The sequence below is a fragment of the Rhinoderma darwinii genome, chromosome 11, assembly GCF_050947455.1.
Source record: "Rhinoderma darwinii isolate aRhiDar2 chromosome 11, aRhiDar2.hap1, whole genome shotgun sequence".
Taxonomy (NCBI): Eukaryota; Metazoa; Chordata; class Amphibia; order Anura; family Rhinodermatidae; genus Rhinoderma; species Rhinoderma darwinii.
Window position 1 is genome coordinate 47,638,039 of NC_134697.1, and position 144,179 is coordinate 47,782,217.

General features: G+C 41.3%; 3 protein-coding genes across 4 annotated transcripts; 1 reads left to right on the forward strand and 2 right to left on the reverse strand.

Annotated features, from left to right (window-relative positions):
• Nucleotides 1–4,572: 4,572 nt before the first annotated feature.
• ANKRD22 (ankyrin repeat domain 22) lies at nt 4,573–27,835 on the reverse strand. Its single transcript, XM_075842657.1, has 6 exons — nt 27,742–27,835; nt 18,317–18,508; nt 17,155–17,262; nt 14,067–14,144; nt 7,167–7,265; nt 4,573–4,806 (listed from the first exon to the last, which is right to left on the reverse strand). The coding sequence occupies exons 1-6, from the start codon at nt 27,760–27,762 to the stop codon at nt 4,729–4,731; spliced, it is 576 nt and encodes a 191-aa protein (XP_075698772.1). The 5' UTR covers nt 27,763–27,835; the 3' UTR covers nt 4,573–4,728.
• An 11,937-nt stretch (nt 27,836–39,772) lies between these two features.
• STAMBPL1 (STAM binding protein like 1) lies at nt 39,773–110,866 on the forward strand. Of its 2 annotated transcripts, none has more exons than XM_075842658.1 (11): nt 39,773–40,168; nt 68,574–68,657; nt 71,131–71,348; nt 71,432–71,507; nt 75,792–75,887; nt 77,953–78,322; nt 78,950–79,074; nt 91,919–92,056; nt 96,776–96,888; nt 104,985–105,084; nt 110,554–110,866. In XM_075842658.1, exons 2-11 carry the CDS (start codon nt 68,628–68,630, stop codon nt 110,608–110,610), a joined length of 1,323 nt encoding a protein of 440 aa, XP_075698773.1. In that variant the 5' UTR covers nt 39,773–40,168; nt 68,574–68,627; the 3' UTR covers nt 110,611–110,866. The 2 variants fall into 2 exon arrangements, with proteins under 2 accessions (XP_075698773.1, XP_075698774.1); XM_075842659.1 differs by lacking the exon at nt 39,773–40,168 and adding an exon at nt 69,832–70,090 and having other exon boundaries at nt 68,577–68,657.
• Nucleotides 110,867–121,607: 10,741 nt separating this feature from the next.
• On the reverse strand, nt 121,608–128,510 carry ACTA2 (actin alpha 2, smooth muscle). The gene is made up of 9 exons (XM_075842660.1): nt 128,438–128,510; nt 125,877–126,047; nt 125,057–125,185; nt 124,816–124,926; nt 124,265–124,349; nt 123,824–123,985; nt 123,538–123,729; nt 122,868–123,049; nt 121,608–121,908 (listed from the first exon to the last, which is right to left on the reverse strand). The coding sequence occupies exons 2-9, from the start codon at nt 126,003–126,005 to the stop codon at nt 121,765–121,767; spliced, it is 1,134 nt and encodes a 377-aa protein (XP_075698775.1). The 5' UTR covers nt 126,006–126,047; nt 128,438–128,510; the 3' UTR covers nt 121,608–121,764.
• Nucleotides 128,511–144,179: the final 15,669 nt, after the last annotated feature.

Sequence of the window (144,179 nt, forward strand, 5' to 3'; positions counted from 1 at the left end):
GTACCTACAGTGATAATGGCACTGAGGAATAACCTGAATTCACGTTATTCCTCAGTGCCATTATCACTGTAGATACCATCTTTGTGGGGCGCGCCGGCACTGAGGGCTAACATAAATGAAAATAAAAGAGTGCTTGCATTGAGACGTAATCTAAGAACGGGCCGGGTATTGAGGAGGCTTTGGATGCCTCGAACACAGGCGCAATGAATTTACTGTTAATGTGCATGCGCAATGAAATTGCTTTCAATGCACATGCGCAAAATAATAAGTTACTGCACATGCGTAGGCGCAAAGGGAAGAAGACGTCATTCGGAAGAGGAGCTTGTCCGAAAGTCAGGATTGAAGAAGACAGAACGAGACGTCAGCGGAAGAGAAAAGTTCCGACAGTGGCGGAGTCACGTGACACTTGACGGAATTTGAAGACATCTGTAACTTTGAGACGGTAAGTATACTTTAAAAAATACTTTGCTTGATTGTTTTTCAAAAGTGGACAACTTGGCCTCTGTTTATTATGTAAAAAGCATGGGCGTACAAGAAGCAAATTACTGCTGAGAGAATGCAGTCAGATTTTTAACTGGGCAGAAGTGTTCTTGTCAGACCTGAAAACTATGCATATGAGAGGTTGCTTGACAGTTTGTCAGAATAAGTATTGAATCCCAGATATTTTCGTTGGATTACCAGCAAGTGGGAAATTCCGTAGTTGGATTTGATGCCACAAAGGAACAACAGCAAACGTTCGGAATTCTGCTCTCTGAATCGTTACGATTGTCCAACAGTGGTAGATGCATTTTGAATCAAAGGGAAGGGATGTTTCCTTAACATATATTTTCCTCCACTACCCTTAATTCAGAAAATACTACAGAAGATCCTCACAAAACAACCCAGAGTGACCCTAATTGACTCTAATTGCTCCGTTCTGGCTCCGCAGGGCCCGGTTCACTCTATTATTGCATTTTTCGAGGGGAGAATATTCTACAGAACGGCCTGTTCCATCCAGATTTTTACATCTTGGAATGTGTGAGATTCATGCTAAAGTACAGTGGATTCTCAAATGTTGTAATTGATACACTTCTCTGTTCATGCATAGCCTTTACAAGTGGAACTTATTCTAGAATCTTGAAAAAGTTTTCTGCTTGGCTGACAGATTCTAATTTTTTTCTTGTGGATATTCCCTTTCTTTTGGAATTCTTGCAAGATGGATTTTAAAGGAGACTTAAAACCAATACGCTTAAAATGCATGTCACTGCAATCAATTGCATGGCCGACGGCAAATTTGATAATAATCTGATAATTGCCCGTTTCTTCAAAACCTTAAAAAATGTAAGACTTCTAGATAGGGATGAGATTCCGTTGTGGGATTTATCCTTAGTGCTCAAAAAATTATCTGGACCTCCTTCCGAACCACTTCTTGATGCTTTTTTGAAGTGGCTTTCTGGTAACGTTTGTTGTCACAGTGACTTCTGCAAAATGATGGGGTGAACGACAGGCTCTTTCATCTAAATATCCTTATTTGCGTAGCCTTTCTGATGGAATTCTTCTAAAGACTATTCCCTCTTTCTTACAAAAAGTGCCAACTTCTCAGAACATCAATAGAGAAGCATTTGTTCCAGTTTTTTTCCCAATCCAGCTAATGAGGACCAAGCTTTGCATCATATGCTAGATGTTAATAGAGCTATTGAAATTTACCTTAGAAGAACGAACGATTTCAGAAATTTGTAGAACTTGTTTATTCTTTTTTCAGGAGCTAAAAAATGCCAAAAAGCTTCAAAAGAAACTCGCCAGATGGATCAAGTCATTGATTCTAGGGGATTATTCCTTGGAGGGAATTTCTCATTCATTCCCTATTAGGGCGCATTCGGCACATTCAACTGCAGCCTCTTGGCAGAGGGAGCCTATGTCTCTCTGCTGGACATTCGTAGGGAAGCCTCCTGGGCATCCCCTTCTACTTTTATTAAGCACTACAGGCTTGACATCAGCCTTTGGCACTGGTGTTGTGGATTATTGGATTCTTAAACCCTCCCTATTATGCTTCTTAAATCCCTTCTGTGCTGCCGAGGACAAATAGGAAAGTGAAAATTAGTTTACCTGGTATTTTGCTTTCATGGAGTCCGAAGGCAGCACATATTTACCCACCCAATAAAATTAAAATTTATCAGTAACTTGGATTATTCAATTACATAATGTGTATGGGGACTAGGGTAACTATATTATACACCTATCTATCTATTATTCTAATATCTTTTGTTTAGTTGTTGGTAGACTGGTCCTAGGAAGGAGACAAGAACGAGGTAATAACCCTTTTGTGCTGCCTTTGCAAGCAATTGATCAGGGAAACCAATTTTGACTTTTTCCGCCCCCTATGACATTTCATTGGGTAGCATGCTTTAACCTCACTTAAAGCAAGTTATGTAACCTGTTCCTAAGGTATTGCATTGTTGCCATGTGGGATAGGCAGTTATTTTTGTAAATATTTTTGGACAACTGGTATTGAAGGCCCAATGCGTACATTACTGAATCTTGTGTTCCAATGTGAACATTTCCTTCCTCTAATTAAATTTTATTATGTGCCCTTTTCATGACTCCCCATAACATGTAATTCCTGGGATCCAGATGATGATTTGAGTAAACCATTTTAATGTGATGTTTGACTCGGTTGTTTATTGTTGGACCTCTTCCTGTCTTTCCGTCTGCACATATAATTTTTTAGTTTGTGTTCAAGGTTTCTACCTTTTATTTTTCAACCATAATCCAAAGGGGATCCTAACCAGAAAAAAAGTTATAAAGAAAACTCTCCTCTTTTTTGGATCCAATCTCTGATTTGCCTGAAAAACGCAATTAAATGCAAAAAAAGCACCAAAATAACTGTATTGTTTTTATTTTATACCTGAGAGTTTAAAAGCTGTTTGGCAATGAATCCTCACAATGTGACAATATGACAACTCTGAATGACTGTACAGGGACTAAAGATTATTACATGGAGACACCAGAACTGATACAGTAAATATTACTAATTATTTTTTTTTGCAAGTTCAAGTTAACATATCTCAGAATAGAAGTAGATAGTAAAAATGGTTTTCACAAATTTAATGTACACCAAGCATATGGTTAATGGCAGGAAAAACACTCCATGATAGAAGCGTCAAATAGTATAATAAACTACCCTATTACTTTATGTAAGTACCAAGTTCTTCTTTACTATTTTTATATTTATCAAATTTTAACTCTCAACATAAAACCTTTCATTTATACTGCGGTTACCAGCACCTCGTGTTGCACACATCATGATGGGGAATTCACAATAATGGATGTGGTAGTGATGGTTAGAGATGCAGTATTGCAATGCTCTTATACACCACAAGGGGGCATATGAAAAACTCAAACATTCTTTAGCCAAGTATAGGGACTGTTTTTAATGTCATTGTAGAATATGTACAATGTATGTCCTTGAGCAGTACTGATGTGTGTATATATACAGTATGCATATATGTACATATGAATTACGTCCATAGAAAAATATTTAGTGTATAGCTTTAAAATAGGATAATTTTTATATATTCAAAATAAAAATATAAACCAGCGGGGTGTCCGTGCAGCTGCCGCTGTGTTGTGCTGTCTGTTTCTGTGTGGGGGGAAGATGGCTGACGGGCGCTCGCCCCATTAGGTTGTAAAGTATTACCAGTAAACCCTCATAAACTGAGCATGTATTTATAGTGATATAGACTGATGACTTTCTCCGATCACAGTTCTCCGGTACCACGGCTGCCGGTGAGACGGGTGTGTTATCAGCAAGCCTCTCTTGTCCACACCACACTCACACACGGCATTGATGGTAATGTTTGCAAGAAAACAAGTGAGATTCAGTGATGGCTGTCAGGACCGAAGTGACTCCAAACCCTATCGGACTCCTAAATATTTACACATGGCTGTGTGTGGAGGGTATCCGGTAGCTCAGACTAGACCAATATTTCCCTGAAAAAGGTAGCCTCCCTTCAGCTCTTATTGTTCTTACACGTGTCCATCTGTTTTGGAACAGCATACACTGTCTGAGCTCCAATGACTCGTCAGAAAATAAAAAAGTAGGATTTCCTCTTTTTATAGTAGCCTCAGTCACGCCTGGGCCCTGGCATCTTGAGGGAGCCCAAAGGCCTCTGCTACATAAAAAGGCACACGTTCTTCTAAATGGCATCCACGGCAGTACGGACACCAACCGCGCCCGATAGATTCCATTGACTTTAATGTGTTCTGTCAGGCTTCCATCATGGTATTCGTAGTACCACAAAAAAGAATAGTGCAGGATGCTGCACTATTTTTTTTCAGCCATTTTTGACCAGATCTGCGCAGCATCCTACGTAATTAGTAAATATACCATTTGCTATGTGAACATACCCTAAGTTATAAACCCAATCCCAAGCCCTCCCCCTATAAAACAGACACAGGAATATCCTACAACTCTGCATAACTATGACTGATCTTACATTTTTTTCAATGGTTTTTATTAATACTTTATTATAATCTGTAACAAAAAATATACAAAACTTTTACAGAAAATGAGTCAGTAAATAATATTGCAATCTAGACAAAGAATAAATGTTCAAAACCCCATAAATGTCCATTTCCGCGATGCTTTGGGTGACATAAATTAGACAGTCAGTGAAAGTAATGTAAACACGCTTCTTCATTACCAGCCTTCCAGTGCCGCCACGGCAGGTAAATTTATTTCCTTCAGTATTATGAAGACTTTTTCATCAAGTGTAAGATTTTTTTGAATTTTAATCTCTCAGCGATATCAATGGAAGTTTCCCCGTCCTGTTAAGGAAAAAAACAGCCTCTAACTAAAAATGCATATCAAACATGCCATGTATTAAAGCGTAATAACAGGATTTCCTGCCAAGTCTAAAAAATTGCTGTATTATAGTAAATTCAACTCCGGATTTGCAGCAAAATCCACAAGTGACTTTTTCTGCCATGACTGGCCTTGATCTAATAATGTTTAGAGATATTGACATTTTTCGAATTTAATGCAGAGGCCATTTTTTACATTGACAAAATGTTGGTTGTCATTTTGGAATAGCTTCCCAACAGTTTTCTGGGTGTAAACACAATTAAACATAAGGCCTCATTTACATGAGCGTGTGCGTTTTGCGCAGGCAAAAAAACGCAGCGTTTTGCGTGCGCAAAAGGCACTTGACAGCTCCGTGTGTCATCAGTGTATGATGCGCGGCTGCGTGATTTTCACGCAGCCGCCATCATAGAGATGAGGCTAGTCGACGTCAGTCACTGTCCAGGGTGCTGAAAGAGTTAACTGATCGGCAGTAACTCTTTCAGCACCCTCGACAGTGAATTCCGCTCACAATATACAGCAACCTGTGAATAAAAAAAGACGTTCATACTTACCAAGAACTTCCTGCTTCCTCCAGTCCGGTCTCCCGGCCGTTGCCTTGGTGACGTGTCCCTCTCTTGTCATCCGGCCCCACCTCCCTGGATGACGCGGCAGTCCATGTGACCACTGCAGCCTGTGATTGGCTGCAGCCTGTGCTTGGCCTGTGATTGGCTGCAGCTGTCACTTGGACTGAATTGTCATCCCGGGAGGTCAGACTGGAGGAAGAAGCCGGGAGTTATCGGTAAGTCAGAACTTCTTTTTTTTTTTTACACGTTCATGTATATTGTGATCGGAAGTCACTGTCCAGGGTGCTGAACCAGTTTAACTCTTTCAGCACCGTGGACAGTGACTGTCTCCTGACGTCGCGTACCGGAACATTTTTTGCCGGGTTCGGTCAAAACGAGTTAGGCCGAACCCGGTGAAGTTCGGTGCGCTCATCTCTAATTTGACACTCCGTTTGGATGTTTGTAAACAGAAAAGCACGTGGTGCTTTTCTGTTTACATTCATCCTTTTGACAGCTCTTGCGCGAATCACGCAGTTCGCACGGAAGTGCTTCCGTGCGGCATGCGTGGTTTTCATGCGCCCATTGACTTCAATGGGTGCGTGATGCGCGAAAAACGCACGATTATAGAACATGTCGTGAGTTTTACGGAACGCACTCGCGCTGCGCAATATTCACGCATTGTCTGCACTGCCCCATAGAGTAATATAGGTGCGTATGACACGCGTGAAAAGCACGCGCGTATATTACGCTCGTGTAAATGAGGCCTAAGGCAATTGTGTTTTAGAAGGGTGTGCACACTGTTATTGAATCTGGCACATTCTGCACGATGAAGAGATACTGGCGTACCGTTCCCAAGGTGTGCCGGTATTGACAAAAGCTCCCTCACTGAGAGTTGGTCTACAGTTACTTTGAAGGTAGAAGTGACAACCAATAGGCTGGCAGATCCTGTTGGCTCCATAAAAATGGGCGCTAAAAAAATAATCGAATAATGGCGACATCTCTGTAATTAAAGTTTGGCTACTATAAGGTTACTTTCTAAAAAATATTTCCATTCTAAAATGTATTTTATTTTTCAGTTGTTCATCTTCAAAAATAATAAAACTATGAATTAACCACATTTTTTAACACATTCCATTTATTCTATTATTTATCTTATTTATGTGAGTGACTCCTCCAAATACATAACCCTCATTATTCATTTATTATTACCTTCTTGGTGTCTGTGCGGCTTTCTTATTTCAGTAACGTAGTAATGAGCCAAAATTAATCTTTACATAACACCACGCAAACATTTGAGGCATTATGGTCCTTATTGGATTCCTCCATTTAACATAATTTATGACCCCTTTCTCCACTGCCCTTAACACTTACTCCCCCTGGCTCAACATTGCTTTGGGCCCCTAATTTAACATAGCCTTATATTTTCTGTCCTAAAGACCCCTTGGATTTTTGTGATTCGCCCTGTTGTAATAAGCTGCTTTCTTTTCATATACAGGCTTTTTTTTAATCTATTGTGGGTGACAACCATTTTCATAAAAAGGAAAATGAGGTTGTCAAAGCCCCACCTTTGTTGCTAGCATGCCTTAAAACTATGACTGCATACTAATGTGATAATACTGCCCAAAATGTTAACATTTTTCTCTAATCGTCCCTTGAAAAGAAAAATCATTGTACATGAAATATCTATAAATCAATATATTATACTCATTCAAATACATCCAAAATAGTTTTTCTGGGCTTTTTTTTGGAAACCTTTAGACAAATCTTATTTTCATGCTTACCTTATTTTTAATGGTGGGATCAGCCTTAGCGTCCAGCAAAATCGGTACTATACTTTGACTCTTCATCTTACACGCATAATGTAGGGCCGTGTTCCCTTCCTAGAACAGAATGCAAATAAGACTTTATGAAATAATACATTGATTATTGTGGATTATTCCTATTCATAAAGTTGTAGTGTAAGCCATATAGTCCCAGCAGCACCAACACCTGGCAGATATTAGGCATTCCAGAGCTCATATTAAAATCGGTGTATATGCATTGACATGCTGGGTCCTCCAGAGCGAGAGACGTTTTATGTAGCCTCGCTGGCGAATAGATGTTATGGTAGCTGTAAAAAAAAAAAAATGTCTAAGCCGGACAACCCCATTAAGGCTAGAATTACTTATGCAGTTTTTGATGCATTTTATGAAGCATATGTGGACAGTGATGTCAGGAGGAGAGGAGTCCTAGGCAGAGCGCTGGAAGCGGCTCTGCTCCGGGACTCCGTCTCTGGGGAAGCCCCTGACATCACTAGCCGTATATGGACAGTGTTGTCAGGAGCAGAGCAGGAGTCCCAGGCAGAGTTCTAGTAGTGCTCTGCCATGGACTATGGCACTGGGGTTGCCCCTGACAACACTGTCCATATATGGACAGTGACATTCCTGAAGCGGAATCCCCAGCGAGAGCATCGGCAATGCTCTGTCTGGGGATTCCACTTTTAGAAGGAACCTCAAAGGTGCTACCAACAGGGACGGAGGCTGTGTGATACTACCATGGAGGCGGGCTATGTTTCACTACCCAGGAGGAGGGTCTGTGTGGTGCTACTTGGGAGGGGTGGGGTCGTGTGGCGCTAGCAGGTAGGGGGCCTTTGTGGGGCTATCTGGGAGGGGGTTGTGTTGCACTACAGAGGGCACTAAATTTATGGGAGGTACAAACTGGGGGCCTGACGTCTATATGGGGGCACACAGTGACGTTTTCTGTCATTTTACTGCTGCCGTGAGTTCCCCACATAGGGGCCTACTAATTCTGTGTTGCCCAAGGGCCGAAATAAACCTGGAGCCGGCCCTACAGTCATGCCTCCAAAAAGGAACCCTGCACTTAGGCAAAAGACTCCTGTGGTAAAGAGCATGGCTGCTGCCCAAGCTGCTGAAATCTCTGAACATAACCAAGCCCGTGGATTTCATCATTCTCATAAATTGAACTTGGACTTTATTGGATATGTTGGCTTCATATCAATAGGAAATGAAGTTTTTAACCACACACACACACACACACACAAACAACAAACAAATAGACCAGTGTGAAGCCAGGTAACTGTGCTATTCTATATTATATAATATATTATATATATATATATATATTATAAAAGTGAATGTCTGTCTGTCCTCTATGGTCATCCAAACGCCTCAACTATTTGACCCCAAATTTGGCACATAGGTACATCGGGTGTCCAGGAAGATTTTCGTAAAGGTCCCGATCTTGCTGCTGTTCTCGGTTATCAGCCATTATCATATGATCATGATCCAATACTATAAAAGTGAATACAGACATTCGCTTTTACAGTAAAGTTGCTTTTATCTGGCAGTAGCAGGTAGTGCACTTTACAAGATAATCCTAGATGGGAAGGTATAGGGGAGCGGTTACCCATAGGAACCAATCAGATTACTGAGGAAAGCTGCATTACTAGCTGCAGAGACTCTTCTTGACCAACTGCAAGCTGATGAAATGCGTCTTACTGCTGCTCGAGCTTTTGAAACTCCTCAGCAAACTCGGGCTCTCTCAGCAACAGATCAGGCAGGTGGCTCCCAGAAGGGCAGAGACTCCTGCCCAAACCCAGGCCAGAAAGCAAGCTGATAGAGCGCATCATGTTCAACGTGCTAATGAGTGGGCTTTCATGCATGATGCGGTTTTTCAATTACGATCCAACCAAAGTCTATGGCCAACTGGTAATAAAACTGCCAATGTTGTTAATCAACAGGCTCTGTCACAGTCTTATAACTCCATTTCCTACCAGTTTAGCTGCTACCGACTAACGGAAACCTTTGGTTTTAGTTTGTGTCAGTCAGGGCTTCGTTACGATGGAAAGCTCCATCGGAACGGAGCCCTGACGCAGATGTGAACATAGCCTTATGTAAATCACTCCCTTTACAAGCAGGAGAAATCTGATAATTTGCTGGCGGGGCAACGGGTAATTTAAATTCCCAGCCATTTTCCAATAAATCCATCATGAAATAGAAATGCTGAGCTAAACATAGGCTCACACTTGATAGAGACTGCTCCTGCACAAGAGCAGATGGTGACGTTCAACATGATTCACTTGCAGGTTTTAATGCATTCTTTGTCTTGGGGGTGGAATAAAGCTTTTACGTTTCCTCTAAGGAGTGGATTGTGTTGCTGCAGGGACTGTGTGTTCAATTCAACATGCCACTTGATGCACTTAGCACACAATGAAAGGGAACCATGTACAGCTCTTTAATGTTCTCCTTTCGACATATGAGATCACTGGAGCTGCCAGTAAATCACAATTAGCCAGATAATCTATGTGTGAGCTGATATTACACAAGGTTGAGACCCTGCTATAGATTCGTAAAGTCAATAAAAAAATAAGAAAAGCATTTCTGTAAATAGGAAAGGACGTTCTGCTTCTAACAGGCAGAACAAGTGGTAAACGTAATGTCAGACATTCAAAAATTACTCGGTCATCTGTATTCGATTTTCCATTGCCGCTAGAGGCACGCATTGGCCATGGAGCAAAAAGACCCCCTCCCCAAATTTTATGAAAAACACAGATACATATCTCGATATCCAGCTTAAATACATTTAGCCTAACTAATTCTGACGTTGGAAGGGAGGAAGGACTGTCGAGGAAGAAAGCAAGGGTGGGAGGGAGCGATTAAGTGCTGTTGTGTGCACGGGGGTTGTTACCAGTTCAACAAACAGATCAATGTTGTGCGTTTCTCCCAGTGGTGCAGATTTTGTACTTATAGTCTTTCATTTAGTAAAAGGGCATTCGCCCAGAACTCCCTCATTTTCTTTCAAGAGGTCCATCAGGTTTAGAAAAGGTTTCTACCAGGTTCATGACCTTAAACAGTGCAGGGAATTGGGAATCGAGGACACAGATTACCTGGATTTTCTAAACCCGATGGACCTCTTGAAAGAAAATGAGGGAGTTCTGGGCAAAGGCCTGTTTACTAAATTAAAGTATATAAGTACAAAATCTGCACCACTGGGAGAAACTCAAAACTTTGAACTGTTCGTTGAACTGGTAATGAAGAAGATGGAACAACTGGGGGCTAAGGGTCCACACCAGTATCAAAGCAACCTCACATCACCGGAGATTGCTACATTATTGAAGTTAGAAAATGATAAATCTATTGTCATAAAGCCGGCTGACAAGAGGGGGAATCTAGTGGTCATGGACATATCAATATATAAGATGATGTGCCAACGTATATTACATGATAGAGACAACTATTGAAAACTTTCAAATAATCCTATACATGATGACACAGATGAGCTTAAAATCATCCTATGTAAAGCCTTGAAAGAGAATTTGAGTTTGTGTCCAAAATATCCTCAGATTCCCACTTTCTATAGTGTAGCCAAAATACACAAGGGCACGAACCCCTTGAAAGTTCGGCCAATAGTGTCTGGTATAGATGGCCTATCACAGAACATCAGTGTCTATGTGAATAATATCTTATGGACTTTGTTCATGCTTTCCCCTCCTATGTAAAAGATACTACAGACATCCTAAAGAGATTAGAGGGGATAGAGATTCCACCTGGAGCTTTGCTGGCAAGCCTGGACATGGAGGTTCTATATAGCTCTATACCCCATGACCAAGGATGTGGGCCGGTGCGGGGCTTTCTTGAAACACGGGGCATACAATTTTTATGGCACATAATGAGCTAGTCCTAACTTTGTTGAATTAGAAAAGATTCGAAACAAGAGGTTATCTGGATTAATCTAAAGATAGAACCAGTTTACTGGGCCCAAAAAAAATAAATGGAGACGGAGACATCAGCCCCGATCAGAATAGTGGGAACCTATGATAACAGACATAGTGAAATCAGAAATATTTTTCATAAGTTTTGGGGGATTTTAACTGCTGACAAAGACCATAACAAAGCAGTTGCCCCACACCCACTGATCACCTTTAGAAGGGGAAAGAACCTCAAAAATAGCTTGGTCCATAACCGATTTACTGAGTGCTTACCACTGATAGGATGGCTCCCCGAATACCAGCGGGAACATTTAGATGTGGATGCTTAAAAGCATGTAAATATATAGCAAAAAGTAAAACATTCCGGAGTGCAGTTACTGGACAAACATTTAAAAATAGAGAATTTGCAAATTGCAGATCTAAGGGTGTTGTCTATATGGCCACATGCACTTGCCCACAAAACTATGTGGGTAAAACGATCCGGGAATTTCAGAGAAGAATCCTGGACCATATACGTGATATCCGTAGAGAAGAAGATACATGTTTAGCAAGACATATGCGAGAGAAACACAACAACAAAGAGGAAGAAATCACATTACAGATTATAGAGGTGATCAGATCCTCCAATCGTGGAGGTAATCTAGATAGACTCCTACTCCAAAAGGAACGTAGGTGGATTTACCGACTAAAAACATTGAATCCAGAGGGTATTAATGACTACATGTCATTTACTAGCTTTATATAAGTCCATAAATATAGATATACATACTTTGGTTATTCATGGATAATTGGCTTTTTATTTTTATAGGACTAGACAGTCCCTATATATTGAAATTCAAGTTCAAAATCACAAACCTCAACGTATCAGTGCCTAATATGAATAATAGCCTACACACACTTCATTTAACCCCCCCCCCTCTACAAACGGTACAATGATAGATAAGTTAGGCCACAGATCACATAGTACTATAGATGACCATAGTATATCCCGATAATGCTCCCTCACCCTGATGTGGAGGTGGGGTTGGAACAGTGTCTGAGCATTGCTGGCAATGGGGACGGGCTATGCGCTGTCATAGATTGCAGCGCCGAGTCTCCAGTCACTACCCCGTACGTCACCAAGGGAGGCCGGTCTACAGCCGATCTGTGAGTGGCTGTGCATGACGAGCCCCTTACCAACGTGGCGGGATATGCACTACGTGCTGTGTCCTCTGATTGGATGCAATACATAGGGGCAGAGCTTCTTGCCGCTAACAGCGGCTCGCATTTATATCCACGCCATGCATGAATCTATGCTCTAGTACATTGTACCCTTAGACTTCTAGAATGCTAGAAGATCTAATATATTAACTCTGCAGGCCCCTGAAAATTTACAGCAGATGAACAACATAGTAAAGAAACGCGTAGGGCTAGAAGTAGGTAGCCACATTGCAAGTGTGTTCCAATAGCACTGGAGCCAGACCCTCTGAACCTGGTGTATGTGATTAGGACAGGATCACATACAGGGATAGCTCAGTGCAGACACTTTTACAAGTGGGGTTACCGGTCCCCTCCTGTGCTAATATTGTTTTAAAATATAAAATAATATATAAAAATATTAAAATATAAAAACCAATAATAAAACCTAAATATAAATTAATAAAAATAATTATAAAAATAAGAAACAATTAAGATAAGTAATATATATGGAAATGTAATCATGTCTAGTTTTTAACACACTAGTTGGTCTACCTAACTACTTCAAATAGCAAGGGTCAATGTAAAGTGTGAAAGCACTAGTAAATATCATTAGTGATACATTGGTATCAGAATTTAGTTCATGCTAATACATTAAACGAATCAAATATCCATGGTTACGTTGTAACAAAATAAAGTATCCCATAAGGGTAAAAGATTCAGTGAGAAACAAATTAGATGTTCTAGGGAAAATAAATATTGTTGACAGTGAAAAACTTCATATACATAGTGCTCTACAATAAATAGTACCAAACAGATTGTTCCACCAAAGTGTCCCACAATATATAAGGTCATACAGATAGTGCCCCCAAAAAATAGTGGCCATAACTTACCGGCCCGTGGCTTTCTGTAGTCTAACATTCCCCTTGCCGGCTTCAAAAGAATAGATTGCCAAGTAGCCCACAGACAAAATGAGGCCTGCTGCTTATTCAGAGAATGGCGCGAGAAGGAACTAAGAAAGATTTCCCTAGAACCCGCAGAGGAAAGAAGTGGGATTAACCAGTCAACTAGTCAGGAAAGTGGGCAAGGGGTAGGTGGAGTAGGTGGTTGCACAAGGCACCATGGTGAGGGGGGGGGGATTTATGGATAGTTAAAAAAAAAAAAAAAAAAAAAAAGCCTTTATTTGTTTTCCCAATCAGTGTTTTGCTGTGAAATAAAAACGTTAGGGATTGGTGAGGGCACAAAGCTACAGAGAACAAATTAAAGAATGTTAATAAGGGCGGGCTCTGAACACACTTTGAAGAGTACTCTTGAAAATATTAGAGAACAGAATTGAGAAATGTAGAATTCCCAGCATTCCTGCTCAATTTTCATACATACAGCTTAGGCTATGTTCACACTTGCATCAAGCCACGACGCTCTGCTGGATTGGTGGGCGTCGGATACCAACCGTGCCAGACAGACCCATTGACTTACACTGAAGCCAATCCAGGTTCTAATGTTTGGCATTTTAATGGGAAGAAATGTGCTGCATGCCGCACTATTCCTCCCATCAAATCTGACAGAATTTACAATGGAGGCTGAAATGCAAATGTTTCATAGCCGAAGTCTATACAATGCAAACAGCATTTCTGTAATTGTATGTATTTATTACTAATAAAGATGTGTAATTTTTTCATATGTGGATATATACGGACTCTTTTTCTCTAGTTTATTATTTAATGCAAACAGCAATGTAATAAAAAGAATACAGTACTAATAAAAAAAAAACATCTACAGTGACAGTGCTGTGACTTACAGAATCTGTGGCGTTGACATTGACACCTGCACCCAGTAAAAGTCTAATGAGTCTTTCATTCTGTTTGGTCTTTGATATCTGAAACATATGAGACACAAAACACAGGCACATATGAATGAATTGGAGAAATGTATTTTCGTGATTTTGTGTAATGAACATTTATCACGCTGATTCCAACAGCTTTTTCTTTTAATGGATTTATGCAGCTCACATTGAACTCAAAGGGAGCTATATAAGACTAGGGCTACACAGCGACATGTCGTGCGACAGGAAAATCGCCATGTCGCATGCAACATCGTAGATGATTGCCTATATGTTCGCGTTGCAACATGCGTCCTAATGCAACTGCAACACAACAGGGCAAAAAATCCAAACTTGCTGGATGGTGAGTCGCATGCGACATGGCTTTCCATAGACAGTAATGTAAATTGCGTGTTACTGCAAATCGTGTGCAACTTATGAGTGACAGATCTTTATAAGATCATGACAAAACAAACCATGAGTCACAGCTGCATGCGACTCGCACACAAATCGTGCCCAAAAAAGTTGCATGATTTTAAAGGGGTTGTCCAACTTCTGACAACTGATGAATTATCCACCAGATAGGTCATCAGTAGGTCATCAGTAGGTCATCGGTGCTGGTCCGACACCCGGACCCCGCACCAATAAGCTGCTCCGGTGACATGTGGGCACCAGATGTTGTGGCACATAATGCTATGGACAGAGCCTGGGAGCAGTTGGCTCCATACATAGCATAGCAGCCGTGCTGCCGAATTGCAGGTCCACTCCTTTTCACTTGAATAGGAGCAGAGCTGCAGTATTGCAGCTCGGCCGCTATTCCGTGGCCAGAGCTAACTGCTTCCGGCTTGTACGTCCGTAAGGTCTGTGGGCTCCTATAATCCACGGCCAGTGCCGGATTGCCTATACAGTCATTTTGCCCCTGCTGTAGACTGCACCAGAATCTCTCACGTGTAGCATTGCCAGCTTATATTCATGTCTATAACTTTGCGCTAATTGGTAGAGCAATATTCATCTTGATTTGCCTTCCATGTCATATAAAGACTATGTACACCTTTGAAATCGTTTTTTGTTTGCTTGTTTTTTTTAATAATAAATGTCTATCAGTGTGTTTTGTTTCACTTTCGAAATATTTTTTATCAAAAATTATTTTTACTTTTTGAGGTACACCTGCTTTGTATTCTATATACAGAGCAGCTGTATCTAGCGCTGAAACCTGTATTTCTCTGGTCAGGATCGAGCTGTTCCTTACTTAGATGTGATATATTCCAGGTGGATCCTGCATATTAGAGACACGCAGGAAACGCTGACACTGAACCTCTCAGTGCCGCTGTATCTCAGGCCCCATGCACACGACCATAGAATTTGTCCGTAATTACAGAGCGTAATTACAGACCCAGTCACCTCTATTGCTCACGGACAGTGTCCGTGCTGTAGAAACACTCTGCATAAGGCCTCATGCACACGACCGTATTTTTTCACACCCGTAAATACTGGCGTAAATACGGGTCCGGTGTCACACGTATTCCACCCGTTTTGCACCAGTATTTACGAACCCGTGCTCGTAAATATGGGTCCGGTGTCACACGTATTCCACCCGTATTTACGAGCACGTTTTTGGCAGCAAAATAGCACTGCACTAATCGGCAGCCCCTTCTCTCTATCAGTGCAGGATAGAGAGAAGGGACAGCCTTTTCTGTAATAAAAGTTAAAGAAATTCATACTTACCCGGCCGTTGTCTTGGTGACGCGTCCCTCTCTTCACATCCAGCCCGACATCCCTGGATGACGCGGCAGTCCATGTGACCGCTGCAGCCTGTGATTGACCTGTGATTGGCTGCAGCGGTCACATGGCCTGAAACGTCATCCAGGACGTCGGCCCGGATGTCGAGAGGGACGCGTCACCAAGGCAACGGGCGGGAGACCGGACTGGAGAAGCAGGAAGTTGTCGGTAAGTATGAACGTCTTTTATTTTTATTTTTTACAGGATAGGGGATACATGTCTTTTGTTTATGGCAGAGCGGGGAGATACCTCCCCGCTCTGCCATAGTTTTCATTGTAGTCCCGGCGGTAGTTACGCCACTGGGCTGTGGCCTGCAGACCGGGTAGTCCCCTGACCTCGCCTCACCTCGCAACGCTCCCGTAATCACGGGTGAACACACGGAGCCACCCATGATTACGGGAGCCCCATAGACTTCTATGGGATGCCCGTGCCGTTATTACGGCATGAAATAGGGCATGTTCTATCTTTTTTAACGGCACGGGTACCTTCCCGTGAGCAAACGGGAAGGTACCCGTGGCTAACAGAAGCCTATGAGCCCGTTATTGCGGGTCGTAATAACGACCCGCAATAACGGGTGTTTTTACGGTCGTGTGCATGAGGCCAGATAGGACATGTCCTATTTTTTACTTTTTACGGAACATGCTCCCATACTTTAAATGGGCGCACAGCACATGTGGGTGGCTGTCCACGGCCGTCCGCAGCCGGCCGTGCCCGTAATCACACACCGTGATTACGAGCATGGTCGTGTTCACAGAGCCTCAAAAAGTAAAAATAATTTCCAATAAACACTATTTAGAAAGTTGCACTAAACACATTTGAATAAAACAAAAGCAAAACAATTTCAAATGTGTACAAAAGGTGCACATAGCCTTTAAACACTAAGTTTAACATTTAGGGGTTTCAAAAACATCTCTTATTTTAAAGCGTACCTATCATCATAATTGTTTTTACATCATTAAGCTTCAAAAAAAATGTGTGATATATCTTATTAGGGGAAAGTGACATTTCCTCATCATCCAGCAGCGTCTTCAGCTGCCCAATTAATTATTGTAATTAGTTATTTTTCTGATCGGTACACTTTAATGAAACTATAGGAATGATTCACCTTTGTAACGCTCAGTATGGGTTAGCATCATTTTGCTTGATTTTACGTGAAGCTATTTTTCAATTCTTATAAGAGACAATTAAGACGTTTCCTTCCCCACCCACAAGGGGTGCGTTATTACATACATAGTAAAATATACTTTGCTTCTAGAAATATAGCAATTTATCATTGTCCAGAACTCACCAAGATAAAGTATCCAATCAGCATAACCGGCATCAAGATTACAATTAGTAAGTAGTCCAGGAATGTGAACCTTTTTCTTACAGCATAGTGCAAACACGTCCTTTCTTTCTGTAATCGGATAGAAGGAGAACGTTTTTAGTGAATGCCAATGAATCACCTTCATTTACTATTTAATGTCCTTTTTATTATGTTTGACTTGTGGGTAACCCTACAGTTACCAAGAGAATAGAGATTGTTACAAGCAAAGGGATGGGTGCTTTAAAAAGTTCTTGCTGAGCTGCACTTTCGTAGGGTGACTTTAAATGCTACGATTTGCGTTCAAGCCTCATAGTGTAAACTTTCCTGTGCAACTGAGAAAGCCACCCTTAGAAAGTTCGTATACACAGATACAGAATAGCTTAGTTCTTCTCTAGTTATATATACAAAGTGTAGTAAACTAAAAAATACTTCCAGTAAAAAAACAAAACCGCATACTGCTCTTAGATCTGCATGTACAGTAACCATGTGAAGCCTTTCCCTTCAAAGATCAGCCATTTGTACTGCAGACCCTCTTCCTAATTCACTAACAGTAAGTTGTCATCATACAGTGGAGCTGCAGCCCGGCCACCGGTCACGCGGTCCACAAGTCTATCGTGTGATGTTTATGGCTTTTTACTTGTATGTAACAGTTCTCATTAGTAATAACCAACAACATGAATGCTCTAGAATAGATAATAAGATATTATATGAGATTAGAAAAAAAAGAGTCAGCATTTTTTTTGGGGCCAGAAACAGCGCCACTCCTGTCCATGGGCTTGTCTGGTATTGCTGGTAAGCTTCATTCACTTGATACTAGATACAGCCCATGGACAAGACTGGCGTTGGTTCTGGGGAAAAAAGCAGACTTTCTTTTTTCTTATCTTATACAACCCTTTAATGTTTAATCCTGTGCTAATATAGAGATTGTTCCTAACTGAAGGGAAACATTTCATCCGTTATATAAAGCTTTTATGACATGATCAGTGGGATAGTGTAGTCACTAGTCTTAAGACTAGTGTACCTTGGGAAAAAACATAGAATTATTAAATAGACCAGTGCTGCCGGTCTGCAGAAGTTTTAGATATTTAAGATGTAGCTAAATGTAAATCACATAAAAACAATGTATAGATTTCTCTTAACTTACCGTATTTGTGAGGTTGATATCAGCAGTCCTATATAGTAAGTAATTGACTACTTTAATATTATTTCTTCTACAGGCACATATGAGTGGTGTGTCTCCACCAAAGTTGTCCTTCACATTAACAACGTCACGATTTTCTTCTACAAGTGCTTGGACTTCATCTAGATCATTTTCATAGGCAGCTTGACAGATTGGCTAATGAAAAAGATGGATCCAGATTATTCCACAATAAAATTAACGTCATATCACTATGAATTACCTTTAATGCCTACATTCTACTGTAGTTATATGGTGTGTGTGTGTGTGTGTATATATATATATATATATATATATATATATATACATACATAGAAATGTATGGCATTACAGTACATATGTCAGTCATTGACTTGTATTGTAAAAATCATACTGCAGTGTATGCGTTTTTTTTTTGTTTTTTTTTGTGGTTTTAAATAAAATAGAACCTATGTTTTTCTATACTGCAAAAAAATATATAAAAATAAAATAAAGTATCCAAGTGTTTATGTGGGCCCATACAATCATTAGGCCCATACAATCCTTTGGACATGCTATGTTACAAATTTTGTAATTGACATTCGTATATTTCTTCATACGCTGGATTCTAAATTACACACTTATTCCCAATAGTACAATCTGCATTTTAAATGTTTTTTAGATCTTAAAGTGGCAACATAGTCTCCAGTACTACCGTATTTACTATGAGTCACGCGTAATATACTGGTGGTGAATTCTGAATAATAATGAAGTATGCGCAAAACTATTTATATCGTTACGATCGATGTTTTCATTTAAGGGACATTCTGTCCTTTTGAAACAAAGTATGTTGAATCACTAAGTATACAAATGCAACGTTTAATTGATAAACACCAGGGACAAATTGATTAAGATTGATAATTATTCTAGTTATAGTGCTATGTACATTCTGTTTACTTTCCTGGTTTCTGTTTACTTTGCTGGTTTAATTGCATCCGTTAATTATGTTATAGACAAAGTAGTTACAGAACTCGATGACCATATTGATCATATGTGCACTTGATTTCCTGAAAATAAAAGTACATGGAGACTGGGGGATACTGAGGAGCATGTCACCTAGATACAAACTACAGGAAGATTGAACCATACTTGTGTATGTTTCTAAACTCTCGACTATTATGGTTGAAGGTTCCAAGCATTATACCAGCTGTAACCTAGTTCTATATTTGTGTTCTGTGATCTCACTGGCGTCATTAAACCTAATGCATTTCCCGTCCCTTTAAGGTAGGATACATATTGTTCTATGTAAATGCATATATTCTATTCCCCTTAATAATTATACAGTTTTTACCAATTGGCATGTGCACAGAGCATGAACAGTAGTACACAGAGTGCCCTGCCGATCCCAAGACCCACACCAATTAAGCAATGGCATGTCCTAGCGATAGACCATCACTTCTGATTTTGGGAAATGTTCCCTAATTTCGAACTGTCACGGATTACAAACATTTTTGTTACCTGCTTGATGATATTGATATCTAGATTCATCTGCACTGCAGTATCTATGCTAAAAACATGATGACTACATTCTCATATAGTGAAATTAAATAGTATTTACCCCCCACCTTAAATTTTTTTTGTCTATTTTGCATAGTTGTGACAGGAGGTTTCATGAAATAACGCTTGTTCACTTCAACTTGCGATTTTCAAATTTTTTTACTCTAAATTTCTGATAGTTTTTAAGATCTATGCTTGTAGACATTGATTTTGGAATATTCATTGCCCTACATCCATGAAAATGTCTCCTGATCATGAGATGATTACACAGGTGCATGGCTCGTTTCAAGACAGAACTCTGATGACTGTACTGTAAGGCCTCATGCACACGACTGTAGTTTTACAGGCGCATACTATCTGCAATTGCGGATAGTACAGGACACATTCTATCCTATGGGCCAATGCACACAATCCATGTATTGTCCGGGAGTCCGAACGGCAAAAAGATAGGACGTCATTTTCCTGTCCGCAACTGCGGCCCGGACTCCTTGGAGTCAGTGCGCATTTTGTGGGTGCACGGTCCGTGATTGCGGACAGCCCACGGATGACACTCCTCGGCCTGTCCGTGCCGCAATCACGGTGGTGTGCAGGAGGCCCTAGGATATGTTCACATAGAATTTTTGTTTTATGTTTGGCATATGCGCCAGGAATGCTCCAGCTGCATAGACTTTATGGATCCATAGAATCCCATTACACCAACATATGGCAAAAGAATGTCCTCTTTTGGTTCGAGGGTAATGTGTTGGCACATCGACTATGCTTCAGCGTACAGAGACATCCCACAAAGAAACATATACCGCATGATAAATGTTTCTTTTGTATAGGAGCCTATGCGCTCCCAATGTATGGGAGTACATGATGTTGAGTGCACACGTTGGGAGATTTCCTTGGTGCATACATCACATTGCACGTATACTAAAAACCAACAGTGTACAGAGTCTAAGTAGTGCCATTCACCTGTCTGGTCATCACATGACTGGAAAAGATTTCTATACTCTGAATGTAAACATTGTTGTGCTTTTTTCTAAGTCATTCATTTGTAAACTGCCTGAAGAAGGGGCCTCTGTGCTCTGAAAGCCGCATATAGAACTTTTATGGTTAGCCAATAAAGGTATCATACCTATTATACGTTTGTCTTTTTTGACACAAAAGTATTTAACATTTCATATTGTCTCTGGCTAACACGGTACTACACTATTTTTTACTGTACTTCGTGAAAATGGAGGATACCCCAATGTACCGAACACAAATGGATCTTAAAAACCTACTGAAGAAACTGGCACAACTGAATAGCGACATATTCTTCCTAACCAGATGCAAAAAGGAGAATCTTATCCCCAAAGGCCTCATGATCAAGAACCCAACGGAATATACCTACAACACTCACTTTTCACAGAAACTTTGCTACAGATCATCGGAAAGACTGCGGAATCACTTTATTGGATTTTTTTACAACAAGAAAAGAACCATCCAAAATGAGATAATTCCCTAAGTGATACAATACAAGGACCTGGATCAAGTCTAACCAAGCAAGTATTAAAGGAATTCTACAATAAATTACAAAATCAACTTATCATCTGCAAACAAAAGAAACTCCACAGACTAAGGAAGAAATCGGGTCTCAAAATACAAGAAGGAAAGCAAAATCCACATAACCATTTGGATATACCGTCCTCTGTTGTAAACCTCTCTCAGTATGAACCAAGCAAAATGGAAATGAATGTTCTATCTAAAGGACTTACATTTTGTCCCACTAAACCACTTGACAGAGCCCAGTTTTGCAGTGACGTGGAGGAATACTTCCGCAGATTGCGGCTGAAAGAATTCTTTTCTGACAAAACAGATATGACATCACAAGCCGGGATGGGAAAAGAAACATCAAGAAAGAAGAAGACGACGACAAACTGGACCCCACAACCTGGATACAATCAAACTCTGGATTACTACATAGACTGCTTCAGAAAAAAAGTTAAATCTGAGATCTTGGACCAACAACACAAAGTAACACACAATCTCAGCATGGAGGAAAGGAATGCAACAAAATCACTAAAATCCAACAGAGACATCATCATCAAACCAGCTGATAAAGGAGGCGCTGTAGTGATTCTGAATACATCCGATTATATCCAGGAGGCACACAGACAACTCTCAGACAGAAAATACTACACCCTGCTTAATGAAGACCCCACCAAACAATACACAGTAGAACTTGTCCGTATCATCAATAATTTCAACGCTGTATCAGACAGTTTAATGGACCTTATACCGGACAATCCCAGAATGGGAACATTCTACATGTTACCTAAAATACATAAAGAAGGCAATTCAGGGAGACCAATCATTTCAGGTGTTGGGACTTTAACTGAGAATATTTCTGGCTGGGTGGAAAATCTTCTAAAGCCCTTGGTGAGGTGCACACCCAGTTATGTTCAGGACACCACAGACGTCCTCTGCAAACTCTCAGCCCTAGGTCCACTACCAGAGGGAACAATATTGGCAACTATGGATGTGGAATCTTTATATTCTAACATCCCCCATGAGGATGGCATAGCCGCATGCCAACACTTTCTTCAAAAGAACAATCTAGCGACAGAGCCAGCCCTACAACTCATCAGGTTCGTACTCCATCACAATTATTTTTTATTTGACAAAGACATATATCTGCAATGTATGGGAAGCGCTATGGGTAGCAAAATGTCACCACAATATGCTAACCTGTTCATGGCCAAACTAGAGGAAGAGTTTTTATCAACCTGCGCAACTAAACCTCTAGCATATTTCCTGTACATTGATGACCTGCTGATAATCTGGACAGGCTCTGAACATGAACTGCTTTCTTTCCACAAAAACTTCAACAAGTCCCATCCTACCATCAAACTCACTCTCAACTACTCTACAGCTCAAATACATTTCCTGGACATGACCATATACATGAGAAACAATGCCATACAAACAACAATCTACCATAAACCTACAGGCCGTCTAGCATATCTGAGATGGAACAGCTTCCATCCGAGACACATAAAGAAATCCATAATCTACAGCCAGGCTCTGCGATACATACGGATCTGTTCAGACTGTGAAGACACAAAACAACACCTGCTATCACTGAGGTATACATTCTTACAACAGGGATACCATCCAAGGATTATAGACGATCAGATCTACAGAGCAATAAAAACTCCAAGGAGCAATCTTCTGGAGTACAAAGAGAAGGAAGACAACAGCAGGGTGCCCCTAGTGGTCATATACAACCCCCAAATGAACATCTTGAGGAAAATTGCTGCTGATCTCCAACCCATATTTAACAAAGACAATAAACTGAAGGAAATATTCCCAGATTTACCACTCCTTGCCTACAAACAGCCACCAAACCTAAGGAATCTCCTGGTCAGAAGTGCCCTCTCACCACCATCAGAGACTGGCACTTTTCCTTTCAACAGTAGAAAATGCAAGACCTGTACCAACATCTTGTCATCAAACACCATCCAGATACCAAACACGCAGCAGGACTATAAAATCACTGGCACGTTCTCCTGTACATCCTCCAATGTAGTGTACATGATCCTGTGTACAAGGTGCATCAATAAAGGAATCTACATTGGAGAAGCAATACAAAAACTACAAACCAGGATGAATCTTCACAGACATACAATAAAACAGGAGGTGGATACACCCGTGGGAAAACACTTCTCTGGACCAGACCACAGTTTGGCAGATTTAAAGGTACTCATTCTGAAGGGTCATTTTAAAAACAACAGAGAAAGAAAAATGTGGGAATTCAAGATGATGATAAAATTCCAGTCATTGACACAAGGCCTCAATCTAACACCAGGATTTATGAGCCACTACATGGACACACGTCACGTCCCCCATCAGACTGACTCCAGATGCCTTAACTCCTAAGTCATCACCCCTATAACCTCAGTTTTATTGCCCCGGCTTATCTTAATGATGTATCACCTCATGTACTAATTGTCTTTGTGTAACATCTAAATGTTGTGCTTTTTTCTAAGTCATTCATTTGTAAACTGCCTGAAGAAGGGGCCTCTGCGCTCTGAAAGCCGCATATAGAACTTTTATGGTTAGCCAATAAAGGTATCATACCTATTATACTTTTGTCTTTTTTGACACAAAAGTATTTAACATTTCATATTGTCTCTGGCTAACACGGTACTACACTATTTTTTACTGTACCAAGTAGAAAACTTGAAATCTACAAGGTATTGTCTTAAAAAGTATATTAGACAATTGCATTACTTTTCATTAATTAATAAGCTTTATTTCATAAAACTGGAATATCCCTTTATGTTCAATGTAATATAAACAAAAAAGAACCTTTAGGAACCCACAACATTTATATTAGGATCAGTTCTCTCATTTATAGGTATCCGTAAAGCCTATTCAACATGTGTTTTACTGTTGTTGTAGTAGTACAACATGTGTGGTTTCCCTCTGTTCAAATGAATGGGGGTTACGGAGACTGCTAAGTGCGTTATTATATGATTGGACTTGGCTGCAGATACTTTTTTGCTGCACATTAAAGTAAATTCTCAATGACAATATGTATAAAATTGAAGAAATCTCAGCATTATATTTCAGTCCTGAATTCATGACATTCCTAACTAAAGATGTCATTTTCCTCCCGAGGCAAAAAAATGCTACAGGGTGTTTTATAAGCAGATATTTCATGGGTTTTCCTAGGACAACTCTGTGCTGATAAGATGTAGTATGACATGGAATGTAGGTGAGTATTAAGTCAACATGAAACCTTAGGTGACTCACAAGGTCTTCAAGAGTCGCCCAATAGAAACCATGCACACCTTCATTCATAGTTGCAAACTGTCCGTCTGTCTTTTGTCATATGAAAACCGTTTAAAGGGAATGTGTCATCAGAAAATGACCTATTGCTTAAATCGTTCTATCTTAAATATATTTCTAAAGAATTAAAATTTTGCTGTTATTGATTTTTTTTTTTAACAAAAAAAAATCTTGAAATCTTACCGTTTTCCCTCTGGCCACTCAGCCTTACAATAGACGGACACTTCCTGTTCTGTAGAGATCACTTCTCAGCAGTCATCTCATTATCATCACAGGCAGGATTACAATGTAAGATAACACCTATATAGAAAACACAGGATCCACCATTGACAGTAGGTGACCGACACAGCTCCCCTCCTATCCCTTCCACCACAATGACCTCTGCACAGGTAACAGAGCCTGCCTAGAAAACTCTCCCATAGAAGTGAATGAGTCAGCTCCTGTTCACAGGTTCCTATGGTCCATGTGGCTGCTGTAAAGCATACCTCTAAATGTTGTTAACAGAAGCTCAGGCAAGATCGCTGCCCCCATAATCATGTACAGAAAATAGTAACAATTTTCCAATCAGAAAATAAAAGTAGATTCCAAAAAAAGAATATGTATCAGTATCTGGTTTTAATTATTAAAATAGATATAGGGGATTCTTTCCCTTTAACATTATTATTGTATTATAATTTAAGGCGGTTTTAACGTAGTGTTGCTTTTTAAGTGGGTACATCAATTATACATTTGTGCCCCCTGCAGCATTATGCCCTCCATATAGAGTCCAGCTATATCCTCCTTACATCGAGTGTAAACACGTTTCTTTTAAAAATGAAGCCACAATGTGATTATATGGCCCCGAGATGGACTAAAATGCTTTAAGCTCTGTTCACATCATGTTTAAAGAGAACCTTTTACCTGCCCATACATGTGTAGCTGAGTGCGGCAATGTTATAGGCAGGGCTTTACAAACCCTGTCTCACTTTTAAATTATTTTTCTATCTTCCTCCATTATTTACACATCGGTGCCGTTATATTTGGTGCCCAATATGTAAATTAGCCCCTGAACTGTCAATGGGGCGTTTCTATCTAACTAAATAGCAAGGGGGCGTGATCTCTTCGCTCTGACACTGTCCAATCAGCTAAGGGCGGCTTGCACTGGGTTCCCTCCCGCGAGAACACACACAGACTGCGAGAGCTTTAGGACCACCATCTGTTTGATGTGCATGTATACTTCTGATGGATGCTCTCAACGTATGCAACTGTAAGCCATCACATTAAAAGGGGTTCCCTAGGAAAACTCTGTACTCTGTATGCCATACAGTTGCATGTCTCCCACATGCCACCATTGAAAAAAAACAAAAAACTGATAAAGTGCGGTATACAGTATGTTTTTTTTGTGGTGCTAGACTGCAAAGGTTAGCATAGCAGGCTACAGGTGCTTACTTATGATTGCACTGAATATACAGATAAATCAGTCAAATGTTCCTAGAACATCCTGTTCTCCAAAAAATTCAGACTACAAGAAATCACACCTATAGCAAAAGTATAGTATAATATACATACATAACATACACATTTTACATGGCTATTTTATGTAAGCTTCCTGTTGCACCTCAAGATGTTAAAAAAGAATAAGGATGTGTGTCTGAAAAGTCAAATGAAAGGGAATGTGTCGCTAGAATTTTTGTTATTTTTTTTGGTTAAACTGTTAGTATATAAGTGATTACACATTGTTTTAATTTTTAAAATTTTTTCACAAGTCAGTAAATATTTTAAATTAGATTCTAATTTATAACATTTCAATGTGCTTGTTACTAGAGGGAGCAATTCCCAAAATTGCAGCATTGGCAATGTGGTAAAGCAACCTCATTGCTTTATCCTGCAAATTTGGGGTAGACACACTCGCTCTAGTGTCCTCACACAATCCCCCCTCCCTTATTCTGGCTAGTGCCAGGAGAAGGAGGGGGTTGAATGTTCAAACCTCCTACACTGTGTGCCGCCATTTTCTGAGCGAATGCACAGTGTAGGAGGATTAGATACAGTGCTAAGCAGACAGTATAACATGAACATACACGAACATAATAAACACATCACATACACAAACATAACTTACCTGCTCCTGCCGCCGCTGTCGACTCCGCTCCTATACCTTGCGTCTTCGCTGCCTTGAACATATGGCCGGAAGCCGCGACCGGAAATCGTCTTCTTACTGTCCGGTCGCGGCTTCCGGTCCACATGAAAATGGCGCCGGGTTTTGCTCTGCCAAAGACCCTCCTTTTGGACTGTGTGGGAGCGGCGCATGCGCCATTCCCACACAGACGGCGTACGCTATAGTGAATGGAACGGCTCCCGTTAGCATTCTCTATGGGGATGTATGTGTCGTATTCCATCTCTGCATACAGAGATGAAAAAAAAAAATGCCAGCCCCCATAGAGAAGTAAAAGTAAGAAGGTGTACCTTGATCATGATGCGTTAGCTAATGTACCAAGAGCTTCCCATCCATCACGTCCAGTGACTTCATATGGAGATATCATGAAACACCATCACACTACCGCAGTGCCCGCCTGTACCCGGACCCAGGCGAGATTGCCACCATTTAACCTACTATATTGCCACTGCCGCCATAAATTGATTCTGTAATTTACAAGTTCTGTACTTCTAAGGATCTCCTGGTCACACCATTATATAGACCATAGACAAAACCTTGCACTGCTTACATTGCTATGTATATATACCATATTCAACTGCTATGTATATGTACCACTTTTCCCCATTCGGTAGCAGTGGTCGATAGGAGGACTACATTAAGCCAGACAATGTATGTGACTCAATGCACCTGACATGTCAACCATCAAAGGCTACAATTCACTCAATTCTATAAAAGTCATTAGAGGTGAACACTGTTGTGTGACTTTCAACTAACTTCTAAAGGGAGAATAAAGAGGTCTTCTGACTTCAACTACATTGACATCGCACCATACAAGTTGAGTCATGATAAGTCGGTTCGTAGCGTCAGCCTAAATATGAAATTAAGATCACGTCCCCACAAAACAAAATTAACTTACACGTACCTCAGAGTACAAAATTCCCATGTCCTCTGTAGATTCTGATAATTCTGAGTTGATTTGTAAATGTAAAGATCCCCTCTCTTTACAGTCAAGTGCCTTTACGTGGTGATAGATAAAATACAAAAAGGAAGTAAGACCTTACATAGTATGTCGATACTTAGGTGGAAGTGTGAAACATCCTGACTTGAAGGAATTGCTGCTAAAGACGCCCAACCCATAAAGTGTCGTATTACTCAATAACATGACAGGACTAGAACATGTTCCAACATTGGCTGTCCCATTCATTCTGCATAAACTGACAGCACAGGGATTTATGTGACGTTGCTTTGTAAAAAAAGAAAAAAAAAAACAACATAGAGTGGTTGACTAAAGCAGAGAACATGTAGTATGGACTTTATGGACTTTGTTGGTCTGATTCCCATTCACTCAATGGCGGCAGGTGCACTGAGGACTTCGTAGTCAAGAATTGGGTACCAGGAGAGGGGACAGGATACGATAAGCCAGTGGATGAGATGAGGATGTAGTCAGAGGACAGGCAAGGGGTTAAAACCATGAGAAGAACTACTGGTACCTGAAAACAAACCCAAAGGAGCGGAATCCAGTAACAAGGCCATGGTAATGGTCAGGGTCAAAGTCAGGAACAATACAGAACACAAAGAATGGACCTTAAATCACAGGTGAGGAATTACAGGCTGGATCGTGTTTTTTTTTTGTTAATTGTTTTTTTTAATTTATTTTGTAAAGGAAAAAGAAAATGCATAACATACAATGATCAATAAAAGAGAATATAAGTTGTATCACAATAATACAGAATATAAGAATGGTAGGGAGTTATAACAAACGTTACTCAAATATATTGCAGGCTCTGCTAGGGTCTTTGTAGTAAATAGATAATGATGCAGAAACTTCCGGCGGTGAATATAATCTGAGGTAACAAACTCCACACACCACCCGATTATGTATGTAAACTCTGTCAGAAAAGAGCAGTGAACATTTAAAACGTATACAACAAGACAGAAGACTGGCACAAAACGGTAAAGGGGGGGGGGGAGCAAAGAGATATCCTAGTCGTACATGGGTACATAAGAGGTTAGTATAGGTATTGTGGAAGCTCAGGGTGGTCTAGAAGAGTCATACGTGTGGCTGGATCCTTTTTAACTCCTTCCCGACACTTGACTTATCCATACGCCAAAGTCGGGTAGGGGAAGTATGGAACGGGCTCATCGAGCCCCCCGCAATGTAATCGTGGGGTAGCGATGGTTGCTATGGCTGTCTGGGGGCTTAATGAACGCCCCCAGGTCTGCCATCTTTGTGCTCCTATTAAGCCCTGTGGACTTAATAGAAGCCTGTCAGAATCACGATATACTGCAATACATTAGTATTGCAGTATATCGTGCAAGCGATCTAACGATCGCTGGTTGAAGTCCCCTAGGAGGACTAATAAAAAAAGTAAAAATTAGTAAAATAAAGTTGTTTTTTTATGTAAAAAAAAATATGTAAAATTAAAAGTTCAAAAACCCCCCTTTTCCCATTTTCCCCCTAGAGAATAGTAAAAATAAATAGACATAATTGGTATTGCCGCATCCGTAAAAGTCTGAACTATTACAATATATCATTATTTAAACGCACCGTGAACGACGTAATTTTTTTTTATTGTAAATGGCAGAATCTCTATTTTTTGGTCACCTCATCAAAACGTTGCATTAACCCCCAAATGATATAATTAAACACTACAGCTTATCCCGCAAAAAATAAGCCCTCAAACCACTTAATCGACGGAAAAATAAAAAAGTTGTGGCTCTCGGAATTTGGTGACACAAAATTAATTTAAATTTAAATTTAACATTTATATTACACCTAGGTTTTTACTTGTAAAAGTAGTAAAATATAGAAAAATATATATATATTTGGTATCGCCGTAATCGTATTGACCCACAGAATAAAGTTAACATGTTGTTTCAATTGCACAGTGAATTCCGTAAAAACAAAGCGCAAAAAACAATGGAGGATTCGCTATTTTTTTCATTTTGTACCCCACAAATATTTTTTTCTCATTTCCTAGTACATTATATGGCACAATAAATGGTGCTATTCAAAACGACAACTCGTCCCGCAAAAATCAAGCCCTCATAGGACTATATAGACGGAAAAATAAAAAGATGGCTTTTGGAAGGTGGGGAGGAGAAATCGAAAATGAAAATCTGAAAAATGGCTGCGGCGGGAAGGGGTTAAAAAGGCCATCGACGGGCAGGTGGAAGCAAGGGAGTACGGAGGGCAACGCTGGAGGAGAGTAAAGTGGTGAATTAGGATGCATTTTACAGAGGCATACCATTTTTTACAGAGGCATACATCATTTTTTTCTGTTGGAGTCCGCATGAATCTCAAAGAACAAAATTGTGGCGTTCTCCATTGGATTCCATATGTATGTACATATTCTCCCCTAGAAGCACATCTCTGCAGGGGCAAACGCAGGATTTTTAAAAAGGAGTTTCCAAATGCATACGTACCTTAAACCAAGTCATTTTCACTATGTTCTCGCTACCCTTTGGTTTTTACGCTATGAGTATTGGTTTGCATGTATCCACCAGCCTAGCCCTTTATATTACAATCTCTAATTTAAAGGGATAGGTTAGTGCTTATGTTCTGACCAATACGCATAGTGTAAAAACCAGATTAGATAGTGCCGCACTCCGTGCCCCCTGTAGATAGTGCCAAAGTGCCCCCTGTATATAGTGCCACACACTGCATAGTGCCAAAGTGCCCAAGTAGATAGTGCCACAAACAGGACCCATAAAGATAGTGCCACAGTGCCCATGTACAAAGTGCCACACACGGCACCGTGTAGATAGTGCCACATGCAGTGCTCATGTAGATAGTGCCACACACAGTGCCTATGTAGATAGTGCCACCATGCCAATACAGATAATGCCACAGTGCCTCTGTAGATGGTCTCAGAGTACCAATGTTGATAGTGCCACAGTTCCCATGTAGATAGTGAAACAGTGCCCATATAGATAGTGCCAAACACTGCCCCCTGTAGATAGTGCCACACACAGTGCCCATGTATATAGGGCCAGACAGTTCCCATGATGTAGCTAGTGCCACTCTGCCCTGTAGATAATGTCACAGTGCCTATGTATATAATGCCCCTGTAAATAGTGCCACATCCCCTGTCCCAGTTCCTGCTCCATCCTCTCCTTCAGCAATGCAGGCCTGGTCTCTTCTGACCAGGCCTGCTCCAGTGGAACGACGCAGGCGCGCAATGATTTCAGCGCTGCCTGCATCACAAGAAAAGCTCAGAATGGTGGGGAGGGGTACCGATGGTCCACTTGCCAGCACTGTCAGTTATATCTGTGTCCTACAATAGAGTCCTATTGTATGTGAGCAATGAGGATAGCATGACCCTGTTTACACGGGTGTTACCCAGCAACTGGAAACCCCTCTGCGTGCGCCACTGCTCCGGGGAGTCCTTTGGTTGCTTCAACGTTGCAGAGAACTAGGGGTCCAGAGCTCCCGTTCTTGGTTGCAGAGCAGGTTGAGCACGCACTGTCCATCTCCATGCTGTGCTCATTAAACTATTTGTGACAGCCACATTCATAGTAAATAGATTTAAATTTTTGAAACATGGTTCAGTCTTTGTTTTTTGGACATATTATGGAGCAAAGAAGTTTTTATTTTTTGGACATTTTAGGGAGCAAAAAAGAAAATGTTTCAATGAATAATTTTTATTTTTCCATCTTTTCACCCTTTACTATACTGTGGACACTACTACTTTACTGCTTGCAGTCTTGTGCTCTGAATACCGTATTTCTGATAATATGTGGCATAATCGCAGCAAATTCCGCAAACAATGTCAACAATTTGTTGCAGAATTTGACTTCCCTATTGAAGTCAATGGGGAAATTCTCCAACAAATGTGCAGCAAAAACTGACAAGCTGCAGATTTATAATCCGCACCGCAGGTCAATTTATCAGCGCTTTCTGTGCATATTGTTTTCACAGTGTGGGGATGACATTTTTTTAAAATCTCATCCACTTTGCTTCTAGGTAATACGGTGTGAACATACCCTTAAACTCGCAGGAGACGCAGCTGAGCTCGTAACAAGATACGATTTAATTCAGCCCCAATGGGACCTGATAGGTGCCAGAGGATCGAAGATTGTGGATTATCTGAGAGTCATAGAAAAGTATAGAAAAGTCACTTGCAAGGAGGGGAGGGGGGGGGGGGGCGACAACCCTTCAGACATAAGTCCAACATGAAATTAGCACCTAAAAGAAATGCAAAATCTGCTGATAAATTAAGGAAATTCCTCTGATTAAAAAACAGTCTACTCCTTCTGATCTTGTAAAATGTCCTATTATATTTCATATTATAGTGCAAAATTATCAGGCTTCCTGGATTATCAAATGCTGGTTTAAAGGACTTTCCCTGTATACAAACGATCATGTTTTTCCAGGTTATCTAAATGCAGCATCCCCAGCCATTTGGTTTCTTCACTTGAGACGCTAAGGGTATGTTCACACGGCTTATTTACGGACGTAATTCGGGCGTTTTACGCCTCGATTTACGTCCGAAAATGCGGCTCGATAGCGTGTGCAAACATCTGCCCATTCATTAGAATGGGTCTTACGATGTTCTGTGCACACGGTCAATTTTTTTACGCCCCGCTGTCAAAAGGTGGGGTGTAAAAAAGACGCCTGCGTCAAAGAAGTGCCTGTCACTTCTTCAGACGTAAATGGAGCCGTTTTCCATGGACTCCATGGAAAACCAGCTCAATTTAATGTCCTTAATGGACGCAGCAAAAAGCGCCTCAACATGCCATGACGGCTGAAATTACGGAGCTGTTTTCTCCTGAAAACAGCCCCGTAATTTCAGCCGTTACGGACGCTGCCGTGTGAACATACCCTGATGACACTTCGACCACAGTAGTTTTTGCCATATTTCTCCTTCAGTTTTCACCTGATTGGGGCCGTGGAACCGCTGTGGCTTAGAACGTGTTCTACGCTGCACCCATTATCTGGCTATGATAGTTAGTACAACACACCAGACTGAACTAGTTGCGTGCAAAATGTTCTGCTGTACTATGTTCTTGAGACCAGAAGCCTCCTCTATCAGTTTGGTACATTTTTTGCACACCCCTCTGGAATCACTGATACAAAATCACATTTAGTCATGTCTTTGTAGATAATTCTACATGTTGTATGTGCTTAAACCTGTTTTGTCTTTTGCTTTTATATTTCTTGACATAATAAAAGACATAATAAATGTTTTTTTCTGGAATGGTCAGTGAGGACTTTGTAATAAAAACGTGAAATGTTACACCATTGTAAGTTTGCTAGCCTGATATAATCACATAAAAGAACAAAGATGAGTAGGAGAGTGTTGCATCTGCTTTCAATGGGAAAAAGTTTCATTTTAATCATAAAGTTTGATAAATATTGTTAACATTCAGTAACAAGACCTTCAGATAAGTGCATTGACGTTTAAAGCAGAAGAGTGCCTCACCCCAACATGCAACCAACATGACTACATTACCAAGACTGGTTTTTCCAGTTCAACTGTGTGTTACCCACAATAACATTTATATGATTGGATTGTATGGATCATAGTCTAGGAGGGAAAGTTCTACTCCTTTATTTTCTGCTGAGGACATAATTTAAATGAGTTGTGCAATAAACATAACATTTTAAAGGGTTAAACCAAGTTAAAAGGGTTTTCTGATACATCCTATGATCTGTGGTCTTAGACTGTCACTGATTTCCAAATTAAAGAGACTGTCACTGCCCCTAAACAACAGTAATCCGTAGACAGCTTCAAAGACCATTTCAAATCTGCAATTTTTATCTTTGTACTCACCCGCTGTTAGCCCACAAACAAGCCACGCACTGCGTACTAAAGTATAGAGAGGACCACTAATTTCGGCAATATAATGAAAGGGACTACTTAAGGTATGCTCACACGCTAAACAAAAAACAGTTGTGAAATACGGAGCTGTTTTCAAGGGAAAACAGCCTCTGATTTTCAGACGTTTTTTAAGCATCAAACGATTTTTTTATGTGTTTTTTACGGCCGTTTTTGGAGCTGTTTTTCTATTGACCCAATCAAAAATGGCTCCAAAAACGTCTCAAGATGTGACATGCATTTCTTTTTATGCTGCGTTTTTTTACGCGCCTTTTTTTAAACAGCTGCATAAAAAAATACCCCGAACGAAATTCAGTTTTTCCCATTGAAATCAATGGGCAGATGTTTGGTGGCGTTCAGCTTCCATATTTTCAGCTGTTTTTCGGGGCGTTTATGGCATCAGCCCGGGTGGGGGGCGGGGAGAAAACACAGCACTTGCTTGACTGTTTCCATAACTCTCAGTACGGAATGGAGAAAGTCTTGCTCATGTGCAGCCATCTCCTCACTAGTCTCCACCTAGAATTTGCCTTCTCGCCAGGTGAAACAGGGGTTGAGTGACCCCCGTTCTTGATATAGGTGTGGGTCCCAGATATGCAGATATGCCATAAATGTCTTATTTGGGAAAACCCCTTTAAACTTTATTAAAATGTATTTAACTTTTTTGTGGCCCTCTATGGGACTTGAAGCAGCGATCACCTATATAATACTTTGGAATACTTAGCATGCCTGTATTACTGACAGGCAAACTATTAGGCTAAGTCTCTGACATGTCCCAATAGGCAGATACTGATGGCACACCTTTGTTAGACCCCCGGCTGGCATGGTAACCCATCAATACCCCACAATCACGTTGTGAGGCACTGATGGCCTGAAAGAGGGAACCCCCTCTCTCTTTCTGTCAAATACTTTAGATGGTGCAGTTACAGTGGCTATAAATAGTGTCTCTTACTCTGGAGAACTTGGCACATCCGTGCAATAAACATACAGGGCACTGATTTCAATGGGCAATGTGTAATGCTTCATTTCACCTGCGGTAGTGCTGCAGAGGAATTAAACACTTGATGCTGGTTCCCCCAGCAGAGTATAGCTGATCAGAGGGGAGAACACCTTTAACTTAGAATATTGTCAGATTTTCAGTAACAAAGATCTTTGACCAGTGCTGTAATATAGTAGTAGACATGCAGGTGATACTGGATGCTGTATTGGTGGGTCAGAGAGAACTTTACTCCATACTTTACTCCATGTCTCTGTATGTAGCACCTCCTTCCACTAGTTTCCCCCTCCCCTTCAAACTCTCACTGTTGCCTGGCAGAACATGGAAATGAGATCAACAGCAAAAACACTTGCAGAACCAGTATAACCACATTCAGGGCCGGATGAAGGTCGATGGAGGCCCCTGGGCAAAAAAAATTGGTGGTGCCCCTCCTCTGTAGCAAAACTTATGCTGGACATGTGCTGAAGCTAACAAAATCCAACAACAATGTAATGTATATAAGGACAGTCTGTGTTTGGGGAAACAAGAAGCCACATGCTGGATTTTAACACGCCTTAACATTTGTCAATCCTGGAGAGAAGTGGAACCACATTTGCTACTCTGCCTTTTGGCAAAGATCTAGTGTAGTATATGTCCATATTGGTGGTTTCAGGAGGGCGCTGAGATGGAGCTGATATATTATACACAAGGAGGTTGAGTCTTGGGTGTAGGTGACCCGGGGTCTCCTGGTCAATGCTATAGGACAGGTAGATTGAAAGTCTGAGGTCTGAAGTGCCCCCCAGAGTAATTACCCGGTGGGCATCTGAAAATCACTTGGGAATAAGAAACCTGTGTGATTAGTAGGGTGCACTTGCACATGCACTTCTTCTTTCAGTTTTTTAAGCACACACCTCTATTTTAGCTCGGCCTTCTGGCTAGCTTGAGTACGAGGATTTTTTATACACACCAACCATTTGGTTGGGTCCACATAGCACAGCACTCTATTTATTTTTTGGATTTTGTGCGTTCACTTTGCACGTTGTTTGTAACATGATTTTTGTGGGGTGCGGTGCCCTTATGAGTGTTCCTCGTGAAGGTCTGGGGAGATGTGTGTGTGGCCATCAGGTTCCTTACCCCCCTTCAATCTGGATTACCTTTATGGGGAGGCATACATAGACTTTTGAGTGCTGGCGGATGTGTGGTTATCAGTCTATGCCAAAACCAGAGCACAGATGGGCTCGCCCCAAACTTCAGAGTAGGGGCCCCACTGGTTCTGGATTGGAGTCTTGCTGCTGGGAGTGTCTATAAAGAGCTGGAGAGAACTTGCAGGTTGAGGCCCCCCTAGATTCCTAACATGGTGGGGGGCCCCTCGTCCACTTTCTCTATTCTGGATTTTTAATGCTTCATAACGGCCTTTTGATCAATAATGCCTGGGGATCGCATACTTCACTAGTGATATTTTCACATGTATTTATGACGTATCAGGCAATCTATTTGTGCAGTGAATAAAGGTCATATAGCACACATAGATCCTGTCTTCGCCCTCATTTCTGCAGGGGCATTGTACATCCCATCGATTTATGCTAGTTATGGTATTGTTCCCCATAGGCTTCTCAATAGAACTGTAAAATGCCTGTACAAAATGAGCGAAGACGCCAGAAAAAAACACTTCAAATGCTTGGAATTTTTACATAAAATAAACACTGAAAAAAACTCTGCATGATGAAAGCCTTAAAGGGGTATTCCGGTTACAACAAGTTACCCCCTATACGTACGCTGTACTCGCCTATTTCCAGCGCTGCCATAGAGAATGAATGGAGCGGCAGTGCGCATGAGCGACCTGCCACTCAGTTCAAACGAGGGGTTCGGGACCCCCGTTCTCATAAACGGTGGGGGTCCCAGCTGTCGGACCCCCACCTACGGATAGGGGGTACCTTGTTGTAACCGGAATACCCCTTTAAATACATACAGAACAGATTCAGCTCTGCTGCAGGGTCCAGAAGTATCCTTGAAAAATTTGTGGACCCTAGGAAAATAGAACTTTGTTGGGAAACAAAAATCCAGCAAAAAGTAAACATTTAGTTTGGATACAATTTTTCTTCAAATTAATGAGACATGAATGCCATATGTCAATATGTCTTTGTTGTTAATATTTTCTGCCACCAGATGGTGTAATACGTAAAGAGCATCGTGAAAAACTGCCATGTGGTCTGCTGGCAAAATCCGAAGATTAATGGTCGATTCATAATTGCCACCTTAAAAATGTGGAGAGTTTGTAATAAATAAATATTCTTAACATTGCCTGGTACTGTCAAAGAACATGCACGCCTTTCTATAGACATTATATATATATATATGAACCATTTATAATTTTCACTTCCACAGTAAGTAACACGCTAGATTATTGTATTAGTGTGTCATATGTGGAAAGCCTTATGCACATGGCTATGTTACGTATCTGTGTTGTATAGATCTGTAATACAATTCCCATAGTTTGCTATGATGGCATATTGTACCTGCGTATGTCTCATTTTATACAGAGGGACAGATAGGTTTTCTTGCTCATGGATTTCATACAAATCAGCAAGACCAAAATTTTGCCCCATCGAAAGACATAATATGGAGATATTCTCCACTAGAAACATTACTAGGGGAGAATAGAGTGCTTAGCTGGCGCACCATACGGCGGACCATGGAGTCTGTACCTAGTTGCAATGAGTCCTCCAGAGGGGGTGCTCTGAATAATAGAGGGGAATCCTGAGCAGGGGCTGCCCCTGAGTTATATACATATGCTCTAATACGGAATATTGACAGAGTTTGTCTAGATGGGACAACCCAATTTAGTGGAATTCACCAATTGCAATTGAATTTGGAAATCATGCAGCCTTATGCTATGTGCACACGATAACTGCATTTACGCCTGAAATTACGGAGCTGTTTTCAGGAGAAAACAGCTCCTGAATTTCAGACGTAATTGCTCGTACTCGCGTTTTGCGGGGCGTCCATTACGGCCGTATATTGGAGCTGTTCTTCATTGGATTCAATGAAAAACTGCTCCAATTACGTCCCAAGAAGTGTCCTGCACTTCTTTGACGAGGCTGTTATTTTACGCTCCGTCTTTTGACAGCGACGCGTAAAATTACAGGTCGTCGGCACAGTACATCGTAAAGCCCATTGAAATGAATGGGCAGATGTTTGCCGACGTATTGGAGCCGTGTTTTCAGGCGTAATTCGAGGTGTAAAACGCCTCCATTACGCCTGAAAATAGGTTGTGTGAACCCAGCCTTAGGGTGCTTTCCAACACTTCGTTTTTAGAAAAAAAACATGCTTTTTGTGGCGTTTTTGCAGGCTTTTTTTTGGCAGTTTTTTTTAAGGGGGGGGGGGGGGCAAAAACCGCTGCTGTCAGATGTTAGCTAGTTGTCAGGTCAAGCGGCTGGTTTGGTGCTTTTACTGCCAGTTAATGGTGTTTTTCTCCCATAGACCTCCATTTTCAGTTATATAAAAGGGATTTGCACTGTAAAGAAAAGCCACACAAGAAATGAAATGCATGTAGTACAACACACTATTTTGACAATACGGCATAAAAAAACTATTGAAAAATAAAAGCTAGCGATTTTACATTTGAACAAAAAAAAAAAGCGTGTAAATGAAGCCTAAGGCCGGGTTCCTACAGTTCGGATACGCTGCGTCATACTTACCCCTTCTGTTGTTATGTTGTTACGGTGACGCGTCCCTCCTTTGCCGTCCGCCCTCCCTGGATGAAGCTGCAGCTTTTTTTAGTTACACATTATTATTTTTTTAGTTGTTTTTTTTTTCGTATGGAGAAGCCTATGGCAAAATTCCTGAAAAAAATGTGTTTAAAATTTTCCTATTGACTTTCAGCTAACATCCGGCTGCAAAAAAAACAACAAAAAACGTGGCTAAAGGACAACAAAAAAAAAATTGCGCAAAAAAGATTTCTTATTCAATTCAATTCAATGTAATATCTGTGTACAACAGTAAATATTTAAAGGAGACGCAACATAAGTTGACATGCTGCGGATTTAAAAATCCACACAGCAGGTAAATTTTTTTGCGAAAATTTTCCGCAGTGTGTCGATAAGATTTGCTAAAATGTCATCCACTCTCCTGCTACTGGTTTACGCTGCTCATTTTCCACCTGAATATGTGGACGGAAAAATCTGCTACGTATCCACCACATGTGAACATACCCTATGGCCGGGTTTCCCTTGGCTTGGATACGCTGCGTAAAAACTGCACAGTGTATCCGACCTAGGAATCCGCAGGACCTTCCGTCCGAAAAACCGCACCATATTGCGGTGCGGTTTTTCAGACACAATTTCTGCTAAGCAAAGTAGCGCTGGAAAAAAAAGAGAATATGCTAACCCCATCCCTCTCTTCTGCGCATAGTCCGGCCTCCTAAGATGACGTTACAGGCCAAGTGACGCTGCAGCCTGTGATTGGCTGCAGCAGTCACATGGGATGAGACGTCATCCCAGGAGGCCGGCCTGCAGAAAGAAGGAGAGAGTTCTGAGTAAGTGATTTTTTTTCCTGAGTTGCGATTTTTGTCGCAACACTTGGCTATTTGTTTGCGGGTTTTGCATCAACAAAATTTCCGCACTGCAGGTCAATTTATTAACGTTTACGCTGCGGTTTTTTTTCCCGCCGCGTGGGCATGAGATAATTTCTTTAGGAACCCGGCCTTAGGGGTCTACATGTAGTTGACTTTTTTTTCACTCAAAAAATGATGCGGCAAATTTGCAGTGGATTTCACCCTATGCAATGCAAAGGCTAAAATCCGTAGTTAAATTCAGCAACAGAATTGACCCATGAAAGTATTTTTCATACCCCATCCCCATACATTGTACAGTAAATTGCAGCAGATTTTCAGTGCAGAATTATTAGAGACATTTATCTTGAGCCGTGTGACACTAATAAATGTCTCGTAGACATCACTCAAGTTTTGAAAAACACCAAACTCATTAACAAAAATAAAGCCGCCCCCCCAGTTGGAAAACCATCAGGGCCACAATCATAAATATAACGCAGCGAAAAATGAAGGTGAAGCTGCAGTCCTGTGAATGTGGGAGGAAGCGCGAGTGATGTGCCCCTCATGGCTCCTATTAATAATGTCACACGAGGCCAGCAATAAGCAGCTGCAGACATTGTGCTTCCTGGAGAGGCGGGGAGAGCTTTTCCTCCTCATGCTGCTCAGCAATCATCAACCTCAGGTTGTATGATCCTCAGGACTATGAGCTCAGTCCTGCTCTTCCATTTACCATCAGTCTCATATCCCCTTACTGCTGCGGGGACCCCCTGTCTGAGCCGGGGGTGTACCATTATTACAGCATTGATACAACTTGCACATGAAAGCAACATTGGGTAAACAAGCCATTAAATAGGGGACAGGCGAGAGGTGGGGACACACAACCAGGCTGCTGTCATTTCATTTTGTTCTATTACAAAAAGCCAAGAGCTGCAGTTCTTTCCAGCAAAAGCCAGGAAAGCAAAGAGGCTGATGACAAGCAAAGGCTTCACCAGGGGCTGCGGTGTTGGTAAGTCACTGAATTATTATTATTATAATTTGCATGATGAGCCAATATGTATAGACGGGTAATCTGCTATGTACTACGACTTCCAACATTACTTATATATCACCAGCATGCTAAGCAGTAAAGATACAAAATGATAAATATTGTGAAAAGAGATAAAAATACTAAGAATAAAACAAAACGAGAGAGGACGCTGTCCCTTAGAGCTTACAATCTAAAGGGTGCATTTTAAGGCGGAGGGGTTATTCCCTAGAGTGAAGAAGGAGGGGGTGGGGAATATATGTTACACGTCTTGTGCAGAAACTCATACAGAGAAGTGAAGTATGTTGTATCCTGAAAGCCTTTGATGTCCTGATAGTTGTCTGGAAGATATACTGTGACTCTTTTTTTTTTTGTATATGACAATGATCTGGTGCCGCAAGGTCCTCCTTCTGTTCTCTGTGAGTGGTGACATTGGTAAGGACAAGAAATTAAAGGGAAATGTCACTTATGCTAATAAGGAGCGTGCTTAGTACTTTTTTTTTTTTTTTTAAATTAGGTATAGGATTTGTTTACTTGACATCTATATATGTGACAGTAGAGATGTACAAAGTGGCTAAGAAACGAAATCCTGACCTCAAAGTCCCCCACATTCTACCCCCCCCCCCCTCACCAGATCACTTCCTGCGGGCTAAATGTTTAGACCTTTTTATATGACAAGATTTGAGTACTACAGCTACTTAGGTTGTTGACCTCTTATAAACAAAATGAAATTGACCTTTGATGTCCTTTTTTTATGGTTATGGCCGGACGATGTATTGTTTTTCTAATTCTGTATATTTTCTATTAATTCCAAAAGTTCTCTTTGAAGGGATTGAGTGCTTTTTAACAAATTAGGCTGAAGCGAGAACTACACATAGTGTAAGTTTGTAATGTATTCGATGGTTCAATTCCCAAGCACTGATCTCAAGGGCTTTACTTGTAGGGAGGAGAGGGTAGTAGTTCTCTACAGGCTTTATAAACTGCTTCTAGACATGGATTTTTCTTTACATATTGCTTGTGTACAGACCTCTCTGAAGTAAAGACACAATTCCCAAGCTCAAATTTGAGGCGAGGATCACACACACAGTTTTGATGCCGTTTTTGGCAGTTTTTGCCTACGGTTTTTTGAGCCAAACACAGAAGTGAACTCAAAGGAAAGGAGATTCGCCAGTCTTTTCTTTGTAACTTTTCTCCCTTTTGGATCCACTTCCGGCTTTGGCTCAAAAACTGCATCATAAACTGCATCAAAACTGTGTGTGTGATCCTGGCCTTCGGAAGCTTTCAGATGGCCATAACAAGACCACATTTTAACATCCATATTATGGCCACCTGGATCTCTTACTGTTCTGCTGAACCGACTGTAGATCACTATAGGCCTTAATATTAACGCCCCTACAACTGCTGTCTGGGCAAGTAACATGGAGTACAAGGACCAGTAACTTTATGCTATAATGAGAATTGTCACTAAATTGATTCATGTTTTAATTAAAATAATGATTTTAATGTAATAAATGGGGATCTATTTCTACCCGTCAGCATACTGTGTCAGATACTGCTGTGTCCACCGGTAGTAGTCCTTAATGGCTTACAAGGTCTGAGCAGACCGATTAAAAATGTTGTCGGACTTCATTTTAATGGTTTGCTGCCTCTAGAGGCGACACTGTGAGAGTTGGCACCACACTGTCCTCCTGACCTAGACGACCTGAACTGCATAGCTACGTATATCAACCTATTTACTCATCAGCAGGCATGTGATCAAGCCATTTCCCATGATATGAAATTCCGGATGCTAGTCCATTATGGCATAGGCTGACAGTGTATGATGGCTCTTCCAGCAGTATTATACCCATACAGCATGGTACTGATGGGTTGTGTTTACTGACCACTTACTATACTGTAGTTATACTTTACTGTAAATTAAGGCTGCCAACCTTTCACTCTTTATTTCTTTTCCTTTGCTTATAAAGCACCAACATATTCCACAGTGCTGTACAGAAATTTTCATCATTCACATCAGTCCCTGTAACCATTGGGACTCACAATATAATTTCCCTATCTCAGCCACACACCCTAGGGCCAATTTGATAGTAAGTCAGTTAACCTATAAGTATTCAAGAAAAAGGAAACCTAAGGGGAAAGAAGGAGAAACAAAAATATAAATTCATGTTTATATCATCCAAATAAATGAAAAAGAGTAACTATATTATCTGGTGATCCTGCACATGGATAAACACACAAAAAAGTCAATAGCCCAAACAATTCATAGTGGTACACTATATCAATTATAATTCATTAGTAAAAAAAAACAATGAATAAATAGAAAAGTGTAGGACTATTTCATTGTATATTATATCACTGACCATAGACATAATGGGGTCCACTTATTAACTGCTGCCAATAAGCTTATACGTCAATATATGAGACCAGTAGTGCTGAGTGTATGTACAGATGTAGCCAAGTTCATATTGACTCTGATAACTTGCTGCAGCGTGATATCACACAGTGAAAGCCATTCGAAAAGTCAAGTTCAAGTTTCTTGCCACAGTTTATTTAAGGCGTTAAAAGTCAAGATAAAGAGGGCTACATCTGAACGTGGGTGCAGGAGAGTATCATATTCGTATAATAGCTGGCTTTCCCTTAGATTAGGTCCTTCACCAGTCCTAAATGGCGTAAGTGCAGAAGGAGTCATGGTAATAACAAATGCTCTGGATGTGAAACCTCGAGAAGGGCCACACTGGAGGTCAAAGTATTTTCTGTATTAAAATTTAAATTATAATGTGTATTGAGGCAAATGACCTCTTCTTCACATAACCGAGATGCATATATATGTAACAACAGGCATAAAGATAGTGTAAAGGGGTCCCAAAAGTGGAGGACCCATTAGAGGAAACTCAGCAATGTTCATATGCCGCTTTTCTGTGCTTTATTACCAACCAGGGCATGCGCCATGCTGAGGAATAGGGCATACACCACAATAATATAATAGACTGGCACAATGCTTGCACAATGCAGTTATATTAGTAAATCTTCTCCATTGTACCAAATCTTCTGTTTACAAAGTTTCTGGATGTAAATAAGAAGAGAATTGTCTAGACTAGGGCTCCTCAATCATTTTCTACTGGGGCCTCACCAGCTACAACATAGTGATGTCTGGGCATCCCCTCTGGTCTTGTCTACGCCAACATTTTTAGAACCTTTCCGTCGCTGCCATTTTTTTGGGGATGCGATGGCACATCAGAGGGGGCCGCCCTCCTTATTCTAACGGCTTTGATGCCTCGGTCGCTATTGACCGCGGCATCTAAGGGGTTAAACGAATGGGATCCTACTCAAGTGGGATCTTGTTTATTACACTGAAGTTTCGGCTGTAAGATACAGCCAACACGCTTGTTTTATGGCGCGGGCTCTGCCTGTGAGTCTGTTCCATACTCCCCCTACCGACCTCCGCTATATATATATGGCGGATGTAGGGAAGGGATTAAAAAGGAGCCATTTATGTTACTTAACTAGAGATTGATGCAGCCAGAAAAAGGCCAGTGCAGCGTACAATAATTTCTGTCAAAACTGCCTCCCCAGCTGCAATGACAGCAAGCTGAGATCTTGAAGACTGTGAGAACTGAAAATACAAATGGAGATATTTGTAAATAGTGTTTCAGGGTATATGAATTTACTCATTTTCAAAAATTGCGTAAACTATGACAAAATGATCAGAATTATGCACTTTTTTCTTTCATAACCCCTTAACACACTATGGCGTACATGTACGTCATGGTTATTGCAGGGGTCCATGAATTAACTGTGATCCGAGCAGTTTAACCCCTTAAGTGCCTCGGTTAATAGTGACTGCAGTGTTTGAGTGATTTGAAAGAGGTTGGGGGCTCCCTCTGTCACCCATTGACGGCTAAGTGGGATCGCCAGCCACTGATGGGTTGCCATGGAAGCTGGGGGCCTAACCAAGGCCCTCGGGCCTGCCAGGGTTGTACACCTATTCGGCTGGTTTCACACACAGCACGTTTGTGCATTTTTCGTGGTATTTTTAATGTCTTTTTTTTATATATTTTTTTCATGCAGTTTTAAGTGCGGCCATTAGATGTTACATTAAAGTCTACAGTAAAAAAACAACTGCACTACACACAACAGTGTTCTGGTTTGTGGCGTTTTTGAGGCAATATTGTCATCAGTGGCATCTTTACAAACGCAACATGTTCTGTGTATAGCGTGTTTTTTCAGCTGTTTTCCCATAGGCTTCTCTTTAGGACCTCAAAAACGGCCGAAAAAAAATGTCCAAAATGACACCAAATAAAAAACACCACTAAGGAGCGAGTTTTTATTTTTTTTATTCAGTTTAAACTGCCGGACATTTTCTGTGTGTGAAGGAGGCCTGAGGCCTGATAAATTGCCTGACTGTTTTACACTGACAGGCTGTAATACTTTGGTATAGTGAGTAAAAAAAAAAAAGTGAAATAAACTTTATTTAAAAATCAAAAAAGGTGCACTGTAGAAAGAGAAAATAAAATAAATTCCATGAAAAATAGTTTTCATTTGTAGGAGTTTATAAAAAAAATAATAATTATGGTATCGACGTGGTTGTAACGACCTGAACCCTAAAGATAACGTTATTTAAACCACATGGTGTACACTGTACGAAAAAACCCACAAAAACTACGACAGAATTGTTGTTTCCCTTTCTCCAAAAATAATAAAAGGTAATCAATAAGTCCCATGTACCTCAAAATGATACCAATAAAAATGGCATCTTGTTCTGCGTAAAACAAGTCCACCCACGGCTACGTCAATTGAAAAAATGATGGCTCTTGGAATGCAGTTAAGCAAAACCAAATAATTTTTTTTATTGTTCAAAAGTACTTATATCTCCCATACAATAAAATGTCAAATGGCAAAAAAAAATGGCTGTTTCTTTCTATAGCCCCCCAAAAAAGTTAATATAAGTTAATCAATAAACTTCCCGTAAAAATACAAACCTTCATATAGGTATGTCGATGGAATGCGACAATGGAAAATCTTAAAATAACGCTTGGTCTTTCAATCCAAAACAGGCTGGTGATTAAGTGGTCAATGTGACCTTCTAGCTTGGGTACTTTTCTACCAATTTCTTGCATCAAAAAATAGTTCAAGTAAACTTAGCACATTTTGCAGCGCCCCAACTTTTTCAAATGTGTAGAGGTAGGTGCAAAAAGTTTGTAATAACCTGATAAATTTTCCGCATGCCATGTTCTCCACTTTTTGCCCCAAGTGTTTGAACTCTGGCACATTTTGCTTCGTAAATCTCTCACATTGTATGTTAGAAAGTTGTATTAGATTTCACTGTAAAATGAGTGAGCTTTATTTACATAAGCTGGGACAACCCCTATGTATTGAGAAGTGGCTGCGAATTGTGGTAACGGCGTGTCCTTGAGGCTGAGGTCATGTCTACACATTAGTGATAACGATCCAGTTGGAACCTGCAATTTTGTGCAAGTGACTTTTATTGTGAGCCCAATTTACAAAAAAGCAATTCTAGAACAAATTTCTGGAACTCTTTCTTGTTTATATAAATTCCACAAAAATGAATGGGACGGTGCACGCTGTAGTTATCAGGAAATGCAACAACCTCTTATGACGGCACTTTTTGTCAATAAAACATATGTTGTGAACCAGCCATACGGTGTGTTCACATCAGCGTTACATTCCGTTGATGGGTTTCAGTAGACCTTTCTGTCGGAGGAAAGACATCCACGGAAAGGCAAACGGAAACCATAGCTTCCGTTTGCATTACCATTGATTTCAATGGTAATACTTCCATTGCATATGGTTTCCGTTTGTCTCCTTTCTGGAAAGTTTCAGTTTTTTCCACGGAAACAATAGTGTAGTTGACTGCGCCAAAAAACGGAAACCTTACGGAACGGGGACAAACAGAAACCATTTGCAACGGAAGCATTACCATTGAAACCAATGGTAATGCAAACTGAAGCTATGGTTTCGGTTTGCCTTTCTGTTGCAGAGTTCCCCCAACGGAAAGGTCTGACAGAAACCATCAACGGAAACTGAACACTGATGTGAACACACCCTTAGGTGTCATGCACAGGGGTGGACATAACGTGTGCAACTTAGTCAGCTTTCTACTGTCTTTTAGATTGCATGAAAGGGACTGAACTAATGAATTTAATAGAGGACAATTACCGGTTTATTGTGAGACACATAAGGTGGTTCTCTATGATAAGCCATTGAAGAGCAAGGGGCCCATATACTTTTCTTGCACAAGGACTCTATGCTATCTCTTCTTGACCCGTTCATGCACATGGCAAGGCTTTGTGGACAGGGAGCTTGAAGGGTGACATACGCAGTTCTTGGTTCTCAGTACTATGGAGTCCTAGTTACTCTGTGTGCTGCCATATGATGCCTTTGCCTGGCACCGTATTGCAGAGATATTATCTCCTAGAACCCCTTATGCTAGATTTGTATTATGGACATAGAGAGCTCCCGAGGTTCTACTGAACTTAGAGCCCCATAGGGTTCTGAAACTGGCCTCATAGTCAAGGGAGTGGTATATATTTTGTTGGTGAATAATAAAATACTCTGAAACATCGCTCTAGTCTATTTTTCAAGATCCACTACATCTACCAATTAAGGTTTTCTACTATACCCAATATTTAAAGTGGATCTGTCAGTGACAAGTCTCACCAATTTTCTGTCATCTATGATACGTAGGTACAACCTGGCATAGCTCAGTAGCTGGGCCATATTTTAGAAGATGACATGCGTTGTATTGATGATAACGGCGCATGCTACGCTAAAATTCCATACCACTGAACCGCTTGGCGATTCAGAATTGCTAAATAAGTTCCAATGTCCCTAATATATCTAATAGTCATATGTAATTTACGGCTTCGTTCACATCTGCTTTGGGGTCCCGTTCTGACATTCCGTCTGAGCTTTCCATCAGAACGGGACCCTTAGCAGACACAAACTGACACCGACTACGCTATTGCTTCCGGCAAAACGACGTGTCCAGGGCACAACAGATACAAACGGAAACCATGGGCACCGTATCCGTCACTATTGAAATCAATGGTGATGAAAACGGAAGCCTCTGGTTTCCGTCGGTGTCAGTTTGTGTCTGCTCAGGGTCCCGTTCTGACGGAAACCTCCGACGGAACGTCCGAACGGGACCCCAACGCAGATGTGAACGAAGCCTAATCTGCTTATGTTATGAGGAAACCAGGGTTTAGGACTTTCAAAGTAGATGTCTATTTTTGGGCAACTTTTGCCTCTATCAGTTAAAGTTGAAAGCGAGTGGCTCTTAGTACTGGAGGAACTTATGATCAAAATAAACTATACAAAGGCTTCATGGTACATAGATGCCTCTTTTCCCTTGTTGACCATCAGATCTTAAATGAAATGGGAAACCTATATCTGCACTTTTCTTCCTTTTAAAATGTAAATGCAAAACATGTTGTTTTTTTGTTTTTGTTTCTCTTTTGTTTGTTTTTTAGGGGCGTGGTTTGGAGGGGACATTTGCTCTTTATTTTTTTTTACATTTTCTATTTTTATAAAATAATGTATGTGTTATTTGTGAGTAACCTGAGTAGTAGGTAAATACGTAGAGGATACACTTGCTATTGTTACTTACTGACTGTCTTACGTTACATAGGAGGAAGCACCTTGTGTAGATTGTATAACATTTGACACATTAGAAGTGATTTGATAAATGGATTGTTTTACTTTGCTGTCAAACCTTATCCCGAGGGAAACCTTTCAATTGCAACCAAGATCCCCAAGTAAATGTGTATAAAACTAATAGAATAGATTCTAACCATAATAATAGAATTGTGAACCAGTCTAACCCTAGCCGTACACCAACCCCCATCACTTGAAGTTTAGTCTACATTGGAAAATCTCTTTTAATAAACGGTTACTTCCCTTTTTTGGTATGTGATTGACCTAATACTATGTAAATACCTTACATTTTTAGACAACACTGTGCTTTATGTCTTCACTTTAGTGAAGCTCATGTTGACCTTCCCATTCTAAACTTTGATGAAAGCAATTCAATGTAAAAACCTTTTTAGAAGACAATACAATGCTTTATTAACCTTTTATTTTAGGCCTTAATGACCAAGCACTTTTTTTTACGTTTTTCCATCGTAGCATTATTTTTCCTTCGAAATAGCTGTATAAGGACTTGTTTATGGATTAACTTTTTTGAGGGGGAATAGAAAAAAAACCCAGGAATTTCACAATTCTTCTTAAAATAATGTAATCGATTCATAATTAGGGTAGTTGCAGACGCTGCGATACCAAATATGTGTAACATTTTTATTTTTTTGGGTTTTTTGTTTTTTTTGCATTTTGTAAGGGAAACGTGGGTTTTTCATAATTATTTTTTTTTTACTTGGGATTTTTATGTATTTATTCTAAACTTTGTTAAACTGTTGTTTTTTTTTTTTTTTTTTAGTCCCACTAGGGGACTTCATTATGTGGTCACTTTATAATACACTGCAATACTTCTGTATTGCAGTGTATTATTGCCTGTCAGTGTAAAACTGACAGGCATCTGTTAGGGCATGGCCTAACAAGCATTCACTAAAGGCAGACCTGGAGGCCCGGCTGCCAAAAAAACATTGGGATATCTGCGCTGGTGTAGATTTCTGCTATAAATTACTTTTTTAGGGCTTTTTTAGAAGTGGCAGAGGCGGCATAAAATTGCTAAAGTCACTAAATTTGTCCAGACAGTTCTACGCCAGACAACTGGTGTAGAATGTTTAATTCCCCCATAATGTATTACCTAGTGATGTCATTTTAGACTGTCAGTCATTTAATTTATTTTCCACAACTATTAAAAAAGCAATATAAGCATTCCATAATTACATTATATTGCAACAATTTAATTCTTCATGTATTCCTGACGTTGTGTAAGGGTGGAACTTAATTGTAATAAATTTGCCATCCAGGTTTGTGTTCATTACATTAAAAGACTGTTGACTTTGGCTTACATCTGTCATGGGTATTTGCTTAGTGTATCTTTGGTGACAGTGTCTGTTATCACAGAATATCCGTTTTTGATCATACTGAACAGGTGAAATCTAAAGCTTTATACATACAGATGTAGCCATCTTTATCTTGACTCTTAATGCATTAAATACACAGTGTCAAGAAACTTTAAAGAGGCTCTGTCACCACATTATAAGTGCCCTATCTCCTACATAAGGAGATGGGCGCTATAATGTAGTTGACAGCAGTGCTTTTTATTTAGAAAAACAATCTATTTTTACCACGTTAGGAGCGATTTTAGCTTTATGCTAATTACTTTCTTAATGCCCAAGTGGGTGTGTTTTTACTTTAGACCAAGTGGGCGTTGTACAGAGGAGTGTATGACGCTGACCAATCAGTGACCAATCAGCGTCATGCACTTCTCTCCATTCATTTAGTCAAAGCATAGGGATCCTGCTAGATCACTATGTGCTGTCTTATACTGACCTATTAACATTACTGAAGTGTTTAGACAGTGAATAGACATTCCTTCCAGCCAGGACGGGATGTCTATACACAATCCCGATACTTCGGTAACGTTTCTGTGGTACTTACAGCAGAGCAAAGAGTAATCTCACGAGATCACGCTGTAAATGACAGGTTACAGCGAGATTACTCTTGCTCTGCTATAAGTACCACAAAAAGGTTAGCAAAGTATCGGGATTGTTAATAGACATCTCGTCCTGGCCGGAAGGAATGTCTATTCACTGTCTAAACACTTCAGTAACGTTAATGTGTCAGTATAAGACCGTACATAGTGAATAACACAGGGTCACTATGCACTGACTAAATGAATAGAGAGAAGTGCATGATGCTGATTGGTCAGCGTCATACACTCCTCTGTACAACGCCCACTTGGTCTAAAGTAAAAACACGCCCAGTTGTTCACTAAGAAACACATTAGCATAAAACTAAAATCGCTCCTAACGTGGTAAAAATAGATTGTTTTTCTAAATAAAAACCACTGCTGTCACCTACATTATAGCGCCGATCTCCTTATGTAGGAGATTGGGCACTTATAATGTGGTGACAGAGCCTCTTTAACTTTACTTTTTCAATAGTTTTGGTTGTGTCATATCACGCTGCAGGAAGTTATCAGTCAAGATAAACTTGGCTACATCTGTACATCTCTATATTACTCCAAGGACTTCCAGCGATTCAGATAACTATATATTGGGAAATAGCTTTATATGCAATTGCCAAATGTACAAGTGTAGTTTCAGAAAGATAGACTAATGTAGAATAATTCTTTAGGTTGCATGTGCTGACTGTATACCTTGCAGTGACTTACACTACATAAATATTCATCCTGGGTAAAACTGGATTGCATTGCATAAAGAACAATTCCCTAATATACTGCACCACCATTGCCAAAATTGCTCTCCTCATGAACAACAGAGATATGATAATAGAGTGAATGGTGAGTCTATCAGCAGAATACAGGCGACCATTTATGGCAGTCCGTATTCTGCTGTTTTCTCATGACCTTACATAGAAACCACAGGGCATTAGAATTTATGGCATTCTTGAGGCAATGACTGACAATATATTTGATGCTAATATGGGAGTGACTGGTTCCATTTTTGGCAAGAAATATACATTTTATAATAACTGAATAGTAATATGGTCTTGTTTAAGGTCCTGATTTGTGATAGTGTGCTGTATATATTTTATTAAAGGGGTATTCCAGTTTCAGCAAATATAATGTATTCACTGTGGAATGAAAACTAATGCACGTTTCTATAATACCTAAAATACTTTGTATCAATAATTCAGCATTAATATCTCTGCATGTAGTCAGTGAATAGGAACCTTCATCAGTGGCGTTGCTAGCATCGGGCATTAGGTGCCGATGCCTCGGATTTTTGGCCTGTGCCCCGGATCCCCAGGCGACTGCCACATTCAATTGTATCTGCACCCTCAGGACGCAGATACAATTGAATTGTGAGGCAGAGCAGGGAGCTATGAGCTGAGCTCTCTGCTCTGTGATTTACTAGGCTACAGGCCAAACTCTAAAAATCTGTCCTGGTCGTGGGATCTGATAACTGTTCTGCTACTGTAATGAGCTGTACACCTGTGACCAGGACAGATTTCCATTCTGAATGTAAGCAATGAAGATTCCCATTCACGGACTACAAGCAGAGATCTTAAACTGTGAGGAATTCATACTCACTATATTGTAAAATTGCATAACTTTATATTGCTACTCAGTGCTTTTAGCACCTTAAGCACATGGCCCAGTTTGAACATTAGGGACGCAGCAAATTTGATTTTATATTTTGCATTTTTCATCACCGCAGTTATTTTTTTAACACGTTCCATATATGGAATAAATCATGTGTTAATTTTATAGTACGGGCCGATATAGTTGCGACGATACCAATTATGTAAGGAAAATAGTTTTATTGCATAGCATTTTTACATGTGCTGCGGTCGCTATTTAGGTTTAGGCAGGGGTTTAAGATGTTTTTCTGGTTGTAAATAATGTTCTTTCCTTGATTGTGGGGATTTAACCCCCAGGGCTCGCACGATCAGCAGAATAAAGGGGTCACAACAGGAAATATCAGCTTATTGTGATTGCTCTAGTGGCCAGTGGGAAAACGGCAATATTTCTATAACTGAAAAATCACAAAAAACAAACAAACAAAGCTATTATTTAAGCTATGTCTATAATACAAACTTAATTAATATATTTATTTTTTGACGAAACATTCCTTTTTAGTATTTCTAAGATGTTACAAACAATATGCTATATAATATCAGGATTCTTCTTTCTTCATATCATACATATAATACTATAACTACAGATGTGACCGGTAGAGTAATAGGATAGAGGGATTGGGGTAGAGATTTATATGCCAGTCAGGCTTTGTGGAAAGTCGGATGGGAACCCCTATGGGCAGTGTAATTGCTGCCATTCGTATCTGTCACTAATCCTGAATGATTAAACCTTTGTTACATGTTGAATCTAATAACTGTGTAACTGGTGAACATTGGTGTAAAGCTCCCCAGTGCTATACATCTGTCTATATACTCCCCTTTTTTGCTGTACAAATATTTTACTAGGTAGCCTGCAGGATATGCGATTTCAAGGGTTAGTACAGTTTATGAATATTTAAATCTAACAGGTGGCTTATGTAGGTGCTGGGAGGCACACACATTCATAGCAGTTGGAGAACTATAATTTTCTCCATCTTTTCTGTATTTACAAAAACAAGCGGCACGTTTTATAAGCCCAATTTTATCAAGTAAATGATGCGCTCTGTTGTTTTTTTTTTCTTTTTCCATGTTGGAAAGAACAATTATCAGCCTCAATCTACTATAATGTAAAAAAGTTACTACCAGTATTTAAATACATGCACACGTATAAAACCTTTACCTATTGTAATGAATCATGACCAAATAGCTTTAGGATTGGTCGGTAAACTTTTTACAAATCCGTATGCTTTGAACTGACAAGGTGGCAGACTAATGGACGTTTCAGGCTATTGGTCTAATGTTTATTGGTTAATGTCTAATCACATTGATTTTCTGATTTATGACCTCCTCGGAGAAATGTCACAGCTTCAGGCGATCTGCTAAAGATGCCCATCCATACTTTTTTTCCCCCTCCACAAGTCATACCCATCCATTGCTCATTTCATTCCAAAGGTCATCTCCAAGTGGATTTCTAATATGTGTAATTTTTTTGTTATTATATATCGTATTCGCAAGAAAGTGTACTTTCTACTAAATAATCCCTTTTTTTTTTTTTACTTTTTGAAGGACTTTTTTTTTATTATTTCTATTCATTTATCCCATAAAGAGAGTAGTTTTTACAACTTTTTTTTATACTTATAATATATTAGCATACAGAAGTATGCTAATACATTATATTTTGTGTCACTATGACACAGGCTGCTGTTAAGGCAACATGAGTGTGGCTAACAGCAGGCTTACAGAACAGACAACCCGATGTTCCTATCTAACCCCTGGGCTGACTGCATAGGGTTCCCCCGGTCTCCAATCGAATCACTGGGAAACCTGGTGGCGCGATCAAAGAGGGGAGTCTCCCCGGATCATGGCAATCATAGGGTTAAGCGGCAGGGTCTCGATCCCAACCGTACTCAAGTTTCTCTAAGAACGGGAGCTCACTGGAACGCTCATTATCCTCTTCTATAGCGATGCCAAAATATGTCACTGTAGTCTTGGGATCTGCACCGCTCACCGTCAAGACAGTAGTTGGTCATTTAAAGGGTTAAAGTGACCCATGGGACCGTTCTTAAAAGTTAAACAACAGGTTGTACAGTTCTGTTGCATTAAAAAAATGTTTACATATCATCACTATCAACTCACAGCAATGCCTGAGTCTTAAATCTGTCTGCTGTCATCTCAAATTAATGTTTTGAGTAACTGGAGAGACACCCCTGGGTCACAGTGTCAGCAGTGCAGAACATATTCTTATAAGTAATCCATGTTGATATATCTTACATAGCAATTATTTTCAAACCAAAAAAGTTAGTACATTTACTGGATTACGAGTAGATCAGGGATAGAATTCCAGGTGGCGGGGGGGGGGGGGGGTGGTGGTGCACAACATGCGCTGAGACCTTTTTAGCCCCTTGCTACTCCCTTAAAGCGTACCTAAGTTTTCAGGTGACTTTTCAGAGGAAGCGGTCATATGTGCGTACAAGAGGAAAAACAATTTTTTTCTGGCCAATATGTGGCTTGTATTCTCTTTTTTTACTATATATTTTTTTTAAGCCGTTTTCCGCTCTGCATGCTCTATCTCTATTCTCAGTTTTTTCTGATATAGTGGGCGGAGCCTAACTGCTAACAATTATTTTTTTATGTGTTAGTGTTTTTGCAACTGAGGATTCATTAATTTTTAGGAAGGTCAGTTGAGTAAATGTCTGTAAGGAATTTTATTTAGCTAATTTACATTTTGCTTATACATAAATTGAACAACCATAGAAGCTCTGACATAAGCAACAACAAATTAGAAAGCATTTTTTTTTATATATGCCCCATCCATTTATATAGGTCGTAATTGGTGCATATGACCCCATCACACCCAAAAAAAGATTCAGACAACAGACTAAATAAAATTCAGACCATAGACCAAACCCCAAAATAAATACAGACCCCAGACCAGACTCCAGAATAAACTCAGAAACCCCAGATCACAAAGTTTTTTTCAAACATCGTAGTTACTTAGTTCTTCTCGGTCTTACGGCATGCAGTCCTCCTAATTTCTGGGTGCCGCACACAACGTCCTGATGCTAACTCCAAGTAAGGAAGTACTTTTTAGTCCGAATACGGTGCCTGGGAGACTTGACTGGTCAACCGGGATGACTCCCATATTTTATAGAAATTCTGGGAGAGTACGCGAATACACTGTATGGATCAAAGTATTGGAAAATATACACATTACCCCTACAGGAGCTTTTAGAACATCCCATTCTAAATCTATAGGCAGTAATATGGAGTTAGTCCCCCTTTGCAGATAAAACAGCTCCCACTCCCTAAGTCTTTCTACAAGATTTCGGAGTGTGTCTGTGGGAATTTTTGCCCGTTCATCCAGAAGAGCATTTGTAACGTCAGACACTGATGTTGGACGAGAGGGCCTGGCTCGCTATCTCCATTCTAATTCATCCCAAAGGTCTTCGATGGGGTTGAGGTCAGGGCTCTGTGCGGCCAGTCAAGTTCTTCCACACCAAACTCACCCAACCATGCATTTATGAACCTTGCTTTGTGCACTGGGGCACAGTCATACTGGAACAGAAAATGTCCTTCCCCCAAACTGTTCCCACAAAGTTGGAAGCATACAATTGTCCAAAATGTCTTGGTATGCTGAAACGTTAAGATTTCCCTTCACTGGATCTAAGGGGCCTAGGCCAACACCTTAAAAACAACCCCATAGTATTATCCCTCCTCCACCAAACTTTACAGTTGGTACAATGCAGTCAGGCAGGTAATGTTCTCCTGGCATCAGCCAAACCCAAACTCGTCCATCAGACTGTCCGATAGAGACGCGTGATTTGTCACTCCTCAGAGTCCAGTGGTGTCGTGCTTTACACCACTCATCCGACACTTGGCATTTTGCTTGATGATGTAAGGCTTGCATGCAGCTGCTCGGCCATGGAAATCCATGCCATAAAGCTCCCGGTACAGTATATCTACAGAATATGTCATAAATGTCGGATAGGTGCGGGTCCCACCTCTGGCATTCCCACCTATCTATAGACTGGGGCCCTCAAAATCTCGTTCTACAGCTCTGTGTTGCGGCTGAAGCGTGTGATTTCCAACCATGAAGTAGAAAGCAGCTGAGCTACGCTGTTTGAGTAAGTCCCATAGAACTGAATGGTAGTTACGGAAACAGCGTAACTCACATGCTACGCGGACTCCGTAAATAGCATTCACTACTATGGGACGCTTCACCCACAACACAGAGCAGTAGAAAGGGGTTTAGGGGGCCCGGTTCTAGAGATAAGTACAGGTCCCAGAGGTGGGACCCGCATTTATCTGACATTTGACATATCCTGTGGATATGTCATAAATATCCCTGAAGGGAAAACCCCTTTAAGGGGTAACAAATAACTTTTATAACACATAAAACTGTCAGAAATGTACAACAGCAAATAACCGGCTAATATAGTATTGCTTGCAGCTAATTCCTCATATATTGTGATACATTTGTGCATATTCATTTTTCCTTTTTTCTAAATTTAACATTGAAATGGCTCTTTTCATACCTGACCCCCACTGTGTTTTAGGTGATAATTGGTATGTTTAGCTAATCCTGTGCCTCATTTCATAAATCTATTCAGTCCACAATACCACTATCAAGTATGACAATGTGTTTCTAGATGGCTAAGGAGCCAGTAATCATTAGTTTTAGAGCAGATGACTAATACATGCATATGACTCATTCATTTTAGGTAATGAGCTGCAATGTCCTGCTGTAGTATAGAGATGAACAACCCTCCCCCTCCCTGTCGTTATCAGGCAGCGAACTGTGTAGTTTTTTGTTAACAGTAATAAGGAGTGCACATGGTAAACCACCACTCATTTAACACAAATGACCACACAACAACTATATTATGGCAAATAAATTTGTGGCACTAGCCACTCTTTATTTAAAACACATTATACAGCTCCGTTGTGTGAACCCGACCGATTGTGCCACCTCACGTGATGGCCCGGGCCCGCCTGCCCGGGCCCTACCATCGACTAAGAGCCAGCGGTGTACGCGCACCTCCACTGGCTCCCCCCGAGCAACCGCTGGCTACCGTGACCAACTTGCGTAGTTTCCCAGGTCTGTCCGAACCAGCGACCAACCATCTAGCTTATCGCCCCACAGACAAGAAACCCTGTTGTGTAGCTTATGGTTATCTCGCCATTGCCTATAGCTACCATCTCCAGGTGTGTGAAGCACCTCAATCCCGCCACAAAAAGTAGGGCTCCAACTGCCCTACTTTGCCCCCACCACTTACCAACCCTTCAACAGTCTGATGTTCAACCGACCATCCTCCCTGAACTGTAACTTACAGTCCAAGTGCTTGTGCTGCACCACTAAGCCCAATTCTTTGGCCAACCGTGCTCATCTGCACCCAGCTGGTCCACCAGGTAGTTGTTGATCATCCTGACCAACCTTCGTGGTTACCTGACCATACCATACTATTTGCATACCTGACCTTACCACCATTGTGTGACATATGTGCACCTTCTCTGAAGATACCATTGCACCCCAAGTCCAGGTCCTTGTGCTTCATGACCTGTAGGCGCTCTATAAATGGCAATATCCTGGCTTCTTTCACTGGTTCCCTCTTAAGTCCTGTAAGCACAAAACATTCTGTGAGTATCCAATGCCACCCACGCACGCAGACCCTGTCCAGGTAATCCGATAAACACCAATGTAAGCAGGTACATAGTAACATAGGTTGGAAAAAGACACAGGTCCATCAAGTTTAACATTTATCAATCAATTACACCCCATTTATTGCTTGATTAAATATAACCCTCCATGCCATTTGTTAGTAAATAATCAACTAGCCTTTGTTTTAAATGCTGACATCGTATCTGTCACAAAATTTTCGCCACAGGCAGCAGAAAAGCTAGAATCCGCCCTGGCTGCTTCCCCTCTATTTCTACTTGCTCACTGCAAATCTTCGACACACATTTAGCGGCGATTCACAGGTATGGCAGCCTTTTCTTCCATTTGAAGTGAATGGGAGGAAAGGCTGCAATACCTGTGAATCGCCGCTAAATGCGTGTCAAAGATTTACAGTGAGCAAGTAGAAATGAAGGGGAAGCAGCGCTCGTGCCAGCACTGCACCCCCTTCAAGACAACTGATGGGCGGGTATCCTGGGAGTCGGACCCTGACCCAACAGCTATTGATGGCCTAATGACAAGCCTATGGCATCTAGCCTGATACATATCAACACCATTGCCCCCATCACAAACCGCCCTCCCAGGAAAATTGTTGCCCTGTATACCTATATTTCTATACATGCTGGGCCCCAACTTAAGGGAAGAAATATCCATGGCCTCCACCAGGCTGGGCGGAATATAGCTTGCTAGCACCACTCCTAACTGCCGTTATACCTCTGACTGACCGGGTTTGCTGGTGTAAAGGATCTGCCAGGCACTTCTGTGTATACGCCCATGGGTAATCAGTCTGCACCTGGTTCTATGTCTCTGAGACTGACTCCATCTTCCACCACTCAGGATGGCAGGCTTAGGAGTGGGAGAGCCTATCGCAGCCTGGCCAGACAGAGCTAGTTCCGCCCTCTGTCTATTTATACCTGCCTTTCCTTTTCCTCCTTTGCTTGTGATTCTTCTTGTGTGGTTTCCTGGCCTTGCTGCAGCTCCTAGCTATTTGACCTTGCTTCATTCTGACCCCGGCTTTCTGACTACTCTCCTGCTCTGCGTTTGGTACCTCGTACATTCCTGTTTTGACTCGGCTCGTTCACCTCTCTTGTTGCTCACGGTGTTGCCGTGGGCAACTGCCCTATTTCCCTTTGCTTGTGTCCCCTTGTCCGTTTGTCTGTCGTGCACCTACTGAGCGTAGGGACCGTCGCCCAGTTGTACCCCGTTGCCTAGGGCGGGTCGTTGCAAGTAGGCAGGGACTGAGTGGTGGGTAGATTAGGGCTCACTGTCTGTTTCCCTACCCCCCTGTCATTACAGCTGGCTTCCCAGAACCTTCCGGGGATACGATTTTCCTTTTCTACCTCTTCATTTCAGAAACTCCCAGCTCACAGTCAAAGATGGTCTCAGTAGTCCTCCCTGTAAGCAGAAAACCTTTCTTCCTGGTGGCCACATGGCCCTCCTTATGGTTTCTTACGGACATTTCGCCCATTCTTCATTCTTACTTTAAGAAAGCCTTCCTTTTTTTATTTTCCTATCCGTAACGTTTGGGTTAGATTTATATATTTGTATATAGTATCCATAACCCTGTGTACAGACATATAAAGATGGCTTCTAGGACATCTAAGGGTATGTGCACACGCAGTGTTTTCAGGCATATTTTGGGGCGTTTATGCCTCGAAAAATGGCTGAAAAAACGGAAGCAGAATGTCTACAAACATCTGCCCATTGATTTCAATGGGAAATACAGCGTTCTGTTCCGACGGGGCGTTTGTTTTTACGCCTCATTTCTAAAAAACGGCATGTAAAAAGACGCCCACGAAAAAGAAGTGCATGTCACTTCTTGACCCGTTTTTGGAGCCGTTTTTCATTGACTCTATAGAAGTACAGCTCCAAAAACGACCGTGAAAAACGCGACTGGCTTAAAAGACTTCTGAAAATCAGGAGCTGTTTTCCCTTGAAAACAGCTCCGTATTTTCAGATGTTTTTTGCTAAGCGTGTGAACATACCCTAAAGATTGCAGCTATGCACTACAATAAGAATATTACAAATAAAGCTTACAACTGCCTTCTGTCTATTTATTTAGGGATTACATAAGAAACGATTCCCTGATATCTTTAATGTCTCCCGTTAGTTGGAAAACCTGCGGCAATACAGTTCTCCCTGGTGAATCTGGCCATCCATGTACAGTGCCACCTTTAGAAATTTCTGCGCGCCAAACAGTTAAGGTCCCTCCTAATTACCGGGGAATGTAGTAGGGTGTAGCAATGTAAAGTGGCAAGAGGGGGCAGGGATGAGACGCAAACTGGCAGCGCTCTGTTAAGGGGCTCTATCAGAGGACAAGGGGGAGAGGTTAGGTTGGAAGGGGGTCTCTGTGTGTGGGGGTGCTAAGAGAGCGGAAAGTGGCAGAGGCGAGATTGGGGCCAAGGGAGATACGCACCCTCTATGGAGTGGCAGGGGGGGGGGGGGGTGAGAGGTGGGGCTCTGTGGGAGGCTTTTATGGATCACATCCAAGTCGGATGTGATCGCTAATAGCTGGATCCTGCGAGACACGCAGGACCAGTACACACCAAAGCTGTCAGGCCTGCTGGCCTGACGGATTCGTCTGGGACCGCAAGATTCGGCTTCTATGTATCCAGGATACATAGAAGCTGTATCTAAAAAAATAGCATGAAGTAACCTGCATGTTGTAAGTCATGGCTGTCCGCATAGCTGCTGCCACTACAAAGTCTCAAGCTGAGGCTTTTTTTATCCACTGTTGTTGTTCTGACCTTTTAGAGGCCGCCGCCGTTTGTTCTGTCACCTTTTGTGCCTGTCGGCGTTTACTCAATTTTGTATATGCTGCTGCTATATAGCCAAAAGCTAATTGCTGTTGTCCCTGAGCAGCTGCAATATTATAAATGCCACAGCTGCTGCCAGGCCTGAAGCCTGTTTACTGTCTGTACCATTGCAGTAAATATGTTGTGTTTTTTGTTTTTTATTGCATTGTATTTTATTTACAAAATAAAACACATTCTAATTGGTGTTAATTAAAAGATGTCTACCGTTTTCTTATGTACCTGCAGTGTATTTAAGTGCATGGCCAGCTGCTGTATTCAGTTCTCCCTCTGATCCGACAGTCTGCTCCCTGATGCCAAACTCAGCAGCTCCTCCTCTGTAGGCTCATGTACGAGCATTTAGGCCGCATGCACACCGTACAATTCATCCATAATTACGGACCCATTCATTTCTATTGCCCACGGACACCTTCCGGTATATTTACGGGAAGGTGTCTGTGCCATAGAAAGACTCCGCAAAGGAAAGGACGTGTCCAATTTTTTCATTTTACGGACCGTGCTTCCATACTTTATATGGGAGCACGTCCCGCAAATGCGGGTGGCTGTCCGCGGCCAGCCGTGGCCATAATCACAGACCATGATTATGGACACGGTCTTGTGCATGGAGCCTTACTGTGACATCTGCACATGTGCCAGGTCCTACTCACTGGTTTATGCTGTGCAGATGAGAACAGTTCCTCTTCAGTTATTCAGTAGCCACTTTCTCCTATTCACTGAGGAATACAGTGCATGCCCAGCGATCTCTCCCAACCACAGATGGGCTTGCACATTGAAACATGTCCCCTGTGTCAGCAGAGAGCTATAGTGTAGTGAGAAGATCGTGAGCATAAGGATGGGAAATACATAGACACAGTGTAACTGTGTGGGCGTGGTTATGCAAAATAGCCTCCGAAGCAGCAAGAGGGAGGGGGATCATCTGAGGGGAGAGCAGAGAGAACGCTGTGCTGTGCATGAGAAATCCACACAGTCAGAAAAGAGAACATGTGACCGGTGCTGGGAAACGCCCCTAGAAAAGAGAACATGTGACCAGTGCTGGGGAACTCCCCTAGAAAAGTGAACATGTGACGAGTGCTGGGGAACGCCCCTAGAGAAGAAAACATGTGACCAGTGCTTGGTCACGCCCCTAGACAAGAGAGCATGTGACCAGTGCTGGGGAACGCCCCTAGAGAGGAGAACATGTGACCAGTGCTGGGGAATGCCCCTATAGAAGAGAACGTGTGACCAGTATTGGGGAACGCCCCTAGAGAAGGGAACGTGTGACCAGTGTTGGGGAACGCCCCTAGAGAAGAGAACATGTGACCAGTGCTGGGGAACGCCCCTGCAGGGACTTCGTAACATGCATGTATATTGATTTTTCATGCACAAAGGTTTCCATAGCCTTTAAAGTAATGTCATTACCACAGTAAAATTATTAGCTGTCACTATGAATATGATGATGCAACTGAGTTTTTTGTTCAGTATTTTTCTATCGTTCCTGGTTTCAGGGGATGGCATTTGAAACACAAAGAAAACTTGTTATGATTATCTTATTTTTTGTAAATTTTCTTCTTTTCTTGTAGGCATGAGAAATGTATCCTATTCATGGTGGACCACAGAAGCAACTTTAAATAACCACTAGTGGCAGAACTACTGCTATAGCAGCTGCAGCAGCTGCTATGAGGCAAGCGGCATGAGGGGGCCATGCCACCCGGCCCGACACATAAATGTTCTTTGAACATTTATGTGCCAGGTGGCATGGGCCCCCTCATGCCACGAGCGTCTCTAGCACTGGGCACTGGGATTTTTGGCCCGGTGTCCTCGAGGACTGCCACAATCAATTGTAGATACAATTGAATACGTTGTTTATAGCTTATAGCTCCCTTCTCCGCCATTCACTAGGCTACAGGCCATGTGAGGCCTGCAACCTCTATGACATTGGGACAGGGTCCCTGCGCAAGCCTACGGAAGGGTCGGTCTCTACAGAACTGAGGAGGCTCCGTTCGTCGTGGGAACCGGGCTCAGTGACTATAAGCTTTTTTATTTATTTGGGGGGCAACTGGGTCATAACTCCTAAGCAGCACGCCCGCTGTCTCTGGGTTATTTTGGACTCAGATCTTTCCTTTACTCCTCACATTCAATCACTTTCACGCTCCTGTCATTTTCACCTCAAAAACATCTCCAGAATCCGCCCTTTTCTTACGGAGGAAACAGCCAAAACTCTCATTGTTGCTCTGATTCACTCTCATCTTGACTACTGTAACTCCTTACTAGTCGGTCTTCCCCTCATTAAACTCTCTCCTCTCCAATCTATCCTCAATGCAGCAGCCAGGCTCATATTTATGACCAACCGCTACACCAACGCCTATAATCTGTGCCAGTCACTGCACTAATTGCCCATCCCCTTCCGAATAAAATTCAAACTTATTACTCTCATCCACAAAGCTCTCCCCAGTGCTGCACCTCCTTACATCTCCTCCCTCATCTCGGTCTACCAGCCTACTCGCGCTCCACGTTCGCTAATGACCTTAGATTAAAGTCCTCCATAATCCGAACCTCCCACTCCTGTCTCCAAGATTTTTCTCGTGCTGCACCAGTCCTCTGGAATGTGCTACCCGGACAATCAGATTAATTCCCAATATCCACAGTTTTAAATGTGCCCTGAAAACACATCTATTTAGACAGGCCTATAACATTCCCTGATCTGACTCCTATCCATGGCTCCCTTTTAGATTAGTCATCAGAATAAAATTCCCTCACACTCCTTCTCTTCATGTCCGTCATACATGGATACTGGTTGGTGACCGGCTCATGCAGCTTTATGTGTACCACCCCATGTGTATAAAAAATGGCTGGAATATTGTACAGAACAAACACTGTTACACTTTGTGTCTCCCATATTTCCTCATAGATTGTAAGCTCTTGCGAGCAGGGTCCTCACTCCTCTGGTTTGAATTGTAAATTAAATTTGTCACTATGTAATGTCTGATATTGTTTGTTTCATGTTCCCTCTAAATTGTAAAGTACTGAGTAATATGTTGGCACTATATAAATAAAGATTATTACTGTGCTTGGTTTTGGTACTGTATATATGTACTGAGCAAGGTTCTGGTGCTGTATCCATGTACTTTGCTGGGGTTTTGGTGCTGTATATATATGTACTGAGATTGTGTTTTGGTACTGTATATATGTACTGAGCTTGGGTTTTGGTACTGTATATATGTACTGAGCTTGGTTCTGGTGCTGAATATACAGTACATTGAAAAGTTTTTAGATTAACAAAATACAAAATGAATGAACAAAAGAGAAATCTAAATCAAATCAATATTTGGTGTGACCACCCTTTGCCTTAAAAAAAAGCATCAATTCTTCTAGGTACACTTGCAAACAGTTTTTGAAGGAACTCGGCAGGGAGGTTGTACCAAACATCTTGGAGAACTAGCAACAGATCTTCTGTGAATGTAGGCTTCCTCAAATCTTTCTATATCTTTATGTAATCCACGACAGACTCAATGTTGAGATCAGGGCTCTGTGGGGGCCATATTATCACTTCCAGGTCTCCTTGTTCTTCTTTACGCTGAAGATAGTTCTTCATGGCATTGGCTGTATATTTAATATTGATTTGTTTTATATTTCTCTTCTGTTCATTCACTTCGCATTTTGTTATATGATAAAAAAAAAACTATTTTTAAAGGAATTCTTACTTGGCAGCTTTTTCCCACAACCGCCTAAAACTTCTGCACAATACTGTATGTACTGAACTTTGTTCTGGTGCTGTTTTCATTTACGTAGCTTGGTATATAACCAATAGCGCAAGATGGAGCAGCACAGTAGCAACACAGTAGCATAAACAACCTCACGGTTTGTGCAAGCTTCAGAGGAATGACCCTTTTTCTCACAATTATGTACAAAGAGAGAGCAAGGAAGCAGCACTCCAAATCCAAAATTAGAGGTTTATTCACCAAACACCACCACAACGTTTCACCCTCTCTTGAAAAAGCTCTCATAGAGAGGGTGAAACGTTGTGGTGGTGTTTGGTAAATAAACCTCTCATTTTGTGTTTGTGTGTGTGTGTATATATATATATATATATATATATATATATATCTTGGTTCTGGCACTATTTATTTGTACTTAGCTTTGCTCTGGTACTGTAGTTAGGTACTGAGCTTTGTTCTGGTACTGTAGTTATGTACTGAGCTTTGTTCTGGTACTGTAGTTATGTACTGAGCTTGGTTCTTGTGATGTATACATGTACTGAGCTTGGTTCTTGTGATGTATGCATGTACTGAGCTTGGTTCTTGTGATGTATGCATGTACTGAGCTTGGTTCTTGTAATGTATACATTTACTAAGCTTTGTTCTTGTGTTGTGTATATATGTACAGAGCTTGGTTATTGTAGTAGTATTTAAGCATTCCCACTTGAATCTGATACAGTATGGCCTTTTTTTCAATTTTGCTGCAGATTTTGCATGCATTTTGTAATCGAAAAACCATAATTGGATCAAGGAGTGCAGAACTTTTAAGGCCTTTCTTTATATATTACTTCTGTTTAGGTTCTTTTTCTGGGTTTGGCTTAAAAAAAAAAATCACAAAATTAACAGCAAATCTGTGTGAACAAGGCCTATATGTTGATTAAACTTTTGTATTTGGCAGTTGTGGCAATAAACCGAGAGGTTTGTAGAGACGTGCTGCGCACACTGCAGTTCCCTCCACCCTCATTACAATACACAGCCTAACTACGTGGTTAGGTTTACGCGTATTGGGTCAGTTTATTATAATAACTGTGGGTAGGTATGTATGCATATGTAATTATATAACGTACAAAGTATAGCAATCCATTCTGGACAGGGAGCCACACCCCAAACATCTTACCGCCCCAAGCTCGGAAACCTATAGCTTTGTCAGCCTAGTAGAGAGTCTGTTATTAAAAATTTGACTCTCACCCCTGACACAGTGCATTGCAGCTTGCTACGTTTGAGGATGCGTAGTTGCAGACCAGTAAGAGTGCCCATGCTGACCCGTCCATTGCTAAAAGCGCTTGCAATGAACACATGAGCATCAGAACTGGACCATGGAGCAATAAAAAGGTGGCCTGTTCAGATGAATTATGTTTTTTTTTACATCCTGTGAATGGCCATGTGCGTTGCTTACCTGGGGCAGAGATTGTACCAGGATGCACTATGAGGCGACAGAGGCAGTGTGATGCTCTGGCCAATGGTCTGTTGGAAATCATTGGGTACTATAATTTATGTGAATGTTGCTTTGACACGTACCACCCACCTAAACATTGTTGCAGACCAAGTACACTCTTTCATTGCAATCGTATTCCCTAATGGCAGTAGCCACATTTAGCAGTGAAATATGCTGTGCTATATTGCAAAAATTGTTCAGGAATGGCTTCAGGAACATGACCTAGAGTTCAAGGTGTTGATTGGCCTACAAATTCCCCATGTCTCAATCTAAGAGCATATGTGGGATGTGCTGGAAAAACAAGTCCGTCCCATGGAGGTCCCACCTCGCAACTTACAGGACTTAGTGAATCTGCTGCTAACATCTTGGTGCCATAAACCACAGGACACCATCTTGTGAAATCCATGCCTCAACGAGTCAGAGCTGTTTTGGCTGCATGAGGGGGAATCTATAGCAGGGTCGTAGCTAAAGGGGGGCAGGTGCAACTTGGAGGGAAGGTAAGGCACAGGCGTAAGGGGCTCCTCCTGGAGTGGAATCCCCGGCCAGTGCGTTGCCGACGCTCTGACCGGGGATTGCGCTCCTGGGGAAGCCCCTGACGTCACTATCCATATATGAACAGTGACATCAGGAGTTCTTCCTAGAGCGGAATCCCCAGCCAGAGCGTTGCCTGCGAGCTGGCCTGGGATTCTGCTACTGGAGAAGCCCCTGACATCACTATCCATATATGAACGGTGATGTCATTGGCTCCTTCAGGGAGCCACATTGGCGCTATGTACAGGGAGGGGTGTGGCGCTATTTACAGGGGGGGTGTAGCACTATCTACAGGGGGCGTGGCACTATCTACAGGGGGTATGTGTTTGGCACAATCTACAAGGGGGGGTGTGGCAGTACCTAGAAGGGAGGTGTGTGGCACTATCTACAGGGTGTGGCACTATCTACAAGGGGGTGGCACTATCTACAACAGGAGGCTGTTCATTATGTCACCATATAGTCTCATTAGCCTTAGTTCTAAAAATCTGTTTTAGTCAAGCACACTCACCTCTTTAATTTATTTTCTTTTAATATATTGTCATGCTAACTCCCTTATATACCTATATTGTTTGTAAAATGCACAAATGGTTTCATGCTTGGGTTACATTAAAAAAAAATAATTTGCAAAAAAAAATTACACCTCATTGATTGATAATTTAAACATGGTGAGGGGGAAGGAGATGTCGTGAAAGAAGTTGTTGGGGGGGGGCCAAACTGAATCTTTGCTCGGGTGCTGGAGGGCCTAGCTATGCCTCTGCCTAAAGAATATTAGGTAGGGGTTTTTGTATGTATACACTTGATGTGCTGCTTACCCCATATTTCCAATATTTACACCCGTTTAGTAATATTGGCTATTTTTTATGTAAATTCTGTATTTATGCTCTACTGAAAGCTTTACACACACTCGCACACATCACTTTTTTCATCCACAAACTCTTAATCCAGATGTTTCTGTTTAATTCAAGGCCCTCTTAACCTTCAAAGGATATTGTCTTGTAGCCTGCAGACATGTTTCCTGTTATAGGAAGACACATGGTTTATAAATATTAAACAGAGCAGTAACATTTGGAGTATTGTGCACATCATGTATTGATTTTTCCAGTCTGATCTTGTTAAGTCACTTGTGTATTGCTCTTATGTCGACATTTCATTCATACGACAATGTTGGATTCCTTGTTTCAGTATTTTTTCAAAATGTGTAGACTGTTTTAGTTCTAACAGAGATAACTTAGTAATTCACGTAGAGCCACTGACTGATGGGGCTTCCCTCCCAGTATCTCATCCAGTCACCCAGTTTGGTAGATAAGAAAATGCATTGCATATCTTGTATGGCCAACTGTGTAATGTCAGGAGACCTTTAATTTAATAATTCTGCCACTATATATACAGTGTACATGATGGATTCATCTAGACGCTGAAAACCTGCATAGACCTAATCCTTATCATTGCTGAGGGTTAGCTACAATCTAGTGTAGGCAACGCTGTTTTAAAAAATTGCATAACATTTCTTTATTAAATTTTTAATATATATTTAGATAAAAGCGGAACAACCCTATGTATGTCTGGCAATTAATTCAATGGAGATTTGTGTCGGTTTGCACTCTGTCTTTTGAAAACCCCATCCCTCTTACAAATGCCCCTCCGGTTTGTTAGCTGGAGTTGTCAAAATTAAGGGTGCCCATCGACTTTATTGAGATAGTGGTGCGCATCCCCATGCACTCTCGGCATTGAGTCCCAGTTTATGGACCCCCATTAATGAAAACATATGATGTATGTAAAGTTTAAAAAACAAAAACAAATGTACATTTTAAGAGGAGGGGATTTCTATATCCCAGGGTGTATAAGAACCATCACTGGGCATTCCTGCCTCTGTATGGGGGTGCTTACCGCTTGTGTACATATCCAAGGCGGCCTAGAAGGGTATGACTTTGGGAGTAACATACACAAGGTTAGACATGGAAGGGACGTGGTCTATGTATGTATGTATGTATGTATGTATGTATGTATGTATGTATGTATGTTGGGTGACCAAAGACAGCTCACCAAAGCCTTCAAAATGGCTCACTATGGTTGCCATCTCCACAGAATGAAAGTAAAATACTAGGTAGACGTAAGGCCCTATTACACGGGCCAATGATCAGGCCAATGAATGCTCGTTCACGATCATTGCCTTGTGTGATGAGGGCAACGATCAGCTAAGGAACCAGCAAATGCTCATTCATCTGCTGATCGGCTTTTTAATGCAGAATTAAAAATCATCGTTGTCGGCAGCACATCTCCTTGTGTAAACGGGGAGATGCGCTGCCGACATCATGAAACAAACTGTCTCGTTGATCAGCGCTCAGTTACACGGTCCACGTCAGGCGGTGTAGTCGGACCCTAACAGCAGAAATATTAATTGCTAATAGTTTTATATTTTGTGAGATGTGCTTTAGTCTGAGCACTTGCAATTTTTTTTCCTTGTTCCATTGCTTTTATAGAACCAACATATTCTGTAGAGCTAAACACAGATTTCAGTCAGTCTAATCCGTCTATGCATTCAGTAGGGTACACTATCATTTTTCTATCTTAGACACACACAAACTTGGTGTGTGGGAGGAAACGCACATAAACACGAGAAGAAAAGGCAAACTTGATGCAGATGTTTCCCTAAGTCGGATGTAAAGTTAGGACCACAGTGCTGCACGGCACATTCTTACAGGACATATTCTCACGATACTACTCCTATCAGTGATATTTCTATTATTTTACTCTCCATCATCTCCTCCAGACGTTTTCTTTGTGGAAGTAAAGCTACTTCTAATGAGCGCAGAATACCATCATTGTATTTGCCACCACTCCTGGACTTGAGATCATTAAGTTCATTATAATTTCTGGGCTATTATATCGACCAGTGATTCATACAGAACTGAGGATATGATGTTATTTGATACTAGTGAAGCATTGATTTTCTTTGTTTCTCCTCTGGTTTCAGATGGAAGGATTGTAAAGCTATTACCAGCCCCTTCCCATCATCTCTGAAGACGGCATGGAGCAGTCCATCTCCATTTCATCACTGGTAAATCATTTTTGTTTATTTTCTATATATACCTGTTTTTTTTCAGCTGTAAAGAATATAATACAGTATAGAGTGCATGTTGGTATTTATGTATTTTATGTTATTCATAGATTAAATCTGTTATTTACCTTTCTGTAACTTATGAAACACTTTCTACATCATAGATGTGGTTGACATGTACTTGCTTTGTTCTATTTAATTGCTATTGATAATAATACAAAATACACTTTAGAGATGTGACTTACAGATGCAGTAGTGATAACTTTATTAGATGTAGCAGAGCTGAGCTTGGAACGGTTTATCCTGATATCACAATGCAGCCCTAAAACCTCACAAGAAAACAATGTTTTATCTGGAGGGAGACAGATGATTGCCATGACACATTGCATATGAAACTTTAGTCTATATTTTCAGAACTCCTATATTGTAGTTTTACTTGCTTGAATTCAATGGGGAAAACCCGCAAAGCGCAACGTTTCCGCAGCATACATTGACGTCCTGCGGATTTAAAAACCTCACCGCATCAATTTATGAATGTTTTTGTAGTGGAATTTTTCTGTAGCGTATGAATGAGATTTGTTCGAATCTTATCCAATATTTACCCCTGTAAATGCTGCAGATTTTCTGCATATAATTCCGATACACAGAAATTCTGCAGTGGTTACGCTACGTTGGAACTGAGCCTTTAAGGGAACCTGTCACATGAATTTTATGTCCCCAAACAACGCTATCTGCCATTTAACATAGATGAAACATCATTCTTCCCCATTTACAGTATCATAACAGCATGCCCTATACCTTTTGATAATCACAATAAAACTTTTCCCGGACTTTATGTAAATTATCAATTAGGTGTCCGCTGGGTGTTCCAGACATAGGAGGAGTCCAGAGTATTCATGAGTTCGGGAGGCAACTCCATCTTCATCTAGTTGACTGACACATCCACCTCCAGGCTGCAGATGAGAAGGGAGAAACCAGGCAGTCAATAAAGTGGAGAGAGGCAGGATGGAGGCAAAAAAATAAATACAAATTTACATACAGCTACATGACTGGTAAAGCGGATTGAGTGAAGAAAATGATGTGACAGGTTCCTTTTTAAAAGCGTTATTGAGTGATAAAAAAAAAATGACCAAAATGCTAAAATAACAAAATTCTTAATATATTTACATTTTAGAATTTGTTCACCATTCCTTTGCTGCCGCTGTTTGGGTCCTCCGCTGCCTCTATTCATGCTCCTGCACGATGTATCGCATGAGCGGGCCTTCCAATATTGGGCCATAGTGACATCACTATAGCAGGCTGTAAATGGCTGGCCCACTCACATGAGGTGGCGCCCCTATGGGCGAAACATCATCGTCATACAAAGGAGAAAAAAAGATATGCAGCAGAGGAACTGAAACTGCGCTAATGAAACACGGTGAAAAATTCGAAAGGTAAACATTGAGAATTTTATTAATTTAATATTTTAGGTAATGCTAAATGTTTCAAGTGTCTTTTTCCTACATCACAGTAATGTACAGTGCCTGGTCTAAAACAGGACACTTTCCAGAATACAAATCACCAGAGCCAGCTCTGCGCAGATATTGAGTCAGCAAGGGATGCTGTGAGATTTCAGTCTCGAAACTTGCAGAATTGTAAAGCTCTGGACAATAATGCAGGTTTTTAACTCAGGATTAGTACAAGAATAAGCAATGGCACGTATTGACAACATTACTCAACATTAACTATATATATAATGTGTGTGTAAACTGCAGATGGGTATTCAGTGCTCTACGTTCTGCCAACGACTTCAGAATAACATCCGCCATAATCCAAACCTCCCACTCCCGTCTCCAAGATTTTCTCGTGCTGCACCAGTCCTCTGGAATGCGCTATTGCAGACAATTAGATTAATTCCCAATATCCACAGTTTTAGACATGCCCTGAAAACACCTCTTTTTAGACAGGCCTATAACATTCCATAATCTAATTCCTTTCCCTGGCCCTCCTTTACATTAGTAATAAGACCACTTCATTCTGAGGTATCCCCGAAACTCCTTGCAGCCTAATACACTTCATGTCTGTCATACACAGACAATGGCTGGTGACCATGGAGCTATATGTATACTACCCCATATGTATAAAAGATGGCTGGACCATTGTACTTAGGCATTTTTTACACGTTGTGTCTCCCTTATTTCCTCATAGATTGTAAGCTCTTGCGAGCAGGGTCCTCACTCCTCTTGTTTGAATTGTAATTTCGTTTTGTCAATATGTAATGTCTGATTTAGTCTGTACCATGTACCCCCTTAATGGTAAAGTGCTGCGGAATATGTTGGCGCTATATAAATAAAAATTATTATTATTATAAGGTAAAGTATAGCAGTCAGTGTTTTCACAAAAAAGCGTAGGTCTCTCAGACTCAAAAGATGCAGTCAGCAGCCCTCTTTGCCTTTTTATTTAATTATTATTATTTTTTTTATATTTTCTGTAGAAGAAGCTGGCAGCTATGCCAGATCACACAGATGTATCTTTGAGTCCAGAGGAACGGGTACGTGCTCTAAGCAAGCTGGGCTGTAACATCACGATCAATGAGGACATCACTCCAAGGCGCTACTTTCGTTCTGGAGTGGAAATGGAGAGAATGGCCTCTGTATATCTGGATGAGGGGAATCTTGAAAATGCCTTTGTTCTCTACAACAAGTTTATCACGTGAGGATTTAGGCTGTGTTCTGTTCTAGACCTTTAGGTCCTCAAATACTACCCTAGGCTGTGAAATGTCTCTTGTGTTGCAGATTGTTTGTTGAGAAATTGCCTAATCACCGAGACTACCAGCAATGTGAAATCCCAGAAAAACAGGTTATATTAAAGGTTGGTTGGATTTATTATTTCTTTTAATGTGACATAACTATTTCTTTATCTTTACGAACCAGGTCATAGGAACTAGAAACATTTAATATCCACTTCAGAAAGTAACACTTACTATAGAAAATTTACAAAATAATTTAAAAACATTCCAGCAATTCTTCTCCTTAGATCGTCCTCTGCTGTGGTCCTTTTCTGTCTGATATTGTTATTAAAATTAAGAAATATATAAGGAAACATTCTATATATGTCCAGGGAGATCACTCCATCCCTTTCATCCTCCTCACAAACCTGTCTATAGGTAACAGTCTGCAGAAGGAGCCTTCTCCATGCGCTGTCTGCTATAGAAGACCAGTGTTAATCCCTGCCTCTTGGTTAAAGAGACTCTGTCACCACATTATAAGTGCCCTATCTCCTACATAAGGAGATGGGCGCTGTAATGTAGGTGACAGCAGTGCTTTTTATTTAATAAAACAATCTTTTTTCACCACTTTATTAGTGATTTTAGATTTATGCTAATGAGTTGCTTAATGCCCAAGTGGGCGTGTTTTTACTTTAGACCAAGTGGGCGTTGTACAGAGGAGTGTATGAAGCTGACCAATCTGTGACCAATCAGCATCATGCACTCCTCTCCATTCATTTAGGCAGCGCATAGGGATCCTGTTAGATCAGTATGTGCTGTCTTATACTAACACATTAACAATACTGAAGTGTTTAGACAGTGAATAGACATTCCACGGGATGTCTATTCACAATCTCTGCACTTCTTTACTCTGTCTGTGGTAGTTGCAGCAGAGGAAGCGTGATCTCGTTGTAACCTGTCATCTACAGCGTAATCTCGCGAGATTACGCTTCCTCTGCTGTAACTACCACAGACAGAGTAACAAAGTGCAGAGATTGTGAATAGACATCCCGTGGAATGTCTATTCACTGTCTAAACACTTCAGTATTGTTAATGTGTTAGTATAAGACAGCACATAGGGATCTAATAGGATCCCTATGTGCTGAATAAATGAATGGAGAGGAGTGCATGACGCTGATTGGTCAGCGTCATACACTCCTCTGTACAATGCCCACTTGGTCTAAAGTAAAAATACGCCCACTTGGGCATTAAGCAACTCATTAGCATAAATCTAAAATCGCTAATAAAGTGGTGAAAAGTTATTAAATAAAAAGCACTGCTGTCACCTACATTATAGCGCCCATCTCCTTATATAGGAGATAGGGCACTTATAATGTGGTGACACAGCCTCTTTAAGTTCAAGTCTCAAGCTATGTTCACACGCACAAGTATAAACGGCTGAAAATTATGGAACGGTTTTCAAGGGAAAACAGCCTCTGATTTTCAGCCGTTTTTTAATCAAAAAACTTTTTTTGAGGTGTTTTTTTGAGCCATTTTTCAATTGACACTATGAAAAACAGCTCCATAAATGACTGAAGAAGTGACATGCTCCTTTTCACGCAGCTTTTTTTACGCAACGTTTTTTAAAACAGCGGTGTAATAAAACAGCTTGTCTGAACAAAACGTAGTTTTTCCCATTGATTTCAATGGTAAGCTGTTTGTTAGCGTTTCAGTAGTGTTTTTCCAGGCGTATTTCGAGGCGTTTACGCCCCGAAATAAGCCTGAAAACATTGCGTGTGAACATACCCTCATCCCTCACTCTCTATCAGCTGAAAATGGACGGGATAAGGGGAAAATGAACCACTGTGTTCTTTGCAAGATTTCTACAGGACTGTTGGTCTAAAGAACATGAGATTAAATTGATGGTGTCAAAAGTGTTTTATGTTATTTAAAGTGAATGTCCTAAAATCCTGGCTATCCGTAGTTGCCACTAGAGTAAGCTTAGGAGCTTACTGCTTAATGCTTGTACATTAAATTTAATAATCAAACCGTACACAATATGCTACTAAGCTCCCCCACTGGTGGCTGCAGAGAATTTGAGCTTTTAAACAGGACCTGTTCGTTATCCTTCTGAAAAATCTGTTTGAGTAAATACTCACATTCCCCCATAATATAACAATTCCGGAGTAGCTTGTGTTAGAACTCTGTGCTGTGCTGTTCCTCTGTTTATTCCTCCTAGAATTTATGAATAAATCGACAACTGGGTGTTACCATTCCCCTTGTCCAAAAGGTGTGTCTCTACAGTCTTATGACATCACTGATCGGACATTGTCAGTCTGTGTAGGGACACACCCCCAACAGGTAACACCCAGTTGTCAATTTATTCATAAATTCTAGGAGGAAGAAATACAAGGACATAGAAAAAATATTTTATTGAAATAAAAACCCCCCACACAATCCTCATTATCCATTTTATTTATTGCCCCTGATGTTTTAAGATGCCCCTGGCCGCTCGTGCTGCATCGTTGGGTCACTTAGAAGACCCAGCGATGCAGCTGAAGTCTGAGGGCCCTCGGCCATGAGAAGAAGCTGGGGGGGGGGCCCAAGAAGGACTTTTGCACCGGGGCCCAAACATTTCCTCCACCGCCAAGTAATACTTAAAATGTAGAACTCTCAATGTTATATGACAGCATTAGTGCTAATTTGTGCGTGTATGTGTGTGTGTATATATATATATATATTAGTCCTTCTCAATGAATTAGAATATAATCGAAAAGTTAATTTATTTCAGTAATTCAATTCAAAAAGTCAAACTCATATATTCTATAGATTTATTACACGCAGAGTGATCTATTTCCAGCATCTTTTTCTTTTAATGTTGAGGATTATGGTAACAGTTAATAAAAACCCAAAATTTAATGTCTCAGAACATTAGAATATGAAATAAGCCCAATTTAAAAAATGATTTTTAATACGGAAATGTTGGTCAACTGAAATACACAGTATATGCCCTTAATACTTGGTCGGGGCTCCTTTTGCATGAATTACTGCATCAATGCGGCGTGGCATGGTGGCAATCAGCCTGTGGCACTGCTGAGGTGTTACCAATGTGGCATATCATCTAGGTGATCAGCCTGTGGCACTGCTGAGGTGTTATCAATGCGGCGTGGCATGGAGGCGATCAGCCTGTGGCACTGCTGAGGTGTTATGGAAGCCCAGGTTGCTTTGATAGCGGCCTTCAGCTCGTCTGCATTGTTGGGTCTGGTGTCTCATCTTCCTCTTGACAATACCCCATAGATTCTCTATGGGGTTTAGGTAAGCGAGTTTGCTGGCCAATCAAGCACAGTGATACTGTGGTTATTAAACCAGGTATTGGTACTTTTGGCATTGTGGGCAGGTGCCAAGTCCTGCTGGAAATTGATATCAGCATCTCCATAAAGCTTGTCAGCAGAGGGAAGCATGAAGCGCCCTAAAATTTCCTGCTAGACGACTGCGGTGACTCTGGACTTGATATAACAAAGTGGACCAACACCAGCAGATGACATGGCCCCCAAACCATCACTGACTGTGGAAACTTCACACAGGACCACAAGCAACTTGGATTGATGCCTCTCCACTCTTCCTCCATACTCTGGGACCTTGATTTCCAAATTAAATGAAAAATTTACTTTCATCTGAAAACAGGACTTTGGACACTGAGCACCAGTGTTGGACCACTGTGTTATATCAAGACCAGAGTCAGCGCAGCGCCTACCAGGAAATATTCGAGCATTCCATGCTTCCATCTGCTGACAAGCTTTATGGAGACGCTGATTTCATTTTCCAAAAGGACCTGGCACCTGCCCACACTGCCAGAAGTACCAATATCTGGTTTAATAACCACAGGATCACAGTGCTTAATTGGCCAGCAAACTCACCCGACCTAAACCCCACAGAGAATCTATAGGGTATTGTCAAGAGGAAGTTGAGAGACACCAGACCCAACAATGCAGACGAGCTGAAGGCCGCTATCAAAGCAACCTGGGCTCCATAACACCTCAGCAGTGCCACAGGCTGATCGCCTCCATGCCACGCCGCATTGATAACACCTCAGCAGTGCCACAGGCTGATCGCCTCCATGCCACGCCGCATTGATAACACCTCAGCAGTGCCACAGGATGATCGCCTCCATGCCACGCCGCATTGATGCAGTAATTCATGCAAAAGGTGCCCGACCAAGTATGGAGAGCATATACTGTACATACTTTTCAGTAGGCCAAAATTTCGGTATTAAAAATATTTTTTGAAATTGGCCTTATTTAATATACTTTTTGCCAAGCACCATGATGTAAACGCTAATGTTGATCTACTCTCGATAAAGTAACCCTGCTTTCGATGTAATATTAAATGATCTCATGTATTACAAAATAACTTCTTACATTTGCCGTCTTTCATTAAACTTCTTTAAGAAATTGAAGGAGGTTGCATTTCCAAGGACAGATGACCTTAAAAAAAACCTTCTCAGGAAATATAACCTGGAATATCAGGAATACATGAGAGATATAGTAAGTTGGATATACAGTCAATATTATATTTGATAACTTTCTTGGAACGTGGAGTAGTATCGTATAGTTATTGATGTGCAATATGATATAAATACACCATCTGCGGAATTTGTGAAAATGGGAAGGATGTTCCTTTTGCTACATTGAAGGGTCGCCCAGCCCCAAAGTGTTCAAATATAAAACTCAAATACACAAACACGTCATTCAGTGTTCAAGGTTTGTAAAATAGAGGATTACCTCCCTGTCATTATAGACTGTCCAATAGGACAAAAAACAGAGACTCACGTGACCAATTTATAGCCAAGACCAGAGCCAGATTTGTTACAGCCAGTCTAAGTAGAGAGTGTATTTAATCAAAGCATGCCTTCAAGGCTGTGAGTCATTCTGTATCTGTTTAGTTAAGCAAATGCCATCTCCTAAATTGTCCTCTACTTCCAAGGAGAGTTTGATTGGTACACCAAGAAAATTATTCATCTTGCTAATACAAAGACATTATACATTGTATTTTTTTAAACCCTTTAACCAAGATATTTTTTGCCTTTAGACCTGGAAGAAACGTTTGTTTTTTGCTTCCTTGCATTCCAGCGTTTATAGGTGGATATATGCGCCTTATCTTTGGGGGGAGGGGGACAAGATATGTTCAAATATGCATCCTCACTGGAAAGCCCTGGGAGCCTCTGTTAGGCCCCTGGCTATTTGCATAAAAAGTCTCCTCCCTTTATTAATTCCTCAAAGGTGCCACAATAATTATAAATTGTGGCATCTAAGGTGTTAAACAGCTAGGAGAGGAGCTTTCTCCGATCCCATCCATTACCATGGCATTGCAACTGTCAATCACAGCCAAGGTCCAACAGGTAATCCTGCAGGTACAGAAGGATATCCAAATGCCTTGTGCGTCCAAATGTGCAAAGGAGTTAAAGTTTTCTGATTTGAGTTTCAGCTAAATATCAGATTTTCATCAAGTCTTAAAAATACACCAATATAATCAACTAAGAAGCTGAATGATCAGACCATGATGTATAAGGTTTGGCTGCTCCTCCCCGTTTTAAAAATATAGCCCTGAAGCTTCACTACCGGAATCTGGTCTTATTCACATAACTTTACTTTGATCAAGTGAGATATCTAAGGGCTGCAGAAAAAGAGTTGATGCCTATTAAAGGAGTTGTCTGCTTTGAAATATCCCTTTTTCTTAGGAGCACCTCCCAACCATGAGCTAATACCATGCTGTGATCCCTCCTAGCTATGCGCTGTGATCTGTTGGGAAACACATTGGTAAGAATGCAATTTCCCTACAGCGCTACAGCAGGAGAAATTAAGCATTACACTTTTTCAGTTTAAATCAATGGCCTGTTTTTTCAATGCATAAATGTGTCAGGTCCTCGCGGCTATCAAATAGCCTGTTAATGGCTGCGCGTTACTGCGTTACCTGCAAAATCGTGCAGCCGTTAATTAATACACCCTTTACGACTGCATGATTTTGCAGGTAACTGGTCATTTTACCAGCAATAACTCGCGGCCATTAACAGGTTATTTGACAGTTAAGCCGAACATGATGACGGCGCAATTGTTGTCCATGTCGCGACCGGGTCTGGGCCGTTCTGTTTGGATTTCCCCATAGATGCTTTTTGTACTTGATATCCACTTTGGCTTTATAGATAAGGGTCCAGAATGGGGGACCCAACATATTAACTTAGAATTCTCTAATAGGGCATTTCGAAATGTGTTCTTTAAACCAGACAACCCATCTATGCAGCAAAGGTTGTAAAATGATTTTAAAGACTGGGCTTCACCAAACTACTGTTGGGTAGAAAATCTGCAAAATAATTTTTCTCATGGCATTCCTGCAAACGCATCAACGATCTATATCCTGTTATTTACTACAGCTTGTAGTCTGCCAGGGGACTCCATGTTACAAGATGTTGTAAAGCGACACGCACACAAATGGGAACAGGGGAGATATGAAAGTCCCACAGCCCTACATTTCTAAAGAGAGCCATTCTTATAATATCCTACAGTAGGAAATTGCCAACTATAGCGGACCTCATGGTTATATTTTTATTGGTAGAATGAGCGAAAAGCAGAATGTCTGAAGAAGACGGAACAGCAACAGCTCATTGAGGCAGAGAAGAAGCGGGTGGCACAGCTACGACAGCAACAAATAGCGACTGAGCAATTCAGCTTTTTCGAAGACCAGCTCCGGAAACAAGACCGGATGCGAGACCAGCTGAAACATCAAGATAATCTTAGCCTTAAGTCTAAGGTGTCTGAGCAAACAGATGGAACTATGATATCTTGTTTTCCTTCTCCTAAACGCAACTCATTGGCTAATGTACTTTCTGGGAAAACTGTAAAGAATGATGCAGCCATGTATGCTGGACAGTCCCCTCCTATAAGCAGAGCTTTAAAACCAGCCGCAACTTTAAGTGCCGTACAAAGTAAGTTCTTGATACCTACCACATTGTTGTTGTAACATCTATGCACATATTAACGAAAACCCATTATATACCCAATATAGATTTCCATCCACCTGTCAGTACAGCCCACGGTATAGCAGTCCACTGACCTGTTAGGCAGTATTAGGGTGTTAGTATTTTCACAGCAGTTACTGTATATATCATCCAGGGCCGGCCTTTGGGGTGTGTGGCCTGTACAGTCACATATGGCGCATCACCTGTCATTACTGAAGGTTGCGCCATTGGGTCTGATGGCTTTGGCACTATGAGCTAGATCCCTCACTTGGTACCTGAACCTATGAAAAGGCGGATACACAGAATGTAGATTCATTTTCTGGTACTGGTTGGGCAGTGTTTTATTTAGGCATCTTTCTATTTGGACACTCTACGGTAATGTTATTTGTGCACTATATTATTGTATTATATGGTCATCATGTTGTACACCATAAGAAAGGGGGGGTTGTCAATAGAAGGTACTACGCAGAGCAACATCCAACCTTAGATGGGCCCTCATGGCTGAAATGAGTCAGTGACGTATTTTGTGTAATATATGACGTTATCTGTGTGTTTGATATGCAGTTTTTCCTAACCATTTTTATTTTCTATCAGATGAAATTGTGGAAGGATTGCGAATAGTTGTTCTGCCCAAAGATCTCTCTCAAAAATTTCTGCAATTGGCAGAAGCAAATACAAGTAGAGGAATTGAGACGTGCGGGATTCTTTGTGGTAAACTGGTGAGAGTGTTTTTTTTTTTACTGAACGCATTCTACACCGATTCAGTTAAAACTTACAAAAAGAAAAAAACTATTTAGAACTTGACTATGATGCTAAATCTTAACTTTTAGTATGTGTGCAATTTTTCTCTTGTGAGGGCAAATGTTTCTGCTGCAGACCTATCATTATCTGTTTCCAGGAGAGGAAGTAGCTCTCTGGCAAATTACATTGTCCGCCAGATTAGTTCTCATGAGGTTGCCTTTTCTGTCACAAAGTTGCACAACTTTTCTCCTTGGCACTTAAAGGGATTATGTCATGAATCATTTTCATACCAAAAGTCCAGAAATGCTATAAATAGCGGTTTTAAAGTAATTTGCAGTGTTTCTGGCATAAAAAAACAAACAAACCTATTTCATCATCTTTTGCATCCCTGTGTCCCCCTTATTGCTGCTGCTAATGTGTGCTGCTAGGGAGAGGCATTGAGCCTAAAGAGCCTTTGTCACCACATTATAAGTGGCCTATCTTCTACATAATGTGATCGGCGCTGTAATGTAGATTACAGAAGTCTTTTTTTTATTATTTAGAAAAACTATCATCTTTGACGAAGTTACGACATATTTTAGCTTTATGCTAAAGACTTTCTTAATAGACAACTGGGCGTGTTTTACTTTTTGACCAAGTGGGCGTTGTGGAGAGAAGTGTATGACGCTGACCAATTCGGAATAGACATCACGTCCTGGCTGGAAGTGATGCCTATTTACTGTCAGGACACTTGAGTAACATTAATGTGTGTGTATGTGGCTGCACATAGTGATCTAGTAAGATCAGTATGTGCTGAATAAGTGGAGAGAAGTGTATGACGCTGATTGGTCACTGATTGGTCAGCGTCATACACTTCTCTCCACAATGCCCACTTGGTCAAAAAGTAAAAACACGCCCAGTTGGGCATTAAGAAATTCATTAGCATAAAGCTTATATAGGTCATAACTCCGTCAAAAATGATTGTTTTTCTAAACAAAAAACTGCTGTAATCTACATTACAGCGCCGATCACATCATGTACAATATAGGCCACTTATAATGTGGTGACAGAGACTCTTTAAAGCGGTTGTCCAGTTTGAGCAAATGAATGTTATTTTTAGTATAATAAAAATGTATACAATTTTCCCATATACTTTCTGTATTAATTCCTCATGGTTTTCAAGATCTCTGCTTGTTGTTACTTGGAAACATTAATTGTTTATTTCCTGTGGATAAAATTCTGTCCTGGTCATGTGATGGACACACAGGTGCACGGTTCGTTACAGTATGTCAGAGCTGTGTCTTCTAATGATCCCTGCACCTATGTGTCCATCACATGACCATGGATAAAATTTTACCCACCGGAAGTAAACCATGAATGTTCTTACTGAATAACAACAAGCAGATGTCTTGAAAACTGTGAGGAATTAATACAGAAAGTATATTGGAAAGTTGTATAACTTGAAATAATCCAAAAAATAACATTAATTTTCTAAAAACCGGACAAGCCCTTTAATCAGTCTCCTTCCATCTCTGGCAGCTGACAATATTGCCCCTTTTTCCAATCCAGCTTTCAAATCCTGAGAAGCTGAGAAGATGGGAGTCTCCTAAACAGCTGCCATGTTACTATAAAGGCACTGCCCACCACTGACAAACCTAAAGCTATTTCTATTGGCTGCTCTGCAGTAAACAGAGGATCACTATGCAGAGACTTTACTGTCAGGAGAATGACAGAGTATGTGTGTCCATGTGGGCACATTCTTATACACTTGAACACCAGGTGGCGCCATACTATCTAAATGTAATAACTCTTCACTGGATAATGTCTTAAAATTTCAGTTTAACCCTTTCATGACCAAGGGTCATTGATTCCCCTGTGTCCAGGTCAAATTTTCCATTTCCCATATATGCCCTTTTTTTAAACAATAATATCTTTGCAACCGCTTTGAATATCATAACTATTTTTACATATATATTTATTTTTTTTTACAAAACTTATGAGGCTTTCATTTTCTAGGTTAATTTAATTAATTTCATGTTTTTTAAGTGAACAGTTAGGAGGGAGGGGGTTGGGGAGGAAAGGAGACTGATAAGTGGAGGAAGAGGCATTTTTCTCTAATAAGATGCTAGTATATTACAAAGTTTCTTTCATATTCACTTGTACTATTAATTTATGCAAAGTTTCTTAAAAACTCATTTCTATATATTTGCAAGGGGAAAGGAATCATGTCACATGTCCATGATTTCCCACAGTTGTTTTCACCTTTTCCACAGTTACGGTCCTACCTACGTAATCCACTGAAAAGACGGTATTGTAATGGCTGTGAATTATTTAGCGAGTTGAAGCTGTTGACTAATAGTTTCATAGTTACAACTTATAAGTTGTGTTTTCCATTTAATATTTTTTTCCTGAAACCTATGGATAGAATTTTTTATTCTTTCTGCGTCGGTTTTCTAGTGTAAAAAGTTGCAAATGCCTCAAAAGTCACAAAAAAGTAAACTTTTGAGGCATTTGCATAGCTTACGCCACTTTACTAAAGTAGCCAGGGCTTAAGGTAATGGATAAATAGAGTAAACCGCGCTGGAGGGAATGTTTTTATTTGCATTTAGACAATTCTTGGGTTGGCAACAGGTCTTGACAATACAGTCTGGTCGGGACTTGTCTTGGTATATAGAGAAATACAAAAAAGGGGGAAAGACCCGCACCTGATAAAATAGTAGTTTATGCAATTCGCCAGATAGTCAGTACTTCATACTTACACAATCCCATATGGGAAAAACATCTCGTCTGGTTCTCCTGGACCTCGCTCGTTCACCTTCTCCTCTGGGTGTGGTGAAGATTAACAGACTCCAGAGGAAGCAATCGGTGTGTTGTGACGCAGGAGTAGATTTGAATTCCGGACAGCAAGAGATGTGCCGAATATTCTAAGACTGGCGCCTCAAACCCTAGTTTTAACCGAAATAGCAGTGGAGTGATATGCGCCTAATTTATTAAGGAACCTACGTATCTTCTTATATTAGACGCATCTTACTCTAGTGCAATTTAGGTTAATTAAGCTAATTACCTAAGGGGAACTTGTTTGTAGGTTTGGAGCCACTAAACCGCCTGCGTGCCATCATACAGCTTGGGTTCAGCTTCCCAAACCTGCCTACCTCCAAAACAAATGTTTAAGGAAATAGTACAGTAAATTACAACTTACCGAGTTGATACAGAGTCAGAAGTGGCTTCATGTGCACAATATGCATGCGCCCGATGCCGGTGGACTCCTTTCCCGGACTCCTTTTGGTAAATTGTAATTTACTTTACTAACTATTCCCTAAACATCAGTTTTTACATAGGCAAGTTTGGAACTCCAGCTGCATAATGACATGCTGGCAGTTTAGTGGCTCCAAACCTGCTGACGGGTTCCCTTTAAGAAAAGTACAGCTAATAGTTACTGTCAGCACAGAACTGTATTTTTCCCCTTGCAAATATATCTGCAACTATTTGTACACAATTAACTGTGGCTTGAGATTTAGGTTCACCTTTGTTGAAATGTAATGCATTTGGAAATCACACAAAATAGCAAATATAATATAAATGTATGGGATTGTGTATTGTAAAACCGTGTAAATATGTCACTTGCCTGTTAGCATATTTTTAAGCTACAAAGAAAAGTAAAAAATAAGAAATAATGGCAAATGGGTTGTAATGGATACGGGGTAGGGAGACGACAGGTGAGCCCTAATCTACCCTCAACTCAGTCCCTGCCTACTTGCGCGGCCCATCCTAAGTGAAGCGTACAACTGGGCGACGGTCCCTATGCTCAGTAAGTGAAAGACAGACAACACGAGACAAGGGCACACAGAAGCAAGGGGGGGTTGGGGCAGTTTCCCACGGAAAACCGTGAGCAACAGGCAGTGGTGAACGAGCCGAATCAAACCAGGAGAGTACGTAGTAGCAAAACAGAGCAGGAGAATAGTCAGGCAAGCCAGGGTCAAAAGTTACAGCGGTCAATCAGGTAAATAGCAGGAATAGCAGAGCCAGGAAACAAGAGAATCACAGGCAAGGAACATGCTGCAAGTGAGGGTATAAATAGACCAAGGGCGGGAGCTAGAACTGTCAGGCCAGGCTGTGATAGGTTCTCCCTCTCCTCAGCCTGCAAGCCTGAGTGGTAACAGATCGCGTCACTCTAGCAGACCTTGGAGCTGATGAGGGCTGATTAAACCCGGGCGTCGACACAGAACCTGTGTCAGGCAAACCCTTTACATAGGTAATGAATTTTGTTTCTTCACCTCTGTCTTGTATGTATTTCCTCAGTCCTTGTTTGTTTGTCTTGTTTAGTTGTTCAGTTTTATCCTGTGTAAATTATTCTCTGTTTTGCTTCGCCTCGCCTGGTTTCACTGGGTTTTGGATCTGTTTCGTTTTGATTTTATTGCCTATGCTTCCTATTGTTTTGTTAATTTTAATTAGGGACAGTGTTTTGGACAGTGTCTAGTGTTAGGGTCAATGCCTAGGTATAGATCCAGGGATAGGGCAAGCTAGAGTTATGGTTAGCATGTTTCCCTCATCATCATCTGTTTGTTACCATCGTTCAACTATTATCAGTAGCCATCATCAGTTTGCAGCCATCATCTGCCTGACATCATCATTTTCTTCCCATCCCTGTCTTCAATCAGAGTTCCTGCTTCTTGTATTTCTCTTGCCTGCTAGTATTGTGATAAGTGCCCCATATTTGCCATTCCTTTGACAGTTCGGTAGGCTCATAATTTAGTCCTACTGTAAGTCCTGGGGATAACTAAGTGCTGGGAGACACTGTTAGTTCCAAGGAAAGGAGATTGCTATAGGTGAAGCCCAGTTGTGCCGACCAGTGGATAGCCGCGTCGTCAGATATACATTGTGTATTGTACCATATTGTAACTGTACATTGCATTCACCAAAACAGTAAATTATTCTCATGTTGCAAGTTGATGTAAAAAAAAATAATTTCCGAGCATTCAGTCCTATTTCAGGATGACACTGAATTATGCCCTTATTTCACATAATGTATATTCGATATCCCAGTCACTTGTAGCCATGGGAAAATAAATAGCCTTGTGGGAGAATTTTTAAATAGATACTGTAGTTAACATTCATGATTTGGGATTTTATGACATATACTCACTAGCTCTGAATAATATTAAGTGCTTCCAAGCATGCTACATTATTTACTTTTCATGTGCAAGAAATGTAGCATTTGCTTTCATACATTTGATGTAGATCACCATGACAGATAAGTTAAATTCAGATCAATTCAGTCAGATTGTTTTGACACATCAGTGAGTTACACGTAAAGAAGATCTTGGGTTGACAAGGATCACTAGTTTTTATCTGTCCCAGTTTTATATAAATCCCACTGGATTGGCTCTCTCTTTTTTTTTTGGTGCTATTATTCTGTATAAGCCCAGGTTTGGGGGTCAGCCTGGTGAATGGAGCACCCACAATTTGGATCTAGAATTCTGTTCACAGTGCGCCCCAATGAATACGTTGAATGCATATATACAGTCGAGTCATTATTATGACCACCTTCTACTTTTGAAGTTGGAATATTCCATGAAGGAAGTGATGTGTCGTGGGCTGGCTTGGTGGGTATATAAGATGTGCCATAGGCTGTCTGAACACATATCACTCTTTGTTGCAATGGGTAAAAGGGGTGATTGATCAGAGTTACAAGGGATGATTATTGGCCAAGGGTGACAGTATTTGTTAAACAGCGCAGTTTGTGAACTGTTCGCGTGCTGCTGTGGTGAAGGTGTATCGTGAGTGGGCAAATGGCACCATTGGGAATAAACCAATGTGGAAACTGTGGAGCACCACGTGCCATTGATGTGAGAGGTGTACGTTCGTTACAAAGGTGCGAGAGGGCCAAACGACACGCTACAGTAGAGCAGCTCACCATGAAAATCAACCAGACATGAGTGTAAAACCACAGTTCTTCAAACCCTACTGCGTATGGGGCTCCGAAGCAGACAGATGGTCACTGCTCCGATGTTAACAAAGGTGTATCGGGACAAAAAGGCTTCAATTTGCACGGCAGCATTCGAATTGGACCACCGATGGTTGGCAAAGGGTTGCCTTCTCCAATGAGTCACGTTTTCTGCTTCATCGAACAGATGGATGTTGGTGTGTCAGGCGAGAAACATCAGAGAACAGACACCCTGCAACCATTGCTGGAAGAACACAACCTGGTGGCGGCAGCGTTAAGGTCTGGGGAATTTTTTCATGGCATTCTCTGGGCCCACTCATCCATGTGGAAGGCAATCTGAACCGTTTTGGGTATATATCCATAATTTCAGATCACATCAAGCCATACATGCTGTTTGTCTTCCCTGGGGCAGATGGAATCTTCCAGTATGACAATGTGACATGTCACTCGGCTAGAAATGTCCAACAGTGGTTGGAAGAGCATGACTTTCAAGTACTTCCCTGGCCCCCTAATTCACCAGACTTGAACCCAATTGAGCCTGGCCACCATCTGTGGGAACACCTTGATCGTCCTTTTCGCTCTATGGATCCTCCCCCACACACCTTCCAGCAAATGTGGGATGCACCGCAGGCAGCATGGCTCCAGATACCTGAGACAACCTAATTGCACCTTTTATTGAGTCACTTCCATCCCGTCTAGCTGCTGTCCGTGCTGCACATGGCGGTTACGCTTGATATTAGCTGGTGGTGATAAATAACGTGGATCGACTGTGTATATACACAGTGTGTATATGTGTGTATGTGTATATTTATTCGTGTGTATGTATATATATGTATGTGTGTGTGTGTGTGTGTATATATATATATATATATATATATATATATATATATATGTCAGGGTAACTTCCTTTTCCCTGTTATTTCAACCGAATAACCACCTCCGTAAGTTGGAGTCTGAGAGCTTGCGTGGAGAAAATATATTAGGAGACAAGTTGGTACACATCCTCCCTCAGTCAAGTAGGAAGTAAGAACTAAACTTTTTATTGAACAAAGAAAGAAACACAATCTCCTCCAAGGAGATGTGGGACGTGCTTAAGCCCCATTGGCTCCTCAGCTGTAAGTTCTTCTGTACACTCCTCTTGCATTCCAGGGGTGGTGTCTCCATAGGCGTGTCCCTGATACATGCTCCATTTTGTTACATTCCAGTTCTTTGTGTAATATACTGATATTGTAATGATGGGGGTAGGGAAACGGACAAGTGAGCCCTAATCTACCCGCCACTCTGTCCCTGCCTACTTGCAACGACCCGCCCTAGGCGACAGGGTACAACTGGGCGGCGGTCCCTACGCTCAGTAAGTGCACGAGACAAACAGACAAGGGTACACAAAGCAAGGGGAAAGGGGAAGTTGCCCACGGCAACACCGTGAGCAACAAGAGTGGTGAACGAGCCGAGTCAAACCAGGAGTGTACGAGGTACCAAACGCAGAGCAGGAGAGTAGTCAGTAAGCCAGGGTCAGTATGGAGCAGGATCAAATAGATAGAAGCTGTAGCTAGGCCAGGAAACCACACGAGAAGAATCACAAGCAAAGGAGGAACAGGAAATGCAGGTATAAATAGACAGAGGGCGGGAGCTAGCTCCGTCTGGCCAGGCTGCGATAGGCTCTCCCACTCCTAAGCCTGCCAGCCTGAGTGGTGGAAGCTGGAGTCAGTCTCAGAGACATAGACTCAGGTGCAGACTGATTATGTATGGGCGTATCCACAGAAGTTGTGCCTGGCAGATCCTTTACAGTACCCCCCCTTTTATGAGGGGCCACCGGACCCTTTCTAAGTGGACCTGGTTTATTGGGGAAACGAAGGTGGAACTTCCTGACCAATACCCCAGCGTGAACATCCCGGGCGGGTACCCAAGTCCTCTCCTCAGGCCCGTATCCTCTCCAATGGACCAGGTACTGGAGGGAGCCTTGGACCATCTTGCTGTCCACAATCTTGGACACCTCGAATTCCACCCCCTCAGGGGTGAGAACGGGAACAGGAGGTTTCCTCGAGGGAGCCAAGGACGGGGAGCAGCGTTTAAGGAGGGAGGCATGAAACACGTCGTGTATTCGAAAAGATGGGGGCAGCTCCAGTCGGAAGGAGACAGGATTAAGGACTTCAATTACCTTATACGGCCCAATAAACCGGGGAGCAAACTTCTTGGACGGGACTTTAAGGCGCAAGTTCTTAGACGAAAGCCACACCAGATCCAAGACCACAAACAAGGGGTTAGCAGAACGTCTTCTATCTGCCTGAGTTTTTTGTACGCTCTGGGACGCCTCTAGGTTCTTCTGAACCTGGGCCCAGACTGTGCACAGTTCCCGATGAACGAGCTCTACCTCGGGATTGTTGGAACTACCAGGTGAAACGGAGGAGAACCGTGGATTAAACCCAAAATTACAGAAAAAGGGGGAGACCCCTGACGAGTTACTGACCCGGTTATTTAGGGAAAATTCGGCGAGGGGAATGAATGAGAACCAATCATATTGACAGTCAGAGATAAAACACCTTAAATATTGTTCTAGAGATTGATTAGTCCTCTCAGTTTGGCCATTAGTTTCAGGATGGAAGGCAGAGGAGAAGGACAGATCAATCTCCAACTTTTTACAGAAGGCTCTCCAAAACAATAAAACAAATTGTACCCCTCTGTCCGAAACAATATTGACAGGGACCCCATGGAGACGCAGGATGTGTTTGACAAACAAGGTAGCGAACGTCTTGGCATTGGGTAGTTTCTTGAGGGGCACAAAGTGGCACATCTTACTGAAGCAGTCTACTACAACCCACACCACCGACTTGCCTTGAGATGGAGGCAAATCGGTGATAAAATCCATGGAGATATGGGTCCAAGGTCTCTGGGGAATGGGCAAAGAACGTATTAATCCCGCTGGTCGGGACCTGGGATTCTTGGACTTAGCACAAACCTCACAAGCGGCGACGTAGGCCTTAACGTCTTTAGGCAACCCAGGCCACCAATAGCTTCTGGCAATGAGGTGTTTGGTACCCAGGACGCCTGGATGACCAGATAGTGTGGAGTCATGATTTTCCCTAAGTACCCTTAGCCGGAATTGCAGGGGAACAAACAGCTTGTCCTCAGGAAGGTTCCCGGGAGCTGAACCTTGATCAGCCGCAATTTCAGAGACTAAATCAGAATCAATAGAAGAAATGATTATACCAGGAGGCAAAATACAATCAGGATCTTCCTCCGAAGGAGGGCTGGCCATGAAGCTATGCGACAGTGCATCGGCCTTAATATTTTTAGACCCAGCCCTATAGGTAACCAAAAAGTTGAATCTGGTAAAAAATAGCGCCCATCGAGCTTGTCTCGGGTTTAGCCTCCGGGCAGATTCTAGGAAAACCAGATTCTTGTGGTCGGTAAGGACCGTTACCTGGTGCCTAGCCCCCTCCAGGAAGTGGCGCCACTCTTCAAATGCCCATTTAATGGCTAAGAGTTCGCGGTTGCCAATATCATAGTTACTCTCAGTGGGCGAAAACTTCCTGGAGAAGTAGGCACAGGGACGGAGATGGGTGAGGGACCTGGTACCCTGGGACAAGACAGCCCCCACTCCCACCTCGTATGCGTCAACTTCCACGATAAATGGCTCCATTTGGTTGGGCTGAACCAGTACCGGGGCCGAGATAAAGCACTTCTTAAGGACCTCAAAAGCCTGGACAGCCTCAGGAGGCCAGTGGAGGAGATCAGCACCTTTTGCGAGTGAGGTCCATAAGAGGCTTAGCGATGACCGAGAAGTTAGCAATAAATCTCCTGTAATAATTAGCGAAGCCCAAGAAACACTGTAACGCCTTCAGGGAGGCAGGTTGGACCCATTCCGCCACAGCCTGGACCTTGGCGGGGTCCATGCGGAATTCATGAGGAGTGAGGATTTGACCCAAAAATGGTATCTCCTGTACCCCAACCACACATTTTTCGGTTTTCGCAAACAGTTTGTTTTCCCGAAGGACCTGGAGCACCTTCCTGACATGCTCAATGTGGGAGGACAAGTCCTTGGAAAACACCAGTATGTCATCAAGGTACACTACAAGAAATACCCCCAGGTAATCTCTTAAAATCTCATTTATGAAATTCTGGAAGACCGCAGGAGCATTACACAACCCAAAGGGCATGACGAGGTATTCGAAATGACCTTCTGGCGTGTTAAACGCAGTCTTCCACTCATCCCCCTCTTTGATGCGGATAAGGTTATACGCCCCCCGTAGATCAAACTTAGAGAACCATTGGGCCCCCTGAACCTGATTAAAGAGATCAGGAATCAAAGGAAGGGGATACTGGTTCCTTACAGTGACCTTATTCAAGTTATGGTAGTCAATGCATGGCCTAAGACCACCATCCTTCTTCCCTACGAAGAAGAAGCCAGCACCTACTGGAGAAGTAGAGGGGCGAATGTAACCCTTGGCCAGGCATTCCTGGATATACTCTCTCATGGCTTCACGTTCGGGACAAGAAAGATTAAATATCCTACCCTTAGGGAGCTTAGCTCCTGGTACCAATTCGATAGCGCAATCGTATTCTCTATGAGGAGGTAACACTTCGGAGGCCTCCTTAGAGAAAACATCAGCGAAGTCCTGAAGAAAACTCAGGTAGCGTGTTCACCTGCTCAGGGGGAGAAATAGAATTAACAGCAAAACATGACGTCAAGCATTCATTACCCCATTTGGTAAGCTCCCCAGTTTTCCAGTCAAACGTGGGATTATGCAACTGCAACCAGGGAAGGCCTAAAACCAAATCGGATGATAATCCCTGCATCAACAGTACAGAGCACTGCTCCAAATGCATGGAGCCAAAAAGGAGTTCAAAAACAGGGGTATGCTGAGTAAAATAACCATTAGCAAGAGGAGTGGAGTCGATACCCACTACCGGGACAGGTTTAGGCAAATCAATCAAAGGCATAGCTAGAGACATAGCAAATTCCACAGACATGATATTGGCAGAAGACCCTGAATCCACGAAGGCACTGCCGGTACCAGACCTACCACCAAAAGAGACCTGAAAGGGAAGCAAGATTTTATTACGTTTCATATTTACGGGAAATACCTGTGCGCCCAAGTGACCTCCCCGATGATCACTTAGGCGCGGAAGTTTTCAGGCTGCTTATTCTTACACCTAGGACAGGTGTTCACTTGATGCTTGTCATCCCCACAATAGAAGCAGAGACCATTCTTTCTGCGGATCTCTCTACGTTGTCGGGGGGACACGGAGGCCCCGAGTTGCATAGGTACCTCCGAGTCTTCCGTGGAAGAGTGAAGCAACGGGACCTCGGGAGGCATCATGGGGGAGTCAGTGGGGAAAACACACAAACGTTCAAGTTGTCGTTCCCTGAGACGTCGGTCAAGTCGTACCGCTAAAGCCATAACCTGGTCTAGGGAGTCAGAAGAGGGATAGCTAACTAGCAGGTCTTTCAGGGCGTTCGACAGACCCAACCTAAACTGGCACCTTAAGGCAGGGTCATTCCACCGAGAAGCTACGCACCACTTCCTAAAATCAGAACAATACTCCTCAACAGGTCTCTTACCCTGACATAAGGTCACCAGCTGACTCTCGGCAAAGGCAGTCCTGTCAGTCTCGTCATAAATGAGTCCAAGAGCAGAAAAGAAACGATCAATGGAGGAAAATTCAGGGGCGTCAGGAGCCAAGGAGAAGGCCCACTCTTGGGGCCCTTACTGGAGCCGGGACATAATTATACCCACCCGCTGGCTCTCAGAACCTGAGGAGTGCGGCTTTAAGCGAAAGTAGAGCCTACAACTCTCCCGAAAGGAGAGAAAAGTCCTCCGGTCCCCTGAGAACCGGTCAGGCAACTTGGGGTGGGGTTCAAGAGGTGAGATGAGGGGCACTACCATGATAGCGTCAGGCTGGTTGACCCTCTGAGCCAGGGCCTGGACCTGTAGGGAGAGACCCTGCATTTGCTGGGCCAGGGTCTCAAGGGGGTCCATAGTAGAGTCAGGGACCAGGGTAGACTAGGTATATGGGCTTGTGATTATGTAGTGATGGGGGTAGGGAAACGGACAAGTGAGCCCTAATCTACCCGCCACTCTGTCCCTGCCTACTTGCAACGACCCGCCCTAGGCGACGGGGTACAACTGGGCGGCGGTCCCTACGCTCAGTAAGTGCACGAGACAAACAGACAAGGGTACACAAAGCAAGGGGAAAGGGGAAGTTGCCCACGGCAACACCGTGAGCAACAAGAGTGGTGAACGAGCCGAGTCAAACCAGGAGTGTACGAGGTACCAAACGCAGAGCAGGAGAGTAGTCAGTAGGCCAGGGTCAGTATGGAGCAGGATCAAATAGATAGAAACTGTAGCTAGGCCAGGAAACCACACAAGAAGAATCACAAGCAAAGGAGGAACAGGAAATGCAGGTATAAATAGACAGAGGGCGGGAGCTAGCTCCGTCCGGCCAGGCTGCGATAGGCTCTCCCACTCCTAAGCCTGCCAGCTTGAGTGGTGGAAGCTGGAGTCAGTCTCAGAGACATAGACTCAGGTGCAGACTGATTATGTATGGGCGTATCCACAGAAGTTGTGCCTGGCAGATCCTTTACAGATATATATACACATATATGCGAGGATAATATTTTTGCAAACAATATACATGGTAATGATCCCTGACATATATATATATATATATATATATATATATATATATATATATATATAATATTTCCAAACGAATTGGCAGCACTACACAGGACTCCAATTTAGTGGAAAAAGGTTTATTCGCCCATATGTCAGTGCAACGTTTCAGCCCACATGGGCCTTTCTCAAGCATGTGTGTGTATGTGTGTATATATATACATACATACATAATGTGGACAAATATTGTTGTCTCTCATCACTTTTAATTATGTTTTACAGACCCATGATGAGTTCACCATAACTCATGTAATTGTACCAAAGCAGTCTGCAGGGCCAGACTATTGTGACATGGAGAATGTGGAAGAACTATTTAATGTACAAGATCAGCACGATCTTCTTACCTTGGGCTGGATCCATGTAAGTAAAAAAGGAAATCTCTCCTGGCATTCCGTCTAGTTGAACTGTGACGATGTAAAGTTTGTAATAGGTGTAGTTGGTGTGGGCTGGAGGTTTTATCTGGATATTGTAGTGTTGGCTTATAGTAGAATATTAACATTTTAATTTTTTTAAAAGCTTGTTTTGAGTACCCAATAATGTTACAATAGCTGTAGCCTACCATAACCCTCCCTCTCAATCCACTGACCCGTGGTCCAGCTGGTCAAGAGGAAGGTTTTCACAAAGGTCTAATATTGCATTATTGAAAAATGGCGCTACTGGTAAACCATGCATCCCTAGAGAACAGAAGTCAATTTAGGCGTAAAAGTGAACTAGAATATATTCCGTTAACATGCTTCCATCCTTGGTGTATCCAAATACATTCCTGACATTTTCTAATTATCAAGGGGGATTTAAACCATAGAATTTGATACCATGTCAACATATTTAAAAGACACCCCCATTCTTAGAATTTGTGGGGTCCACATTGGTTGGTACCCCAGCAATCTGATTTTTATAGCATATCTAAAAAGTCTATGGTGGGAAAACCCAATGCAATGTTACATTAAGTAGTTGTTTATCTAATTTTACAATCCGCAGCAGCATGAAGAGATTTTTAAAATATTTCTCCAGTCAACCATTTGTGATGACATTTTGGTCCTATGGAAGTTTTCAAGGCATATGAAGCAGTTTACAAAACGGGGAATATTAGCACGCAATCTTCTTAGTCTCACCTATTCTGCTGAGCTTTGAATGTTCTACGTATTGTGAATGTAAGACCATTCTTCCTAACCAAACATTTTTGATCCAATGCATCTACCATCAATGCCATACAAGCAATTTTGCACTATACGCTATCGATGTTCAAATAACTGCTGATGAGAAAGGACAATCGCAACTTCTTGGGTTAAAAGCGTTTACTTAGGCCCCCTATCATACAAAGACATTTTATTCAATTGTGTGCTTCCAACTCCTATGACAACAGTTTGGGGATGACCCTTTCCTGTTCTAGACTGTGTCACTGTGCAAGAGGTCAGGTACATAAAAACATGGTTTGGTGTGGAGAAACTCTAGTGGCCTGCACAGAGCCCTGACCTCAACCACATCAAACACCTTTGCGGTAAGTTTGTACGCAGATTGCGCGCCAGAACTTCTCGTCCGAAATAAGTGCCTGATCTCACAAATTCTCTCTTGGGTAGATGGGCACGAATTGCCACAGTCACGTTCCAAAATCTTGTGGAACGCCTTCCCAGAAGAGTGGAGGCTTTTATATACCCAAAGGGAGCCCTACTCCATTTTAACACCCATAATTTTTAAATGGGATGTCCAGTAAGCTCATATAGGTGTAATGGTCAGGTGTGCTCATACTTTAACCCCTTCCCGACATTTGACGTATCCATAAGCCAAAGTTGAGTAGGGGAAGTATGGAGCGGTATGTTACAGCCGACACTTCAGAGTAACTAGCGGCATCGCGCTCGAGCGTGATCCCGCTAGTCTAACTCGTTAAATGCTGCGGTCAATACTGACCACAGCATTTAAATCGTCAGGGGGGGGGCGATGGTTGCTATGACTGCATGGGGGCTTAATGAATGCCCCCAGGTCCGCCATCTTTGTACATCAGGTGCCTGTCAGAATCACGATATACTGCAATACATTAGTATTGCAGTATATCGTACAAGCGATCTGATGATCGCTGGTTGAAGTCCCCTAGGGGGACTAATAAAAAATGTAAAAATGAGTTAAATAAAGTTTTTTTTTTTGGTGTAAAAAATAAATAAAAAAATTCAAAGTTCAAAAAACCCCCCTTTTCCCATTTTCCCCCTAGAGCATAGTAAAAAAATAAATAAATAAACATAATTGGTATCGCCGCACCCGCAAAAGTCTGAAGTATTACAATATATCATTATTTAACCCGCACGGTGAAAGACGGAAAAAAAATAAATTGTAAACGCCAGAATGTCTATTTTTTGGTCACCTCATCTCCCACAAGAAAATGAAATAAAAAGTGATCAAACGCATGTACACCAAAAACTACAGCTAATGCTGCAAAAAATAAGTCCTCATACCACTTAATCGATGGAAAAATAAAAAAGTTGAGGCTCTCGGAATTTGGCGACGCAGAATACATTTTATTTTTTACACTTAGGTTTTTACATGTAAAAGTAGTAAAATATAGAAAAAACTATATATATTTGGTATCGCCGTAATTGTATTGACCCACAGAATAAAATTAATATGTTGTTTTAATTGCACAGTGAATTCCGTAAAAACGGTGCGCAAAAAAACATGGAGGAATTGCTGTTTTTTTCATTTTCTACCCCACAAATAATTTTTTTCCCGTTTCCTAGTACATTATACGGCAAAATAAATGGGCTACGAAAAACTACAACTACAACTTGTCCCGCAAAACTCAAGCCCTCATAGTACTATATCGTTGGAAAAATAAAGATGTTATGGCTTCTGGAATGTGGGGAGGAAAAAACTAAAATGAAAATCTGAAAGTTGTTTACGACGGGAAGGGGTTAAGCAAGATAAGCAAGATAATGTATATGTTTCACATTTTAGTCTTTGGAAGAAATTATGTTTCCTGTATCAGCTGACATTAGTTGGTCTCAAATGGTTCATTCTAAAATGTTAATCTTTCAAAATACTCTTTATTTAGTGATATAGAATTACAAGTGTAACATTATTTCAGAATTTCTTAGGCTCTGAGCACATCACGCTTTTTACCTACGTCTGAGTCATACAGTGGGCTAAGTCGCCTATACATCCTCTCCCCTTTCCCCATGGCATGAGTCCCCTTCACCTTTCTGCACCTAAGCAACCTGCTGGATGCGATAGTGGGAGCTGCTAAAGTGCCACGGAAGTCAAAGAGGTGGCTCTCTCTTGAAAGGTGGCAGCAACGGCATCCCCGTTCTGCTATTGAACCTCAAGTCTTTTACACCGGGATGCACCACAGCCCAGCAGAGCCACGCTGCTGGACAGTATATGGACAGTTATGTCAGCTCCAGTGACATAACTGTCCTCACCCTCCCACTCTAAGCTATGGCCACTGGCTTCTGTTTTGGGAGGCTTCAGCCATACCGTTGAAGTTGAAACTCCTCTTGCACCTCTTAAGCCCTAGGGAGGATATGTGTTGCCTCTTCGCCTTCTTTGGCAGAGACTTGGAGCTAGGCTGCCCTAGCGAAATAATTTGGCCACAGTAGCAGGTTGGCTGCAAGATGGGCAGGCTGGAGCCGTGCTCTGCCATGGTTCAGGTCATCGTCACAGGTGACCAGAGCCCATCTTCATACAGGGCATGACTTTTGGTCAGTAGTGTGCTTCATAGTGTTCTTTGGCTGGGGGAGCTCCAGTGATAATGTCCATATATGGACTGTGACGTCACTGAAGATTCCTGAGGTATCTGGAGTCATGTCATGGATTCCATACTGTGGTATCTGTCATCCATAGGCTATTATTTCCTCTGTTAAATGTATACTTTTTATTTTTATTTTACAGGAACCTGGATGGCTAGACAGAGGCCAAAAAGACACTCTTTTGGCCTCCATCTGACAAGGGTAGCTTATGGACACGTTTAGCATGTCCATAGGCTTTCCTGGCGTACACATTAAATATACATCAGAGGGCCTTAACTGTTGATTTTCTACAATTTGTAATGATGCCCCTTATGTAACATAGTATAAAAGAGAGACACAAAAGGTGCTTTATTGGGTATTGCCTGAGAGAAAATCAGGAAAGAACCATATGCATATGTGCTGACCTGGGAACGTTATGTATCCGTATAGACATGTAGTTAAGAGAGCCTGTTGCCTTGGATGGGGTCCTGTACCACTGCTACGGTCGGAGCAGAAAAAAAATAATACTGATAATCCTTATTTGGCATTTCCCCTCTTGATGTGAAGAATTAGGCCGATTCGGTCAATCTTTAGTTATTCGCTTTATTTTGTGTTAGAAACAATGTATTTCGAGGCTCTACTAGCCTCTTCACATAACACAGATCTGTTGTAACATGGGTGTTCTCTAGCTTTAAAACTGGGATTAGTAACATTCATCAGCAAGCCAACCAAATTTTGTTACCATGATGCTCTCTATGCCATCAAGTTCTTTTCGCACTAATTAATACATGTATTTTAATATTTACTTTACATAATTTTTAGTGTTAGAGCCTATTATATAATTATGTTCCATTGACATGTCTATAAATAATATTTGTATAAACGCCACATTTTTATATCCGAACCAGAGATGAGCTGTGCCACAAACATTATTTTTGAAAAGGATGAGGGTTTTTCTTATTAAAACATAATTGATGGATAGGAAGCCTTTCCCTACTCTTCAAAAAGAGGATCTGCAACAGATACGTTACGTATTAAAATAAATAGCATAGCCCTTATTATAAATTGTAAAAAATATTAGAACTTACTTAATCTCTGAGACATGTATACGGTAAATGCAATCCTCCTGTGGTCTCATGCTTTTGTTTGAGCACAGTTGATTTTTTTAATCACATTATACTGTATATAATTTCACATTTCTCTTCCCCCTTGTCATTTGTGTAACTAAACTTTCAAGTAGAAATTTAGTAAGCGTGGCTGGTCTAAGGTCTATAGAGTTATGTTATATGCCTACCAGATTACATTTAAAATAGTTTACGTATGTAGCCTGGATCAATCATGCATTAGTAATATTTTTCTTTTGCAGACACATCCAACACAAACCGCTTTCTTGTCCAGCGTAGATCTTCACACTCACTGTTCCTACCAGCTCATGCTACCAGAAGCTATCGCTATTGTTTGTTCGCCAAAGCACAATGAGTATGTATGCTGCATAGTCAAAAAGTATCAATATGTTTTTGAATTTCATTTGCAGACTGGAAGCAGTAGCACGACCAACAAATAAATATTATTTTTAAAGGGATTGTCCACCATTGAGCACCCTTTTACAGTTTATATATAGAATTTATCTACATAAAAAGTTGAGTAATTTTGTATATACATTGCTTTATCTATGTTGAACTGACCTGAGTTTCATCCCGTATTATAATCCATTCACATTTCTGCTCGTCGTCATTGGTAACAGCCGAAAAGCTTATCGTCAGACAACCTTACTACTTCAATCAGATCCTATAATGCAGTGGGATAGTTTGTTTTTTTCCTTTATCAGGTCTCTGTACAGTATCTGGTGTAAAGTGGACCTATCCTGAGAGTCGACGTCAGACTGGGGTTTCTTGGGCCCACTAAAGGAGATTCTGAATGCCCATCCTCCATCTTTATAGAACATGTACTTGTCCACTTTTCATTTCACCATAGTCCTTGTTGCTGTCATTGTACACAAAAAAAACGTGTCAATAAGGTCTAAATCATCCCAGAACAATAGACCATAGTGGCAAGTGATTGGCTCCAAATGGAGTTGTCTTCTGCTGAACATTTAAAGGGAACCTGTCACCAGCATTTTGACCTATTAAACCAGCAATACCTGGGGTTAGTGGGTGAAAAATAATTTTTATGTAACCTATAATTATCTTCTAAGTAGGCTTTGTACCTGTCATGTTGGGTAAGTGGACCCAATGGACTGTACCGCCTTGACGGTGTGGCAGCTGGCCAACAGGACACAGATCAGTCTATAGTTCATATAGGTGTACCTGTGGTAGCTCAGACAGTAGCAAGACAGGCTCGGCTGGGACTTAGGCAGCAGGCAGACACCAGGCGTGGTGTAGCAGGACAGGTGGGGTACTCAGCAAAGCAGGACTCCAACTCAATACAATACTTAACCAGAATAGCACGGGATACAGGTTACAGGTAGCAGGAACGGGAAACACTGGGAACTGGAAAACACTTAGGAGACCATTTGCATAGACAGACTAGGATAACGACAACAAAGCTCAGGCAATACAGGAAGGGGCATAGCTCTTCTTATAGTCCAGGGTGCTCTGGGAGCAATCAGCTCAAACTCACACCTGTGTGCGCTCTGGCTCCCTAAATCTGGACTGAGCTCGCGAGCGCACCCTGGTGGTCACTGTGGAACAGGATGGCCGCATGTGCAGACATCTCTGGAGAGAAGGGCGTTGACCGGATGGAAGGAGTTCGTGGTCAGCGACCACGGACATTACAGTACCTTAAGTATTCTGTTTTTTAGTGTTCCTGTGCCGTATGCTAATGAGCGTAAAAGAGTTATATCTTCATTCGAAAAGAGTCATATCTTCATTCCTCCAGCCTTTCTGAGTTAACACCTCCTCCTTACTTTTGATTGACCGCTCCTCTCCTCCCCCCAGCACACACGAAATCCCGCGCTTCTAGTTCTGGTGCGTGCGCATGCACAGTAACTAGATTTGAGGCCCGGACAAAGCAGGAAAGGGTGTCTGAGCATACATGACGGGCGCATGCACGCTATCTCGGACAAGATTTTTTCATTCAGGGCAGGCCAGTTTTCGGTGGGGGGCGGGCATAAGAAGAGGAACGAACAAGACTGCCCGATTATTACCATGAAAGGCGCAAAATGTTTGCAGACCGTTATTCACGGTCGGAGGAGGAGTTTAGGAGAGGGGATAACGGCAATGAACTTTTGGCAGCAGCGGCCAGCGAGGGGTGATGGGAGATCAATAGGTGAAATGCTGGTGACAGGTTCCCTTTAAGACCCATTATTGTGTTAGGGCCTGGGCCTGGGCCCACTGAAGTATCCAGGATATAGTTCTCTGGTGGGCCAGGCCGACCCTGCTAGGAGTCTGCACTGAGCTTGCTCGTGTGATTAGACACTGAGCTAGTAAGGAATGCTGGAAGATATTCGCTCTGAAGCCTGCATAATTATGAATGCAGCCCTGGACTGGAAGGCTGGATCCACACATCGCGTATCTGTTGAAGATTTTTATGCAGTTTTTTTTTTATACTAAAGCTAGAAGTTGATCCAGGAGGAAGGAGAACTTTAAGTTTTCCTTTTTATTTCCCATTTTTTTTTAAAAACACATCTGGCTTTGGCTCAAAAATCTGCAACAAATACACGGTGTGAATCCAGCCTAATACAGGTTGTATCAAAGGTTCAATATATTAAGCCCTTCCTGTCGCAGCCAGTTTCCCTTTTTTCATTTTTATTTTTCCCTCCAAGCCTTTCAAGTTTCTTTACTTTTTTATTTTCCCATTGACATAGCTGTAAAGGACTTGTTTTTTGCAGGAAGAGTTGTATTTTTTTATGGCACTATTTAATGTACCATATAATTTCCTTAGAAACTTTTAAAAATTATTTTGTGGGGTGAGATTCCTCCATTGTTTTTTGGGTTTTGTTTTTACGTTAATTTTGTCATGTAGGTCAATATGATAATGGCAATACCAAATATACGTAAAAGTAAAAAAAGAAAAATAAATATATATATAAAGTAAAAAATAGGTAGCACTCCAGGATATCATCGTGAAATATCAAAAGCAAAGGACTTTAATACATAAAAGAACAGCGACATTTCGGCAGATGCAACTGCCTTTTTCAAGCACTTGCTTGAAGTCGTTTTGCTTGAAAAAGGCAGTTGCATCTGCCGAAAGGTCGCTGTTCTTTTAGGGATTAAATGAAGTGCTGCCTTTACGTTTTTCCGTCGCTGGAGTTGTGTGAGGGCTTATTATGTATTATTTACGTTATTTAAAGAGGCTCTGTCACCAGATTTTCAAACCTCTATCTCGTATTGCAGCAGATCGGCGCTGCAATGTAGATTACAGTAACATTTTTTTTTTTTTAAAAAACAAGCATTTTTGGCCAAGTTATGACCATTTTTATATTTATGCAAATGAGCCTTTCTTAAGTACAACTGGGCGTGTTTAAAGTTAAGTACAAGTGGGCGTGTATTGTGTGTGTGTTACATCTGGGCGTTTTTACTTGTTTTACTAGCTGGGCGTTGTGAATAGAAGTGTATGATGCTGACGAATCAGCATCATCCACTTCTCTTCGTTAACACCCAGCTTCTGGCAGTGCACAGACACACAGCGTGTTCTCGAGAGATCACGCTGTGACGTCACTTCCTGCCCCAGGTCCTGCATTGTGTCGGACGAGCGAGGACATATCGGCACCAGGCGACCAGGTGTTAACGAAGAGAAGTGGATGATGCTGATTCGTCAGCAACATACACTTCCATTCACAACGCCCAGCTAGTAAAACAAGTAAAAATGCCCAGATGTACACACACAATACACGCCCACTTGTACATAACTTTAAACACGCCCAGTTGTACTTAAGAAAGGCTCATTTGCATAAATATAAAAATGCTCATAACTTGGCCAAAAATGCTCGTTTTTAAAAAAACAAAAACGTTACTGTAATCTACATTGCAGCGCCGATCTGCTGCAATACGAGATAGGGGTTTGAAAATCTGGTGACAGAGCCTCTTTAACGTAAAAAAAATGGGAATAGGGGTGATTTTTTAATTATTTTAATGTTTTTTTTCTACAATGTTTTATTTAGACCCACTAGGGGACTGAACAAGCTAAGATCGTTGGATCGCTTGTACAATACACTTATACTTATGTATTGCAGTATATTGGGCGTTTTACGTCCTAAAGCAGGGATTAATAGAAGGACCAAGATGGCAGACCTGGGGGCCTGTACTAGGCCCCTCGCTGCTATGACAACCCATCAGCACCCACAATCGCATTGCAGGGGGGGGGAGTGTGACAGAGGCCTCGCTTTGTCTAACGGCTTAGATGCGGCTGTCACTATTGACCAAGGCATCTAAGTGGTTAAACTGCCAGGATTGGAGTTTTCTCCAATCACGGCTGTTAGAGCGGGGTGTCAGCTATAATATACAGCTGAGACCCACTGTGTATGGTGTGGACTCAGCTCTTGAGCCCGCTACATACAAACCCTTCCTGACTATGGCGTGAATGTACGTAAAATCTCGAGAAGAAGATCATGTTTTTACAAAGTTACCTTTTCTGTAGATAAATTCTATGTATAAACTTTAAGCTGGCGTTCAAAGTTGGGCATAATCTATAAACACCAAACATGCCAAGTACACTGTTTGTTTTAGCGTCATCCTCGGCAGGCATATTCTGCACTACAAGATTTGCAGTTTTTTTTTGTATTTAGGACTGTAGTAAGCCTTTTCCTTGTCATGCTGTAAAAGTCTATTGCAAGGTATTAATTTGCTCAGCAACTATTCCATTTGTCTCTTGTTGTTAAGCAGTTACCTGTGAATGCAGAGTTTATTTTCATCTGACCTGTATCAGCTGCAGAGCAAAAATTCTATTAGACTTTTGCCCCTAGTACCATGCCTGCATCCCCCACCAACTGTCAGGACAAGAGAATTTTGGCAATAACCCAGAGAATTAAGTCACATAAACGCCTTATGTTAGTTCAAAACAAAAAGTTCTTACTTCAAAGCAACACAACTGAAATGTATGAACAATGTTATGCTCCTCTCATATTGTCTTCTGAGTTGGATGTACCTGCCTTCGAGAATTAAAGGCTATGGACACTACTGCACTGAATTATTTGTATTGTTCCTTTCCTTCCCGAATGAAAAATTAAGCAACTTTCTAATAAGCATTTATAAAAAATGTCCTACCATTTTGCAGTTTAGTCTGTGCAACTCCTGTACATTGCTGGTTGTGTTGCTGTTTCTGACTTAGATACGACAGCACATTCCTCATGGCTGTGTAGACTCTTATCTGCTCTCCTACTCCCTTCTCTCAGTGTTAGGCTGGGTTCACACCCCCTATTTACGGACGTAATTCGGGCGTTTTAACCTCTAATTACGAAAATACGGCTCCAAAGCGCCGGCAAACATCTGCCCATTCATTTGAATGGGCTTTACGATGTTCTGTGCCGACGGTTATTTTTTTTACGCGCCGCTGTCAAAAGACGGCGCGTAAAAAAGACGCCCACGTCAAAGAAGTGCCTGTCACTTCTTGGGACGTAATTGGAGCCGTTTTCCATTGGCTCCATAGAAAAACAGCTCCAATTACGTCCGTAATGGACGCTGCGAAAAACGCCTGCACTTGCCATTACGTCTGAAATTCAGGAGCTGTTTTCTCCTGAAAACAGCTCCGTAATTTCAGGCGTATCGGACGTGTACGTGTGAACATACCCTAAGACATAACAGCAGGGAGAGGGAGAGGGGTTGTACACAGCAGATCAGAGTGTGGAGAGTGAGGAAAGCACCCAACTGTTCAGGGAGGGCAGATCACATAGACTTTATATATCAGACTCCAGATAGGCAGGGAAGCAAACACAGCAGTCTCCAGGGGGAGGAGTGAGAGATCAGACAGGCTGTGTATGAAAAAGACATCGAAAAAAGGCCATATTTACAAATGGACACAGCCAGGTCAGAAACGCTGATGAAGGAGAGTGAGCAGGTGCTTTAAATAATAATAGCCACTCCCACTAGTCTTGAGGGGAGTGGCGTGTGGTGCATGGGATGTGTAGGAAAAAATAATAAATAAATAAATAAATAGTGTATGTGCGAGTGATAATAATAGGGGTGAAATATAGGGGGCAGTAAAGAATAAAGTGCATAAATAAAGATAAATGAATAATGGGGTGCCAGTGTGTGAAACATGGAGGGATAGTGTGTAGGTCATGAGGCGCAGCGTGTATATCCAGGTAGAAGCCTATTTGTGACCCCAAAAGGACGCAAGCTCGCAATCACCACTCTGTCACACATTTGTAAGTATGGCCTTTTATCGGTGTTTTTGTGTTATATGTCCCCTTGTTTTTATCTGTTTTGTTTGTGTATCAGGAACATTTAGTTCCATTTAGGGAGTTGGGGACTCGCAAGACTGGGGATCCTTGTCGTGGATTGCGAGCTTGCGTCCTTTTGGCCAAAATGATTACTAATACCCAAGGTATTTTTCATTCTTACTTATGTTTGCTTCTTTTGGACACAGCCGGGTCTTTGATGCTGGGAGAGTATAGTGTGCTGTTGTTTGGCATAGTAAGCAGGGTATCCCGCTCTATGAATTATCAAGGCGTCACAAATAGGCTTCTACCTGGATATACACGCTGCGCCTCATGACTTACACACTATCCCTCCATGTTTCACACACTGGCACCCCATTATTCATTTATCTTTATTTATGCACTTTACTCTTTACTGCCCCCTATATTTCACCCCTATTATTATCATCACTTGCACATACACTATTCATTTATTATTTATTATTTTTTCCTACACATCCCATGCACCACACGCCACTCCCCTCAAGACTAGTGGGAGTGGCTATTATTATTTAAAGCACCTGCTCACTCTCCATCAGCGTTTCTGACCTGGCTGTGTCCATTTGTAAGTATGGCCTTTTTTCGGTGTTTTTGTGTTATATGTCCCCTTGTTTTTATCTGTTGAGGCTGTGTATGAGTGTAAAGAGAAAGGACAGTACCCACGTGCGGGTGGAGAAAAGCGTGGAATCACAAACTCATCAGTGTCTGTTAGCTGATGGAAGAAGAGACTCCTCAGGGGCTGTAGAAGGAGAAATCCGTAAAATAATTAAGTTGTTCTGATACATGAGAGCTAGTGAAGGCAGCAGCATACTGGAGTCACAGAAGTCACATCCAGCATGTATTACTGGGACACACACACGCGGGACAATTCTGAAAAGAGGAGCAGGTTGCAAACTAAGAAATGACCGAAGGAATATAGATTGCAGCCTCAAAATGAGTGCAATTTTTTTTTAACTTAAGCTAACCACTTACATATGTAAAAAGCATATTTTCACATGTCAAAGGTGTCCATAGCCTTTAACACTCTGTTTTCCTCTCAATATATATGAACCCTATAATGTTCAGTCACAAGAAAAAATAAACCATAATTGTAGACCTGATATACAGTAGGTCAAACTTGCCACAGTATGTAAATATGTTACTTGGTTGAACTATCCAAAAATTAGCATTAAAACCTACAAATAAACAGAGTACATATCACCACACATTGGAAAAATAAAAACCTCTTTATTCTTACATTTCAATTAAAACCAGTATTTAGTTGGTGTACATGTACACTAGCTATAAGGTGGTGTGAAAAAGAGAAATGTGCCTAACATGCCTAGTGCGCCATTTTCACAGACTCTCCTAAGCATTCATGCATCCCATGACACTATCGAGAATTCTCCACTACTGCAGGTTTCTTTTATTCTGTTTACTCAACTGTATGGACAGGCTTCCCATGTTTAAACTGTATAGGCATGTCCTTTAAAGCCTTTGTCTGCTAAACTGGGCATCTAAACGGTAAATAGCAAGGGAGCCCACAAAAGAGCCCCCTAAACTGAACATTGTGGAGGAAGGGAGGGTTTACCCTATTTCTGGTTATTCTAGCAATTACTCGTGTATGCTCTTCAATCAGATGAATATTGATCTGTCGGCTCTATGTATTCCACCTCCATCATCACTTATGCGATTAATTACTGGATGCAAGATGCAACCGTCCAATGTGTATGTAGTACAGGGGGATGTGCTGTAGGCAGGGCCAGCCTTAGGTGTGTTCGACCCGTGTGGTCGCAGAGGGTAAAACAGCTGCCTATGTAGTAGGCTTGTGACCACCACTAATCTTAATTTTAATTGTATAGCACTGTTATTAGCTTACTTTATGTATGGAGCTGTTATTTGGTCACTGTATTCTGCTATTAATGCACTGTATGTTGATATTGTTCTTTATGCAAGTGTATTTGTCCAACTTATGACACTGTTATTTTGGCACCATACTGTATGGCGCTTATAATTATTACATCTGATGGGGGAGACGCCAACTACAGCAAAGGGCATCATTCAGCATGAGGATAGTCTTGGCAGCGGGCATTCTTAGCGCCCATTCTGTTACTTTGTCTGTAGATTATTTATCAGCTTTCCAGATTTTTTTAGCGTCTCATGAACTTCAATACTGTTTTTATTTTATAATAACTTTAAATAAATTTTGTGCTTAAGAATCTGTTTCCTTTTACTTGTACAGTACTGGGATATTTCGACTTACTAATGCGGGCATGCTGGAAGTTTCCGGGTGTAAAAAGAAAGGGTTTCATCCACACAGCAAAGAACCAAGGCAATTCAATGTAAGTGAATGCATGTTAATTATATACATTTGCAGAGCTACATGTGCTGATCTACCTAAAAAAACGTGGGTTGGACCAAGTAGAGAAAAATAATTTCAGAACAACAAATATCAGGTTATACATGACTGTTAGTCACCGGAAGACCATCCACATAAAACAAAAAAACAAAAAAAAAACGGCTTGTATAGCTGGGTCACACAAAATCAACACTTTACTCTGTGTAAACCTCCCCAGACCTCTTCGTAAAAAGTAGCTAGCAGAGATTTTGTTAGGAGACTCCAGAGTGGGGTCCCCTTTGTTCTGTGTGCTTTCAGTAGGGACCTACTAGGGTGCAAACAGGAGGTTCTAGATAGTAGGATCACCCTTATTGGGGCGGTGGTTCCGCTGCAGGCCGGGTCCGTTAGAAGACGGAAATATGTAGGGTGAGATTTCCCTTTCTACTGTATATACCATCCCCTTCCTGGAGTTCTCTGCTTTTTTGTCAAGTCCTGATTTTGTGAGGTCCGGATATACAAGCCGGCTTTTTTTTTTTTTTTTTTTAAAATAAAAGGTTACGTTTTATATTGATGGTCTTCCTGTGACTACTTGTTTTAAACTGACCTCAATAGGGTTAACGTTCTTGCTGCTGATGGTTTATTAGTCAGATCTGTGACTATATACATGACTGTTACAGCGGCTGCCTAGGTTTTTAGCACCATATTGAGTTGCTAAGTAACACACTGGGAAATTGTGTGGGGTAGTTTTTGTGCTTAATGCTAAAATATATCTCTAACCTGTAATGCATTATTCACTTGTAAACAGCTAGTTCCAAATCGATCATATCCATATTTCTTTAACCCTTTCCCGCTGCAGCCATTTTTCGAATTTTCAGTTTAGTTTTCACCTCCTCACATTGCAAAAGTCATAACTTTTTTTTATTTTTCTATCAATATTGCCATATGAGGAATTGTTGCTGGCAGGACGAGTTGTAGATTTTCATGGCACCATTTGTTGTGCCATATAATGTAGTGGGAAACAATATATTTGTGGGGTGGAAAAGGAAAAATTGATTCTTTAATCTTTTGGGGGATTTTGTTTTTACAGCTGCCCCCCTGTTTCTAGGCATTTAAATGCCGCGGTCACTATTGACCGCGCCATTTAACAGGTTAAGCGAGCGGGATCTGCCCGAGCAGGATCCCGTTTGTTACACTGAAATGTCGGCTGTAAGATACAGCCAACACACTCGTTCCATACTCCCCCACCCGACGTGCGCCATATATATATGTCAGATGTTGGAAAGGGCTTTATGTTAGAAATGTGTTTCTCCACAGATTAGAATTTTTACATTGATGTATGGGAATAAAATTTGTCTACATGACATGTTCTGACTTCAGAATGCGTCAATTATTCACGGTTAACCGCTGCTGTATAGGCTATTACAGATCACTTCTGCTGGGAGTAAATCTTCTTGTTCTGACCCCTGGCACAGGAAGCGGAAGTTACATGTTCTGTAGGTGGTCATGGATAGACTTCTTACAAGTGCAAGCAAAATAACCGCAGTGCAGAGAGAAGGGAGTAAAGTATTTGCTTTGGCTGGCAGTTGGGACATAATGGCTGACATGGGTTGTAGTAGGGAATTCTGACTGCCAAATGTTGGGCTGTGGCTGGCATTTGGGAGAATTATGTGACTGTGGTCGATATTGGAGGAGCAATCTGGCTGGCACTTGACTGGCATTCTAACTTGCTATGGAAGATCTGTAGATGACAAGCAGCATTCTGGCATGTACACTACCATTCAAAAGTTTGGGGACACCCAGACAATTTTTTGTGTTTTCCATGAAAACTCACACTTATATTTATCAAATGAGTTGCAAAATGACTAGAAAATATAGTCAAGACATTGACAAGGTTAGAAATAATGATTTTTATTTGAAATAAAAATTTTCTCCTTCAAACTTTGCTTTCATCAAAGAATGCTCCATTTGCAGCAATTACAGCATTGCAGACCTTTGGCATTCTAGCTGTTAATTTGCTGAGGTAATCGGGAGAAATTTCACCCCATGCTTCCAGAAGGCCCTCCCACAAGTTGGATTGGCTTGATGGGCACTTCTTGCGTACCATACGGTCAAGCTGCTCCCACAACAGCTCTATGGGGTTGAGATCTGGTGACTGCGCTGGCCACTCCATTACAGATAGAATACCAGCTGCCTGCTTCTTCCCTAAATAGTTCTTGCATAATTTGGAGGTGTGCTTTCGGTCATTGTCCTGTTGTAGGATGAAATGGGCTCCAATCAAGGGCTGTCCACAGGGTATGGCATGGCGTTGCAAAATGGAGTGATAGCCTTCCTTATTCAAAATCCCTTTTACCTTGTACAAATCTCCCACTTTACCAGCACCAAAGCAACCCCAGACCATCACATTACCTCCACCATGCTTGACAGATGGCGTCAGGCACTCTTCCAGCATATTTTCAGTTGTTCTGCGTCTCACAAATGTTCTTCTGTGTGATCCAAACACCTCAAAATTAAATTCGTTTGTCCATAACACTTTTTTCCAATCTTCCTCTGTCCAATGTCTGTGTGCTTTTGCCCATATTAATCTTTTCCTTTTATTAGCCAGTCTCAGATATGGCTTTTTCTTTGCCACTCTGCCCTGAAGGCCAGCATCCCGGAGTTGCCTCTTCACTGTAGACGTTGACACTGGCGTTTTGCGGGTACTATTTAATGAAGCTGCCAGTTGAGGACCTGTGAGGCATCTATTTCTTAAACTAGAGACTCTAATGTACTTGTCTTGTTGCTCAGTTGTGCAGCGGGGCCTCCCACTTCTCTTTCTAATCTGGTTAGAGCCTGTTTGTGCTGTCCTCTGAAGGGAGTAGTACACAACGTTGTAGGAAATCTTCAGTTTCTTGGCAATTTCTCGCATGGAACAGCCTTCATTTCTAAGAACAAGAATAGACTGTCGAGTTTCACATGAAAGCTCTCTTTTTCTAGCCATTTTGAGAGTTTAATCGAACCCACAAATGTAATGCTCCAGATTCTCAACTAGCTCAAAGGAAGGTCAGTTTTATAGCTCCTCTAAACAGCAAAACTGTTTACAGCGGTGCTAACATAATTGCACAAGGGTTTTCAAGTGTTTTCTAATCATCCATTAGCCTTCTAACACAGTTAGCAAACACAATGTACCATTAGAACACTGAAGTGATGGTTGCTGGAAATGCGCCTCTATACACCTATGTAGATATTGCATTAAAACCAGACGTTTGCAGCTAGAATAAGTGACCCTAAACTTTTGAACGGTAGTGTAATCGGGGCTTGTTTGACACTTGGGTGCATTCTAGCCAACACTGAGGGGGATCTCGCTGGCAACGGCGGGGTTCTGCTTGGCACATGATGAGTATTCCGGCTGGGAAATGCGTGCCTAGTAGCTTGGGAGGCACACTGTGGCTGGAATAGGAGATGCACAAGGAATAGTACTGTGAGGGATGGGGCATACTCTATGTGACACTATATTGAAGGGCACACTTTAGTTGGCTTTGTAATATACACCTCGACTTCTGTAGACCCTCGTTTTGATGAAGTGCTTCATGTTATAGTTACTAAACATAACGTAGACCCCTTCATCTGGTTATGCAGCAGATGAAGTTCTGTGTCCTGTACAAAACATTCAGCCTGCCACTTTGTGATTTTAATGTGGTGACAGGATGTCTATGACTACTAATAATCTTAGAATTTATAGAAGGGGTATATTGTCTCATATATAATTTAAGGTTAAGTTTAGGCTGGCAATATGCAGTCTGATCTGCAGCGACAGGTTAGGAAAGGGTTAAGAGTTTGGTAAGGGGAGGTTAGATGGGTCAGGTGATCTGAGTTTCAGGGGGCTATATAAGTCTACTCTTATATGGGGAGAGTCTCTTTTCCAGTAGAAAGCCCAGGAAGAAGAGTCTTGTGTCCCACCCTCCTGCCCCTTTTATTTTGTTTATTGTTTATATTAAAAAATAAATAAATTAAAAAAATTATATTAAGAGAAATCTTGTATAATTGTCGGTATGACCTGCTTGGCCTGTTTATATATTTAGACACAGCTGGTGGTTTTTGTTCATAAATAAATGATGGTTTTTATTCCTTTGGGTGTCACGTTCCACTGGGTTCACCCGATTTTGGACATTCGACCCATTGGTATAGTTACCAAGTGGTAAAAAAACATATTTAATGGCTGACCTCTACCCACATAAAATAGAAACTGCTGTGTGTGTCTTTATTATAGTTCATAGGGAAATAACTTCCCTGAGGGTTATGGTAAGTGGTGTTCCATACAGTCTGACCTTTTTGAGTGTGACATTGGGGGAATGGGTTATTGAAGTTTACTTCAGTCACACCTGAATTTAAAAGGTATGAGCAGTGTAAGGGGAGAATATATCAACGTTTCTATGCCAGTTTTCTGGCATAGAAAAATTGCATAAGGGCCCAAAAGTTTTGCCCTTTTTATGCCACTTTTACAAAAGAAGACGTGGCTTCGCAAAAGGAGACCGAGTCACAGAGGCTCGATAACTTTATTATAATCACACGCCAGAAAATTGGTGTCAATTATAGTTGAAATCCATGCTGCTTGGTTTTAGTTCCTTGTATGAACCGCCGCACGTTGAGGAAGCCTGAGGAGACCCAGAGGGGAGAAGAGATGAGGTGAGTATACATATTTGTAATTTCTGACCGGTGTGGTGGGGATGAACGGCGCACAGCCACAGTCGTTGCACCACATGGCCAGCGGAAATATGTGACAGATTTATTAAAAGGCAAGCGCTTCTTGATAAATCTTTCACATCTTACTCCAGGGGACGAGATAGCTAGGACTGGCGTATGAAATGCCAGTCTTAGAAAATCTGCCCCTAAGGCTCTAAGAACCACCATAACAACAGAACTACATGTTGTATGATATATTGTTTGTTTCACAATCCAGATTAAAAAAGAATAACCATTTCAGAATATCCCTTATTTCACTAAAAACAACAATGCGTTAATGGGGGTGTGTTGGGGTTTTCGGTATTATTGATAGTAAGAACAGCGCAGTCTGCAGTACTTTTCTTGATGTCAAAAATAGCAGGTCAATAAAAGTTAATGGGTTCCATCAGGATTTGTCGGTATCTGTTCCAAAACGCATCGGACATAGCCGTTATGGCTCAATTTTAAACAAAAGCCATGACACTAGTGCAAACAGAGTCTGAGGGCCTGTTCACATCAGCGTTGGCTTTCCGTTCTGGGGTTCCGTTGGAGGTTTCCGTCGGGTGAACCCCGCAACGGAAAGTCAAACTGAAACCACTTTTCAGTTCACCCGATGGAAACCTCCGACGGAACCCCGGAACGGAAAGCGACCGGTGATGTGAACAGGCCCTTAGGCTGTCAGTCAGTACTGTTATGATATATGCTCGAAATATGTACTGGAAACATTACAAATATACATGATTCTAATCCTGTTTTTTTTTTGTTTTTTTCGCAGACTTGCAGACATGTGATTGTAAAAGATGCAAAAATTACTGTGCTGGATCTGAGGTGATGGCGACAAGGAATATCTGTACTCGCTTGTGACAGATCACAATAAGGCTGCCAGTTTTCTTAGCCCATTTTCAGAATGAACTAGTGGACTTTTTCTAATTTATACATTTTAAATGTGATTGTTTATTTATTGCTTCTGCGGATTTTAGAATTGATTTTGTTTACTTTGATTTCTGTGACCACACAGGCCATAATAATGGAATTCTGTACCATTCTGTGTATGTAGACTCTGACATCAGACAAGGCCTGGAATTAAAAGTGCGCTTCAGATAAACCTGTGTCCTCCATTTTCTAGTGTTGAAACTCCTGGTGTATTCTTGTCGATATTAACTCATGAAAACAATAGCTGCTATTAGGCAACGTATGAATTTAAATTGATTATTATATAAAATAAATTACATAGGAAGGAAAGTTATATGGAATTACCCTGCAACCGTCACATACTGTAGCTCCATTTAAATGGGTTTTTCAGTGAAAAAAAAATTTCACCCCACATCCGTACTGTCAACCTCCGACACACATGTAGTGGAGGTTCACAGTATTACAGCTTTCTCACATCGAAATCGCGGCTAATCAGCTGTCTTGAAGGGAACGCGGCACTCGTGTGATTGGGGGAAAGCTGAATGGAGGAAAGCTTGAATGGGAAAAAACTATAATACTGTGAACCACCATTACAAGTGTGTCGGCATTTCATAGTACAGAGCACTGAACAGAAATGAAGGGGAAGCGACTCTCGCACCAGCACCACAGTCCCTTCAAAACAGCTGATCCGTGGGGGTGCTAATAGTTGGACCCCCACTGATCAGATATTAATGGCCTATTCTGAAGATAGGACCTGCATGTTTTCTCTCTGGAGAACTCCATTAATGTTTTGAATTGTCTTGATATTTTTTCTTCCGTAGGAGGTATATATCTGGACTCCTGACCTATACCACCAACGGAAGGTTGCAACATAGCCCACTCTTTAGGCATCCCGAACCCCAAGGCAGAGCGCTACTTGTAGCGCTGTGCACGAGGAAGCTCTTGATGTCAGTGTCCATATATGGACAGTGATGTCCAGAGCTTCACAATGAGTCGCCAGGCAGAGCATTGGAAGTGCTTTGCCCCAGGACTCTGACCCTGGAGAAGTTCCTGACGTCACTGTCCATGTATGACAGTGACGTCAGGAGCTTCCCCAGGGCCAGAATCCCCAGGCAGAGCATTACCTGATGCTCTTCTCCGGACTCCAGCCCTGGGGAAACCCTCCGACATATACGTTTCATGTATGCCTGTGACAGATGCCATACAGTGGCATCGGTTCCCCATAGGTTCCCATATTAAAAAAACATATACTGCATATACGGAATAAGCTCTTTTTGCGGAATCCGCCAGAAAGGAATAGCATTGTCTAATACACTATTACATCCTAAAAAATAAAAGGTATTTTGACATCTACCAGCAATACGGAGGCAAAAAAAAAAATTATATTGTCCTCCATCGGACTAATGGAGCCTTTTAGACACATTTAGCGCGTACACGCTAAACGTAGGGTATAAACGCAATGTGAAGAAGGCCTAAGTTAATTAACAAAAAAAAATTCAAAATAATCAATAAGTAAATGTCCATGAACAAGCTGTAATGCCGGCCACATTCACCGAAAACCGCTACAAATAAGAAATGGCTAAATAGATTTTTAAAAAACATAGACAACTTCGAGAACTATATTTTCAGGTATAGTTTTATTTTATCTTTGAATTTTGGTTTCATTTGGGGAGAATATTGCTAGTTCTCACATCCTATTAATACTTAACAATAGGGAAAGAAGCTTTTTGGTTTTGTATAAATAAATCTTAGAGACACTCCAGTGATTTTTTTTTTTTATTGTGGCCCCCGTTTGTAAAGTCCACCCGGTAAAAGGTAGGGCAGGTCATCCTCTTACTGGGCGCTTTGTTGTTGAAATGTCCTGGCCGCAATTAAGTTACGTGACCGCACTGTGACCGGCCGATTTCTACTGCGTCTGCTGTGTGGACCGGAAGTCTCTTCCACTATGCATTCCAATGAGACGCTCAAATAGACTTCCGGTCTACACAGCAGACTCTGTAGGAATTGGCTGGTCACGTGACATAATTGTGGCTGGGATATTTTGGCAACAAAGCGCCCGGTAAGAGTATGACCTGCCCTACCTTTTACCGGATGGACTTTACAAGAAGGGCCGCAATAAAGAAAAAAATCACTGGAGTGTATCTATAAATGTTTTTTTCCCACATTAGATATTTATGGCATATACACACACGATATACTTGCTTGGCTGTACATTTAAATCCCCTCGACTTCAATGGCCTAGGTCACCTCTTTATTCTGTCTCCGATTAGATGCGGCTGTTTCTCTGAGAGATGGGCCCGCCCGTTATTAGACATCCTGTGGATATAAATGTCCAAGGCAGGAATAACCCTTTAACCATGGTTTAAGGAAAAGTTCTGCAACTTTATAATAAACTTTGTGTTTTTGTTCCTTAACATTGTTAAGATATCCTTGTTTTTAGCCAACAAAACATGTTTGCTACAATTACGGTATATCATGTCCTGTAGCAATCCTTCAACAGTGTGGATTGTACTGGTTTTTCAGTCTCAGTCTCAAAAATGTTCCCATTCACTGATGGCAAGCAAAGGTCTTGAATAAAAAGTTGGAGAACTTATTATTATAAATTAGATTTATTAACTAAAAAAAAATACTTAGGCCCTTAAATATGTTTTACATATTATACTAGATTCTAGAAAGAAAGAAAATGTACAATAGTGTGTTAGAACAAATCAGTTGAAGGAAGACTTTACTGTTGTACCACAACTTGTTTTCTACTCCAATCAGGTCTAAAGATAAATTTGGCATTCTGCTGCTTTCCTGTCAACAGGAAGTAGTGCATTGTGGGAGCCTTGGTACAACAACCTCTGAGTTTTAGAAAGCCATTATACGTTGCCCATACAGTTCTATGGGCTATAAAGTAACTGTGTATACAGTAGACACACAGAGGACTTCTTACTGTCAAAGTGGTATACTCCACGGGATGCCATATTAGGGAATTCTTTTCTTCTAAATGGCTTCATCGGCACCATACAGAGTTGCACTGATGACCTACAACTTTATAGTATGGAGCTGCAGGGACTCCTTGCGCCTCCATCCGGCCTCCTGCACATGGCTCTTGTATCTGAATATGCCTGATCAGATAATAAGGCTTCACGGGTAAACTGAGCACAAATAAACCATGGAAGAGGAAAATGGAGCATTTTAGGCGGCTTTACCTTATATTTATGAACCGTGGACCAATATCACAGATGCTTCACTGGAATTGTGCTGCAGCACTGAAATGTGAGTATCCCCAATTGAGTTTGCTGTGGGTTAGTTTGATAAGATTCCTTGAAAAATCACATTTCATTGGCAGCTCATAGAGACTGAGGTCAAGCAGATCTCATTCTGTGGTTGTGTGTTAACTCTAATGCGTTTTCTAGTAAGAATCAAATTACTTCTTGCAGTATAATTTGCTAGATGCTGACGCCCAAGCTGCAGATGCCTACACTCTGGAGAAGCATCATGGGAAACCATCTGGTGGTAAATCTATTTTATGACACTTTCTTATAGACTCCATATTTTTCTTTTTTTGCTAAGCCTACCTGTATATTGAAGTTTATTTTGAGTACTCACATCTATTAGGCAAAGTGTAAAATAGCTACAAAGAGCGTCTCTCTGTAGGAACCATCACATCTGTTCATTACATAGACAGCTGATTGATTTAAATGAACTGTGTAATGCTTTATTTTCCCTGGGGTGGCGCTGTAGAGCAGATGAAAACTTGCTGTCGGATTCTCCCATAGAATTTAGCTGGGACTTCTAGCGGCAGGACTCCCTGTGATCAGCTTATAACAGAGACCCTCCTAGCCAATTAAAAGTGCCCAGCACTGTGCCCCCTCAATTAAGAGCCCCACCAATAAGAAATGAAATACACACATGCCAACAATACCGTGCCACTCTCGTCGTTCCCAGTCGCTGCTTCCACACAGATGAGGCCTACCTCTTTTTTTATTCTTGTCTTTTGGGACCCAAATCACTTTTCTAATATACTTTTATTATAAAATTTTGCTTTTTTTCTGTTCTGCGGCTTCTATGTATCCACTATACATAGAAGCTGCAGAACACTGCTGTCAGACATATCCATTGTTGAGCTGGTTGCTGTGTGCCTCTGACACCTCATCTGAGCCTAAGGCTGGATTCACACGAGCATGCCCGGTCAAAAAGATGAAAAATTTATTTCGGCCGCAAGTCCCGGACCGAACACAATGCAGGGAGCCGGGCTCCTAGCATCATAGTTATGTACGACGCTAGGAGTCCCTGCCTCGCTGCGGGACAACTGTCCCGTAGTGTAATCAAGTTTTCAGTACGGGACAGCAGTTCAACGGAGAGGCAGGGACTCCTAGCGTCGTACATAACTATGATGCTAGGAGCCCGACTCCCTGCAGTGTGTTCGGTCCGGGACTTGCGGCCGAAATACGTTCCGTCCTTTACGGACCAAACATGCTCGTGTGAATCCAGCCTAACACTAATAAAATCTAAGTTGAACTGTCTGAGTAGCTCATTGACTGATTCGGGTGTCAAGATCGTTCAGCGGCTTCTATGTACAGTGAATACATAAAAGCTGCAGAAAAGAAACAAAGCTACATTTAATAAAAAAAAAAAAGTATATTAGAAAAGTGCTTAGTATCCCAAAATACAAACATTACATTAAAAAAAATGGCATCAAAGATTTTTTATAGCCTTTAAGTAATGAGGATTGTTTTTCAATCATATTTTCAACTTTAATGTATTCTTATATGGGGATCCTTGTGTTGTAACCCCACGAATACTTGGAACTAAGATGCAATGGTGATTGCTCAATAAAAACTTCTGTCAAATTTGGCGTTTTTTCTATTATAAACCATCTACCCACATGCTCCTGAGAAGGCCTGTTTGGCGTCCGGGTACTACAGACTCAGGGAATGAATGTTATTTATTAAATATATAACTATAAAATCATCAAAAACTGTGGCCGACATCGAGTCAACCCAAATGAAAAGCTATTTGGTCTCCTGCGTATTTATTTCAGCATAATCAATTAAGGGTAGTGTGGTAGGAATAGTTTTTAATTTATGCAGCCTCGAGGGAGTTTTTGGTGGCATTTTTTTCAGCTGTTTCGTGGTTCCTAATGAAGTTGTTTGCCATTTTATTTTTGTGTTTTTCATGCTCTGAGAGTGGCATCTTTGAGGGTGTTTTCCATCTATAGCCCTTCATTTTAACAAAAACTGTACCAGATACTGCCTTTGTGACCCGTACTACAGTCCTTTCAACAATGGTGTTTTTGCTGTAGCAAAAAAAGAAAAAAATCATTCTGGGAAGGAGACCTTGAAGGGGTTCTCTGCTGTAGACATCCCATATTTGTTAGAAGGCTGCCTGGACAATAAACTGAATGTAATCTGTGGGGTAACCTAAAGTAAAAGTTACATTTTCCCTGCAGCGCCATTACAGGAGAAATGTAGCATTACACGGTATCTATCCACATCAATGGATTGTATGTGTAATGCAGAACAGGACAGCCCCCCCCCTCCCCCTGATGTAAAAGACGCTCTCTGATAGGATATGCCAGAACTTACTGATCATGGAGGTCTGACCTCTGAGACTACCACTCAATACTGGAACATTTGGAGTTCTAGTATTCTAGACAGTGCGTGCTTGAGTGGTTGTACAAATCCAGAAGAGACCCCTATTCTAAGGATCAATGTGGTGCCACTGGTCAGGCCTTCCACCAATAAGTAGTTTCCTAGCAATATACTATAACGTATATTGGTGGGACAGCACATTTAATTGAAAATCTTTAAATTGAATGCGTCACCCTCTTTTCTTTTATTGTACTTTTACTGTTGCTATGTCCTTTTTTTTTTCTCAATGTTTTTGGACCTGCATGGAAATTGGTTTGCTTCAGTTCACAAGTTTTAACAGGAAGTATGGAGTTAACAACTACACATATGATGACGAAAATGTGCTCTATCTTCCCTATCATTTCTACTGCAGGGGAGTGCCCTATGGGAAACTATTTGGTTTAAACAAGGAAATTATTTATGACTTCCAGACCAAAGTAGGCGCTGATTTGCCCATTCGTTTAAGCACTGACCTAAATGTGTGGTCCTGAACAGTAAAGTTGATTTATTTAACTTTATTATTTAGAAGATTCTGCCATAGGGTAGGAATACTATTCTATGTTGTGTTATGTATTCTCAGTGACCGCTCTCTTTGCCTGCTCCCTTTTGAATACATTTAAATTAATATGCAATATGATTTGATATTACAGGTCCTTTTTCTTAGATTTTCCTACTATTCCCATTACAAGTGCTTACAAGTTAAATAATACCAACTTTCTTCTCATTAAGAACGTACATACCATACAGACATCCCCAGTGTCGGACTGGAGTAATTGGGGCTCACCCTTCAACTATAAGGAAATAATTCAAGACCACTCATAATTGTGTAGTAAACATGTATAGTAAAACAAAGACCAATATTACCACCACATAGAGGTAGATAAGACTTCTGCACTGGCACTATGCAGACCATATAACTTAATACAGTACAGTAACATCCAGTGTCTCACAGGTGATTTCTACTCAGATTGGAGTCGTTAGCTTTACCTTTTCTTCTTCATCTGGCCCAGAACACCATGACAAGTTCTTTCAAACTCACCTCTGCAGAATTTGCAACACAAACGTCTTTGGCTTCTAGCTTTTCCAGCACTCTCCCCACCTTTTCCTCACCCTTTACAAAAACTCACCATTTAAAGTACCCCAGATGGAAATAATGCTCTTTCTTTGTGCCTCACACAGTAATAGTACCACCTTTAGGCCACACACAGTAAAAATGCTCCTCTTGGTGCCCCACACATTAATAGTGCCCCCTTTAGCCTCTATACAGTAATAGTGCTCCTCTTAGTGCCTCACACAGTAATAGTGCACCTACACAGTAATAGTGCCTCCCTATGTGCTCCCCCACAGTAGCAATTTCCCCCTTTTTGAGTTAGGTTCCCTTTTTGCCCCCCTACAGTCGTTAGGTCCCCTTTGTGCCCCCATATCAATTAGGTCTCTTTGGTGCCCCATATCTTATATCTTTCTGGTGCCCCATAGAGTAGTTAGGACCCTTTTGTGCCCCTTTATAGAAGTTATGTCCTCTTTGTGCTCTCATATAGTGATTAGGTCCCCTTTGTGCCTCCATATAGTAGTTAGGATCCCTTTATGCCACTATATAGTAGTTAGGTCCCCATTTGCGACAATGCAAAAAACAAACCTCACCAAACCCCCGTTCCCACGATGCACAATTGGATCATCTGCCTGCTGTCAATGGCCTGGCGCAGTGACATCATTGTATCACCTGCGCCAACACACTGACATCCTCTGCGTCCTACCTTAAACAGCCTGTGGCCCTCAAGAGTAAGCGTCAGCACTGCAGAGATGCAGTTCGATGACAGGGTCCACCAGAAAATTCTCTGGTCCTCCGGTGGGCCAGTCTGACGCTGGGTGGCCCATGGAGAGATAGAGCCCAACCCTGATTGGTCCTATGCCCCTTGGTATTCAGTGGTGAGACCCCCTGCAGGACTTTCTCCAGAGGCACTGCATTGGTACCGTACCAAAGGGGTGGGAAATTGTCTTAAGTGTCATTAAAAAAGGCATGGAAGGGAGAAAAAAAACTATCATGCTCTTCAGTCCAGGGTGGCAAAACCCAGCGCCATTATTGGGGCCCAATTTGATCTTTTACTATGGGGCCCCCTCTCTTCTGTGTACCCCTCTGCTCCTCACGTACAGCATCTATTACACTTTAGTTTATATTCTGTCTCATCACATAAATAGAAGTTAAACAGTCTGCATTTGGGATGGAATCCTATGAAGTGATTTTATTCATTCTTCCTGCAACACTAGATATTATTACGTGACAGAATGTGGAAACAGCGTTATCTCATTGTCTGCTTTGTATGTTTTCAGGAATACAAATGCTATTTAGAAACTGACCATGTGTTTTTCCATAAAATTACTAAGATAAAGTCCAGATAAATATCTTCCCCATGATCACTACTGTATCTCAAATATATTCAGTGCTGAATTCCAGGAGCATTTACATACATATGAGCATTTTTGTTATTCGGGTAAAAGTTGGTTTATTGTTTGTTTTTTCTTTTGCCAAAACTTAATTGTATTTAAAAAGGGAGGAGAGGTAAAGGAAAGGCTTTGTAATGCTTTCAGTCCCACATATATTAAGGAGAAGGCCAGTCAATTCTTTAAAAGGTGTTTCGGGACATTGCTATTGATGACCTATCCTTAGGACAAGCAATCAATATCAGATCTATGAGATTGGTGGGGGTCTAACTTCCAGCACCCCACCTGATCAGCTAATTGAGAGGGCTGCAATGATCTGGTGAGCGCTTCTGCTTTTTTATTGCTTACCAGATACAGCTCCGTACATTCAGTATTGGCTGCGCCTGGTATTGCATCTTTTTGCAGCTCAGTCCTATTTAAGTAAATTGTATTGTGCTACAGTACAAGGCTCAGCCACTTCCCAATGTACGGAGCTGTGCCTGGTAAGCAACGAAGAGGCCGCAGCACTCATCGGAGCATCACAGCCCCTTTAATTATTTGCTTGGTGGGGGTGCTGGAAGTCAGACCCCCACCGATCTTATATTGATGACCTATGATACAGTTGGATCATCAAAAGGAGTTTTCCACTGAATAGGTCATCAGTATGTGATCGGTGCGTGTCTGATACCCGGACCCTGCACCGATCCGCCACTACGACTACCTCCGGGCGCCAGACGATGTTGAGGGAAGCAGATGGCTCCGGTCAAAGAATACCTGCCGAGCTACAGTACTGAGGCTCTGCTCCTATCCAAGTGAATAGGAGCAGAGCTGCAGTTCTGTCGAACGGCCGCTATGCAGTGGTCGAAGCCATTTGCTTCCGGCTCCAACTACTGCATCCTATTCCAAAGATCTGGTGCACGGAGGCAGTCGGAGTTGCGGATCGGTGCGGGGTCCGGATGTCAGTCACGCACCGATCATATACTGATGACCTATCCGGTGGATAGGTCATCAGTTTTCAGAAAGTGGACAACCCCTATAAGTCCATAGAAACCCCTTTAATCTATAGCAGCTCATTTGCCCATTGAATCAAGTTGGTTCTTCAGGCTTATTCTCGGGACAACAAATTCAGCTTGATTACTCATTGCTATTTGTTTTCTTGGTCAGGCAATGTCGGCAAAGAGGACTACAGATATGTCCTTCCTTATCTTTCCTCATATCTCAATATATCCTGAGATGTGCGGCATGAGATCACCAGCTTTAATGAAAAACATGATTTTGCGATACTCTGTCAAGAGGTGTCTATACTTTATGCGTTTATGTGTGGCCACTCAGGGGTTGTTTCTTTTTCTAAACGCCAGAGTTAAATATTGGCAAAAATAGAGGCGTAACTATATGTTGCCCCAGAGCCTGATGGGCCCAAAAAACACCTCTGTCCCATATGAAGAGACCAGGATTATAAATTTCTTGTGATAGTTGGGGGTTTCATGTTTCAGATATTGCATTGGTACCCAGGAACTTCTGGTTATAAGGCTGGCAACAAAGCCATGCTTTTTTTTTTTTACACGAGATCCTCAGTGTTCATATAACACACTTTAATGGACTTCGCACTGCAAGTACGCTTCTAGCTGTGCCCCTGCAGACAGTTGAGTTCCAGGGGGAGAGGGGGTGACAGTTCTCCCACAGCGAGGCAGGGACTCCTAGCGTCATAGATAATGATGATGCTAGGAGCCCGGCTCCCTGCAGTGTGTTCAGTCCGGGAAATGCGGCCGACCAGCGGACCGTATATCACGGACTGAACACGCTCGTGTGAAACCTGGCCTAACTGTAATAAGTTGATCACATTTGTATTCTTTAGTCACCAGTCTTTGCCATTTATAGAAAAGACAGTAGGTGTCACTCTAACTGCATATACAAATACAGTAGATTAGATAGATAGATAGATAGATAGATAGATAGATAGATAGATAGATAGATAGATAGATAGATAGATAGATAGATAGATAGATAGATAGATAGATATGAGATAGATAGATAGATATGAGATAGATAGATAGATAGATAGATATGAGATAGATATGAGATAGATAGATATGAGATAGATAGATAGATAGATAGATAGATAGATAGATAGATAGATAGATAGATAGATAGATAGATAGATAGATAGATAGATAGATAGATAGATAGATATGAGATAGATAGATAGATATGAGATAGATATGAGATAGATAGATATGAGATAGATAGATAGATAGATAGATAGATATGAGATAGATAGATAGATGATAGATAGATAGATGATAGATAGATATGAGATAGATATGAGATAGATAGATATGAGATAGATAGATAGATAGATAGATAGATAGATAGATAGATAGATAGATAGATAGATAGATAGATAGATAGATAGATATGAGATAGATAGATAGATATGAGATAGATAGATAGATAGATAGATAGATATGAGATAGATATGAGATAGATAGATATGAGATAGATAGATAGATAGATAGATAGATAGATAGATAGATAGATAGATAGATAGATAGATAGATAGATAGATAGATAGATAGATAGATAGATAGATAGATAGATATGAGATAGATAGATAGATAGATATGAGATAGATAGATAGATATGAGATAGATAGATAGATAGATAGATAGATAGATAGATAGATAGATAGATAGATAGATAGATAGATAGATAGATAGATAGATAGATAGATAGATAGATAGATAGATAGATATGAGGATAGATAGATATGAGATAGATAGATAGATATTAGATAGATATGAGATAGATAGATATGAGATAGATAGATAATAGATAGATATTAGATAGATAGATAGATAGAAACCACTAAATAATTCATTGGTAGAATAGATTAAGCTTTATTCATAACAAACAAAACAAAAAAATACTTTATCGAATTAGAGCCTAAGACATATTTTGGAATGAAATGGTGGCCATGTACTTGGAGTACACTTGAAGATATATCATGGAATTGAAGACAATAAAAAAAGAAAGAACATTTAAAAGCATTTGCGGTGCACAATGGAGGGGCCGGCTTCATCGTATTCTGGTTTGCTGATCCACATCTGCTGGAAGGTAGACAGGGAAGCCAGAATAGATCCACCGATCCAGACAGAGTACTTGCGTTCTGGAGGAGCTATGATCTGGAAGGACAGTGGTACAAAGTCAGTAAGGACTTCATGATTCTAATGCTTATTAACTACTAATTGGTTTTAATGGTGCAAAAATATCCAAACCTAAGAATATAATGTAGGTAGTCCAGGTGACTTATCAGATCTGCACAATGTGTATTTGGACTACAGATATGTCTATTATTTATGTTCTTTATTTCTACTTAGTAAACATAATATACACTGAAAGTTGTGGTTGATATTTATACACACGGCCCATGAATATATGTCTACATATTGAGGTCTCAAGGTCAACAGAAATAAGTTAACAACTGAATTCAACTAGATAGTATTTTAGGAAATTAGAGAATTTTTAATTCTCTATGCTTTCTTTGTTCATAGATGTAGCAGAGCTGAATTACCTAATGACTGTAATTGGGGCTGCATTGTTAATACATCATAATAACGGTCAGGGTAATAATACATTTACCTCAATCTACGATATATAAAAGAAACTGTTAGCGCTGAATTTTAAGGGACAAGCTCAGCTCTGCTCCATTTTCTTTTTGTCTATTTAGGTAATCTCTTAAATCATCCAGTATTAATTTATATCTGGATTGTTGTCTCAATCTAAAATCTAAAGCTACTAGGATTTGATGCAAAAGCAAGTAGATTTGGTTCATAATTCAATATCATTGCATGTTCACAGACAAGTCATAAACCGTTTACGTAAAAGTGAAAACAAAAGGCTTACTTCCCCTAAAATATCATCATTACCTGCATTATCAACACTTCGCTTCATATATGTGGTTTACAGTCTACAGATTCACGTGGTGGATTATACATTCAAAGATTTCCTTTTCTAGACATTTGATATAAAGCATAATGGCTTGAGACTCTGCCATACAAGTATATATGGTATATTTATATCTAGTACTATACTGTCTGTGGCCAAGCTGTAAAATAATGCAAAATAATGGAGAACATTTTACCTTGATTTTCATTGTGCTAGGAGCCAAAGCAGTGATTTCTTTTTGCATTCTGTCAGCAATGCCAGGGTACATTGTGGTACCTCCTGACAGTACATTGTTGGCATACAGATCCTTCCTGATATCAATGTCACATTTCATGATGCTGTTGTAAGTGGTTTCATGGATACCAGCAGATTCCATTCCTGTGTATTGTAATTGTTTTAAAAGTTAGCACATAAATGCTGTTCACTGATGACAATCTAAAAATGCTGTTGCACTGTTGACCAGAAATAAGAAAGTGGCCTCAAGAAGCATGTTTGAAGCCCTCAGTGATATTAAAAGTATATATTATGTACATAACTGATGTATTTGCAGTTGTGAAATGATCAGTATGTTAAATTTGAAATTTTGACTTTAGTGATGTAACCAATGTCTTTGTTTCACTCATCTCCATTGATAACATAAGAATTGGAAGTTTACAGAACATCTATCTGATATGTTCATCAACTTGTGGATGAACAAGGTACATAAATGGATACAATATATGGAAAATGTTTAGTGATAGTTCAAGACGGTTGTTCTTGAAAGGTGTTTTGTTGGGTAGTGCTAACCGTAAGGGTGTCAGTGGGCCATCATGACCAAATACTCATGAATTTATCAGGACACAAGGGAAATTCGTCTGTTAGCTCACCAATGAAAGATGGCTGGAAAAGAGTTTCAGGGCAGCGGAACCTCTCATTGCCAATGGTGATGACCTGACCGTCCGGAAGTTCATAGCTCTTTTCAAGGGAAGAAGAAGAGGCAGCAGTGGACATTTCATTTTCGAAGTCTAGAGCCACGTAGCACAGCTTCTCTTTGATGTCACGGACAATTTCACGCTCAGCTATACACAAGAAAAAAGACACAAAGATTATTCTCTTGTTGCTAGTCCTTATTGTAACTTATATGGTTGCCTGTTCTGAAACTATTAACCTTACCAGTAGTTACAAAAGAATAGCCGCGTTCCGTCAAGATCTTCATGAGGTAGTCTGTTAGGTCACGACCAGCCAGATCAAGACGCATAATGGCATGAGGGAGGGCATAACCTTCATAAATTGGTACATTGTGGGTGACACCATCACCAGAGTCAAGTACGATACCTAGAAAAGAGGCAAATAGTGGTCAACTGCCAGCATCTATGTGTAGCTATATCTATGTTTAAAGGTTATGTCCATCTTACTGAAGATCTTTATAGCGAACTTTGGAATTAATTATGCCCCAATTCATGTTAATTCTCTTATTGATTTCATCTGAACTTTTAGCTGAGATTCCCAATTTAATTGTATGCAGTTGGTTGTCGAAGAATAATTTATCTGCATGTCTACAGCTGTATGAACATCCGTCCCCATTACTTCATTCTAATGCTGACCTTTACTCACCAGTTGTACGGCCAGAAGCATAAAGGGATAGCACCGCCTGGATAGCAACATACATTGCTGGTACGTTGAAGGTCTCAAACATAATCTGCAAAAATAGCAGTGTTGTGAGTCAACACCTTAAAAATACATTCTGTAAATTGCAAGAGAACCACATCTCATCTACACATTATCCCAATTTAAGGAGATATTCAGATAAAGAAGCCACCTGTAGGACGAATCAATCAAATGTTTGTATTAGAGTCATTGACCCTTTTGTTAGGGGTGTAGATATAGGGGGCTGGCAGGGCAGGTGCACTCGGTACTGGGGGTGCCGACAAGCCACCGTCTTGGCAAAAGGTATTTAGATACATGGTAAGGGCAGCAAGCTGAATCTTTGACCCAGGTGAAGGAAGCCCTTAATACACCTCCGCTTTTGTCTCTCTTTGTGATATTCAACGTATTGGTACAAATAGGGTTGTAGGTTGAAAATAAATGATATATGATGTACTACTCATTCATTAATGGATACGGATAATACATATTCAAAATCTCGACAATATTAGTATTTTTACCTGGGTCATTTTTTCACGGTTCGCTTTAGGATTCAATGGAGCCTCTGTGAGAAGGGTTGGGTGTTCCTCTGGAGCCACTCGCAATTCATTGTAGAAACTGTGATGCCAGATCTTTGAGAAAAGCAAAAAGTTAATTTAATATTATTTATAATAGAGATAAATTGACAGTCCGACACTTTTTGAACTCTCTAGCCTTTAAACCATTTATAAGGCCCAGACGTACTATATAGATAAAATGTACCTTCTCCATGTCATCCCAGTTTGTGATGATGCCATGTTCAATAGGGTACTTCAGTGTAAGGATACCTCTTTTGCTCTGAGCTTCATCACCAACATAGCTGTCCTTCTGACCCATACCTACCATCACACCCTGTGTAAAGAGGAAAATAAGGTATTCAGTTTAGCTGTTTAACTGTTTATCATGTAGTAGTAGTAGTCGTCGTCATTGAAGGGGTTGTAGTAGTAGTAGTAGTGGTGGTGGCGGTGGTGGTGGTGGTGGTGGTGGTATAAGGTCCCTTTCTTGTACAGCTAACATTTTCCCAGTAGTGCTTGAGCTATTCCAATGGTACTCATTACAGAAAGTCTATATTTCTTGCAGTCTGGTTTATTTAACTTGATCTTCCAGCTATGAATGTGTGTGTATATCGATATCAGTCGCCTCAGTCTCTGTATGTTTCCCTACTAGACAAGGAGGTGATAGTTTTAAAAACCTAATGACGTCATATAGCTCCAAGAGTGTGAATGAAATTGGAAGTGGAGAAATGGATCCTGTATGGAAAAATCATGAAAGGAACACACAAGAAAGTATCATAAATGGTATTAAAAATTTTGCATTATATCTGAGTACTATATATATATATTTTTTAAATCGAATTTTTTATTGTTGTTGATTTAATTAACAAAATATTCCATACTACATAACAAAAAAAAACTAAGAAAATAAGTACTATTCTTAATGATACTCAGTAAAAAATTAAATTGAACTGTAATGTGGCATGTGTTTTTGACCCCTTAACCCATTTTATGTTTCAAGGACACTCTTCTTCTTCTTTTTTTTTTACCTGATGCCTGGGACGACCCACGATGGAAGGGAATACTGCTCTCGGAGCATCATCCCCAGCGAAGCCAGCCTTACAAAGTCCGGAACCATTGTCACACACCAATGCAGTAGTATCTTCCTCGTCGCACATTTTGTGTTATTATAACTTACTCAAACCTCTCAAACAAGAAACCTGTGGAGGGAAAGGACCAGAAATATATGTTTCGAGATTTCAAAACATTTTATTGTTTATAAAGGAAGTAAATATAGATGTTAATATCAACTAACAAGATTTTACTGAAAATCTGTAAAGATCAGGATCTCATTGTAAAATAATATATAATGATCAGGTATCCACTATCTTCTATTGTCTAAAGTTGAAGGGGTAGTCCCAAAAAATAATTTTAAAGGTCACATTAGTAGGGTTTAGCAGCTGGGACTCTCCCCTGTCCCACCAAGTCAGACATGGCCCTCTTATTTTATTCTGGTTTATTAATGAGATAGCAAGACATGGGCTTTAAATGGGTTTTCCAGGTTAACAAAAACATGGTTGCTTTCTTCCAAAAACAGCACCTCGCCTATCAAGAGTTTGTGTCTGGTATTGCAGCTCAGCTCTATTGCAAGGAATGGGGCTGAGCTGTAATACCACACGCATCCTGTGGACAGGTGTGGCGCTGTTTGTGGCAGACAGCAGCCATGTTTTTGTTAATCCGGGAAAAAACCCTTTAATAGGCTCGTAATGAATTTCTCTGAAAAGGAACTAAACGTGTAGCCACCTCCCTACTACAGAAATGGCTTATTCTCAGAAGATGGTGGTCTCAGCTACCAGATCTCCGCCACTTCCAGACTCCATAAAATGATAAACAAATTATAAAGTTATTTCGTAGAGCTTGTTTAGGTCAAAGTAAAATATAGCTGTGTCTGAGCTCTATCTGAACTATATGAAAATATTAAAAATGGGTTTTAGGTGCAACCCAAGTCAATTGACACTATAAAGCTATATCAAGTGCTTGCTAGCAACATTATTGTCCCAGAACAGGAAAAGGCCAACTATGGAACAACAAGCCTTGTGCATCTTTGCTAAAGCGGATGTTAGGAGTTATAATCCAACAATACTAAACAAAACATCTGTATATTCAATAACCAACTTGGAAATCCCTGTGCCATGTCACCTGCACCCCGTCCACACCCTCCATGGATATCCTTAGTATTATTCTGCTGCATGTAACCAGATACATTTGGAAAAATATTGTGTGTAAGATGATAAACTGTTGCAACAAGTTAGAACATATTTGCATTTCCCAATAGGAATGACTCATCTGTATACTTTGGTGATTTCTGAAAATCCCTTATAAAATGTTTCTCAATATTATTTGTTTTTACATTTACAAAAAAAAATAAAAAATGTTGTTTAATTGAAAGTATGTGTAATGTAGTTGTTTGTAAGCGTGTATTCAGACATTGCTTTCCTAGATGTCCCGCATGAATGGAGCCATCGGCTCTAAACATCCATTTCCTAATTAGGAAATAGTCTGTCAAACGTCTGTTTTGGGAGCAGAATTCCAGGTCAGGGGTTTTGTTCGTTCAAACTCAAATCCAAGACTTACTGCCAGCCAAGTGAAAAAATTCAGCTGGGGAGGGGCAGAGAACAATTTAGAATTTACAGAACTACTTCAAGCACTAACCATATTTAGTCATAGACCATCACACCGGCGATAAGAGATGTAGCAGAGTTGAGTTTGACATTTGGCATAAAGCATTAAGATATCAGCACAAGAATGCAGCTAAACCTTGAGTTACCATAACTCAGAGACTTATTACTATGCACAAAAGTTGCATGACAAATTCAGCACTGCTACATCTATACTTATATACTATATCTATACTAAGATTCTGTAAAAGCAGGTAGCGTCTCCTGTCAAACTGTCTTATAGAGTACAGGCCTCCGCTATTATCCAGCAGGCAGCCAGACCTATTACACATCATAAGCATTGGCCTCTGGACCTGTGCTTACTATTATCACTGTCTAGTCACAATGGTTCAGCCCTGTCCACATAACCCTTATCATTTCCAGCCTTGTCCAATATACGTAAACACATCTGCTTTACTACACTGATTCCGGTTACCTCCAGACCACAAATGGTTACACATCTGCTTCTAGTTTTCTTTGGGAAACGTTCCCAAAATGCATGAAAAAATTGTTTAGCTGCATTTCCTAAATTCAGGCACTGACTTTAAGTAGAATTTAATGATGTAGCAGTGCTGAGTTTGTCATTTAATTATATGGAGTTCCATCTTTTCTTCCTCATTAGTTTAGTACAGTCCTATGTAAAGTCACATTGTGATTTCACTATGACTTTTGCCATTTGACAAGCTCAGCTCTCCTATGTCTTTATTTCAGCCATCTCAAAACTTTTCTATGCATATCAAGCACCAAAATAAGACAAAGGAAACTATTGTATAAAGAAGGAAGGAAGAATAGTCAGCAGAAATAGTGTAGCCTGCCTCGCAGATACCCTATGTAGCCAATGCCATTGCAAAGGTAGTGCAAGCTCAGTAGACGAGTGACTGGGCATCACTTACCGTGACAGTGCTTTGCTGGGGTTAGCTGCTCCGGGATGGTGCACTGGAAATCTGGAACATGTTTGACTATATAGTCTGTTGGCCTGTTCCCCTCCCACCAACTTCCCAAAGAAGGAGCACAGACAGACTTCAACCCCATCTCTCACTCTAACACATCCATATAGGGACCTCAAGACAAAAACCTCTAATCTGGGTGGATGAGGACCCTGGGTCTCTTCCATTACATTCCATTATAGTACTCAAGAAGCAGGAGGAGATTTCAGCTGCGGAATATAAACAAATGTAAAAATTCAGGACAGCTGGTAAAATACTGTCATACTGTACTACTGACGGGCTGCCCCTGGCATCAAGTAAACATTCCTCCATACGGGGCAGATACGTTGTACATCTGATGGGAGAAAGGTATAGGGAATGTATGAGTTAATATAGAAATCGGTTCTCCAAAAAGGGAGTGACACAGATATCCCAGCCACACGGCCGTTCTTGCTTTAACTATTACCAGTGAATGTGCCACTAATACATTGGTAAATACATAGAATAAGTTATGAGTCACATCTAGGGCTATTCTGTAAGATTTTTATTATGCACATTTTTGGGGAATTTACCTGCAAATGTAGAAATATTTACTACACTACAGTTGCAACAACCTAATAACCCCCTAAAGTGGCAACCAGGGTCTCTCACTGGCCAACTCAGGTGGAGGGCACTTTGGAGCCTGTTTAATGGTTTGTTTTGCCCTTAACAGTCTTCATTATTCATTAAGAGTTTTTACTTCCTTGTAGATTCCTTAATTTTAAGTGGTCAACATAACAGCTGCAGCAGAACCTCTTTGGTCTTTGATGTGGAATTGCAATTCTCAAAAAGGTCCTGCAGCAGACGCCCCAAGTGCATTTTGATACAGCAGACACAACAAGGGGAGAACATACAAACTCCATGCAGATGTTGTCCTGTTCTTGGTTTCAAATCCAAGATCCCAGTGCTGAAAAGCAATAGTGCTAAACACTGGCACCGAGCCAAGTGTTTATGGGCAGTGAGGAGGGTTAGCTATCGACAGCTATCCCATCTGGATTTCCGGCTTGGCGCCTTCTAGAGCTGCCTATCCCTTTGACAAAGTTATTCTAGGTAGCTGTACCTTTTTAAGATAAAACAAACTGTTAGTTTAGATTTGACAGAAGAACTAGTTTCTTGCATCCTAGCCAAAGGGGTTTTCTAGACCCTAAAAATTGATGGCCTACCTCAGGATAGGCCATCAATAGCTGATGGGTCAGGGTCCGACTCCTCAGACCACCGCCGATCAGCTGTTTTAAAGGGGCTGCAGCGCTCGTACGTGCTTCCCCTTCATTTCTAGTTGCTCACTGAATTGTCGACACAGATGTAGCGGCGATCCTGAGGATAGGCCATCAATTTTTTAGGGACTGGAAAACCCCTTTAACACCTTTTCTGAAGGCGTCTTACCTCCCATGACTGTTAGGGTATGTTCACACGCAGTGGTTTCAGACGTAATTCGGGCGTTTTACGCCTCGGATTACGCCTGAAAAAACACCCCTAATACGCCTACAAACATCTGCCCATTGCTTCCAATGGGAATTACGATGTTCTGTTCCCACGAGCCTTTATTTTACGCGTCGCTGTCAAAATACGGCATGTAAAATGACGGCTCATCAAAATAAGTGCAGGACACTTCTTGGGACGTTTTTCGAGGCGTTTTTTATTGACTACATTGAAAAACAACTCCAAAAACGGCCGTAAAAAAACACAACGAAAAATGCGAGTTGTTAAAAAAACTTCTGAAAATCAGGAGCTGTTTTCGCCTGAATTGTCAGACGTTTCTGGTCACTGCGTGTGAACATACCCTTAGCTATTTGCTTGTATGCTCCGGTGTATGCACTGGTCTGGGTCCTGTTGTCCTGGTCTCCTGTTGTCACGCAGCTTTTCGCACCTTACTACCATATGTCCTATATAAGCACATAACAGAGGAGTCACAATAATGTTTCCTAATATTATATATATATATTTTTATTGGTTTTATCCAAGTATTTTACTGATAAGTTTCATAAGGTCAGCAATATGTTGTTGCTTCCTCATTCCTCAATTTACTATTGTTGGCTGCTTCAACTCCAGACAATAAGATTTTTTAGAACTTATAGATTTGACACCTACATATTTGTTGGAAGAATATAGATACACTGGTATAGTAAGATTTGACAAGCTGTGCAGTTGAGGTATGAATACATTATACATGCTGAGACCTCCAAACTGTGACGAGAGTACAAAGGACATAATAGATCTACTGCTGTTTACGGAAAAGATGTCATCTCTGGTGCTCTGTTCTCACCCTGTAGGTATGCTTGCAATGTTCTCCACAACCAATAAACTCTTTGGCCATTACCTTTTACTAGTCTTACCCTATTGGTATTCTTTAGCTCTAATGTCAAGTGGAGCTCAAGTGGATAGTACATAAGGCAAGAAGCTAACAGCCTTCATGCACGGAGGCAAATGTTGTAGAAGGGGCCACCAAATGGCATGATCACATAGGTAGCGACCTCTCTGCTACTACATAGGGAACTCAAAGATCCTATTAGGTCAATATTTGTACAAAATTAAAAGGGATGTTATATTTTTGTATAATTATTAGTTATACAATTGTCATGTTTACTTTCTCTATTAATTCCTCACAGTTTTCAAGATCTCTGCTTGCTGTTATTCAGAAGGAACATTCATTGTTTACTTCCAGTGGATAAAATTCTATCCATTATCATATGATGGACACACAGGTGCACGGCTTGTTACAGTTACAGTATGTGTACCAGAGCTGTGTCTTGTAATGATACCAGCACCTATGTGTCCATCACATGACCATGGACAGAATTTTATCCCCTGGAAGTAAACAATGAATGTTTCTACTGAATAACAACAAGCAGAGATACAGAAATTATATTGGAAATTGCATAACTTTTACTTCTACAAAAAAGGAATATTAATTTATGGAAATTGGACAACCCTGTTAATTGGTTTTAGCAAAAAATATATGTTGCACGTAACTCACTTAGCCCCATGCCCACGACCGTAAAAATTATCCGTAATTGCGGATCGTAATACGGTACGCAATTACGGACCCATTCAGTTCTATTGGCCGCGGACACCTGTCCGTATTGCTACGGATGGGTCTCCGTGCCGTGGAAGTGTTCCGAAAATTATGGAACATGTCCGTTCTTTTGCACTTTACGGGCTGTGCTCCCATTCTTTTTATGGGAGCACGGTCCGAAAACGCGGGCGGCTGTTGGCCGCTGGCCGTGCCCGCAATCCTGGGCCGTCATTACAGGTACGGCCGTGTGCATGGGGCCTTACATTGCACTGAAGGGTCATACAGGGATAATTTCTTTTATTTTCACTGTAACTGTCAGTGTGTTAGTGTTTACTCAAAGCATCTGGGATTCCCGTGGCCTTACAGTTGTTAAATAAGAGTTTGATTTCATGTATACGGGTTCTGTGGCTGTATAATTGGATACAGGGAGGGTGATTATCTAAAGTCTGCATCCCATCATCTAACCTGGTCTAATGGCCACACACAGGACACAGGTATATCATATGGTGACAGCATGCAATTTTGTATGAGATAGTGCTTACATTACGTTGCAGTCACATATCTCATTATTAGGGTATGTCCACCCGGCTTATTTTCAGCTGTTTTCGTGCCGTAAACACCCCGAAAAAACGGAAGCTAAACGCCTCCAAACATCTGCCCATGGATTTCAATGGAAAAAACGGCATTTAGTTTCAGACGAAAAAATGTCTTCGAACACAAGAGAAGATACAAAAGAGAAAAGTATCAGTCCTTCCTTTATACTTTTCCTTCTTTTTGGATCCACTCCTGCTTTGGCACAAAAAATTGCATCAAATGCGGATACAAAAACTGCCATAAATCTGCCTGTGTGATTGTAGCCTAACGGCTCATGCAGACGACCGTGTGTGCTGTCCGAGTCCCGTCAGTGATCCGAGGAAAGAAAGGACATGTTCTATCTTTCCTCGGATCGGAGACTCGGACCATTTTTCACGGACCCGATTCACCCGTCAAAGTGAATGGGTCCATGAAGACTATCGGGTGCCACTCGGATGCCGTCAAAAATGGCCTGAGTGGCACAACAATCATGTGCAAGAGGCCTAAGGGTGCTTTGATATGTAGATTTAAAACAGTGCAATGTAACAAATGGCCCCTACTGTAAAATACTGTCACAGTGACCTGCAAAATGTGACAAATAATGGTGAGTGAACCCACTGTAAAGCAAAGAACTTGTGTGTTTTGCTTTGTCAGAAGGGGTGTTTCAGTGTTCAATGGGATCTTGGTTTGTCTGTCTCGTCTTGTCCATGTACAACCTAGTTTATATTGTCTAATGACACAAAAAGTAAAGCACAGGTACAGAAAGACCTGGACCTGGAGAAGTGCCTGATTTATAGTAGCAAAAGCCAACTTATATTTTTAAACTCGTTTTATTGAACACAACATACAGAGCATACAAGAAAGACAATATATGGAAAGAGCGCTGGACATCCAGTCACCGGGGCATACACCTGCAAATAGAAAAGACTTCAATATCACGAGCACACAGGTGCAGGGCTCAGTACAGATATAATATGAGTATCATACCTGTGTCTTCTAATGATCCCAGCGCCTGTGTGTCCATCACATGACCATGGACAGAATTGTCTCCATTGGAAGTAAACAATGAATGTTTCTACCATATAACAAGCAGAGATCTTTAAAACTGTTGGTTTCGAATGAATACAGAAACTATTGGAAAATTGTATAGTTTTTAATTATACATAAAAATAAAATCCATTTGCGGAAACCGAATAACCCCTTTAAGCAGTATATAATGGTCTTACTTAGACCCTATATATACCCATTATTTTGGCACTGTATTGAAGTATGATGATTTGGATACTCTACGGCACAATTATGGGAGCACAGTATGGCATTGTCATGTCATCACTATATGGCCATATATTTTGAGCAGTGGATGGTACTATTATTTGTGCACTGTATGATAGTTGTTGGACTATTCCTATCCTACTGTTTTTAATTTTTTAAATCTATAAGGGTTGTACAATTTTCATCTTTTATTCTCTCTTCCCCTCCTTCCACTAAAAGGGGAGGGAACCCCCATAAAATAATCCTTAATCTGGCCACGTTTACACTGCCTACGTTGATATGAGTATCTAATTTACATACATAAAGTCCCTGCACCGTTAAATGCACTGGACAAATAAATAAATCGTTTATGCGACAATCTTTAGAGAGAAGAATACAGAGCTGTTATTTGTCAAAGTAATTTTGATATGACGCATGTAAATTTCTGCATTCTATTGTAATATCATGTAAAATCTGTTATGCATCCATGTTAACATGTGTGAAACAAAATACAGTATATTATGTGGTCGGCAAACAGAGGTTTCCAGTTGTTACATAATAATTAGCTCATGTCACCATAAAAATCATTATCGGCAGCATAATCTACTTGTAGCAACATTTACTACAGATATTGCTGCCTAGTGCATAGTCCTGGCAAGAGTCATCAGTAGGTGACAATGACACTACTTGCCTGGCCAGAAGGAAACTCCTCCCTATAGCATTCACTCTAAGGCTGGGTTCACACACCCTATTTACGGACGTAATTCGGGCGTTTTAGCCTCGAATTACGTCCGAAAATACGGCTCCAAAGCGTCGGCAAACATTTGCCCATTCATTTGAATGGGCTTTACGATGTTCTATGCCGATGGTCATTTTTTTTACGCACCGCTGTCAAAAGACGGCGCGTAAAAAAGACGCCCGCGTCAAAGAAGTGCCTGTCTCTTCTTGAGACGTAATTGGAGCCGTTTTTTATTGACTCCATAGAAAAACAGCTCCAATTACGTCCGTAATGGACGCAGCTAAAAGCGCCTGCACTTGCCTTTATGTCTGAAATGCCGGAGCTGTTTTCTCCTGAAAACAGCTCCGTAATTTCAGCCGTAACGGAGGCTGCCGTGTGAACATATCCTTAGGTCTCATTCAGTCGAGCATAAAACTCGTCCATGTGCGGTGCGTGGAAATCACTCACAGCACACGGACCCATTGATTTCAATGGGGCCGTTTACACATGCGTGAGTTTTCACGCAGCGAGAGTCAGTTGCGTGAAACTCACTGCATGTCCTATATTGGTGCGTTTTCACGTACCTACGCACCCATTGAAGTCAATAGGTGCGTGAAAACCACGGACAGCACACGGATGCACATCTGTGTGCTGTGCGTGATTTGCGCATCAATTCCATTGAAAAAAGAAAAAAGATGTGCTTTGCAAGTGCGTGAAAAACACATGCCACTCGCAAAGCACAGATGCAATAACGCAACGCACACAGACCAGATTTACTCGCGTCTTTTATGCGCGTAAATCTGTCATGCTCGTGTGAATGTAGCCTAAGGGTATGTTCACACGCAAAATTCAAAACGGCTGAAAATGGCGGAGATGTTTTCAAGGGAAAACAGCCTGAGTTTCAGCCGTTTTTGTAGCTGAAAATGTTTTTTTGAGGTGTTTTTTTTAGGTGTTTTTCCATTGAAATAATGAAAAACAGCTCCAAAAACGAATTAAGATGTGACTTTTTACAGGGAATTTTTTTTACCCACCACTTTTAAATAAATAAATGCCCCGTCTGAACTAAACTCAGTTTTTCTCATCTAATTAAATGGGCAGAGATTTGTAGGCGTTTAGCTAGCGTTTTTCCAGGAATATTTAGTGGCTTTTACGCCTCAAAATAGGCCTGAAAACACTGCGTGTGAACATGCCCTTAAAGTATGTAAATATGCAGCAGATGTTACAGAAATTTTTGAAAATGAAAGATCCATTTCCTACATCTATTTTAAATTTCATTGAAAAGAGTCAACATTTAATAATGTAACTTTAGTTATGCACGTTCCTGTGTGATTGCTGCTGTACACATATAAAGTAGCCTGTGCTTGATAGCATCGTCACAACTACACAAACACTTGATCTCCTCCTGTCTGATTGTCTACACACACAATAGCTGTCATGCAGCACACCCAAAAATTCAGACCTCAATGAAGAGTTTGGATCTTGTGTGATAATTTACAGAAGCATTTCTTCACATTTCTTCTCATCAACAGTCTTTCTGAGACATGGACCTAGAATGCCAATGTTTAAAATTAGCATCTGGGACAAATTATCTGAACAGTCTTTTTGGCATAACGGAAATTAACCAGTTATGTAAAAAGACTTTTCCTCTTTAAATGCTTCTAAAATAAGAACAGTTGTCTACACTAAATAATCTACAAAGAACACAAGCCACACTAATGAGAGGCGATGATGTGGTGGTTATTAACCATGACCACCTCACCACACCACCAAAGGCCGCAACAATATGTAGGTTAAAGGGGTTGTCTGGGCATGGTGGGCAGTTTTTCATACTTATGACCTATGCACAGGCTAGGTCATCAATATATTATCGATGGGGGTCCGACACCCAGACCCTGCACTGATCAGCTGTTCCGGCATCAGATGTTATACAGTGGTCGGTGCATAACGTCCAGTGCAGGAAGCAGCCGAAACAGCTGATCGGTGTGGGTTCTGGGTGTCGGACCCCCATCGATCATATACTGATGAACTATCCTGTGGATAGGTCTTCAGTGTAAAATAATGCTCCATGCCCAGCAAGCTCCTTTAATAAACAGGATATTTGCAGTAATTGTCGGTGAGTATTTTTTTGGTTAATTACCTTAAATAGCAATTCTAGGAAATGAAACCAAAACTGCTTCTATCAAACTACTTTCGGGGGAAGGGAAGACTGTGGTACTGGTTTTTGTATGTGCTGTTTTTGTCCTAGATGCTCTTCTTATTAAATTTATTGGGGATAAAACAATGCCTAAACACAAACAATAAAATATGCTGTAATTAAAGGGGTTATATAAGAATGGACAATTATCACCTTTCCACAGAATAGGAGATAACTGTCTGATTGATAGAGGACCCACTGCTGGGACCCCCACCTATGGTAAGAATGGGAGTCCCAAACTCCTACATCCTCCTTACTGCCCCACCTGCAATGAGGAGGAGCTTGAGTGGAGCAGTGGTTGAGCCGGCGCCCTCCACTCCATTCAATGTCTATGCAACTGACATAAACAATCGAGTGCTGTACTCGGTTGTTTCCATGATTCCCATAGACTTTAAATGGAGTGGCAGCGCGCATGCTCGACCGCCACTCCATGAACTGTGAGGGGGAACCCATCGATCAGTGAATATCACAGTTTGCATGAGTACCTGGGGAAAATGAAGGCGGGGCCCTAAACTAGTCTGCGACATTCAGGCCAAAAACAAAAGGACACCTGGTATATGCAGCAACTAACAGAGGAAAATACAAACAACAACAACTATTACAGAATCTATCCCAATCCATGTCTCAGCCATTTTGTCACCCGTCCTCTACAACTTGGCTCTAGTCAGCAAGATGGGTGCAAATATGGTAACTAAAGGAGTAATATCATTCTCTAGCCCAGCACAGCTGATGTAACCTGTGGAATCTAGCAAAGTTCAATGGATCCAATTTCTTTAAAGGACTGTCAAGAAACTAGAAGAGGCAGCCCCACTGTGCAATGTGGCCTCACATATAAATTCTGAATTGTCTCTACAACACATTGGAGGGCGAGGCAAGAACAGTGCGGTTTAAATCAGTAATAGAAACGCAGACATTTGAGCAGAATTCTTGTATCCTGGAGGACATGTACATCATTGATACATCATTGAAAGGCATTCTACGACAGAGATTCTTTGCAAACTGAGACAGTGTCCCTTCCTGTTTCTGATGCTGGGCAAACGGGCTACACAGGAAGGGATCGCGATGTTACAGTGGAAAGAACAACAAGAGGCAATGTCCTTTACTAATGCCAAAGTGGATTTGACGGATCAGTTTGTGCTAGCCTTAGAAATCAGCTGTTGCAAAGAGCTCTTCGATAGAAACTTAGAGAGGCTCTGTCACCAGTTTATAAGGAGGAGCAAGTGGACATGATCCCAGTAGCCAAACAAGCGGAAATAGTGTAGGAAAAAGACAAAGGCAGACAGACGCCTGGATGGCGTCTCTGGAAAGGATGGTAAGAAAGCAGAAAGAAGCACTAGTGGTCAAAAGAGATGTAGTGTTGCCTCAGAGATCAAATCCAGAAAATCTCAGTTTGCTGAAAGGTAAGTGGGAGAAAGAAGTCAGTAAGATAGAAAAATATTCTAGGAGGAACATATCTGCCCATGCTGCCCTTCATGAACCAGTAGAGGGACTTTAAACTAGATTGGCCAACGGTTGAGAGGCAAAACATAGGGGAAGGTGCTAAATTGTGCTCGCTGTTAGATGCAAAGGATTTGTGAGAATGCCCAGTCATGGCCAAGATTAAGCGAGTTAAACTGTCTTGTCTGGTGGACACTGAATCCCAGGTGACCACCATAGCCAAGTCAGTCTTTGAAAACCCACTCCCCTCCTTGTTATGTGAAGGAAGTGTAACTTGTAGGAGCGATGCAGGTGGACATCTCGGGATGGGGTCGGGTGTTGAGCAAGAAAGAAGAGTAGTAGTTGTGAAGAGTGCAATATACTCTGATGTTCCAATGATTTTTGGAATTAATGTGTTGCACTAGTTAGATAGACTCATGGCACAAGAGTTGGGCCCCAAGTACTAGGGCATGCGCCGAGCCAGACAGCCCTACAGAGACCCCTTAAGCAGTGCTGGGTTAAGAGGATACTTCTCAACTTGTCTAGTCGGTTCAGCATGGGTGCCTCCCAACAGAACACTAGAAGTTTCAGCTGGTTGTGAAGTGTTGATTCCTTTGCCAGTCAGCACCAGCCAAGCATTAAGTCCAGATAGGGATAGCACTGCAAAGAGAAGGAACAGCTAGGGTAAAACCACTGTGCACTGTCCAGGCCGGACAGGTGCTGCTGAGGATGGTGAATGTCACCAAACACGATGTGACCCTTGCGCCCTGGAGCTGATGGCAAAAGTGTTTCCTATAGGAGAAGACCAGGTTAAGCAAGAATTGCACTGGCAGATTGAGCCTATGTATACAGGCACTGCTACCCTTACAGTGTGCCAAGTCAGCTCTGGTTGAATGACCACTATGGGGATACAACTCCTGAAGAAGGTACAGCTGGAAGGTGTTAAGCTGTCTGCCGGTAAACTTGGAGAAGTGGCTGTAGTTCTTGAAGCGCTTTTAAACTCGCTCTCAGAATTAGACAAACCCAGCCCCTGGAACACAGAATTTTAACTGGGGATGCCAGACCTATTCCTGAGCGCTACCACAACATCCGTCCAATGCTCTATCAAGAGGTGAAGATGCCATTGAAATTAATGCTACAGTCACGCTATGACATGAGTCCCTCATCGTGTTATTGAAGAAGGACGTGACCTTACAGTTTTGTATGGATTATAGGCACCTAAATGCTTGCACTTTACCAGATGCCTCCCAGCTTCTATGCATAGAGGACTCTCTTTTGGCATTGGGCCGTGCAAGTACTTCTCTACCTTGGACTTAGTGCATACTGGCATGTACCTGATGCTGAGCAAGACTGTGAGGAGACTGCCTTCATTATACCAATGTGGCTGTTAGAGTTCCTGCGAATGCCATCTTGGCTCACCAACGCCCCAGTGTCTATTGATCTACCTAGGTGACATCATCATTTTCTGGACTTGGTATTGACCCAGTTGGATGAGCATGGGCTAAAGCGGAGACCCAGCAATGGTCATCTGTTCAGAGAGAACATTGAGTACCTAGGACACGTGGTGACCATAGAGGGTGTCCTGCCCATGGATTCAAACGCACGAGCATTGTAAAAGTGGCCCATGCCCAACAACATGACCCAGCTTCTGGCTTTCCTGGGACTGATTAGATAGACTGCGGCGGGTCATAAAATACATTGCAAAGGTGGCAGTACCCCTGTAAGTTCTTTTCAATGGGGCCACTACCAGATCTAGAAAGAGAAAAGTCATAGTGGGGTTTAAGCAGATAAGGCTTTCTGAGAATTTAAGGGGCAGTTAACATGTGCCCCTCTCCTGGCCTATGCTGACCAACCATACCCAGCCTTTTTGCCTTGTATACTGATGGGAGCTTGAAGGGTCTGGAAGAAATTCTGACTTAAGTTCAGGTTGGTTGTGAGTAATGGCCCATGCAAGCAGACCCTGGGGGATGAAGTGGAGGACCTGGAGAACTACAGCTCATTCAAGCTGGAGCTATTAGCAGTGGTGTGGGCTGTTACCAAGAAGTTTGCTGACAGATGGGGGCAGAGTTTGTACTGTGGACTGACAATTCCCTCATACATTTGGACATGGTCAACCTGGGGGACTTGGGGCAGTGTTGGATGGCCAGGCTCAGAAAGTTCAAGTACAAGTACAAGGCTGATGCCCTATCTCGCCAACCCAGTGGAAACAGTCAGTGATCTCACTGATGAAGAGTTACAGGAGATAGAGGTCCCCAACTTGTTGCTGATTGATAAAAAGGTGGTGCAGTCCAGCCATAGCTTGGGAAATGCAGAGCCAACAGCAAGCCCAGTGGTGGAGTGGACCACCGAATAGTGGAAAAGTAAACAGCGGCAAGGTAAGCAAGTCGAGTCACCTAGGTACAAAGACTGCTTAAACACCCATTTTGAAGTTAATCATATGCATGCCATTTTTGGTTGCACTTTTCCAGTTTTTTTGCTGCATTCTTCCAAGTAAAGAAAGATTTAACCACTGTTTCAGCTATTTTGTTAGCCGTTCTCCTGCACCTTAAAGTCAGATATGGGGTGGTGATCTATTTTTTTTCTAGAATTTGAGCAGTAGCTGATCTAGTCACCCCTCTGCACCTAAATTAACCGTTTATTGACTCCACGACCCAGATGTTTACCAGTGTCCTGATAGCAGCATCAAATAAGTCGCATCAAGCATGTGCACCACGCGCAAACATCAATACATTTTGTAGATTTTACACTTTGCTTATCCTGTCCATACCAGATATTTAGCGTAACATCTGCGGCGCCGACAGCTTCGCTAGCGATAGCCGCAACACATTATGATTATCACAAGTTAGCAACGTCTTAAACAATTCTGATGGATGGAAAGGGATTCTGTGTGTTAGAAAATTAATTTTCATCCACTGATGGTCACCATATTGAGTTTCCAATCAGTTCCTCTAAACAAAACAGTTTTAGTTAATGCATTAGATTAAGTTTAGGTGATTGCAATTATTAATTATGCTTAGTTTTGATGAATTTCTTTTTTAAATCGCGCCAAAAAACACGCTTTGACCACGAGGTGTGAACACAGAGTCAAAGTTTTTATAGGGGGATGGAAAATGATATACCTATATAATCCCCAATTTAATTTGTATAAAAAAATTGGTGGGCGCAATCCCGTGGTTTTGCCGTTTCTTTAACACATGCACCTGTAAAAGTAGACATGTCTGGTATGTATCAACCCCTCACATCTTACAGTTCTTCACTATCTACATGGGAACTGTGGCACTATCTACATGGGCTGTTATGGGGCATTATGCTATATGGGGAAATTTGTTTGGGCATTATACTGTATGGGTCATCTTTATGGGCATTATACTGCATGGGGGCATCTATGGGGGCATTATACTGTATAGTGGCAGCTATGGGGGCATTATATAGTATGGTGGCAGCTATTTGCCATTATATTGTATGGTGGCAGCTATTTGGCATTATACTGTATGGGGGCAGCTATTTGGCAATATATGTGTGGGAGACATTATGGGAGCTTGATACGGTTTGGGCTGAATCGGGTGTGTATGGTCGGTGATTGTGTGGGATTAGATCAGTTGTGCCTCTTTGCAAAACTCGAAAGTTGCGAGGTATGTAAGTATTAGGCTGGGTTCACACAACCTATTTTCAGACGTAAACGAGGCGTATTATGCCTCGTTTTACGTCTGAAAATAGGGCTACGTCGGCAAACATCTGCCCATTCATTTGAATGGGTTTGCCGACGTACTGTGCAGACGACCTGTAATTTACGCGTCGTCGTTTGACAGCTGTCAAACTACGACGCGTAAATTGACTGCCTCGGCAAAGAAGTGCAGGGCACTGCTTTGCAACGTAATTTGAGCCGTTCTTCATTGAACTCAATGAAGAGCAGCTCAAGATATACGAGCGTCACAGACGCCTCGTATATTACGAGGAGGAGCATTTACGGCTGAAACGACGCAGCTGTTTTCTTCTGAAAACAGGCTGTCATTTCAGCCGTAAAAGCCAGCTAGCGTGTGAACATACCCTAAGGATATGTGCACACGTAGTGACCAAAAACTTCTGAAATTATGATTTCAGACGTTTTTTGAGCAACTCGCGTTTTTCGCGCTGTTTTCGCTGCGTTTTTTACGTCCGTTTTTGGAGCTGTTTTCATTGGAGTCTATGAGAAAACGGCTCCAAAAACGTCCAAAGAAGTGTCCTGCACTTCTTTTGACGAGGCTGTATTTTTACGCGTTGTCATTTGACAGCTGTCAAACGACGACGCGTAAATGACAGGTCGTCAGCACAGTACGTCGGCAAACCCATTCTAATGAATGGGCAGATGTTTGCCGACGTATTGTATCCCTATTTTCAGACGTAAAACGAGGCATAATACGCCTCGTTTACGTCTGAAAATAGGTCGTGTGAACCCAGCCTAAGCTTTATTTTACATTTTATATGCTGTTTTCCGCAGGAGACAGTCTACCCAAAAAACGGAACCACATTTTGGTGCGGTATTTCGGCATGACTTCCCTGCGGCATACAAGGTGGATTTACACACCCTACTGACATGGGAAATGGTAACGCCCAATTAATTTTTTTCATACATTTTCCGGAGGAATGACAGAGAAATGGCACAATACAAAGTTCTAAGAAAAGATGCAATCTTTATATTATGGGGAATACACAGATTTCCTAAAATAGACATTCCAGAAGCTTCTTTAAGCCTACGTTCACATTTTTTTTTACCATAGTGGTAAGATGCTTCATTGTAGTGAGCAGGATTTTCTACATTTGTTCCCTATTGGCTTTCCTTTTTGTGGTAGTGCAAATGTTTCTAGAACTTTTAATAAAATGCATGTAAAACGGCAAATGTGGTACTACATGTTAAACTGCAAATGTATTTTTTACATGTAGTTTTCTATTTTGTGTTTTTTCTTATTAAAGGGGTTAGCTAGAGAAAAAAAAAACACCTACTTAGTAATTCTATAATTCGATATAAACATGCTTAACAATATAGTTTTTTTTGAGTTTGCTAAAAAACGAGAAACAAAACTCCGATCACGTGATCCCGGAACCTCTGTAGTTTACAGCTACATGATGATGCTACATGTCACTTCTGGCTGCTTCCTATTCCCCTTGGTGTCAACACATCATCAAACATGTGACCAAAAGGTACTGGCACTGCTACTGAAAATGTCATAAGCCTTCTAAGTCCTGGCTCCATCTAGTTGTGGGCGACAGTTAGGCTGCTAAAGGGCAGTAATACATGATGGTACATGTTGTAAAACAGCGAAAGACCAGCACTCAGTCTTGCCTAAAAGTCTGGTAGAATTAGGACCGCGATGTCGGGGGTTGATTATGTTGTATGTGTTTGCTTTTTTTTTTTCTTTTTTGGCGGGAGGTATCGGATAACCCCTTTAAAGTAACAGCAATTGGAATAAAAAAATTGCCAAAAAAGCACAATTGTAAATAATGTAGTAACTGGGAATTCATAAAATCCTGTTTACTTACATTATATTGCCAATCTAACTGCTGTGGTAAAATATTGCAAAGTTACCGTTACATATAACTGCAACATAACGGAGCTGGAGTACACTTACTCAGTAAGTATGAATTCATCTACTCAATGAAATACATTTATTAAAGGGGTTTTCCAAACTTTCAGAAAACTCCTGCAAAGCTGCAAATGGCTAAAAGGAGAAAATAGCCTCCTGCTCACATTTAAAGTCCCCCCACATTGACAATTCCCTGGCTCCTGCGCCAGTCCTTGTTTACTTGGCCACACCAATGATGTATCGTACTTGACACATGATACAACCTTTTTGCAGCATAAGTTGCCATGCTGTGGATGAAAAAATCTACACCGCCGGTCTATTTCTGCACAGAGATTTTTTGCAATGTGTGGATGAGATTCTCATTTAACTTGCTGCTACGGTAATACGCTGCAGATTTTCCATCCGCAAATCCGGACAGCACAGCTGCAACAATACGCTATGTGTGAAGGTAGACTTATGCTGCAAAGGGTGAAATATAATTCTATATATTGCTCTATAATATGCATTAACATTACAAACGTATGTATCATGGGATAAAATAAAAAAAAGGACACCATGACTTCCTTGCTGTTTAACATTATAGTTGTCTATAGCAATGAATGTGCTTAGGGCCCTAATGGGGACAGGAGAACATTGTCTAAGTTACAGTCTTTACTTCCAATGGGTGTGCACATTTGCATCTCCCATCAATGTACATAAAAGGAAATTATCCGATATGGTAGGGAGATTTTTTTTTCTTGCTGGCCTCTTACTGCTCACTACAGGGAGCTGAAATGTTCTGGGTGTTAGCTGCTGTAAAAGGAGATCTGATGATGATGCACAGTACAGAACAGAGCATGTGCGCTGTACGTCCAAGATGTATGGCAGTGTACACATTCTGTACAAACATTTACATGTCTGCTGGACCCATATAATGTTGTAGTGGCAGAATAACTCTTCATGAA

Coding starts and splice junctions, on each gene's coding strand:
- ANKRD22 (XM_075842657.1), bottom strand. CDS start 27,762: ATGGGAATTTTGTACTCTGAG. Junction 14,145..17,154: donor TGATTGGATACTTTATCTTG/GTGAGTTCTGGA, acceptor CATATGTTTCAG/ATATCAAAGACCAAACAGAA. Junction 7,266..14,066: donor ATGTCAACGCCACAGATTCT/GTAAGTCACAGC, acceptor ATTCTGTTCTAG/GAAGGGAACACGGCCCTACA.
- ACTA2 (XM_075842660.1), bottom strand. CDS start 126,005: ATGTGCGACGAGGAAGATACTACTGCATTGGTGTGTGACAATGGTTCC. Junction 124,927..125,056: donor ACTGGGATGACATGGAGAAG/GTACATTTTATC, acceptor CTTTTCTCAAAG/ATCTGGCATCACAGTTTCTA. Junction 124,350..124,815: donor ACCGTGAAAAAATGACCCAG/GTAAAAATACTA, acceptor CTATTTTTGCAG/ATTATGTTTGAGACCTTCAA.
- STAMBPL1 (XM_075842658.1), top strand. CDS start 68,628: ATGGAGCAGTCCATCTCCATTTCATCACTG. Junction 71,508..75,791: donor AAAAACAGGTTATATTAAAG/GTTGGTTGGATT, acceptor AACTTCTTTAAG/AAATTGAAGGAGGTTGCATT. Junction 92,057..96,775: donor TTACCTTGGGCTGGATCCAT/GTAAGTAAAAAA, acceptor TTTCTTTTGCAG/ACACATCCAACACAAACCGC.